This window comes from Microtus pennsylvanicus, chromosome 8, assembly GCF_037038515.1.
Source record: "Microtus pennsylvanicus isolate mMicPen1 chromosome 8, mMicPen1.hap1, whole genome shotgun sequence".
Taxonomy (NCBI): domain Eukaryota; kingdom Metazoa; phylum Chordata; class Mammalia; order Rodentia; family Cricetidae; genus Microtus; species Microtus pennsylvanicus.
The window spans coordinates 79,680,949-79,825,127 of record NC_134586.1 but is presented as its reverse complement, the minus strand read 5'-3'; the positions used below and the strand labels follow the sequence as shown (position 1 = coordinate 79,825,127).

General features: G+C 39.5%; 2 protein-coding genes across 3 annotated transcripts; one reads left to right on the top strand and one right to left on the bottom strand.

Moving 5' to 3' along the window:
• The first annotated feature begins 25,498 nt into the window (after positions 1-25,498).
• Smarcad1 (SNF2 related chromatin remodeling ATPase with DExD box 1) lies at positions 25,499-98,809 on the top strand. 2 transcript variants are annotated; one of them, XM_075983932.1, is made up of 24 exons: positions 25,499-25,623; positions 26,102-26,340; positions 44,004-44,178; positions 45,152-45,317; positions 46,463-46,529; positions 58,003-58,103; positions 62,205-62,306; positions 63,645-63,726; positions 65,183-65,571; positions 74,056-74,255; positions 80,015-80,105; positions 82,348-82,447; positions 83,289-83,348; positions 83,447-83,522; positions 85,157-85,292; positions 85,780-85,917; positions 88,387-88,482; positions 88,586-88,703; positions 89,062-89,183; positions 90,370-90,558; positions 91,223-91,341; positions 92,351-92,533; positions 93,760-93,869; positions 97,128-98,809. In XM_075983932.1, exons 2-24 carry the CDS (start codon positions 26,151-26,153, stop codon positions 97,187-97,189), a joined length of 3,072 nt encoding a protein of 1,023 aa, XP_075840047.1. In that variant the 5' UTR covers positions 25,499-25,623; positions 26,102-26,150; the 3' UTR covers positions 97,190-98,809. The 2 variants fall into 2 exon arrangements, with proteins under 2 accessions (XP_075840047.1, XP_075840048.1); XM_075983933.1 differs by lacking the exon at positions 25,499-25,623 and adding an exon at positions 25,719-25,854.
• An 880-nt stretch (positions 98,810-99,689) lies between these two features.
• Hpgds (hematopoietic prostaglandin D synthase) lies at positions 99,690-134,963 on the bottom strand. Its single transcript, XM_075982070.1, has 6 exons — positions 134,899-134,963; positions 125,023-125,164; positions 120,899-120,991; positions 114,549-114,658; positions 106,437-106,535; positions 99,690-102,718 (listed from the first exon to the last, which is right to left on the bottom strand). Exons 2-6 carry the CDS (start codon positions 125,153-125,155, stop codon positions 102,554-102,556), a joined length of 600 nt encoding a protein of 199 aa, XP_075838185.1. The 5' UTR covers positions 125,156-125,164; positions 134,899-134,963; the 3' UTR covers positions 99,690-102,553.
• Between the last annotated feature and the right edge of the window lie 9,216 nt (positions 134,964-144,179).

Sequence of the window (144,179 nt, the reverse complement as noted above, 5' to 3'; positions counted from 1 at the left end):
AAAGAGATTTATTTTTATGCGTTCATCATTTCTTGTTTGTTTGAGTGATTTTTTTTCCTGCTGTTTTTGAAGCAGTATCTCACTATGCAGCCCTGCAGCCTTAGGTGACTCAGAACTGGCTATGTTTCCCATGCTGGCCTGAAGTTCATGGAAATCCTCCAGATTAAGCCTCCAGAGGCACGGGATTACAGGAGTGCAACTCCTGCTGTTATTTCTTTCTCCACCTCCTCTCTCTCTGTCTTTCTTCCTTCCTTTCCTCCTTTCTTTTTAAAATATTTATCTTGCAGTAACATTTTGTTTTCAAGCCTGTCTCTACTACTTAACAAGTTCCCCATCCACAGGGTCTACATCCTAACGTCCCTGTATCCAAGCACTATGACTACCCTGTGAGATGCACTCAACTGGGTCAGAAGCTGGGCATGGTGGCACACAGCTGAAAGGTGGCCTCTCGATCTTTTGGGAGGTAGAGGCAGGCGGATCAGAAGTTCCAGATCATCCTGATTACATAGTGAGTACAAGGCTAGTCTAGGCTACATGACCCAAGTAGAAACCTAGTAAGATCCCCAAAGTAAAGCTCCAGGGAATGAAAATGTTGTATTGTCAGGTGGTGGTGGCACAAATCTTTAATCCAGCACTTGTGAGGCAGAGGCAAGCAGATCTCTGTGAGTTTGAGGCCAGCCTGATGTACAGAGTGAGTTTCAGGACAGGCTTCAAAGTTACACAAAAAAACCCTGTATCAAAATCCCCCACCCAAAAAGAAAATGTTTCATAGCTATTGCATGGCTACATATGTTTTCACATTTTTCTAAACTGTACACAAAAGAGCAATGAATTTTACTTTGTATAATTTATGTCTCCATCAATATACATTATAAATACCTAAATAGGAATAGATGAGTAAACTTGAATGCATAAAAACAAAATAAAATATTTACCCTAAGCTTCACTTTCCCTAGGTGATGTGGGATTCCCCTCTGTATGCTGTGAATATCATTGGTTAATAAAGAAACTGCTTTGAGCCTATAGCAGAGGTGGGAAAATTAAACTGAATGCTGGGAGGAAGGAAGCAGAGTCAGAGAGAAGCTGTGTAGTCCCCACTGGACACGGACACCAGAACTTTATCTGGTAAGCCACAGCCTCACAGTGATACACAGATTACTAGAATTGTTTTAAATTAAGATGTAAGAGTTAGCTAATAAGAAGCTAGAGCTAATGGGTCAAGAAGTGATTGAATGAATACAATTTCTGTGTGATTATTTTGGGGCTAAGTGGCTGGGAACAAACAAGTAGCCCTCCTTCAACACCTAGGACCTTAGGAATGATTGTTGTCTTTATTATTAAGACAGGTCTCACTATGTAGCCCTGATAGTCTTGAAGCTCACTATGTTAACAGGCTGACCTCAAATTTGCAACAATCCTCTTGTTCTGACTTCTAGTGGGATTACACATGGGCCTTGCCTTGCTTTGTTTGTTATAGAAGCCTAGATTGACCTTGAACTCTCTATGTAGTTTAGGCTAGTCCTAAACTCCTGACCCTCCTATTTCCTTCTTCTATGTATTGGAGTTACAGGAATTTGCCAACATACCCAGTGTCTTAGTCATTGTTCATTGTTGTGAAGAGAAATCATGATCTAGGTAACTCTTATGACAGGAAGCATTAAATCCAGGGCTTGCTTACAGTTTCCAAGACTTAGTCCATTACCATCATGGCAGAGAACATGACAATAACGAGAAATAGCTGAAAGATATATTCTAACCTACAAATAGAGAAAGAGACTCTGAACTTGGCATGATCCTTTGAAACATCTAAGTTCACCTCCATCAAGGCCATACTTTTAATCCTTCTAATCATTTCAAATAGTGCCACTCCCTGATGACTAAGCATTCAAATATATGAGCTTATAGGAGCCATCCTCATTAAAACAACCACACACAGTTTTGTTTTGGTTTTTGGTTTTTCGAGACAGGGTTTTTCTGTAGCTTTGGAAACTAGCTCTTGTAGACCAGGCTGGCCTCAAACTCCTAGAGATTTGATGGAGGAGTTACTTTCATTTAATAGAGAAACTGCCTTAGCCCATGTGATAGGCCAACCCTTAGGTGGGCTTAGTAAACAGAACAGAATCCTGGGAGAAAGAAGCCGAGTCAGGCAGTCACCATGATTCTCCCATTCCAGACAGACGCAGGTTAAGATCTTCCCTGGTAAGCCACCTCGTGGGCTACACAGATTATTAGAAATGGGTTAGATCAATATGTAAGAGCTAGTCAATAAGAGGCTAGAACTAATGGGCCAAGCAGTGTTTAAATGAATACAGTTTCCGTGTAATTATTTCGGGTATAAAGCTAGCCGTGCGGGCAGCCGGGGTGGCCAGAACGCAGCCCCGCCAATCCTTCAACAGAGATTTGCCTGCCTGTGCCTCCCAAACTCTGGGATTAAAGGCATGCACTACTATTGCCCATCCCACATACAGGTTTACTGACTTTTTGTTTGTTTTTGTTTTATAAAACAGGGTTTCTTGGAAACTGTCCTGACACTTGCTTTGTAGACCAGATTGGCCTCAAACTCACAGAAATCCTCCTGCTTATGTCTCCTGAGTACTGGGGTTAAAAGTGTGAGCCACTGGTGTGAGATGTACTACTGTATATGTGTTGCTTCTATTGGTTAATGAATAAAGCTGCTTTGGCCTATGGACGGACAGAATGTAGCTAGGTGGGAAAACTAAACTGAATTCTGGGAGAAAGTAGGCAGAGTCAGAGAGATGCCATATAGCTGCCAATGGAGGCAGACACCCTAGAACCTTACCAGTAAACCACGAGCCTTCCATGAGCCTTGTGGTAAAACACAAAAAAACTAGGAATGGGTTACTTTAAGATGTAAGAGTTACTTAATAAGAAGCCTAAACTAATAAGCTAAGCAGTGCTTTAATTAACACAATTTCTGTGTGATTATTTCAGGCCTGAGCAGTGGGAAATGAGTGAGCAGCCTCTACCTACAAGTCACCACTTCCTGGCTCTGTCTACTCTTGAGAACAAATTTTTTTCATGCAATATATTCTGATTACAATTTACCCTCTCCCAACTCCTCCCACATTCTCTTCACCCACCTGAATCCTCATTCTTTCTAGCTGTCTCTCTTTATGAAGCAAACACAGAAAGAAAGAAAGAAAGAAAGAAAGAAAGAAAGAAAGAAAGAAAGAAAGAAAGAAAGAAAGGGAGAAAGGAAGGGATGGATGAAGGAAGGAAGGGAGAAAGAAAGGAAGTGAAGAGAAGAGAGAAATGACTAGGGTCCCTATATAACTTCAAGGGGACATCTAACTGACCTAACCTTTTTCAACAGGCCCTAATTGTGGTTTATATCTTGATGTATATTTCCTATAAATCAAAATTATACTGATTACTGACAATTCATCTTACCACCCACAGATATATATGTACCTGGTAGATAAAATACTTTCATGAGATAAACACACAAGTAGTGGGAATACACCCAAGGGATTCTTAGGGAATAAATGAAGTGACTCAAGAGAAAAAATACAGATAGAGACAAGCAGTTATCTACAGCCAATGACCTTACGGCCACATCAAGTGAAGCTCACCATCAGAGAGTGTCTTGGACAAGGGTTTAAGGCAGTAGAAAATCTTTACTTGTTGGTCAATGACTACAATAAATGTTTGGTATCCCTGAGCCTTCTCAGTGTGAGCTTTTAAGCACAAAAACCATGCCCTGCATTGACATACCTTAGATAACAAGAACGGTTATCCCGAAGCAGAATTACAGAAGCCATAAAGCAAGGTTTGTACATTGGAGACTTTCTCATTACTATGGACTTTGATGAATTAGGTCTTTGTTTTATTTTTGGCAGATGGTACTGTCTATGTGATGAGTTTTACAGCTTGGATGGTACTTCCATCATGGAGTCAGTTGTGCTAAGGTCTCTGGGCCTACTAAGGTATGGGGCCCTGCTATAGCCTATATATTATGGCTTCCACTACCTCCAAACAGATCCATTGACCAAAGCTTTCATAGGTGGGCTTTTGGTGGATATTTTAGATCCAAACTAGAGCAGGCACATAAAATAATTAATTCCCTAAGTTATTACAATTTGCCAAAATGGAAAAGTTACTGGTCCAGGCCAGTTGCTTTAAGAAAACTACATTGCTCCCAATACAGAACAAGCCATTTTTAAGTCACAAAACAAGTCAGCTTTCCTGGAAGTGATAAGTTTCCCAGGTTCAGAAGTATTTTCTTTCAGGAACAAGGAAATTCCAGTATGTTATGAAAATTTTCAGTGGAGTTCTGAGTACCAGTACCAATAAGGTATTTCACACACACAATGTTTAATGGCTATAGGCCAATGGTCTTATTTTTTCTAAAATTTTATTTTATTTTTTATTATGCACATGTGGAGAGGGTTGCATGCACATGTGAATGACAGTGAAATCTATAAGACAGCTTCAGATCCTCTGGGGTTGTAGTTACAGTGAGTTTTCCTACTAAGTGCTACAAACTGAATTCTGGCCCTCTACAAAAGAAGTATGTGTTCTTAACCACTGATCCATTGTTGATCATTTTATATGTCTATTTCTTAGAATTTTATTGCTGTGAAGAGATACCATGACCATAGCAAGTCTTATAAAGGAAATACATTTGCTTGGGGTCCCTTACAGGGGTTTCGTCCATTATTATCATGGTGTGGCATGGTAGCATGCAGCAGACATGGTGTTAGAGAAGGATCTGAGAGTCTTACATCTTGACCTATAGGCAGCAGGAAGTGGTCTGAGTATCACACAGAGTAGAGCTTGAGCATAGAATACCTCAAAGCTCACTCCCTACAGTGATACACACCCTCCAACAAAACCACATCTCTTAATAGTGCCACTCCCTGAGTTTATGGGGGCCAATTATATTCAAACTACCATAGTCTATTAAGGCAATCTGTTGAAGTTCCCTAAAATATTTTTAATATTGTGACCATCTGGCAACATATTAAACAGACAACTCTATACTTACAATAAAGCTTCTTCCCTCTGTATAATGGCTTAGGCTTGGATTTGTCTTAGGACATAAATTTAAGTACTTATTACTTCTTAGGTTTCCAGAGAAAGGTGGTATGTTGATGTGGGATTCCCTCCTGTATGCTGTGACTATGTTTTATTACCATTGGTTAATAAAGAAGCTGCTTTGGCCAGGCAGGGGTGACACACACCTTTAATCCCAGCACTTGAGAGCAGAGGCAGACAGATCTCTGTGAGTTCGAGGCCAGCCTGATCTATGAGAGCTAGTTCCAGGACAAGCTCCAAAGCTACACAGAAACCCTATCTTATTTTTTATTGGGTGTTATGAATCTATAGTCTAAGTTTTCTATAAAGCAGCTTTGTAGCACTGGATAATCTCAAACTCCTGGTCATCCTTCTGCCTCAACCTGATTAGTGTTAGATTGTAGGTGTGCCACCATCACTCCTGACTCATGGAAAGTTTTTAAAGTCAATTTTACAATTATTCATTTTTGTAACACTGGCAACTGAACCTAAAGCTTCATACTTGAAAGGCATGTGCTCTAACATTAAGCTGTACTCTATTTCTCTCTTTCTTTCCTTCCTTCTTTTACCTTTTATCTTTGTTTTAAAACAGTTTCACTGTATCTCAGCAGCCCTGAAAGTCATTATATAGTCCATGCTATCCTCAAATTTGTGATTCTCCTGTTTCATCATCGTGCATACTAGAATTATAGGAGTGTACCACTATGCCCAGTTACATGGTAATTTTTTTTGCTTGAGTTTTTAAATGATAAATTGAATAATTTTTTCAACAGAATTTCATTAGTTCTGACTAGTTCAAACTTGTGGAAACCCTCTAAATTCTTCCTCATGAATTCTGGGAATACAGATGTGTGCTACTGTGCCCAGATTAAATCCAGCACTATCTTTTTTTCAATTGTTTTAGTTTTTGAGATTATAATAACATCACTTTCAACTTTACCTTCCTCCCTTCATTACTTCCTTTATGCCCACTCATTTGCTTTCTTTCAAATTCACAGCCTCGGTTTCTTTAGTTGTTGCATTTATATGTCAAAAGTGTGTGTGCTCCTAAATACAACCTGCTCAGATTCACCATTGAGTATTGGATAGCCAAATGGTACATTCTTCTCTATGGAAGTGTATTTCACCCAATCTCAGCTTTCCTTGATTGCCCGTGTTCTTGGTGTAGAGTGAGGCCTCTTGAACTTCCACCTGAGTATGTCTATTAATATCTTCCTTGTTTGGGTTACATTTAGGCAGCTATGTTGGTAAGACATCACAGGTGTAGTTTCTGACATTTCTAGGAGACAGTTTCATAGAAAATTCCCTCATACTTTGACTCTTACAATCTTTCTGCCTCCTCTTCCACAACAATCCCTGTGTCTTAGGTACTGGAATTGTATTGTACATGCATCAGTAGGGATTGGGCTCCATAACTCTGTTGTGGTTTTCTCTAATCATCTCAGGCTGTTGCTACAAAGAGAACTTTCCTTAACTAGGGGCCTAATAGGTATAATTATAAATATTTAGGTAGCATTATCTGTACTTTTTATTAGCCTTTATGAGTATGTGCATGATGGGTATGGGGGGCATGAACATGCCACAGTGCTTGTGTGGACATCAGAATACAACTTTGTGAAGTTGGAGAGGTTCTTTTCTGACAGAGACTGTGGGAGTACACAGCAGGTGGTAACTCGTATTCAACAGGTCAACCTACCAGACAATGAACTCTCTGATGGGGAGCCCCACTTGGAAAAGACTGTGGGGTCACTGACCGTAAATGATTGGCTGTCTCTAATTTTTCCATATGCATACATTCTTTTCCTAATTACAGCTATGGGTATTTTTCCCACTGCTTGCATATTAGCTCAGGAAAATAATTCATATACTGGCACACAAATATCTGTGGATGGCCAGGAAAATGATTTCTGCTTATCTGTATAATTCTGATGCATAGAAATAATACTAGGATTTTTTTTTCACTACTTAGACTGGCATTGAAAAGAAATAACATTCTCAATCACAAAGACAGCTAATTTTAGACTTCAGAACAAATTCAAAACAAAATGTTTGCTCCTGGAGACAAAACACAAGGACAAATTCCCAGTTGTTTATTGCTGGTTCAAGGTCAGGTATAAAGCAACTTTGGTAGATATAACTCCCTGCTCTGCAGTAATGGACTTTCTACATGTATTCCTAACCTTAAGGTTCAGCCCAATAACTGTTTATTATTTAAGTTCTGATTTCAATGTCACTTAGAGCTTTGTGCATGGCCAAGTGTTACTCACAGGCTGGTCAGTATGACATTCCTATCCTGAGAGATACTGTGTGATCAGAATGGCTCTGTTTCTTAGTGTTTCCTCAAGAAGTGCTGTATGACCCTGCGAAGGTGATTCATATTTGTCCAGAGGCTTTGCTCTAGGACGAGAAGCATAAGAGATGGAGATGGAGAGAGAAGTGTTATGTATGTATATGGTAGATGTATGGAGGAGGAGAGATTTTTCAGAAAGGGATAATTTCAAGATAAAGTAAAAGAGGTTACCATCAGGAAAGTCTGTGCTTGCTCCTTGTTTTTGATTTTTATGTCACCATCTGAAATTATCTCAGGCTGTGGGTTCTTTTTATACCCACTGAGCTATCTCTCTGTTCTCAATCTAGCATTATTTACAACTGCAGCAGGGTAAATTTCCAGTATTAGCTCTGTCTTCTGTAACTGAAACATGGAATACATCATTGGCATTTACTGCTTCCAAGAGTCAGTTTCTTCATTCAGAATATATAGAAATACTATCTCCAATGAGTCTTACCTGAATTAACTGAAATGATACATGCCATTTTTAATTTTAATATTCTTTAATATTAAAGGTTTTTTTACTCTCTGAAAATGTAATATATATCTATCACCTTTACATGTCCCATCATCTTAAAAAAATAACCCACTGAGTCCATTTAGTATTGCCAGAACACATAGGGGTATGGGGCCATCTACCAGAGCCTGAACAACCTTCCAGCATACTCCAATGAAAATGACTCCATTTCCCCACAGATATTATTTGCTAATAGATCCTCAGCTAGAGGTGGGGATCTCATGAGCCCTTTCTCCAACCTTGTTAGAATGTTGACTTGCTTAAACTTAAGCAAGTCATATGAAGGTAACCACAACTGCAGTAGGTTCATGTCTAGAAGAGAGCATTTTATTGCAATTCTCATCCTTTTTTTGCATTGTCTCTACTCCCTCTTCTATGCTGTGTCAGAGGACATGGGAGTATACAGCATGTGACAACTAGTGTTCAACAGGCCAACCTACCAGGTGATAGATTCTTTGATGGGGAGCTACTTGGTATGGCCATAGGGTCAATGACTGTAATTTTTTGGGAATCAAACCTGAGTCCTCTGGAAGAACAGTCAGTGCTCTTAATTGCTGAGCCATCTCTCTAGCCCTCCCACTTAAGGGTTTATGACCTCCCCAACCACTTAGGGTTTATGTTCAGGTTTTCAGTACCAGGCATGAATTCTTTTCTGTAGAACAAGTCCCATATCAAACCAGAAAACAGTCAATTGCCCTATAACTTTCATGCCAATTGTGTCAGTGGCCACATCTTGCCTAGCAGGTCAGTATTGTAGTATGCAAGATTCACTGCTGGATAAGGGCATAGATGACTTTCTCCCTGAGTGTCATTCCATCAGTGGAATATATAAGGGTAACATTTATACAGTTATTCACTTTTTTTTCTTTTTTATTTATTTTCTTCTCCCTTTGATTTGATTGAGACAGAATATCACACCATAGCTAGGGTTGTTTTCTTATTCTGTTCATGATTTCTCTAACTAAGCACCAATGGGGTTGATTGCTTTAGCAGTTCTAGATGTTTTATTTCTCTCAAAGAGGAATAGGGGGTAATTTTATAGGAAAGGACAGGGTGGAGGTGGCAAAGCATTGCTTGACACTGAATTCACTTTCTGGATGCTTGAACTGAGGTAATATTGGATTATGTCAACCCCTTCTCATCAATCTTATGATAGGTAGTCAAGAGTTAGTCTTTGGGTCAGAGGCTAGTATCTATAGTTATGCATCAGGAAGACTGTGGTTGGGTTGTTTGAATGTAATTGGCCCCCATGAGCTCATGAGGAGTGGCATTATTAGGAAGGGTGGATTTGTTGGATTAGGTGTAGTCTTGTTGGAAGAAGTGTGTTCTTGTGGGGGCAGGCTTTGAGGTCTCATATGCTCAAGATACTGCTCAGTGTCTCAGACCACTACCTGTTGCCTTCTGACCAAGATGTAGTCAGCACTATGTCTGCCTGCATGCCACCACACTGAACTCTGTAGTGATAGGAGCGGCGGAACGCTTCCCACTGCCCAGGAGGGCTCCCGGCCACCGGCTAGCTTTATACCCGAAATAACAACACACAAATTATATTCATTTAAATACTGCTTGGCCCATTAGTTCTAGCCTCTTAATGGCTAATTCTCACATCTTGCCTAACCCATATTTAGTAATCTGTATAGCACCAGTCTTACTGGGAAAGATTCAGCATGTCTGACCTGGCGGCTTGCTTCATCGCGTCTGCCCTGGAGAGGGGCAGCATGGCGTCTGCCTCACTTGCTCTTCCTCCCAGCATTCTGTTCTGTTTACTCCACCCACCTATGTTCTAACCTATCAGGCCAAGCAATTTCTTTATTAATTAACCAATGACCTTCCTCCATCATTTCCCCTTTTTCTGTTTAAACAAAAAAAGGAAGGCTTTAACATAGCAAAATTACATATAACATAGCAGTTATAAAGCAAGAATTACATTTACAATATTTACATCTACTTTATCTTTTATCATAACTAAGGAAAACTATAACTAACCATTCTTCAACTCCATCAAAGACTCCAGAAGGATATAATTTTACCTAAATAAACAAGAAATAAGCAACTTCCAAACTCTAGAAATGAAAGAGACATCTTGCTGCCTCTACAGTCACCCAAAGTTCCTCTGTACCATTGGGGCATCTATCTTCTGCCTTCAGGCAGGGCCATAGTATCCAGCAGACATTTCAATGAAACAGGAAAATTTTAAGACAGTTCAGTCACTATCTGCTGTGTCCTGCAGAATGTCTCAGACTCTTTCATGAGTCAGGAACCCTGAAAGATCATCTCACCTTTAGGCAAGTTTAGCAGTCCTCTCTCTGAGGGTTCTCTGTGTCCAGTTTATGCAATTGTCCAGACAAGAGCAGTTTCTTACACAAATGGCTATCAAACTCCATAAGGATCCTCTTTGATGCCCATCTTCCTCTTGAAGTAGATTGGTGCTGCTAGGAGCAGACATGTCTCATTTTCATGAAAAGCCCTAAGTTATTAAAACATTACATAGCATATTCTGTAGTCTTTGAAAGATATGGAGAATGTCTATCTAAAATATATTTATGTACATCTAGAAAATCTAACTAGCATAACTACAAACTTGATTATTATTAATGATTATCCATTAACAACCTACATATGTTACATTTTTAAATGAACTACACAATCACAATACCTTAATCAAGATCATAAATACATATATATATATAATGAAATCAACCTTAACTTTATACCAATAAAGCAAAATTTATACCAATGTAAATTATTCATATCTATATCATATCCCCCTTTAAATGTAAAAGAACATTTATAAGCAATATTTGGGAACGTGGGCGCAGTTTTTTCTCTCCAAACTGCTTCCTGCTGTATGGGTCGCTGTTAATCAGGTCTTTCATGGTATAACCTGTCTGCTAGGTTCATCTCAGTTGGCAGTTGAATGAAGTAATTTTCTGAAGGTGTTCACAGCAACCTTTCAGGAGGGGGTGGTCTATCATACCATATTGGGATAGAAGCAATCCACAGAGTCTCATCCTCTGTGAAAACAAAAAAAGAAACTCCTTTCCAAAGCATCATGCCCTTAGATCCAAATTTTAAAGTCAAGGTATTTTCAAAATATCTATGTTGGATTAGCTCAGCAGCATTTATAAACAAATATCTTTTAGCAGCTGTTGCTCCTTCCTCAGCATTCAAACAATTCAAAAAGAGCATAATAGCATACAGTATTAAGAGTCTCTGTGTATTTTCCATCTTTGTGCAGCTCTGTTTTAACCTCTATTTCATTTATTTTTACTTTTAACTTTTTGCTTTTTGAGACAGGTTCTCTGTATATCTTTGACCTGGAATAAGGCTGTAGACCAGGCTGTCCTTGAACTCTCAGAGATCTTTCTGTCTCTGCCTCCCAGGCATTGGGATTAAAGGTGTGTCCTACCACACCTTGAAGCCACAGAGGTCAATCTACCTCTGCCTCCCAAGTGTTGGGGTTAAAGGTATGTATCACCACACCCAACTACTCTCTTTCTTCCTTTTCTACTTTTAAGAACTTTAACTTTTAGCCTGCATATATTCTTAACACACTGTAAACAATTTAGAGATTTTCTTCATTTTTGAATCTCTCTTCACTGTATATCTCTCTCTTTTTCTGACCACATGAGCCTTTAAATTACTGAGCAATATGGGTAGGATTAAAGGCATGGCTTTGGCAGCTGGATCCAGTCCATTCCTTAGCTTTTCATCCTCAGGGCAGAGGTACCAGCTGTAGCCATTTTTATTGCCACAACTCTACGGCATTTCAAGGTCCTTGCCAGCAAGCAAGCTACAACACTCAAATGCTTTCTCTGAAGTTGGATTGCCTGCCTGAAAGAGTCAAAGTTTGCCCTGGCAAGACGGCCCAGAAAGCCAGCATTTTAAAATGGCAGCACAGCTTTTTTCCTGCTACGGCTGAAAACAAACAAGCATGCTTTCAGCTTTTCATCAACACCATTTAAGTGTTTCATGGCAGAACCTCTTAAAAGAGCTGCAAGGTTTGCAGCTAAAGCTGAGTCATGAAGCCTCTCTTAAATGAGAGCGCTTGCTTGCCTCTAGCAAGCAGAGCAGACCCGAGAAATTGCTGCTACCAAGAAACCATGCACAATGCTTTCATTTTGTTCTAGAATTACTTCCCAAGCTGTCTCAGGCTTTATGTGGAAGTAGTTGTCCACGTGGGCGCCACTCTGTAGTGATAGGAGCGGTGGGCCGCTGACCACTCCCGGCCACCATCTAGCTTTATACCCAAAATAACAACACACAAATTGTATTCATTTAAACACCGTTTGGCCCATTAGTTCTAGCCTTTTAATGGTTAATTCTCACATCTTGCCTAACCCATATTTAGTAATCTGTGTAGCACCAGTCTTACCGGGAAAGATTCAGCATGTCTGACCTGGCGGCTTGCTTCATCGCATCTGCCCTGGAGAGGAGCGGCATGGCGTCTGCCTCACTTGCTCTTCCTCCCAGCATTCTGTTCTGTTTACTCCACCCACCTATGTTCTAACCTATCAGGCCAAGCAATTTCTTTATTAATTAACCAATGACCTTCCTTCATCAGAACACTGAATCTTTAAACCTTTGAAACTGCAAGTCACCATCTCAATTATTCCTTAATAAGAATTGCCATAGTCATGGTGTTTCTTCAGAGGACTAGAAACCCTAACTAAGACAAAGGTTTTTGTTTCTTTTATTTTTCTTTGAGATATGTGTATTACTATGTAGTCCAGGTTGGCCTTAAGTTTACTATAGTCCATAATAACCTTGAAATCTTAATTCTCCTGCCTCAGCTTCCTGAATACTGAGATTATAATTATTTATTGTTATGCTTGCCCAACTTGAAAGGTACTTTTTTGACAGAATTTTTAGAGCTTGGACTAGTTTCAAACACATTATGTGGCTTAGGATGACCTTCACTATTTGAGGTTCCTACCTAAGTCAAACATGCAGCCATAGTGATTTTATGAGGTTCTGGAGATCAAATCTAGGTCTTCACATATGCTAAGCAGGCACTAGCAACTGAGTTACATGTCCAGTCTATAATACCTGTTTTAAATTCTTGTACTTAAATAAGATTCTTCAGGAGTTGCTTGTTTGTAGAGTTCTGGTATGCTAACCATGTACTCTTCCACTGAGCTGCACTCCTGACCATCCAGAACGTTTGCTGTCTGTTTTTTCTATTTCTTTCTTTCTGTTTGTTTGTGCATTTTTTGTTTTTCATTTGTTTCTTTATTTTTGTTTTGTTTTGTTTATCCGTGCTATGTATTCTCTGCATAGTCCTGGCTGTCCTGCAACTCAGAGATCCTCCTGCTCCTGTTTTTCGGGTGCTGGAAAAGCCATGCACCACTACTGCCTAGAGGTTGTTTTTGCTAATATTTTGAGACAGGATCTCAACATGCAGCACTGGTTGGAATTCACTATGTAACTAAGATTGCTGTACATTCAAAGATCTGCCTGACTCCCCTTCATGAGTTCAGGATTGAAGGCATATGTCACCAAGCCTGGCATTTCCAGGACGTTTTTAATGTGTTGTTTCAATAGATTTTTGCCCTAAACTCATGTCTTTATGTCTTTCCCTCTCTGGTGAGTGAAAGCTCATAAACATTTTCTGTTTTTATTTCCTCCCTCCCTCCTTCCCTCCCTCCCTCCATCTCTTTATTTTTTTCTTCCTTTCTGCTTTGCATGTGTAAAATAACTCACACAAGTGACCCCAAAATAACTGTTCTGTCATGTCCCTGATGTTTCTTCTTCAAATCTGCCTGATTTTATCTTAGCCTATTTCCTCTCTTCTGGGGAAACCACATGAATGGTGAGTGTGTGTGTGTGTGTGTGTGTGTGTGTGTGTGTGTGTTGGTTCAACTTGTCCTAAGGGCTTTATGAACATTAGGCTACCACTATATTAATGAAATATATTCTCAGATATGTAGAAATGATTAAAATGTAATCATTTAAGTTTATTGATCTTATTTTGTGTGAATGACTTTTTTACCTGCCAAGTATATATGTAAAACATACATCTTGGAACCATGGAGTACAGAAGAAAGTGACAGATTCCCTGGAACTGAAGTTATCAAAGTTGGGCAATCTGCAAGAGCAACAGGTACTACTGAGCCACCTCTCAAGCCAGAGACCAAAGATTTTTATTAAGAAATTAGTTAGATCTGCCGAAAGTATATTATATATTCACTTAGAAATAGGGATTTACAATGAAGCTCTGAATGTCCTGCATCTTTAAGGGATGCCCCTGCCTCTGCTTCGTGGGTGCTGGAATTCAGGGTGTGTACCATCACACCAGGCCTGAAATAAATATAAACAGTGAGCATCATCCTTTTTTTTTCTCTCCCTAGTCTTCTGGTTCTTCATGGTGCCTTGCTTCTGGTCCTGTCCCTTTTGGAAACAAGCTTCTACTAGCCTAAGTGACATCTATATGAGAAATAGCAGACTCTGGGAGAGAAGCAAGTAGCCGAACTGTAGCTCATCACCTCTCCTTCACTCTCAATTCCAGCTCTATAGTAGAGCACCTGCTTCAGTCACTTATGTTATGACTTATGTTCAGCCTGTTTTCTTATAGAGTCCAGGCCTGCCAGCCAAAGGTTCGCACTACTCACAATGGACTGTGTCATCAATTACCCATCAGTCACTAGGAACATGCTCTATAGGCTGGCCCACAGCCCATTCTTATGGAGCTCTTTTCTTTCGTGTTTTTGAAACAAGGTTTCTCTTTGTATCAGTCTTGACTGTCCTGAAACTCCCTCTGTAGACCACGTTGGCCTCAAACACATTGAGATCCGTTTGTCTCTGCCTCCCAAGGGCTGAGACTAAAGGTAAGAGCTACCACCAGCTGGCTATAGGCATTTTCCCCCTCTTGGATGACTATAGTTTGTATCAAGTTGACATAAATCTAAGCAGTACAGTATATATAAGTGCCTCTAAAATTCTACCAGAGAACATCTGCAGCTAATGAACAGTTTCAGCAAAGTAACTGACTACAAAAGTAACTTACAAAAATCAGTAGTCTTCATATAGACAAATAATAAACTGAGAAAGAAATCAGGGAAACAGCACCTTTCACAATAGCCTTAAATAATACAAACTATCTTGGGATAGCTCTCTCTAAGCAAGTGAAAGACTTGTATGATAAAAACTTTGAGATACTGAAGAAAAAAACAGGAGAAGATATCAGATGATAGAAGAGTCTCCCATGTTCATGTATCAAGAGGATTAGTATAGTAAAAATAGCCATTTACCAAAAGAAATACAAACATTAAATGTAATACACATCAAAACCACAATGTAAGTCACAAATCTTGAAAGGACAAATCTCAACTTCAATCATTTTTTATTAATAATTTTTTTTAAAAAAAAAAACTATCATATACCGAACCTGATAGAATCATTAGTGGGGAATAGTCTTGGATTCATTGGCATAGGAGAAGGCTTTCTGAACAAAATACTGCTAGTATAGGCACTAAGACCAACAGTTAACAAATAGGACATCCTGAAACTGAGAAGGTGAGTTTTTTTTTCCAATATAGGGTTTTTCTGTGTAGTCCTGGATGCCCTGGAACTCATTCTGTAAATAAGGCTGACCTTGCACTCAGAGATCTGCCTGCCTCTGCCTCCCTAGTGCTGGGATTAAAGTAGTGTGCCACTCCATCCCCCAGCTAAAACTCAGAAGCTTTTGCATGCAAAAGGACACTGTCATTTGGACAAAGTGGAAGCCTATAGAATGGGAAAAGAGGTTTTTTTTTTTTTTTTACCAATTCCACATGTTATAGATGTCTAATATCAAAAAATATAAAGAATTCAAAAAATAGATATCAAGCAAACAAAGAATACAATTTAAAAATGGAATATACATCAAAACTGAGAGTTCTCAACAGATGAAACTCAAATGACTGAGAAACTCTCAAAGAAATGCTTAACATCCATCAGGGAAATGCAAATCAAAACTACTTTGATATTTCATCTTATACCTGTCAGAACAGCAAATAAAGTAAGTGACAGCTCATGTTGATGAGGATGTGGAGTAAGGGGAACACTAATCCATTGCTGGTGGGAGTTCATGCTTGTACATACACTATGGAAATCAGTGTGGTATTTCTGCAGGAAATGTGAATAGATATACCTGAAGATCCAGCTATACCACTTGTGAGTATATATTCAAAGAATGCTTCATCCTACCACAAGGACACTTGCTCAGTCATATTCATTGCTGCATTTATTCATGATAGCCAGAAACTGCAAACAACCTAGATGTTACCATGACCATAGCAACTTTCATAAAAGAAAGCATTTAATTAGGGTTTGCTTACAGCTACATAGGCTTAGTCCCTTATTACCTTGGAAGGGAGCATGGTTGCAGGCAGGCAGACATGGTGCTAGAGAAGTACCTTAGAGTTCTACATCCATATCTTTAGGCAGCAGGAAGAGAGTCACTGGGTCTGACTTGGACTTTCGAAATGTCAAAGCCCCTTCCAGTGATGCACTTGCTCCAACAAGACCACACTACTTCAGCAGGTCCATACCTCCTAATTCTTCTCAAGTAGTCCCATTCACTGATCACCAAAAATTAAAATTTATGGGGCCTATGGAGGCCATTCTTTGTTTGTGTGTGTTTGTGTTTTTTTGAGACAGGATTTCCCTGTAGCTTTGGAGCCTGTCCTGGAACTAGCTCTTGTAAACTAGGCTGGCCTCGAACTCACAGAGATCTGCCTGCCTCTGCCTCCCTAATGCTGGAATTAAAGGCGTGCACAACCACCGCCCAACACTATGGGGGCCATTCTTATTCTCACAACCACAATGCTCCTCAACAGAAGAATGGATAAAGAAAATGTACATTTACACAATGGAATATCACTCATCCAATAAAACAATGAAATCTTGAAATCCATAGTAATAGGTTTTCTGTATATCCTGATAATAGGTTTCTTTACTCACCCAATGAGCCTGAACAAGGTTAACTGAAAAGGTAAGAAAAGAGGTTTATTTGAGTAAAGGTGAGTTCTCTAGTCCCAGAGATGAAGGCAGGATAAATCATACACCTGAACAAAAGCAGGGAGCTTATATAGCTTGGAGGCAAGGGTGATGATGTGTCTAACACCATCTGGGTTTGTTCTCTGGCGTGGTTAAAAGCTGAGCACTTGGGTGGAGACTTGGACTGCTGGCAATTTCAGCAGAGGAGGTACAGTAGCCATCAAGAATGCAGAACTGGGTGTGTGTTTTTTTTTTTTTGTGTGTGTGTGTGTGTGCCTTAACTTTGCTGGAGATTCTCAGAGAGGGCGGAGTTTGGAGACAGGGCTTGGGGGAGAAAGGGGCTTTATGGATCAAGCAGGAGTGAGCTGGAGGTTCCAACTGAACACATAGGTAAAAATGGATGAAACCAGAAGAAACAAATTATCCTGAGGTATCCCAGTCCCAGAAAGACAAATACGGTCTGCATTTGCTTATTTGTAGATAGTACGTATTAAGTCAATGATAACCAAGCTACAGTATGTAGATCACAAAGATTTATTAGAGAGTAAGGGACTAAGGTAGACAGATAGACCTCCCTAGAAAAGGGAAATAGAGTACATAATTACAGCTGAATAAGGGAGGGAATGGAAGGGAAAGATCTGCTGAAGACTTGCTTTGTCAGGGGGGTGGGGGTGGGATTTCAAGTCCCAAAGAGGAAGTTTGGATTTGGAGGGGGAGTGGAGCAGAGACTTGATTCGAGGGTGAGTCAGGTCGGCTGTCAACATGTTTAATTGAGAAAAGATTACACCTTTTAAACTGTTTAGTTGCCTGTAGGATTAAATGGGAAACAGGAGCAATGTGAGCTGGGCTGTGACTTGGAGGTCAGGGGTTGAGGCCTCAAGCTTTAACCTTGACAAAAAGCACCAGTCTTAAGCTACTGGAAGGACCACAAGTTCCTTTTGCTAGAGATAAGAATGACTGCTTTATCAAGCGCAGGAACTTTCTCTAAGCCCCGAGGGAATGGAGATCCTTATCCAAATGCCTGACCTTGGGCAAAGGACTTTTGGGGAACAGACACTGTAGTACAATTTCCTAGTCTTACTACTTGGGCCTGTTCCCCTATAATGCTCCTAAAAGGGAAGGTTTTACTATTTCCCCTTTAAACTGTACTCTATTTATTAACTGAACTCTTGATCTAAGTGGCCGCAGGCTCTAGATCTGAGTTGTAGAATTTTATCCTTAGACTCAAGTATGTAGTAAATCTCTAATTTTTCTCTCCTCTGTGTAATTAGGAGGGCACAATGGAATTTCTTGTTTCCCTAGTGGCGGGATTTTTCCCCAAGAATTATTTTGCTTAGAGAAGTTACCAAAGTACACATTTTTATCTTTTACCAAAGTCCACACAAAATTTCCCAAAGGGAAAGGCATTAATATTGAGAATCATTAAAAATGGAAGTAAAAAGTTGCTGGAGAGCCGGGCGGTGGTGGCCCAGGCTTTTAATCCCAGCACTCGGGAGGCAGAGGCAGGCGGATCTCTGTGAGTTCGAGACCAGCCTGGTCTACAGAGCTAGTTCTGGGACAGGCTCCAAAGCCACAGAGAAACTCGAAAAACCAAAAAAAAAAAAAAAGTTGCTGGAGAAGTGTGGTCTGCAATTTTGAAAAGCTGGAATTTTGTCAAGAGTCAACAGTCACCATGTGATCCATGCCAAAGATCAAGTGGGTGGAGGGGGAGTACAAGGGGACGAAGGGGATTAAAGAACAAATATAGGGAGTGAGAGCTAAAATTAAGAACCATTTGAGGGACAGTATGGAAACCTAATACAGCAGAATCTTACACACACATACACACACACAATCCAAATGAAATCACTAAATAATGGAGGAGACAGAGCCCCAACTGGCCATTCCTTTTCACCAAATGAAACTTCCAGTATTTGGTTTGGGCCACATCTAACTGAGTTGTTGCTTCAAATGGCCCAAGAGGACCCCCCCAAAAACCCAGTCCATTGCTAAGCCTGCAGGTTGTTCTCTACAGATAGTAAGGTCTAATTGCTGAAGACAACACCTACACAGCTCACTGAACACCGAGTTGAGCTGGGGCCTACATAGAGCCTTCACCCCACGTTTTAGTTTCTTTGGTACAGGAAGATATGCTGCGTGAAATGTAAACACTAAACCAGTCACAGACCCTTTGATCTCCAATGGTTTCCTGACAGATTTGCTAATGCTATGGCGGAACAAAGCCTGTGAGGGTTACCATCCAATATCTGATCTGACTTAAGGCCTCCTCCAGGAGATGGAACCCATGCCCAACAATGCCTGTGTGACCAGACAGGGTAAAACCAAGTACTAATGTGCTCAAAAACTAAACAAACATACAGAAAAAAACCCTGTGGCAATAACATAACTCCTAATGGCATTCCGATAAACTCATAGATCAGTGCCTTGTTCCACCATCATTATTCTTCCTACAGTACATGGGAACAAATATGGAGACCCTCAGCCAGCTATTATGCTGCCAAAGACCTTGGCACACTCAGCCCTGAAGGAGAAATCTTCATCATATCCCTTCCTCAGGGTTCAGGCAAACCTTCTGAAGAGGAGGCATAAAGAAGGTAAGACCCAAAGGGGATGGATGATACCAATAAAAGAAGACCCTCTAAGCTAACAGGACCAGAGCTCATTTGAACCTACAGAGACTGAGACAGAATGCACAGAGCTGGTACAGGTCTGTACCAGATGTGGTCCTAGAGCTGAAGGGAGAGGTGGCCCCATCCCTAGCCCAAAAGCTATCTCTAAATAATATCTACTTTAACCAGTCTCACCGAGGAAACAAACTACTTGTAAGGTCGGCTGCATGCCCAGCCGTGGATGCCAGTAGGAAAAATACTCAACGGCACCTTTGGAAATTTCTTGTCTCATAGTGTTGTGCCAGGGCTGCTTTATTTATTTATGTATTATTATGTTTGATGTCATCCTTAAGAATATTTATTTATTATTTGTATTTTTATTTCCATAAAGGTTCTTTGGATATATATTATAGATTCCGGGTTTTGTTTTGTTTGTTTTTATGGGATTTTCGAGTGTAAGAATGAGTGGGTCTCTGTCAATGTTCTTATATACCTTTTCATGAGCTCTTTCCCTTTCTCCCTCTATACTTACATACTTGTTTTATTTTTACTATATTTTATTATTATCCCTTAGAAGTCTGTTTTCTAATAGTAACAGAAAGGAGGTGGATCCAAATGGAAGGGGAGGTGGCTGGGGACTAGGAAGTGTAGAGGGAAGTGTTGCAGGATATTTTTATCACATCATGAACTCAGGGATTGTTTTATTTGCTGAAAAAAAACAACAACTGTTTTTAGTTGTGGTATGGCTCAGCCCTAGCACATAACTTTCATCCAAGAACTTTCTGCTTGACTATTGTAAACAGCATTAAATAAAGTCAAGAATAGGTTGAGAAGCAGACCAAGCAACCAGTTGACAGGAAGTAAACATAGGATTATTAAGATAAATCACAGAGAGTAAGAGAGAATCAGGAAGATGGACAGAGACACACACAGGAAGTGGAAGGGAAGGACATCCCATTTAATGGTCTTGTTTGAGATGGTATAGAAAAAAAAGGGCTTTGAAGATGTCACCTGAAGAGGAAGGTCAGCTGGGTGCTTTCTTGCCTCTCTCAGCTAGCAGGCTATCATTCCAGCATCTGGCTCCCTAGTCTTCATTGGTAAAATCAAATGGTTGAGATTTTGTTAAAAACAACAGTGGGTGTTCCAATGTGTGACATGACCACACAGAGAAATCACACCAGTTGCGGGCAAACTGAGAAACCCACATTTGGTAAGATAGGTGGGAAGTCCTCAAGGAGAGAGTTAAGCAACACTAAAAGGAAAATTTATTCCCCCATTAAGAATGGGAAATACACGCCAGGCGGTGGTGGTGCACGCCTTTAATCCCAGCACTCGGGAGGCAGAGGCAGGCGGATCTCTGTGAGTTCGAGACCAGCCTGGTCTACAAGAGCTAGTTCCAGGACAGGCTCCAAAACCACAGAGAAACCCTGTCTCGAAAAAACCACACACACACACACACACACACACACACACACACACACACACACACGAAAAAAAAAGAATGGGAAATACATTAGGACCCTGTATAGTGCTACTTTAGATGGTTTGAAAATAAAAGTAGAAAGTGAGTCGGGTGGTAGTGGTGCATGCCTTTAATCCCAGTACTAGGGAGGCAGCAGCTGGTGAATCTCTGTGAGTTTGAAGTCAGCCTGGTCTACAGAGTGAGTTCCAAGACAGACAGGGGCTACACAGAGAAACTCTGTCTCAAAAAAAAAACAAACCCAAAACCAAAACCAAAAAACAAACAAACCAAAGAAAAAGAAAGAAAATAGAAGCAGAAAATGAAAATAAATGACTTAACTATGCTTTAAATGAGACTGACATAATACTAATATAATTACTATCAGCCTTATAATTCATACTTTATTCTTAATAGCCATAGTGGTATTTTGTGCCAAATATAAGAAGTGGTTTGATAATTGTGCCAAGTATGAAAGATGGATTGATAAGATACAAGCTTTAGATAGATCTATAAATGAATATAAGTAAAATACTCTGCAAATCAAAACAACTCTGAGATTCCATTTTACACCTGTAAGAATGGCCAAGATCAAAAACACTGATTACAACTTATGCTGGAGAGGTTGTGGGGAAAAGGGAACACTCCTCCATTGCTGGTGGGAGTGCAAGCCAGTACAACCCCTTTGGATGTCAGTGTGATGATTTCTCAGAAAATTAGGAAACAACCTTTCCTCAAGACCCAATAATACCTCTTTTGGGTATATATCCAAAGGATGCTCAGTCATGCCACAAGGACATGTGCTCAACTATGTTCATAGCAGCATTGTTTGTCATAGCCAGAACCTGGAAACAACCTAAATGCCCCTCGATCGAAGAATGGATGAGGAAAATGTGGTACATTTACACAATGGAGTACTACACAGCAAAAAAAAAAAATAACAACAGCTTGAATTTTGCAGGAAAATTGATGGAGCTAGAAAACATTATTTTGAGTGAGGTCACCCAGACACAGAAAGACAATTATCACATGTACTCACTCATAGGTGGTTTTTAAACATAAAGCAAAGAAAACCAGCCTACAAACCACAATCCCAGAGAACTAAGACAACAATGTGGACACTAAGAGATACTTACATAGATAAAATAATCTACATGGGAAGTAGAAAGTAGAAAAAGACAAGATCTCCTGAGTAAATTGGGAGCATAGGGACCTTGGGGGAGGGTTTAAGGGGGAATGGGAGAGGCAGGGAGGGGAGCAGAGAAAAATGTAGAGCTCAATAAATATCAATAAAAATAGAAAAATGTAGAGCTCAATAAATTTTAATAAAATAAAAAAGAAAGAAGGAACTAAAGAAAATCTTGGAGCTGGATATGATGGGGCACACCTTTAATCCCAGCACTGTGAAGGCAGAGGCTGATGGGTCTCTGAGTCTGAGGTCAGCCTGATCTACAAGAAAAAGGTTTGCGACAGCCAAGCTTACACAGTGAAGGAAACTATGGAAACAAGAAAGCTGGAGAAGATGTGATTGAATGAGGGGCCATGTTCCAGCCCCAGTAAGCAGCAGAACTTGGCAGCTTTGATCATGTTGTTAGTATTCAGGCATCTGTCTTCGTCTGCCCTTGGGTTTCTGACAGGCTATGTCCTCAGCTGCAGTCACTAAGAGCATCGCCTGTGCACACTCTCTACATTTCCTTTTAAAAAAGGTGGGCCTTGTCCACCTCCTATCTCTTTTTTCCTCTGTCTGTTCCTATCTATCTATCTATCTATCTATCTATCTATCTATCTATCTATCTATCTATCTATCTATCTATCTATCTATCTATCTATCTATCTATCTGCCCGCCCCGTTTCTCTGCCTGTCTCTGTCTCTTACCCCCTCTTCTTGCCTGTGTCTTCTCTTCTGCTACTCCTGTCCCCAGAGGCCAGTCTTCCCTCTCTCCTTCCCCTTTTTCCAATTCCCTTTCCTTTAATAAAGAGAAACAGACGGGAGGTGGGCAAGGGAACATAGTGAATGTACACAGGAGGTGCTATTAGTTGCTGTAGTTGAGGATATATCCTGTCAGGACCCCAAGGGCAGGCCAGTGCAGATGCCTGAATACAAACACATGTGGTCCAAGATTTAGAGTTAAGGACAGAAGAAAGGAGTTATGGAATAAAGACATTGAAGCCAGGCATTTGTCAGGAGTGTCCCTGAACAGAGGCCTAGTTTAAAGGTCATTGCATGAAGCTATGAAATTGAAGCTTGGATTGCCTTGGAGAACCCAAGATGTTATATATGGCAGAGTTGTGGGAAACCTGCTGAGGAGAGCTGCTAACAGGTAGTGGAAACAGCCCAAGAGAAAGAAGTTTGTTTTAAGTCAAACAAAGCTGAACACAGTTGGGGATCTGAAGAGTGTTTTCACATCAGACACAAAGATGAAAAGTTTGGAGTTTGCCCAGCTGGTTTACAGTCATGCTTTGGTCCAGCATTTCCTCACTATGCTCCTTTCCCTGAGTTTTGTAACGGTAAAGTATATCCTGTACCATTTTATGTTGAAAGTATGTGATCTGCTGTTTTATTTTGTTTTTTTTTAAAAAATATTTTTATGGTTTATTTAACTTTATTTTATGTGCATTGGTGTGAAGTGTCAGATTCCCTGGAACTGATCTTCAGACAGGTGTGAGCTGCCATGTGGGTGCTGGGAATTGAACTGGGTCCTCTGGAAGAGCAGTCAGTGCTCTTAACCACTGAGCCATCTCTCCAGCCCCTGCTTTTTTATTTTGATTTTACAGGGATTACAGTTAAGAGGTTGCATGAGTCTTAGAAGAGACTTTGGACTTTGAAACAAGTTTGAGACTGTTATATACTACAGGGACTTTGGAAATTAGACTGTGTTCATTTTTGCATTATGTTATGGCTATAAGCCTTTGGGGTCCAGGGAGTGGAATGTGGTGGTTTGAAAGAAAATGACCCCCAAAGGGAGTTGCACTAATAGGAGGTGTGGCCTTGTTGGAAGAATTATGTCACTGTGGGGTCAGATTTTGAGATCTCTTTTGCTCAAGTTTCCCTCAGTGTGACTGTCAGTCAACTTCCTGCTGCCTTCTGGTCAAGATACATAGCACTCTCAGCTCCAGCATCAGATATGCATGCATGCCTCCATGCTCTCCCCATCATGATGATAATGGATTGAACCTCTGAAACTGTAAACAAATCACTCCAATTAAATGCTCTTTCTTTTTAAAAAAGATTTATTACACACACACACACACACACACACACACACACACTTCTGCCTGCATGTATGCCTGCAGACCAGAAGAGGGCACCAGATCTCATTACAGATGGTTGTGAGCTACCATGTGGTTACTGGGTATTGAACCTTGATCCTCTGGAAGAACAGCTAATGCTCTTAACCATTAAGCCACCTCCCCAGCCCTTAAATGTTTCCTTTGTAAGAGTTGCCATGGTCATGGTGTCTCTTCACAACGATACAAACCTTAACTAAGACACGTGTCTTAGTTACTTTTCTATTGCTGTGAAGAGACACCATGACCAAGGTAATTTAGAAAGCATTTAATTGGGGGTTTGCTTACAGTTTCATGGGTGAATTCATGACCTTCATGGTAGGGAATGAGGCAGGCAATGGTGCTACAGCAGCAGCGTAGAGCCTTTACCTGTTCCACAACCATTAGACAGTGTGTGCACAAACACAGGGTGGGGGGAGGGGAATGGTGAGGGCTTTTGAAGTCTCAAAGCCCACCCCCAATGCCACACCATCTCCAACAGTGCCACACCTCTTAATTCTTCTGCAAACATGTCCACCAACATAGATCTATTAGCCCCCAACCCTCTATCATTCCAGAAGATTTTATGGAGAGACTCTCACAGAATTCTCCTTTCTTGCTATGTGTCACAAACAGAAGAGAAAATGCCAACAAAAACAAGGAAAATCATGTCAGCAGTGGGGAAGCGCCCCAAGCAAAGTCTTGAAGTCCAAAAGTATCAGATATTTGTCTCTTGCTCATGACTTAGCATTTGCAGGCCCCGGTATGTATGCATGAATGTGCATGTGTGTGGGTGCGCTGTGTCACGGAGCACATGTGGGAGTCAGAGGATACCTTTCGCAACTGGTTCTCTCCTTTCACTAAAGGGCCTAGGTGATCAAACTCAGGTTCATCAGACTTAGCAGCAAGCACCTTTACTGGCTTAGCCGCCTCGCTAGCCAGGCCTTGGCTTTTTTTTATTTTTTTGATAAAACTATTTTGTAATGATTGAGGGTACCCAATTAAAACACTGTCAGGTCCAAAATGACAAACACAATTATAGTGAAAAATTATATTTCACATCTGACATTGTGGAACACAGGATACAAACTACGTATTAATTATACATTACGACGCCATTTGTTATCATTGTGTTGTTATTGTTCGATTAGCTCTGTAGCTGGCGTGAAGAAATGGAACCACGGAACAATCAGACCCCTAGAACCTAGCAGAGGTAGATACAAGTTACCATGACAACGGCGCGCTCAGACATTTTCTGACCACGCTCTGCTAGGAAGTACAAGGCCCAGGCGTGTTGCGTCATCACTGCGCGCTCGGTGGCTTGCTCGGCGCTGTCTGGGAAGGTCCCGGCCAGGCTACCGTCGCCTCACTCCAGGAATTATTTTGTTCTTTTTCACCTTTGTTACAACGCGGAGCTCACGAGGCCGTAAGTGTAGGCGGCAAGGCCGCCGGGCGGGCTCCCTTCGGTGGCGCGCCGGCCCGGCCGCTTCCTCCTCACTCGGGCCTCTCCGCGTCTACTTCCGGGCGGAGCGCCGCTCCCCGCTCGGCCCTTTGTGTCCCTGCGGCGGAGGCGCGGGCCTGGCGGGCTGTGTGGAGGCGGCGGGCACTGGGTCCGGGCGACGCGGCGGGAAGGCGGGCGCGCGCCTCTGCGGCCCGGGTGAGGAGCGCCGGGGTCGGCTCGTGGGACTGCGCGGGCCGGGGCGACGCCGCGAGGGCGAGACGGGCATTGGGCAGGGACGCCTTTCCGCCCGCCTCCGTGTGGCCTAACAAAGCGCAGCCGGAACCGGGCCTCGGCATACGTGCGGACCCCCTTTCTCTCGGAGCCAAGTGTGGTGGCTTTGTGTTGTTTCTTGTTTTCACGGCCTCATATCCCCCTTTTTTTCTTTTTTGTTCCCTCCCTGCAGCTAGTTCATTGAAAGCTGTCAGCCCCTCAGGGAGCTGGTCTCTATCAATATGAATCTTTTCAACTTGGACCGTTTTCGCTTTGAGAAAAGGAATAAGATTGAGGAAGCTCCCGAAGCAGCCCCTCAGACCTCCCAGCCCGCTCCTTCATCACCAATTTCTCTTAGTGCTGAAGAGGAGAATGCTGAAGGGGAAGTTAGCAGGGCAAACACCCCAGACTCAGATATAACTGAAAAAACAGGTGAGTTACAATGTGGCAAACTGGATAAAGCATCCAGAGGTGACAGAAAAGAGGAAGTGGTGGTACTACCCAGACTAATACATTATCTCTGGTTTTGCCCTTTGAAACACAGCCGGCGTTGGTACTGCCATAGGCACCAAGTACCTGCCAACCGAGCACATTTCCATTGTTATTTCACACGTAAGAGATGTTGGGATGCCGCAGCACAACGATGGACGCCGAAAGCCTAGTTTACAGGAGTCTTAGGTCAAAATGGCTACTCAGAGAGCGATGTAGGCAGTCCTGTTATGGCGTAGACCTTGGGGCTGTTAACTTGATTACAGGTTTTCATTCATTCTAATATTCCTTTAGATTTTTTTCCTACCTCTTTTTGCTTGAGGCAGGATCTGATTGTGTAGCTTTGAGCTGCTGTGAAACTCACATTGTAGACTGGGTGACTTTGAAATTGTGATCCTCCGGTCTCTGCCTCCCTAGGGCTGGGATTACAGCCACGTGTCGTCAGCACACCTGGCATCCTTTTCCTGGCTTTTTGAAACTGGGTGCTTGCTGTGTATTCCAGTGCAGCTTGCTGTTCACTATGTAGCCCGATATGGCAAGGAACTCAAACAGTACCCCTGCCTCACTCTCTCCAGTGCTGGGATTTCAGCCATGGTTACAGGCTTGACCCACCTCAGTCACCTCAGTAGTTTTTGTTACTGTTGGTGAGTAAAGCATTTTAAATGAGTGACACGGGTTGTTAGGGACCATCAGCTGAGGAGAGTGAGTCCCAGATGAGGATTTTGGAACAAGGATGTAACCCACACAGCATGTTGTGGAGGTCAGAGAACAGTTTGAGGCATCGGCTTCCTCTGCATCGTGGTTCTCTGCGTGGAACTGAGGGTGCCAGTTTTGTGGGGCAAGCACTTTGCCGACCCAGCTCACTGGCCTCAAAACTTTATGAACATTAATTTTTTTAGGTATAGTTAGTGGTGTTTCTCATTATGTCATTTAATAATCCTGTAAGGTAAATAGATTTTTGGAAAGGAGACCCAGGCAGGTTAAGTTTTAAGAGACTTAGTAGACTCTTACAAATTTACACATTTGAATTGCTGAGAGTGAGCCACAAATCATATTAGGTACCTACCTTCCTTCCTCCGTCCCTCCCTCCCTTTTTTTTTTATGTTTGTTTGTTTGTTTTTGTTTGAGACAGGCTTTCTCTGTAGCGTGGCTGTCTTAGAACTTCCTCTGTAGATCATGCTGTCTGGAACTCAGAGATCTGCCTGCCTCTGCCTCCCAAGGCGTGTGCCACCACTACCTGTTTCTTTTTCTTTTTTTGCCCAAGACAGGATTTCTCCTTTTAACAGTCCTGGCTGTCCTGAAATTCTCTTTTTAGACTAGGTTGGCCTTGAATTTACTAAGACCCACCCGCCTCTCCCTCCGCCTGCTGGGATTAAAGGCGGCACTGCCCGCTGCCACCACCACCCAGCTGGACAGTTTCTTAGGAATGTGATGGTAATGTTGGAAGTTTTAGTTTCTGTTTCAATAACGTATTTCTGATGGCAGGCAGTATATCAAAAACTTTTAAATTAGTATGACCAGAAAGACTGTTAGCATGCATTTTTACCCATTGTACTGGATGGTTTTATGCCAACTGGACACAAGCTAAAGTTGAGTGAGAGAAAAGAAGGAACTTCAGTTAAGAAAAAATGCTGTAGATCAGGCTGTAGCTAAGTCTGTAGGGCATTTTTTAAATTTAGTGATTTATGGGGGAAAGGCCCAGTCCATTGTGTATCATACCACCCCTGGGCAGGTGGTCCTGGAATCTATAAGAAAAGAGGTGAGCAAGCCGTGAAGAGCACCCCTCCATGGTCTCTGCATTAACTCCTATTTCAAGTTCCCTGCCCTGTTGGAGTTCCTAGCCTGGCTTCCTTTAACCAAGAGTAATGTGGAGTATTGACCAAATAAACCATGTCCTCCCCAGCTTGCTTTTTGGTCTTGGTGTTTCATCGCAGCAAGAGAAACCCTAAGACACCCATGTATCTTTTTGTTTGCTAATCTTTCACTGGAATGGAACATTAATGACTGATTACAATTATTAAAACAACCTTTTCTTTTCTTTTTCTTTTTAAGACAGGGTCTTAGGCAGCATCTGTAGCCTTGAATTTGATAGGTAGTGGAAACTGGCCTTTCCGTGCTTTAGCCTCCCTGGTCTTGGGATTACAGGTGTGTTGGGCAACCCTCCCATGAAGCTTAGGAGAACATTTTAAAAGACTTGGATGTAATTGAAACTCGGTGGATTAAGAGTCAGATTTCTAAAGGCTTTGATTTATTTAACTGGAAGGATTTTAAGCCCAGAATTGACAATTTTTCTTTTCTATTTTCTATCTGAATTGCATGAAAATGGCTGTGTGTATGTATGTATCTAATGTCTGATGTTCAAGTAATTTTCCAGTAGTTATGCCTTTTTTGTTTGTTTTTGTTTTTTTCTGGACAGGTTTTCTCTGTGTAACCCTGGCTGTCCTGGAACTCAGATCTAACTGCCTCTGGCTCTCTAGTACTGGGATTAAAGTAGTGCACAACCACTCAGGTATACTCAGTTTTTAAAGAAATAGCTCAGGCTGGCTTTGAACATATTTCCCTTACTATTGTATTTATTTATTCATATACGTGTTTATTTTCTGAGACAGGGTTTCTTAGTGTAGGTGTGGCTGGTCTGAAACTCACTGTGTAGAACAGGCTGGCCACACAGATCTGCCTGCCTCTTTTGGGATTAAAGGTGTGTTTTAATTCCAAAACCCCATTTTGCTGTTTATTATTTATTTTTGAGACAACATCTTTTGTGTAGATGAGGTTGAGCTTGTGTGTGTGGTGTTCCTGCTTCTGACATACATGTTTCCTGGTTGCTTGGAGAACTGTGGGCCCACCAGGGTTTAGGTTTCAGACTTCAGTGGGTCAAGAAAGAATTGGGTGTAAGTAGGACATTTTGTGTGCCTCTGCTTCATTTTAATTAAGTGGGCATTGGGTGAGAATTTTTAAGTCTCATCTCTGAAAGTAAACGTGCTTTCTAAACAAGATTTCAGTGCAGTGTTTTAGTTACTTATCAATACTGTTATATGTATGTATTTTGTGCTTTGCTTCCTTAAAACACTATTTATTTATTTATTTATTTATTTATTTATTTATTTATTTATTTATTTATTTATTTATTCATTCCCGAGACAGGGTTTCTCTGTAGTTTTGGAGCCTGTCTTTGGACAAGCCCTTGTAGACCAGGCTGACCTCGAATTCTCAGAGATCCTCCTTCCTCAGTCTCCCAAGTGCTGGGATTAAAGGTGTGCGCTACTACTGCCTGTGGTTTTGTTAAACTTTTAATTTATTGTTGGTGACTGTTTGGAGGTGAGAGTACAGTTTGCTGGGGTCAGTGCTCTTCTTCCATGTGTGTCTTGAGGATTGAAATTTGCTCCTTCATTTGCTAAGCTGTCTCACCACCCTCTTTAAAAAGGATTTATTTTTGTGTTTTGGCTGCATATATGTGTGTGCATCATGAGTGTCCCTAATGTCTACAGAAGCCAAAAGAGGGCACGGCTCAGCAGGAACTGCAGTTACATGTGTGTGTTAGCCTCTTCTGAGGGGGAACTGAAAGGACAACATGGCCTTCTAACATCTGAGCCATTGCCCTATCTCGCTCTTTTTTATTAATATATGAAAAATTTAATTGCGTCTTCCAGGGGTGAGGATGAAGCTTACTATTAACATACTTTATTTTATGTGAATTGGTATGAAGGTATCAGATCTTCTAGAACTGGAGTTACAGACAGTTGTAAGCTGCCATGTAGGTGCTGGGAATTGAACCCAGGTCCTCTGGAAGAACAGTGCTCTTAACCGCTGAGCCATTTCTCTAGCCTCCCGACCTTTGTTTCTTGATCATCCTTGCTTACACCTCCCAAATGCTGGGATTACTGACCTTTTATCATTCCTTATCTTTTAAAAACATTTATATATTTATTTGTATGTATGAACATGCTCTCTTCCCCTTCTCTCCCTTTTCTACTGTTTTTTCCTCCCCTTGGCCTTATGCTTGCTATGCAAGCACTCAGCACTGAGCTGCATTGCCTCATAAACTTTCTTTAGCATTCTTAGCTTTTGGGTGTGAAAGTGTTAATTAGTGGGTCTTGATTTCATTTATTTAATTTATTGTGCAGAATGAGCCCAGAACTTAAGAAATGCTAGGCAAATGCTTAACCATGACCTACAACCTTAGCCCTCGGGCTGATTTTACTGAGTGTCTAAGTTATTAATACTTAAACTTTTTTTTTTAACCTTTGGCTTTTATGAGCACAATGGATTTGGTGGTATTAAAATAGTGGTAGATAAATTAAAAGAACTTGTTGTGTTCTATTTATATGCTAGAGTAAAATGAGTGGATTGCAGTCCTTGGGGAGTAGCTGGGAGAAAGGATGCTTAAATGTGTGTATTAAGCAAGTGCAATGTGATAATCATGATAGGGAAAAAACTAAGAAAAGTAAGCTGAAATCTGAACCATAGTTTCATAGCTATTAGTGTTGCAGTGTTGAGTAGTGTTTATGTTGATAGAGGGAGGAATTGAGAGGAATACAGTAAGCTCTTACATATTACTGAGAAGGTTCATGAAATGTCTCAGAAGAAATAACCTTTGGAGTAGACTAAACAGTCATCATGGAATCATTGTTGGATGAAAAAATGGATGAAAGTGTTGAAAATACATGTTGCCTTGAAACAGTTGTGATGTGTTTTGTTACCTGTTAAAGAGGTTTAGGTAGCCTGAAGTAAGGAATGTAGTACAGAAGTCAGAAATGGTTGCACACATCCGTAATTCTAACTCTTCAGAGGTGGAGATGGGAAGATCAGGAAGTTCAGAGTCATTCTCAGTTATGCAACTAGTTTGAGGCCAGTGTAGGATACTTGAGAAACCAAAGAAATGTACATATACTAAAAAAGGCTATATAGTCTCTCGCCCATACTGTCATAGACTAGTTCTAAATAGCAGGAATTTAATCCTCATGTTGAAGATTGGAAATTCAATTTATGATACCAGAAGACTCTGTTTGAAGTGGACCCACATCTTAGATGTCTTTTGGCTGGACACTCAATTGACGCAGGATGAGTCTGCCTGTTTTTTTTTTTCTTTTTTCTGTTTTTAAAAATCACTAATTTCATTTATGATGGCTTTGAACTCACAGTTCAATGGCTGAGTCTTCAGATGCCGTCACCTTAGGTGTTAATTTTTTGTACATTAGCCAGATGTGATATCTGCCTGTTATCTTAGCACTGGGGAAGCTGACACAGGGCTTCGTAAGTTGGAGGCAGTGTGGCCTGTGCAGTGGACTGTTCCAAATACAACAGATTTCAGCGCGTGAGTGCTGGTGGGAGCACAAACATTTAGAACATAATCCTACTTGTGTACTATAGAAATTTGTTTTGTTTTTCAAGGCAGGGTTTCTCTGTAGCTTTGGAGCCTGTCCTGAAACTAGCTCTTGTGACCAGGCTGGCCTTAAAACTCACAGAGATCCGCCTGTTTCTGCCTCCCCAGTGCTGGGATTAAAGTGTGTGCCACCACTGCCTGGCTACTACAGAAAAGTTTCCTCTTGTGTCTAGGCTGAGCAAGGTTTCTCTTTATAGGAAATGGGCTCCAAAAAGCCAGGTCACAGAATCTCACTAATTTTTAAATGATCTATTTTTATTTTATATGTCTGGGTGTTTTGCCAGCATGTATCTGCACCATGTGCATGCTGTTTCTTTTTTTTTTTTTTTTTTTTTTTTTTGGTTTTTTGGCTTTGGAACCTGTCCTGGAACTAGCTCTGTAGACCAGGCTGGTCTCGAACTCACAGAGATCCACCTGCCTCTGCCTCCGGAGTGCTGGGATTAAAGGCGTGCGCCACCACTGCCCGGCCTGCATGCTGTTTCTGAGTAGGTCAGAAAAGAGTGTCATTCCCTGGACCTGGAGTTACGGACAGGTGTGAGGTATGGGGTGAGTGCTGGGACTCAAATTGATCCTTTGGAAGAGCAGCCAGTGCTCTTAACTGCTTAGCAATCTCTCCAGCTCCAGAGTTTCTTAGTTTTATGGCAAAAATCATAATCCAGTCTACGCTGTATTTTTCTTTCTCTTCCTTCCTTCCTTCCTTCCTTCCTTCCTTCCTTCCTTCCTTCCTTCCTTCCTTCCTTCTTTTTTTTGAGACAGGGTTTCTTTGTGTAACAGCCCTGACTGTCCTGGACCTAGCTCTTTTTTTCTATTTATTATGTATACAATATTCTTTTTTTTTTTTTTTTTTTGGTTTTTTCGAGACAGGGTTTCTCTGTGGCTTTGGAGCCTGTCCTGGAACTAGCTCTGTAGATCAGGCTGGTCTCGAACTCACAGAGATCCGCCTGCCTCTGCCTCCGGAGTGCTGGGATTAAAGGCGTGCGCCACCACTGCCCGGCCTGCATGCTGTTTCTGAGTAGGTCAGAAAAGAGTGTCATTCCCTGGACCTGGAGTTACGGACAGGTGTGAGGTATGGGGTGAGTGCTGGGACTCAAATTGATCCTTTGGAAGAGCAGCCAGTGCTCTTAACTGCTTAGCAATCTCTCCAGCTCCAGAGTTTCTTAGTTTTATGGCAAAAATCATAATCCAGTCTACGCTGTATTTTTCTTTCTCTTCCTTCCTTCCTTCCTTCCTTCCTTCCTTCCTTCCTTCCTTCCTTCCTTCCTTCCTTCCTTCCTTCCTTCCTTCCTTCTTTTTTTTGAGACAGGGTTTCTTTGTGTAACAGCCCTGACTGTCCTGGACCTAGCTCTTTTTTTCTATTTATTATGTATACAATATTCTTTTTTTTTTTTTTTTTTTGGTTTTTTCGAGACAGGGTTTCTCTGTGGCTTTGGAGCCTGTCCTGGAACTAGCTCTGTAGATCAGGCTGGTCTCGAACTCACAGAGATCCGCCTGCCTCTGCCTCCCGAGTGCTGGGATTAAAGGCGTGCGCCACCACCACCCGGCCCTTGTATACAATATTCTTTCTGCATGTATGCCTGCAGGCCAGAAGAGGGCACCATACCTCATTACAGATGGTTGTGAGTCACCATGTGATTGCTGGGAATTGAACTCAGGACTTTTGGAAGAATAGGCAATACTCTTAACTGCTGAGCCATCTCTCCAGCCCCGGAACTAGCTCTTGTAAACCAGGCTGGCCTCAAACTCACAGAGATCTGCCTACTTCCTCCCCAGGGCTGGGATTAAAGGTGTGTGTCACCACCACCTCCCTGTGTGCATATCTGTTTTTTTGCATATCATTGCTTTTTGAGGAACTGCTATATTATACCATAGTTGTTGTAAGGAGGTCCCTTGTTTGTTTGCTGGCCGCCCAGCAACTCAGACCCTAAATAACTACATAGAAGCTGTATCAAATCACTGCTTGACCCATTAGCTCTAGCTTCTTTTTGGCTAGCTCTTACGTATTAATTTAACCCATTTCTAGTAATCTGTGTATTGCCATGTCGCTGTGGTTTACCTGGTGAAGTTCTGGCGGCTGTCTCCCCCCTGGGGCTACATGGCTTCTCTTTGACTTTGCCTCCTTTCTGCTAGCATTCAGTTTAGTTCACCGCCCCCCACTCTCTACCTAGCTCTGCTCTACCCTTTCACAGGCCCCAGCTTATTTATTACACAGCATACAGAGGGGACTCCCATATCACATAGTGGTTTTTCCACTTAACATTTCTACCTCCAGTACATGGATTTCAGTTTTTCTGCTTTCAGGGGCTTTAAAAGTTTTACTCATTTTGTGTGTGCCGCTAGAAATTGAACCCAGAGTTTATGTGGGTTTACTTCATACAATACTACTGAGCTGCAACATGAGTTATTTTCTATTCTGGTGCAGTTTGTTTTGGGGGAAGAAAAATGGTTTTAAGTTTTGTTTTTGAGAGCTTCGTAGCTCAGGCTGGCCGTATTACGATCTTGCCTCAGCCTTCTCAGTACTGAAGTCACAGGCATGAATCAATAACATCTTGTGGATTTGGGTAGTTTTTGATAATAGCCAGCCTATGGAGTATGAATTGGTATATGTTGATTTTAATTTTAAATCTCATCCAGAATTAAAGGGTGATGACTTTCTCCTCAGCTCAGGATGTACCAGTTAGCAGCCACTTATTAACATAGCATCCTCATATCTAAGGTCATGTTTGTTTGTGTCTGGGGTCAGTAGTCTTGTTTTTCTAATGTATCAGTTCCCTAGTATTTATGTTAACACACACATATATTCTAGAATTGAATGTGTTTCTTTCCCTCTCCCACTTGAAAGTTGTTAAAAAGTGATTTATATGTATTTTGTTTCCTAATTAAAATTTCCAAGTGTCTGAAATTGTGTTTGCATTTTAGAAATACTTGCTACAATTAAATGTAGTTGATAGAACCGTACAAGTGAGGTTTGCTATAACATTTTTTATGAATATGTTATGTATTAATTGTGTCAATCCACTAATATTATTGAGATTTTCTTTGTAGCCTTAAAATATAATTAATTTTTACCAAAACTGTAGGAGCTTGAGTAGAAGAAAATATTTAATTTTATGTTAACTAATATGTATTACCTCTTTTAACTCTGGAAAACAAAAAGCTGAATATAATTTACAGAGGCTTAAAATAGTCACCAAACATTTTCTTTTCACAACATTGACGTGTGGTTTGTGGACAAAGGATGAAGGTTAGACTTAGGTCACTGCTGTGGAGTGAGGCGATCTAACACACAGACCTAGAATTCCTAACAGTGGAATTGTATGTACTGTACTAAATAAAACAAACTGAATGTACTCAAAACTATTTGTTCATCATTATTGTTGTTTTAACACAGTGTGTACAACAGCACAGCAAGATGGCATAAATGATTTCAAGTCACAGTTTCATCTTTTTGTGACCTTTTTTTTTCTATTTTAGGTACTAGGGATAAAAAGTCCAAGGGCTGGAGTGATCACTCAGTGGTTAAGAGCATGATGCTCTTGCAGAGAACCTGGGTTCAGTTCTAAGCACCCAAATATGGACCAGTTCAAGAGATTGAACATCCTCTTCTGGCCTCTCAGCACCAGGCACACACATGCTATACATATGTACATGTGGGCAAACACCCGTACACATTAAAAGAAAAATCTAAAACATAAGAAAGTTCAGGACCGTTTGTATCCACTAATCATTTTCTTTTCCATCTACAATACACACACAAAAAGAACCTTAACTGTTTCTTTTTTTATAATTAAAATTTATTGTATGTGTACAGGTTTTGCCTATACATATGCCTGTGCACCACATGTATCTGGTGCTGTAGAGGCCAGAGCAGGCATCGGATACCCTGCAGTTGTGGCTCTAGTAGTGAGGTGCTTTGTTGGTGCTGGGAATTGAACTTTGGCCCTCTGTTAAGAGTAGCCAGTGCTTTTAATTGCTGAGCCATCTCTCTAGCTTTTGTTTGTTTTGTTTTTGGCATTTGGCTTATGATTTTATGCTACCCAGGTTAGCATAAACACATATAAATAAGATTGTCTTTGAATTACTGATCCTCCTGTATCCTCTTCCCTAGTTTTGATATTAAAAGCATGTGTCACCAAACTGGTACATGCCTAACTTCTGTTTGTCTCCCCCTCAAATACGTAATTTCATTCATTCTTTTTTTTTTCCCATGTATAGTACTTCCAGGTAATATTTTATTTAGATCATGTAGGTATTGTCTCTATATTTCTGGTTACTGAAGTTAGGGTTTTCTATGTGGCATTAAGTGCATTGATCTAAAGCTCTTAAGATATGACTAATATAAATGTATAAGCAAAATACTGGCTAAAATAAAAAACTTACGTATAAACATTTTTTTTAATCTTCAAATACCTTGAGGATTTTTTATTTTATTTTTAAATTTATTTATTTATTTATTAAAGATTTCTGCCTCCTCCCTGCCGCCTCCCATTTCCCTCCCCTTCCCCCAAACAAGTCCCCCTCCCTCGTCAGCCCAAAGAGCAATCAGGGTTCCCTGCCCAGTGGGAAGTCCAAGGACCACCCATCTCCATCCAGGTCTAGTAAGGTGAGCATCCAAACTGCCTAGGTTCTCATTCATTCATTCATTCAGTCAGTCCTTTGTATGGTGGAGAAAGGAAGAATTGCACTGGTGGTGCCACTGTGTACACGTGTCAGTCAGAAGACAGTTTTGTGGACTTGTTTCTCATTGCCCTTTAGTGTGGGTTCTACCTCATGCCACCAGTCTGCAGCAGCAAATACTGCCCACCACCAGTCCTGTTTGTTCTTTTAGAAGGACGAATATGCAGTTTAATTGATATCCCAGGAAATTGTCTTGTAAATAAATTGTTATGTTAGAGCAATATATGTAATTATACATTGAGAATTGGCCAGCTTTCATAAATATACCTCATGGATGTAAAGGCTTGTTTCCATTCTATGTTGAGAGAAGCTTTACTTATGGATTACTAGGGTAATTTGAATTAGCTCTATGGATATTTAATATTCCAGTAGTAATTTTTTGTTTTTGCCTGAGCCTTGGTGTTGGGCCACTTATAAAGACAAATCAAAGTCAGGCTTGGTGTTAGGCACCTGTAATTCCAGCCTTTGGGAGGCCGATTCAGTCAGTCTGTGCTATACACATAAGACCCTCTCTAGCCTAGGTGATGGCACATATCTTTAATCCCAGCACTTTAATCCCAGGAGGCAGAAGCAGGCGGATCTCTGAGAGTTCAAGGCCAGCTTGGTCTATGAGAGCTAGTTCCAGGACAGGCCCCAAGCTACAGAGAAACCGTGTCTCAAAAAACAAAAAAGAACAAACAAACAAACAAAAAAACAAACAAACAAAAAAAAGACCCTCTCTCAACCTCCCCACTCTTCAACAAAAGAAAAAGACCAAACCAATGTGACCATGAACCTTTCTAGGCAGGGTCTCCTGTTTTTCTGGCTGACTATAAACCCACTGATGATGCCCTTGAACTTCCTGTCCGCTTGTTTCTGCTCGATCCCCACCATGCTCAGTTTCACCTCAACTCTGAACTCTTACTTTGGTTCGTTATTCAGATACGAGGATGGGCATAAAAGAGTTTAAAATTTGCTTATAACTCTGCTTGTGGGAGACTTTCATAAGCATATGTTATAGGCTCCTATTTTGGTAATGATAAAAAGTGGTCTTATTTAAAAAGCCATTTTATTTTATTTTTAGATGGGAAAAAGCAGGCTGTCTTCCCTTACTAATTTAGCATTTGGTTGAGTCTTTTATTGCGTTTAATTGTAATTCGTGTATATGATGCTTTTTTAAAAATTGTTTTTATTGAGCTATATATTTTTCTCCGCTCCCTTTCCTTCTCCCCTCCCTTTCTGCTGTCTCCAAAGATCTCCATGCTCCCAATTTACTCAGGAGATCTTGTCTTTTTCTACTATTTGTATATGATTCTTGTGCCTTTTTTTTTTTTCAGGGAAAGTTGAACAATAACTTACCTTCTGTCCAGAACCTTTTGCATTCTCTATCTACTGCTATGGCACCTTGAACACATTCAGGCATTCAGCTGTGAGTCAGTGCAAGGCTTCAGACTTGTATGCTTTCCCAGGATTTTGTAAATGCACGGTTCACTTAATATATCTTTAAAGAAACAATAAAAATATGCATTTAATTAAGTCTTGCCATAGTACAGTGACTATCTCTGAGAAAAGCAGTGGGAAATTTGTTTTCAGTTAACTTTTATAGGGCGCAATATTATTTGGCTTTTTGAGGCATGGTATCACTTTTTTTTTAAAATTTTGTATGACCTTAAAAACATAACTGGCATGACTATAAGTTTATTAAGGTTACTATTAATCTGTATTTCTTTTTTTTTCCTTTTTTTTCCAAGATAGGGTTTCTCAGTAGCTATGGAGCCAGTCCTAGAAATCACTCTGCAGACCAGGCTTGGCCTTGAACTCACAGAGATCTGCCTGCCTGTGCCTCCAGAGTGCTGGACAAAGATGTGTGCTACCACTGCCTGGCTAATTTGTATTTCTTCATTATACATTACATTTTTAAGTGAGTTGCATAAGCACAATACCCCAACAAGAGTAGAAATACATATACAGAATAACTAAATTTGCATTAATAAATCAAAATCCATACCACTATAAAATATTTAAGATTAATAATTGGTTTTTTTATTACAGTAGAATCAATAATTTACCCTTTTACATAATATCTGTATCTCCTCCCCTTTTCTTTTTAGAATGAGATCCCTGAATCTAATCTCTTTTTTTCAGCTTTTTTTTCCTGACCATTACTAATAGTAACTTGTAATCAAACCTGCTTAAATGGTAATAAATATCCATGACTCATTTTTTGGGAATGTGGGTATAGTTTCCTAGATTGCTTCCTGTTGATTGGGGGTGCTGGTAATCAACCATGAGAAAATCAGGATAACTATTAGGTCTTGGCTGTAGTATTCTGTGAGGCTGGATCATCTTAGTCAGCAATCTGGGAGCTATTTTGGGTGCTGGATCACCTGGGCCATCCATTTTCATTGGCTTCTGGTCCTCTTGCTCTGAAAGCACATAAACTTTTAAAGGTAACTTACATATGTTCATTAATTAGTACAAGTATAGATTGTACGCAATTGTGCACAAGTCAGTTAAAGATTATTTTTTTGTTTTATGTGTTTGAGCAGGTAAAATATCCATTATGTGTCTTGTAGTTCTTTTAGAATTCTTTTTTTTTCCTGGTATTTTTTCTTTTTTTTTTTTTGAGACAAGATTTCTCTGTAGCTTTGGTGCCTGTCCTGGAACTAGCTCTTGTAGACCAGACCTTGAATCTGGCCTCGAATTCACAGAGAGCCACCTGCCTCTGCCTCCTGAGTTCTAGGATTAAAGGCATGTGCACCACTACCTCCTGTCTTTAGGATTATTTCTTTATGTTTGTAGAAAGGATTTTTAGACGGTCTTTCTCTACCAAACTTGATCATCTTTAATTTTGTTATTTATTTATTTATTTATTTTTAAATGTTTTCTTTATTATTATTATGTATACAGTATTCTGCCTGCAAGCATGCCTTCAGGCCAGAAGAGGGCACCAGATCTCATTACGGATGGTTGTGAGCCACCATGTGGTTGCTGGGAATTGAACTCAGGACCTTTAGAAGAGGAGGCAGTGCTCTTAACCACTGAGCCATCTCTCCAGCCCTCATCTTTAATTTTGAATGAATCCACAATCTTTCACTTCCTGTGGAAATAAAAACAAAACCTCTTCCCCAAAGTAACATACCTTTTTAAGATATTTTTAAAATATATAGGCTGGTTGAATCTAGGAGTTTTCACAATCCAGTGTCTCTTAGTAACCAAAAAATTCAAAGACAACACAGTAACATGCAGGATCCAGCTCTCTGCGTATTTCTCATTTTTACATGGCTTTTTTCTCTTATATTACTTTACTCACTTTTTAAGGACTTTAATTTTTTTAAAAAAAAACTATATTTTTAGTCTATGACTGTATATGCTCTTTCTTTTCTCTCTCCCAAGGCTATGTATATTTATGAACATACTGTTATCAGTTTACAGGTTTTTTTTCATCTGAATCTGTATTTACTATATATTTCTATCTTTTTCTGATCATATGTGCCTTTAGACTGCTAAGCAGCATAGCTAGGACCAAGGGCGTGGGGGGCGGGGGGGAGGGCTTTGGCAGCTGGCAATACCCTGCTAGGCTTCATGAGAGCCTAGCTTTATGGCCACGGTACCAGCAAGAGTCAGGCCTACCTCTCCAACTCTGGTACTGTTGGGTTCATGCTACCAAGTAGTATGCCTCCTGCTGCCCATAAACAATGTATAAGTATTGGGCAGCAGGGCCTCTTAAACAAGCCACCCATTTTTGCTGCTAATACCAAGCCAGGAACCCATCTTTTAAAGGAGCTGCTCCTTTTCTTGCCGCCAGCAGACAAGTCCACCTGAGAAAAAAAACTTACCAAGAAGTCATGCTTGACTCCATTCTTGTGTGTCTAGAATCCCTTTTTAAGCTTTTGTCAGGTTTTACGTGGAAGTTCTGGTCCCACATTGGAACACCATATATATTTGGATGTTTATCTCCAGCCTGTCAGTTCCCAAATAGCCACTCAGAGGCTTAATATTAGAAATGCTCGGCCAATAGCTCAGGCTTGTTGCTAGCTAACTTTTACACTTAAGTTATCTCCTATTTCTTATCTGTGCTTGACCACATGGCTCATGACTTATTACCTAATTTTCTACCCATCCTACTTCTCGGCGCCTGGCTGGCATCTTCCTGTGACTTTGCCCTTTACTTCAGTATCCTCAGTTGATTGTCCCACCTAACCTTTGTCCTGCCTTGCTGTATAGGCCAATCAGCTTCTTTATTAACCAATGAGAGTAATATTCACAGTGTACAGAAGGATTATTCCACAGCACAAACAAGCTCTCTATAGAGCTTTATAGAAACTCCTATAACATGTCAACATTTGGATGATGTACATTAATCAGCAAGTATATTCTAAATGACCAAACCGTATGTTACAGAATAATACATAGATTAAATGAGTGATTGAAATGCAGAATGGGCCAGTGGTTTTAATGCTACATAATGCAGTGTTTTTGTTAGATATTCAGATTCCATACAGCATCTAGCCTTTTAGGTCAGACTATCTGTTAAGCCAACACGATTGCTCAGAAGATGAAGAAAATTGCTGCCAAGACTGCCCTGGGTTCACCAGGACCCACATGATAGGAGGATAAAAAGACTCCCAAATGTTTTCTTTCACTGACCTCCACATATATGCTTTAATAAAATTGAGAAAGAAAGTATGGATTTAATAACAAGAACTACTCACAGAAATCAAAGAAGGTTGGGAAAATATTTCTATTTCTGCCTATACAACTGAAGCATGACTTTTTCCACAGAAAAATGAAGTGTTTGGTTAACTTGTTTACATGGGGCTAAGATAGGGCTCCAAGGTAGTTTTCCTGTGTGAGGCACTGCGTTCAGTTCCTGACACTGCGTGGGGAATAAAGGAATGATTATAATGGTGGTTACCGTGATTCTAGAGTTTTAGAATATTCTAATTTAGACTTCCAGAATAAGGGGTAGAGTTGCTCTCTTAGCATGTAGGAGGAGATGTGTTTTTATTCTTTACTTTAGTTTCATTTACAAAATGGTGATAAACTCTGTGTCCTGCAGGGTTATTGTTTATTATGGTTGAGGGCTTGATAAGGACTTAGGAAGTAGTTAATCCAATTACTAAATTTTTTAAAAACTGATTTTTCTATTTGATGATTTCATACATGTATATATTCTGATTACTCTCTTCTGCCTTCTCACCTGCCTCTCAGCCTTATCAACCCCTACCCACTCATCCCTACCAAATTTTTCCCAGATTCATGACTGTTGGTTGTGCTCTGTGACCCATTTAGTTTAGCTAGGATCATCTGTATGACCCTTTGATTAGAACTCTCCATTGGAGGCGAGTGGGGTCATACGGTGGGGTATGTGGAGGCTCTGGGATCGCACATCTCTTCCCAAGTCTATCAGTAGTGAGGGGTAGCGATTCTTAGTTAAAAATAATTTTTAATTATGTGTATGTATGTTTCACTGGGAGTATGTACACATGAGTGCAGGTGCCTGCAAAGGTGAGTGCTACTGATCCCATGGAACTGGAGTTGAAGGTTTCAAGCCACATGATCTGGATGCTGGGAATCAAACTGGTCCTCTGCAAGAATAGTATATGCTCTTAATGGCTGAGCCATTTTTCCAATACTAAGGTTTTTTTTTTTTTAATAATCACCATCTTTTTTTAAAATATTTATTTACTTATTATATATACAATATTCTGCCTGTATGCCTGAAGGCCAGAAGAGGGCACCAGATCTCATTTCAGATGGTTGTGAGCCACCATGTGGTTGCTGGGAATTGAACTCAGGACCTTTGGAAGAGCAGGCAATGCTCTTAACCACTGAGCCATCTCTCCAGCCCTTTTTTTTTTTGAATATTTAGATCTGCTTCACTAAAACCCCCAAAGCCAGTATCACCATGGTGTTCAATAACAGGAGAAATGATCAATATGAAATATAAAACTCTTTTGCGAGCTGGGAGGTGGTGCACATCTTTAATCCCTGCCTTCGGGAGGCAGAGGCAGGCAGATCTCTGTGAGTTAGAGCCCGGCCTGGTCTACAAGAGCTAGTTCCAGGAAGACTCCTCCAAAGCTACAGAGAAACAAAAAACAAAAAACAAAAAAAATTAAAACTGTTTTGGGAATTCTTTGGAGTTTTTGCTAACCTTTGAGGCACAGTCATTTTATATTAGCCCTAATTGACTAATTTTTTGGTTTTTCGAGACAGGGTTTCTCTGTGGTTTTGGAGCCTCTCCTGGAACTAACTCTTGTAGACCAGGCTGGTCTCGAACTCACAGAGATCCACCTGCCTCTGCCTCCCGAGTGCTGGGATTAAAGGCGTGCGCCACCACCGCCCGGCCGACTAATTTTTTTTTTTTTTATTTTCTTGATAGTGACAAGAGAGCCTTACTACTCTGAGAGTATATTATGTAGTCAATGATTGATAGAGGAGGGGCAACAATTTCTTCTATGGAGTAGTGTCTAGTAAGGTACCTGTGATAAGTATAAACAAACCCTTCAGGCATGTGCCTATAAATAATCCTATTGAAAATCAGAGTCTTCAAAAACACATTACTAGAAATGTGCCTGCTGGGGAGGAGGAAAGGAATCAGTGGGAGTGGAATGGTAAGGGAGGGATGGTGCTGGTGGATATAGTTGAAAACATGTATATGTGAAAACATCATGATGAAGACATTATTATGTATGCTTAACAATGATTAAAAAGACCACTTAAAAAGTTGAAGGAGAGCTGGGCCTTGTAGGAGAGGCTTATTTCTTCTTATCCCAGCCAGCACTTAGGTAACTAAAGCATGTAGATCTAGGGATATTGTGAGTTTTGAGTTTGAGAACACCTTTTCTCAATGAAAAATAGTGTCAGCAACGGTGGGTGCAGAGGCACAGCTCCAGGCTGTCACTGCTAGCAGCCTGAGGAGTTCCTGTAACGTTTTGGTGTCTTGATTCAGGTAAAACTGCATTCTTGTATTCCTGTCGAGAATAATTTCAGGATGAACCTGGGAGAAGCAGATTGAGGTTTGTTAAGTATGAGGGCTAAGGAAAAGTGAGTTGCTTGGGTAGAAACTGAGTCATCCCCAAAAGATGATGGTGGGTTAGTAACAATGTAGGATTTTGGAAGCTTTGGTAATTAATTTCATTGTTCTGTGGATTTTTTAGGCATCCTTCCCTCTCTTTATTCCTCTTTTGATAATTGAGATTATCAAATGTCTATACCAGTCAGATAAGAAAAAACTAAGCCACTAAATTTTCACAAGGGAGTTAAACCTTTTACTGTAAATCTCTGGTGAATTATTTAGAAAACTTCAGGTGTACAGTTGGGAAGAGAGGAAAATTTAAGCAAATATTGGTTGTTTTATGATTCTTGTTTCTCAGCTAGGAAGAGGCTCAGCCAGATTAGGGCTCTTTTCATGTCTTCATAGTTTTCCTGTTCCATTTCATGAGGGGAAAGCTTTTTGGTTTTAAAGCAGAAACAATACAAAATTGGTGATTTTCATATTAGCACATGAATGTAATTAATAAAAATTTACTTTGGGCTTGCTCAGAATATCTTTTTTCTTTTGCAGAAGATTCTAGTGTTCCAGAACCTCCAGACAATGAAAATAAAGCAAGTTTATCGTGTTTCCAAAGTCAAAGAGGAATACAGTATATTGATTTATCTTCTGATAGTGAAGATGTTGCTCCAAATTGTTCCAGTACAGTTCAAGAGAAAAAATTCAACAAAGACACAGTGATTATAGTGTAAGATACTTAACAGTTGTCAACTATGTTTGCACCTGTTAGAGTTTTCAGAAATGATAAAAGTAGTTTGAAATATTTGAGTGATTATTTTTTACTTTATTCATCTGCATCTATTGTTTTTCCTAACTCTGCCTTCTGTTTTCTAGAATATGATTTTTATTAAAAGATTTAGTAAGAAAATTTTGATATTATTAGCTATCTGTAGTGTAAAAACTCTTGACATCTGTAGAGATGTCAGTGAGGTAGTTAACTTGTGATATTCAAGATTTGAAAAGTCTAGGTTGTATATCCAAATTCTAGAGTCTAAAGTACCACTCTGTCTACTTACATCTCTATCTTTATTTGGTGTTGGGGATCAAACTGAGGACCTTGCCCATGTTAGGCAAGTGTTCAGTCAAATTTTACACTGTATATTTAACATGTCAAGCATAGCAGAGTGGAATAAGATTAAAACTGTTTGTTATAGAGTAAACCTTCTTTGTGTAGTAAATCCTTTGTTTGCTGCGGTTTTGTTCCTGACAGTCAGTTGTACCCCTCTGATTTTATCACTATAATCCTGATAACCTCGCTATTAGAGAAATATTTTGTACCTTTGTGTCAGTGTAGGTTTCATGCTGCCTCAGGAGCAGATGATCAGTATCATTCAGGATGCTGAGCATTAGCAAAATTTAGGAAGGGGAAGGTAGGAAGTCGGTAAATATGTATAGATATATCAGTGAGCGACAGGGAGTTTTCTTTGTTTTTTTCCTTTGTGGTCAGATTAATCTGAGAGCTCTTTCAGTGTGTTCTTGTATTAATAATATAGATTTTATACTTGACAACATTAATATGGCAAAAGTTCTTTTCCTTTGACAAATATTGATTACATTCCTATAAATGTTCTATTGTGTCATGTGTTTGCATACAGACAGCATGACAGAAAGCATTAGTAGGATGCATTAATAAGACTTTTTTCATGTGATAATATTTGTAGTTCAGAGCCATCTGAAGATGAAGAGTCTCATGACCTTCCTTCTGTGACACAAAGAAATGACGTTGCAGAACTGGAAGACCTTTCAGAATTGGAAGATCTTAAAGATGCTAAGCTTCAGACACTGAAGGAACTTTTCCCACAAAGAAATGACAATGATCTCCTAAAGGTTGTACTTTTTAAAAAAATTTCTTAAAGACTTTTTTAAAAAAATTTATGTATATGCATGTTTGCTTGCATGTGTGCACATTCACTGCTTGCATGCCTGGTACTGACGGAGACCAGAAGAAGGTGCCAGATCCCCTTACACTGGATCATGAACCATTGTAAGCTGTCACATGAGTGCTGGGAATTGAACCTGAGTACTCTGCAAAAGCAGCTACTTACTGCTCTCAACCACCTCTCTCAACTGCTGTGTATGGTTCGTGTGTCGTCACACACACACACACACACGCACACACACACACACCCCAGCGCATACCTGTGCAGTCAGAGCCCTGGTTGTCTGAGCCAGTTTTCCCCTTTTACCGTGGTATCTGGGGAGTCATCTTCAGTCATACAGTGTGTATGGCAAGCGCTGTGCCTGTGTCCCCTGATGTATATAGTTACTTGCATCTGTAATGATAAAAAGAAATCTCTCCTGAGTTGGGTACTGTAGTTATAATACACAACCATTTTGACATTTATTTTGACACCTGCTGAGGCCTGCTGGGAACAGGACCTCTAAAAGGCAAGTTTATCTGGAGGATTGTGCTGCAAGCCCTTTATTGCTGTCTATAAATGAGTCCCTCACAACCAGAGAGAACAAAGAGCTCTTCTTAAAAATTAAGGTGCTTATGCTGGAGGTGAAACTGAATTGTACTTAGGCAAGAGTTGTGCTTACGTGTGTAAAGCAAAAATCAACTTGGCAGCTCCTGGGGATAAACCAAACAAAAGCAGAATATTTTGGGGAAATGTAACTCAGGCCCATGGAAAGAGTAGCATGGTTCATGCTATATTCCTAAATAACCTTCCTGCAAAAACTGTTGCATACAGCATCTGTGTAATGTTGTGTCCCTCATGGGTCACATGATAATGAAAAGTAAATAAGAGTGGATTGTGCTCTTCTAGTTTTATTTATTTTAAAGATATCTTATGTTGGAATTTTCAGTAACAAGTGTAAGCTCTCAAAATAAAATTTACCATAGGGCGTAAGACACTAATCACATGCCCCCTTCTAGATGATGTTTCCTATGTTTGTTTATGGTAGTGAGATCTTTGTGAAATAATTCTTCAGGGGTTCATTTTTAAATGTCTGCCTTTTCTTCTTGTTAGTTGATTGAATCAACAAGCACTATGGATGGAGCCATTGCTGCTGCCTTGCTGATGTTTGGTGATGCAGGTATGCTTTCTTTAGACTTAAGTTATCATAGATACCATCTATTAATGTTTGCTTAACATTTACTACCAACTTTGTGAGGTGTCAGAAGCTTCAGTTTCAGGTAGAAGAAACCAGCTTAGAAAGGCTAGGTAAAGTAATGGATATCGTCCAGTTGTTTGGTGATTTTGCTTGGTTTTTGCAGATTAAATTCTGTTGAAACTTTTGGAAGTCATATTTACTCAAATCTCCTTTCTGATTGTGTGGGGATTTTGTTTATAGGTTTACAAACCTGAGTTAATAAAATAAATACATACTTGATGTCTTGTGGAAAATCCTATCTGGTAATCAGCATTCTTTCATTGTGTAAATATTTTTGCTGTTTCAGACTTCTGAGAGAAAACCAAATGAATTTGAAGGAGCTTACAATAGAAATGATCTTCAGTTGTTTAGCAGTTATGAGTTTCCTTTAATTTATACATATCAATATATATATATATATATATATATATATATATATATATATATATATATAGCACCTGTAAACCTACTAAAAAGCATAAAAATTGATAAAATTTAGACTCTATTAACTACTTTTTAAAAAATGATTTGTTTTTATTTTGTGTACATTGGTGTTTAGTCTGCATGTATGTCTGTGTAAGAGTGTCGAATCCTTTGGTGCTGGAGTTACAGACAATTGTGAGCGCCATGTGGGTGCTGGGAATTGAATCTGGGTTCTTGGAAGAGCAGCCAGTGCTCCTAACCACTGAGCTATCTCTCTTGCCACCTATTAACCACTTTAAAATGTTAGATTTGTGAGTGATTGTGTTTTGAGATAGGGCTTTACTTTGTAGCCTCCACGTTGGCTTTGAACTTTCAGTCTTCTGCCTCAGTTTCCAGAGTGCTAAAATTACAGGTGTTCCCCACTTCACCCAACACACGTTAGATTACAAAATATAAACTGTTAGCTTAAATTTATATATAGCATGATTTGCTTTATCACAAATAGCTACTCAATTCATCTAGGTTTTTTAATTTTAGAAAGGACTTCATGGTTTTTTATAGGATTGGTTCATTTATTTTTTTCCATTATATTTATTACTTACTATACCAGTAAAATATATCCTGTATTAATCTTAGGTTATTCCTCAAGGATTAATTTTAGATTATGTTGCTTAATCAAAAAGTATGCACTATTTTAATTGTTGTATGTACTTCTGTGTTACTTTTACTAAAGTTGTACAAGTTTATGATTTTTCAACAATGCATGCCCATTTTCCTGAATGGATTTTTCTATTAAGTTTATCTATTTATATATGTGTGTTTGTGTGTGTATATACTTAAGTTTATATATAATATTTAAATATATATATAAATTTTATATAAGTGTATATATAAATTGTATCTATGTATGTATCTATGTATGTATGTATGTATGTATGTATGTATCTATCTATCTATCTATCTATCTATCTATCTATCTCTATCATTTTTTTTTATCTGAGATAGGATTTCTCTGTGTTACAGTTCTGGCTGTTCTGGAACTCAATTAATAGACCAGGCTGGCCTTGAACTGAATCTAAGAGACTGATCAAGATATCATTCTGCTTCTGCCTCCCAAGTGCTGCAACAACTGTAGGTGTTTGCCATAATGCCTGGCTTTTTTTTTTTTTATTTTTTTAATTTTTTTTATTGATAAAAGGAGGATAAAGAAAAGAAAAAACAAATTTCCACCTCCTCCCACCAGCCTCCCATTTCCATCCCCCTCCTCCCACTCTTCTCCCCCTCCTCCCACTCTTCTCCCCCTCCTCCCACCCCTCTCCCCTTCCCCCCACTCCTCTCCCCCTCCCTTTCCAGTCCAAAGAGCTGTCAGGGTTCCCTGCCCTGTGGTAAGTCCTAGGTCCTCCCCCCTCCATCCATATCTAGGAAGGTGAACATCCAGACTGGCTAGGCTCCCACCAAGCCAGCACATTGCATAGGATCAAAACCGCGTGCCAATGTCCTTGGCGTCTCATCAGCCCTCATTGTTCGCCATGTTCTGAGAGTCCAGTTTTATCCCATGCTTTTTCTGGTAACAGTCCAGCTGGCCTTGGTGAGCTCCCAGTAGATCATCTCCACTGTCGCAGTGGGTAGGTGCACTCCTAGTGGTCCCGACATCTTTGCTCATGTTCTCACTCTTTCTGCTCCTCATTGGGACCTTGGGAGCTCAGTCCAGTGCTCCAGTGTGGGTCTCTGTCTCTATCTCCATCCATCGCCAGATGCAAGTTCTAGGATGATATGCAATATATTCGTCAGTATTGCTCTAGGGTAGGGTCATTTCAGGTTCCCTATCCTCAGCTGCCCAGGGAACTAACTGGGGACCTCAGCTTGGGCACCTGGGAGCCCCTCTAGGGTCAAGTCTCCTGCCCACCATAAAGTGGGTCCCTTAACTAAGAATTGTGGTTCCGTGCTCCCCTATCCAACCTTCCTTTATCCCGATCCTCCTGTTTCCCCAAGTCCCGCCTCCCTCCCTTCTACCTTTTCTCTCCCCATCTCCCCTAACCCCCATCCCACCCCACCCCCAAGATCCCACTTTTCTCCCCGGCAATTTTGTCTACTTCCCTTATCCAAGAGGATAACTATATGTTTTTCCTTGGGTTCACCTTCTTACTTAGCTTCTTTAGATTCGCCTATTGTAGACTCCGTGAGCCCTATTTATGGCTAGAAACCAATTATGAGTGAGTACATCCCATGTTCATCTTTTTGGGTCTGGGATACCTCACTCAGGATAGTGTTTTCTATTTCCATCCATTTGCATGCAAAATTCGAGAAGTCATTGTTTTTTACCGCAGCGTAGTACTCTAGTGTGTATATATTCCATACTTTCTTCATCCATTCTTCCATTGAAGGGCATCTAGGTTGTTTCCAGGTTCTGGCTATTACAAATAATACTGCTATGAACATAGTTGAACAAATGCTTTTGACATGTGATAGAACATCTCTTGGGTAAATTCCCAAGAGTGGTATTGCTGGGTCCAGGGGTAGGTTGATCCCGAATTTCCTGAGAAACCGAAACACTGACTTCCACAGTGGTTGCACAAGATTGCATTCCCATCAGCAATGGATGAGGGTACCCCTTCTTCCACAGCCTCTCCAGCAAAGGCTATCCTTGGTGTTTTTGACTTTAGCCAATCTTACAGGTGTAAGATGATATCTCAAAGTTGTTTTGATTTGCATTTCCCTGATCGCTAAGGAGGTTGAGCATGACCTTAAGTGTCTTTTCGCCATTTGAACTTCTTCTGTTGAGAATTCTCTGTTCAGTTCAGCGCCCCATTTTTTAATTGGGTTAATTAGCATTTTAAAGTCTAGTTTCTTGAGTTCTCTATATATTTTGGAGATCAGACCTTTGTCTGTTGCGGGGTTGGTGAAGATCTTCTCCCAGTCAGTAGGTTGCCTTTGTGTTTTAGTGACAGTGTCCTTTGCTTTACAGAAGCTTCTCAGTTTTAGTAGGTCCTTTATTCAATGTTGCCCTTAATGTCTGTGCTTCTGGGGTTATACCTAAGAAGCGATCACCTGTGCCCATCTGTTGTAGGGTATTGCCCACTTTCTCTTCTATCAGATTCAGTGTTTTCGGGCTGATATTGAGGTCTTTAATCCATTTGGACTTGAGTTTTGTGCACGGTGAAAGATATGGGTCTATTTTCATTCTTCTACAGGTTGACATCCAGTTGTGCCAGCACCATTTGTTGAAGATGCTTTCTTTCTTCCAATGTATACTTTTAGCTCCTTTATCGAAAATGAGGTGTTCATAGGTTTGTGGGATGAAGTCCGGGTCTTCTATACGATTCCATTGGTCGACTTCTCTGTTTTTATGCCAGTACCACCCTGTTTTCATTACTGTAGCTCTGTAATAGAGTTTGAAGTCAGGGATGGTAATGCCTCCAGAAGATCCTTTATTGTATAGGATTGTTTTGGCTATCCTGGGTTTTTTGTTTTTCCATATAAAGTTAATTATTGTCCTCTCCAGATCTGTGAAGAATTTTGATGGGATCTTGATGGGGATTGCATTGAATCTATAAATTGCCTTTGGTAGAATTGCCATTTTTACTATGTTGATCCTCCCAATCCAAGAGCAAGGGATGTCCATCCATTTTTTGGTATCCTCTTCAATTTCTTTCTTCAATGCCTTAAAGTTCTTGTCAAATAGATCTTTCACTTCCTTGGTTAGATTTACCCCAAGATATTTTATGCTGTTTGTGGCTATCGTGAATGGAGAAGCTTCTCTGATTTCCCTCTCTGCTTCCATATCCTTTGAGTATAGGAGGGCGACTGATTTTTTGGAGTTGATCTTGTATCCTGCCACATTACTAAAGCTGTTTATCAGCTGTAAAAGTTCTTTGGTGGAATTTTGGGGGTCGCTTATGTACACTATCATATCATCTGCGAATAACGAAAGTTTAACTTCTTCCTTTCCAATTCGAATCCCCTTGATCCCATTATGCTGTCTTATTGCTATTGCTAGAACTTCCAGCACTATATTGAAGAGGTATGGCGAAAGTGGGCAGCCTTGTCGTGTTCCTGAGTTTAGTGGCATGGCTTTGAGTTTCTCTCCGTTTAATTTGATGTTAGCTGTCGGCTTGCTGTATATAGCTTTTATTATATTTAGGTATGACCCTTGTATCCCTAATCTCTCCAAGACTTTTAACATAAATGGATGTTGAATTTTGTCAAATGCTTTTTCAGCATCTAATGAAATGATCATATGGTTTTTTCTTTCAGTTTATTTATATGATGGATTACATTGATAGATTTTCGTATGTTGAACCAGCCCTGCATCTCAGGAATGAAGCCTACTTGATCATAATGGATAATTTTTCGGATGTGTTCTTGGATTCGGTTTGCCAGTATTTTGTTGAGGATTTTTGCGTCGATATTCATGAATGAGATCGGCCTGTAATTCTCTTTCCTGGTTGAGTCTTTGTGTGGTTTTGGTATCAGAGTAACTGTAGCTTCATAAAAGGAATTTGGTAATGACCCTTCTGTTTCTATATTGTGGAATACATTGAGGAGTATAGGTATTAGGTCTTCTTGGAAGTTCTGGTAGAATTCCGCATTGAAACCATCTGGCCCTGGGCTTTTTTTGGTAGGGAGGTTTTTGATAACAGCTTCTAGTTCTTCGCGACTGACAGGTCTGTTTAGATTGTTCACCTGGTCCTGATTTAATTTTGGTAAATCGTATTTATCTAAAAAAGCGTCCATTTCTTTTACATTTTCCAGTTTAGTGGCATACAAGCTTTTGTAGTAAGATCTAATGACTCTCTGAATTTCCTCTGTGTTTGTGGTTATGTCCCCCTTTTCATTTCTGATCTTATTAATTTGCAAATTTTCTCTCTGCCGTTTGACTAGTTTGGATAGGGGTTTGTCAATCTTGTTGATTTTCTCCAGGAACCAGCTTCTTGATTCATTGATTCTTTGGATTGTTTTCTGTGTTTCTATTTTGTTGATTTCAGCCCTCAGTTTGATTATTTCCAGTCTTCTACTCCTCCTAGGTGAGTCTGCTTCTTTTTTTTCTAGAGCTTTCAGGTGGGCTGTTAAGTCTCCAATATGTGCTTTCTCTGTTTTCTTTAAGTGGGCACTTAGTGCTATGAACTTTCCTCTTAGGACTGCTTTCATAGTGTCCCATAAGTTCGAGTATGTTGTTTCCTTATTTTCATTGAATTCAAGGAAGACTTTAATTTCTTTCTTTATTTCTTCCTTAATCCAGGTATGGTTCAGTAGTTGACTGTTCAGTTTCCATGAGTTTGTAGGCTTTCTGGGGGTAGCATTGTTGTTGAATTCTAACTTTAATCCATGGTGATCTGATAAGACACAGGTGGTTAGTAATATTTTTTTGTAGCTGTGTAAGTTAGCTTTGTTACCTAGTATGTGGTCAATTTTCGAGAAGGTTCCATGAGCTGCAGAGAAAAAGGTATATTCTTTCCTCTTTGGGTGGAATATTCTATAGATGTCTGTTAAGTTCATTTGCTTCATTACCTCCATCAATTCTCTAATTTCTCTGTTAGGTTTCTGTCTGATTGACCTGTCCATTGGTGAGAGAGGAGTGTTGAAGTCTCCTACTATTAGTGTGTGCGGTTTGATGGCAGCCTTGAGTTTTAGTAATGTTTCTTTTACATACGTGGGTGCTTTTATATTAGGGGCATAGATATTCAGGATTGAGACTTCTTCCTGATTAATTTTTCCTGTTATGAGTATAAAATGTCCCTCTCCATCTCTTCTGATTGATTTAAGTTTGAAGTCAACTTTGTTAGAAATTAGTATGGCCACACCTGCTTGTTTCTTAGGTCCATTTGCTTGATAAACCTTTTCCCAGCCCTTTACTCTGAGTAGGTGCCTGTCTTTGTGGCTGAGGTGTGTTTCTTGTAGACAGCAGAATGTTGGATCCTGTTTTCGTATCCAGTCTCTTAGCCTGTGCCTTTTTATAGGTGAGTTGAGCCCATTGACATTAAGTGTTATTAATGACCAGTGGTTGTTAACTCCGGTCACTTTTTTAGTAGTAGGGTTTGTGTGTTTCCCTTCTTTGAGTTGCGCTGGTGAATGGTCTCTAGATGTCTGAGTTATTGAGGTCTTTGTTGGACTCCTTGGTTAGTGATTTTCCTTCTATTATTTTCTGTAAGGCTGGATTTGTGGCTACGTATTGCTTAAATTTTTTTTTATCCTGGAAAATTTTGTTTTCTCCATTTATGGTGAACGAAAGCTTGGCTGGATATAGTAGTCTGGGCTTGCATCCATGGTCTCTTAGTTTTTGCAGTACATCTATCCAGGACCTTCTGGCTTTCATTGTTTCCATAGAGAAATCAGGTGTAAGTCTGATAGGTTTACCTTTATAAGTAAGTTGGCCTTTTTCCTTTGCAGCTCTTAATATTCTTTCTTTATTCTGTATATTTTGTGTTTTGATTATTATATGGCGAGGTGATGTTTTTTTTTGATCCAGCCTATTTGGTATTCTGTATGCCTCTTGAACCTTCATAGGTACATCCTTCTTCAGGTTGGGAAAGTTTTCTTCTATAATTTTGTTAAGTATATTTTCTGGACCGTTGAGCTGCACTTCTTCTCCTTCTTCTACTCCAATTATTCTTAGGTTTGGTCTTTTTATTGTGTCTCATATTTCCTGAATGTTTTGTGATGAGAGTTTGTTGGACTTGCTGTTTTCTTTGATCAGTGCGTTTATTTTCTCTATGTTATCCTCAGACTCTGAGATTCTTTCTTCTATCTCTTGTATTCTGCTGGTTATGCTTGTTTCTGTAGTCTCTATTCGTTTACCTAGATTTTCCATGTCCAGCCGGCCCTCTGTTTGTGTTTTCTTCTTTGCCTCCATTTCATTTCTCAAATCATGAACTGTTTCCATTATCTGCTTGGTTGTTTTTCCTTGCTTTCCTAGGGTATCATTCACTGATTTACTCAATTCCTCGAACTTTCTGTTATACTTCTCCTCCATTTCTATAAGGGCGTTTTTATATGCTGTTTAAGGGTGTCAATCCCTGTCATGAAGTCAGCTTTTTCTCCTTCTTCTTGATTAAGGTGTTCATGACCTCCTGTTGTGAGGTCGCTGGCTTTTCAGATTGTTGGGTGAATTCTTGCATTGGCGTCTCCCCATCTCTTCTTCCCAATATTCTCCTATGGATCTTCTTTTACAGGATCAGGTCTTCTTGCCAACTGATGTACCTTCCCAGAGATGTCACTCCCCCGTGATGTTTCTCCTGGAGTCCAGTTCGGATCTCCTTGCTACTTGGTTAGCTAGCAAACAAAGGGCCTACCCTGCTTGCTGCAGGCAGGTTATGGAGACAAAGGAGCTACCACCTTCCCCTTTGCACTCACCTTCGGGTTCAGTCCCAGCGCCCAGGCAGGCTGAGCACGGAGGCGCTCTGCCCCAAGAAGGGAGGGATGGAGGGAGACAGGGGGTAGGGGGATCTGGATGTAAGCTGGATGGGATAGGAAGAGAGAGGAGGTACCTGGCAGTGTAGCCCTGTAGGTTGATCAGGAAGTGTAGGCGGGCTGTTCCCGGGTGCCGCAGCACTCACTCACCACAATGATGTCTCACTAGGTGCCCTGATCGCAACTCTGTGCTGCTTGGTTCGCTAGCAGACAAAGGGCCCACCCTGCTTGCTGCAGGCGGGCTCTGGGGACAAAGAAGCCCCCGAGCTCCCCTTTGCCCTAAGCTTTGGGTTAGGACCCAGCCCCCAAGTGGGCCGAGCAGGGAGGCGCTCTGCCACCAAGGAAGGGAGGGGGGAGAGAAACAGGGGGTAGGGGGATCTGGATGTAAGCTGGATGGGATAGGAATAGAGAGGAGGTACCTGGCAGTGTAGCCCTGTAGGTTGATCAGGAAGTGTAGGCGGGCTGTTCCCGGGTGCCGCAGCACTCACTCACCACAATGATGTCTCACTAGGTGCCCTGATCGAAACTCCTTGCTGCTTGGTTCGCTAGCAGACAAAGGGCCCACCCTGCTTGCTGCAGGCAGGCTCTGGGGACAAAGAAGCCCCTTTGTTTGTTTTTTGAGAGAGTGTTGCTCTGGCTGACCTGGAACTCACTTTTGTAGACCAGGCTGGCCTTGAACTCACCTTTGTCTCCTGAGTGCTGGGATTAAAGGTGTGCACCACCACTGCCTGACAAATAAAAACTAATTTTTTTTTTAATCTTAAAGTACATACCAAGAAAAAAACAACCAATGTAGTTTTTTCCTAGCCCACAGACCTGTCATCACAGATTCAATAGACTTCCTTCCTTCCTTCCTTCCTTCCTTCCTTCCTTCCTTCCTTCCTTCCTTCCTTCCTTCCTTCCTTCCTTTTTTCTTTTTTGACACAGGGTTTCTCTATCCTCTCACTGGAATAACTGGAGAGGATTCTAAGTATGATACCATTTCCTCCCCATTAAATACTTGTATGCCTGTTTGGACAAGGGCACAGTATTATGTGGGTGCCCTGTGCATAGAATATTGAGGATATTTTTGTAACCATATCTTAGGTGACCTGGAATAGTCCTGCCAACTCCTGGTCTTGGACTCCTTGGCAGTGAAGAGTGTAAATAATAGTGTGGAACTCCTTTTGTCTTAAGTAACATCTCAATTGATGTATTAATTTAACAGGTGGTGTTGTTATCTACTATTCAACTAATAGGTAGCACCTGCTATTTTAGGTACTAAGGATTTATGAAGAAACCAGATACCTACCCCTGCCTGGTGAAGTTTCTAATTACACTGAATCTTAACCATCTGGCTTGTTCCTTTTATCTTTGCCTGGTTTTTATTGTCACTTAATCATTAAGTGGCAAATTACAAATAAACAGGAAATTGGGACTTTCTTGTTCGTTAAATAACTTTTGTTTCTAAATCTTGGGCTGAACAAAGCAGTATATCAGACATTCTTACTTCTCATAGAATGCGCTTTGAGATGCTGTGTAGAATGACAGATTTGTGTAAGCTGAAGATAAGCTTCAATATACCACCTGTCATTAAGACAACATTATTTTGGATATTTTGGGATATTTTTCTAACAAAAGGCTTTTCAAATGCCTGTGAGTACTCTTAGATAGGTATACCAATCATGACTTTGAATACTTGGCTTTGGCACAAATTACAGTCTATAGATAGTCTCACCCTTGGCCAATAAACAGAGGTGGTTTTTAAACTTAAAAAGTTTTAGTTATTCATACTGAGTCGTTTGCCTGCATGTGTCTGTGTACCACTTGTGTACCTGGTGCTCATGTGCCAGAAGAGGGCACTGGGTCCCCTGGAACTGGAACTAAAAGTGCTTATGAGTCATTTGGGATGCTAGGAGTTGAAGCAAGGCCCTCTGGAAGAGGGGCATTGCGCCTAACCACTGAACAATCTATCTAGCCTCTACAACTGAGTTTAAAAGACTATGCATAATCTCTACTTTTTTTTTTATATAAAGTTTTTTAAGACAGGGTTTCTCTATCTTGGAAGCCTGTCCTGGAACTCCCCCTGTAGACCAGGTTGGCCTCAAATTCACAGAGATCTGCCTTTCTCTGTTTCCTGCGTGCTGGGATTAAAGTCGTGCACCCCGACCACCTGACTATATCTTTACTTTTTACTTTATGACATTTAAAAAAAAAAGATTTTGTTGATGTTTTCAGTGTTATCAGAGAGAAGACTCCAATTCTGTCTCTTTTTAGACAAAAATTAAGCATTTTATGTTACATAGCAGAAACTATATTGAAACTTTTTGTAGTGGGATTTAATTTGTATTTTAATAAACAAAACTTGCCTGCGGATGAGAAAAGTAAAACAGACACACTAGACAGCCTTACAGACCAGGCAGCAATAGTGCACACCTTTAATCACAGTGGTTCATGCCCTTAATCCCAGCCCTAGAGAGGAATATAAAATGGGAGGTAATAGCTCACAGACACAGTCTCATTCTGAAGTTTCCTAGAGGCAGGAATACCATTTTCGGACTGAGGTTGAGCTAAGACCCAGTGGCAGGCTCCTTTGCTTTTCTGGTCTTTAGGTTGAACCTCACTATCTGTGTGGGTTTTTATTAATCATGCTTCAGCTTTCTTTTAATGAGGAAAATATTTACTATCGATACTTACATCTACTGTATGTATGATGATGAGGTGGTTTTACTCTTTCCTTTTAAGAGTAGATGCTGAAAGTCAGTTGTATGTGCAGAAGGGGTATATTATGAAATGAAACAGAACACTTTGAGTATTAGTACTAGCATGATTGTTAGTTTATAGTAAACTAGGATTCATTTTTCTCTTGGAACCATCATATTGAGAAGTTTTAAACTTGAAACTCTAAAAGCTGTCAAGTATATACTCACCTTGAATGAGTTAAAAACATGGGCCTAGGAGGTCCTGGGAGATGGCTCAGCGGTTAAAAGGCTGCTCTTCCAGAGGTACTGAGTTCAATTCCCAACAACCATATGGTGGCTCACAACCATCTATAATGATATCTGGTGCTTTCTGGTGTAGGCAGACATACAGGCAGAACACTGTTTACATAAGAGAGAGAGAGAGAGACAGAGACAGATTATCCTCCCTCCAGTGCATCCTCATTCTTTCTGATTTGTGAAATAGAAATGTAACCCTTTTGTGGATTTGTTCTGAAAGTAAATGAAAAATAGTTTATACAAGGCCTTGCGTAAAGCCTACTGTGCAGTAGGTGCTTATTTACTGTTATCAGTGATGCTGTTCTGATAGCTTACGATTGATGAGTAACATTTTTTACTTCTCAGCGGTTTGTCATTTGTGAGAACCCGTAGTCTCAATATTATCTTGTTGTAGAATTACTTGGTGATGTAATATTTTATGAATGAAGTGTAACAGTGACTTCTCTTTGAAAAGTTGCAGTCTTTTTTTCTTTAATTTACTTATGTAGCTGTAGAAGAATCATAGCCCCTTTGTCAAGTAACAATATTGGTATAATTAATACTTTTGATTTAAATTGATTCTTGTTATTTTTTGTGAAAATTCTGAGTGTGTTTTTCTCTTTTAAAAGGTGGTGGACCCAGAAAAAGAAAATTATCTTCTTCTTCTGAGGCATATGAGGAGGATGAATTGAATGACGATCAGTCTCTAAAGAAACCACGAGTGGAGCGTGTAAGTGCATTTGAATTGCTGTATCAGAGTTAGAGTATGTTGAGTGTAGGACTAGTTTGATGGCTCAGAAGTTAAGAGCACTGACTGCTTTTCCAGAGGTCTTAGACTCAATTTTTAGCGTGTTGTTCACAATCTTCTATAACTCCAGTCTCAAGGATCCAATGCTGTCTTCTGGCCACTGTAGGTACTGCAGCTGCAGGCATATGGTGCATACATGCAGGTGAAAAACCCACCATTCACATCAAATAAAAATAAATAAAATCTTTGGGCGGTGCGTGGCTCATGCTTTTAATTACAGCACTTGGGAGGTAGAGGCAGATGGATCTCTGAGTTCAAGGCCAGCCTGGTCTACACAGCGAGTTCCAGGACAGGCTCCAAAGCTACAGAGAAACCCTGTCTCGAAAAACCAAAATAAATAAATAAACGTAGAATTTCAAAAGGAAGAAAAAAGACTGTGCTGAATGTGTAGATATTATACCAGAAAGTTCACCCAAGTAAATCAGTCTTCTGTTTTTGCAGCTCATAAGTGATTCTGCATCATAGTAGTTGTTTATGTTGTGCTGCTAGATGGTTCTAGTAATTAAGCCAGAGTTCTATAAACCATGTGTAAAGTTTTTTGTTTCTTTTATGTGGTTATAAACTACTTCCCATAGTGCTGTAAATACTGGTTGAAGAATTATGTGTTAAAGCCTGGGCCTGGACAACCCTAAGAAGCCAAACTCAGCCCTATCTTCAGTAGACCAACTGACTAAATAAAGACAGTAGAAACCTACAAACATGGCTTACAGAGCATTTGCATAATCATTAGACCCATCCAGTGGTAAACTCCTGCTGTAAGTAGCCCCACTAAAGCATGTTGCAGCTGGGTTGTAGAGTGTCCGTACAGTGCTTGCCTACCAGCACAAAACACTTGAGTTTGATCCCAGTACTACATAAAGATAGGTGTAGAGACTTAGGCCTGTAATGTCAGTATTCTAAAAGTAGAGGCAAGATGACCAGAAGTTCAAGGTCATCCTTAGCTACGTGATTGGTTCAGTACTAGCTTGGACTGTGTGAGACTCTGTCTAAAAATAAAAGGCATTTGAAGAGAAAAAGGTTTCAATAAAGTCAAGGCATAACAAATAGCATTGAGACCATAGCTCAGTGGTAGAATGTTTATCACCCTATCCATGGCCATGAGTTTAAGCCCCAGTACCACCAAAATGTGTGGCTAGAGCACACACTTACCAGCAGCAGAAAGCAGACATTGGTCTTGTAAGTCATGAAGTATGGAGCCACTCTATAGTTTAAAAAAATATATACTATATAGAAAGTGTCTCTAATCTCAGTACTTGGGAGGCTAAGACAAGTTTCAGTTAAAACCTCAAATTTGGAATAGCAACTGTAGTTGGAATTATCTGATTTCTTTATATTGCTCTGAATAAATTCTCCAAAACCCATCCAGTTTTGCCGTGAGCCAAGGAGGTGTATTACTTTGGGCTGGAATGATAATTTGTTTTCTGCAATTCCCTCAGGAAAGTGATTGTGATTACTGCTTGAGTGAGAACGGCAATTCTTGGCACTTTAATGTGGTATTTCCTACATAATGGTCCATACTTCATGATTGACAGCCTAATGTGTGCTTTCTGCCATTGGTAAGCATGTGTTCTAGCTATGTATTCTGGTGCTGGAACCATAGGATTAATCATAACTTCTAGACCCACTCAGACAGATTTGGGTTCAGCTTCATATGGCTCTGTGGACAAGTGCCACTGACCACTGGGGGTACTTTTCAGCTGACATTGACTACAGCTGATAAAAGAATGGGATCCTAAAGGTTAATAGCAAATGATAGGCACGTCTGCCACTGAATGCTGAGTCCTTCATTTGTGATGTCGTATGTTTCATTCCAAAAAACCATTTTCCAGAAACCTGTTTGTGGAGGTGCTTTCATTGCTATTGTTGGGTCTTAGAGATGTGATCCAAAGCCTTGTACATGTTAAGCTTATATTCACCCCAGCTCCATATTTTATTGAAGAGAAATTCACACAGCATAAAATTACCATTTTGGCATGGGCAGTTTAATACGTTTAGGACCAGTGTTGGGTATTGTGACCATGTATATATAGTTCCGAATGTTTCAGATTCCATTATGGCAGGCTATACACAAAAGGAGGGTCTCCTTGTTTCTTCATTTCCCCTGCCCATGGCAATCAGGAGTCTACCTTCTTTCTCTCTGGATTTGCATATTCTGGGGTTTCTTTTATAAATGTAATAATACAGCCATTATATCCTCTGTGAAGGTTTATCCAAGATGTAGCACATATTTTTTGTTTGTTTATCTTTTGAAAGTTATACTGTAGTTAGTCTAGGCTCACTTTGAATTCATGGTAGTCCTTGTCGCTCAGCCCTCTTAGTGTTGGAATTAAATATTCTATTTAGTGGCTCTCTCTCTCGCTCTCTCTCTCTCTTTCTCTCTCTCTCTCTCTCTCTCTCTCTCTTTCTCTCTCTCTCTTTCTCTCTCTCTCTCACACACACACACATGCACACATGCACACCATGGCTTGTTTTTCCATTCTTTGTTGATAGGCATTTGAAATATTTTTTAAGACAAAACTGAAATAAACGGAATTGTGGCTGCTAGAGCCTTTATTTCTATAGCTTTTGGGAGGTGGAGACAGAATAATCAGGAGTTAAAGGTCATCCTGGTGGTATAGCAAATCCAAGGCTAACCTGAGCTACAAAGACCCTGTCTCAAGAGTGGTTCAGTGCTTTATAGCACTTGATGCTATGAACTGCTGTAATCTTTTAGAGAACCCAAGTTTGGTTCCCAGCAGTCATGTTGGGTGGCTCTCAACTGTCTATAATTTCAATTCCTAAGGATCTGACACCTCTTCTGACTTCCACAAGCAATCACACACATACAGCAGACACACCACACACAAATAAAAGTAATACAATTTGTTTGATTTTTGGTTTTCCAGGACAGGGTTTTTCTATGTAGCGTTGGCTGTCCAGGAACTAGCTCTGTAGACTAGGCTGGTCTTGAACTCAGATCTAACTGTATCTCCCTTCCAAGTGCTGGGATTAAAGGCATGTACCACCATGTCAGGCCTAATGCAGATCTTTTTTTAACAGATAAACCAGGATACTCTGAGAAAATGGCCAGATTGGTACAGCATGAGAAACTGAATTTTGATTTCTAGCATCCACATAAAAACTGTGCAGTGGTGAGCCTGTATAAACCCAGTAGCAAAGATTGAAACAGGCTAATCTTTGGAGCTTGGTGTCCAGCCAGTTCACTAAGAGCACCTTTGTGAACAAAGGTATAGGGTGCCTGAGGAGAACACTGCTGTCAACCTGTGGCCTCCACGTGCACATGACCGTCGGCATCCACATGTACCTACATGAACACATACCCTCTGGTATGACGGAGGTCTAGGAATGTGTTGTGGGAAAACACCTGCTTATTTGCCCTGTCACTTGTTTATGTCTCACTGTAGTCTTCAGAGTGCTTGTCTTAGAGACTTTGGTGTCCTCATGGAATGCGAGGTTTCAGTTCCTTAACGTCCCATCAACTTTGTTTCGTTTCTCAGATGGTATGACTATGTTCAGGGTCAGTAATGCTAAGTGAAGCTGTTGGTATGAGTTTAATTTCTGAGGATTTTGAAATATTTTCTCCAAATACTATTGTTCCTCTGTTCAAAATCTTATTCTTCTGATGCTTCATAGTGGAGACTTGTAGTCTGCGACTCTCACTGTACTCCAGCCCACTGCATCACATTTGGTATGAAATGCTTGCAGCTTTCTTCTTTCTATCCATATAGATATGCTTATAGTTTGCTTTTACGTTGTTGGTTACTCAACTCTGGCCTTGTGCAGCTCAGGTATGAACAGCCCCATACATAGGCTATATGCCCCAAATAGGACTTGATTTGCACCTGTCTTTATAGAGTGTCAACTTGTCCCTCTGTGCCAGGGAGTAACAATCACAGCTAGTTATTTCTTTTTCGGCTATTAAAAGAGAACTGTAGCAGCTCAATTGCTAGATAATACAGATAAAAGAGAGTGGGGAAGACTTGATCTTGTCTGTTTTCCTCTCTCCCCCCCTTCACCCCTCAGGGAGAAGAATCAAATGAGTCTGCAGAAGCCAGCAGCAGCTGGGAGAAGCAGGAAAGTATTGTATTGAAATTGCAAAAGGAATTTCCAAATTTTGATAAACAGGTAAGAAGGGTAGAAGTGTTCAAAAATGTAGTGTGTGCTACGTTTGTCTTACAAAGTAGTGTTTGAGTTAAACCATGTGCAAACTCTGTATTATATAAATATTTTAAATTGTCTGCTGATTAGTTAATTTTCTGTGTTTACTAATTGTGGTGTCAGCATTATAAATAAAACCATAATAAACATAACTGTAGTAAAATTGTGAATCCTTAAGTGCAAAAGGCTGTCTTGTCTCCATCATGTTCGTTCTTCAACTCTTTCATGAAAGTTTTAAATTGCAGTGCTGATTTCAGTGTCTTCATACTCTGTAGAGGTCATTCTTCTCCCTTGTTGACCAATATGAAAATGGTCAGTGTCACTAATGTCTCATGTCAAGCATGTCACTGTTTTAAAGATACCTCTGCACTATCTCATTACTGCATATTGAAGAACATACTTGGTTTAACATTTGGAAAATGTTTACATTGTATGTATTCCATTTTGTGCTGAGTCAATCCATCTCAACTGAATGCACAGTCTTGTTACTCTTTTTCTTTACATGTATTACATCTGCATGTTTTCTAGCTGGGGATATAGTATAGGTGGTCGAATACACTCGCCATATTTACACAGAGACTAGGCTTCATTCCTAGAAACATGTATACTGCATGCCTGTTATCCAAGCACCAAAGAGGTGGGGCAGGAGGATCTGAAGTTCAAGGACATCTATGGCTGCATAGCCGACTGGACTACATGAGACCTTTTCTTACATTAAAAAAAAAATGAATTACATGTTTTACACCAGTGTGGTAGTGAATTAATTTATAATTTTAGTAGGCAGGAGGATCAGTTGTTCAAGGCCATCTCTGGCTACATAATTCCTGTCTCAAACAACAGAAAACCTAGCAACAATAAAGGTTGAACCTCGTAGTTAATGAATGTTTAGCTGTACAATGAAATACCTCTTTTGGTTACTTTAGTAGATTTTGATTTTTAGTGTTTAAAATACTTTAAAGAGAGCTAGAAAGTAAAAAAAAAAAAGTCACATGCCGATCCCTTTTGAAGACTGTATTTGTGAAGTTAAATTAGACAGAAAGGATTTATAGAGTAGCACTAAAACAATGACAGTACGAGGCGAGGTGGTATACACCTTTAGTCCTGGGACTTAGGAGGCAAAAGCTGATGGATCTCCATGAGATCAAAGACAGCCAATGCAACATAGTGAGACCTTGTCACAAAAGACAGTGGTAGTGATATGAATTCTTTACTTTTTTGGTGATTGCATTTTAAAAGAGCACAAATATTTTTCCATATTGCTAATTTCACATTTTTAATGGAAAAAAATCAATAACTTAATTTCAGGAACTAAGAGAAGTGCTCAAGGAACATGAGTGGATGTACACAGAAGCCTTGGAGTCTCTCAAAGTGTTTGCAGAAGATCAAGGTAATCAGTAATGGGCAGTGTGCATACCTCCCTGAGCCCTATGTCTTCGGTAGAGGAGCAGAGGTGCTGACTTGCACGTGATGCTGGGAGTAATGATGTGAAATGTTCTACATAACAAATTCTCATATATTTTGACCTGTTCTTCACCATAATAAAAGTCAAAATAGTACATGACTTTTTTACACAATCTTTCTTGATTGTTAGGCAACCTTTAAGTTGTGTTATTTACATTTTGACATGTGTCAGGATGAATCTTGCAATTTATTAGCTTATTTATTAGCCTGTATTTGCATGAAGTTGGAAAGCATTGGCCTTAAGAACTCAAGACTATTATCACCCTGGAGGAGCAGATTCTCAATCCATATGGAGCTCTGAACTGCAGAAGGTGATGGAGGAGAGAGTTGCTCACACAAAGTTAGGTTGTAATGTTTCCACCCAAGAATCAAATAGACTCAGCATTACATAATTGTAAAGATGACTTCCAAAGTCTTTGATTTTCATTTTATTTAATTCATTTAATTAAGTTTTTATATGGACAAAAGCATGAACATATAATAACATAACTCTGGAAACTCTTTGAATAAATAGAAAATAAAAATTTTAAGTAGAATATGCTCCCTTCTTATTATCTGTGGTTTTTTTTTTTTAAGGACCTATACTGATACTAGCAATCAACTGGCACTCAGGCACTCAATCAGTTCCCTTAATGTGAAGTGGCAAGATATTTGCATATGACCTACACATTTTTCCATATGCTTCCAATCATTTTAAGATTACTTACAATACTGTGCAAATTGCTTTTATCTTAAGTAGGGAATAATTACACATATTCAATGTAGGTCCAATTCTTTTTCTAATATATTTTTATATGGCTTGTTGGATCCATAAATTTGGAACTCACAGATTCAGAAGGTCAGGGCAGATTTACAGAATAATTAGTGCCTATTTTCTTATGAAAATCATGTAAGAGAAACTATACCTTTATTCACAGGAAGCTTAGAATTCATTGAGATACAGAGTAGTGGCACATTGAAGTGATGTATTTAGATAATGCATAAATGATGGTAAACTAATGAGGCATAGTGACAGTGCTCTACTGCTTCCATCAGGGTGCGACGAGGCCTGGGCTCCTGTATGCTTTGGGGGCAGTTTGGGCACATGCAGCTCTCATCTGTATCCTAGCACCTTGGATAGAAAGCAGATGGATGTCTAAAAGGAAGTTATCACCTACTTTTGAAACAAGTCTTTCTATCTTATTGTTATCTTCACATTCTGTTTTATTGCTCCTAATATATGTTAAGATTTGACAGTAGGTTGTGGTTGAATTCTTCAGTGTTCACAAGGAAAATGTAATGTTTATATGCCACACTTCCCTTATTTGAAGTCTTATGTTTTATATTTTTTAATTTATATATTTCTAAGTTAGTTACGACGTTTGTATTTTTTTTGTACACAGATGCACAGTGTGCTTCACAGAGTGAGGTTACAAATGGAAAAGAAGTTGCAAAGAATCAAAATTATTCTAAAAACACAACTAAAACTAAAATGAAACAGAAAATTTCTATGAAACCACAAAATGGTTTTAACAAGAAACGTAAGAAAAATGTATTTAATCCTAAGAAAGCTGTAGAAGATTCCGAGTACGATTCAGGTTCTGATGCTGGCAGTTCCCTGGACGAGGACTATAGCAGTGGTGAAGAAGTGATGGAGGATGGCTATAAAGGCAAAATTCTCCACTTCCTTCAAGATGCTTCAATTGCTGAACTGACTCTAATTCCTCAGTGTTCTCAGAAAAAGGCTCAGAAAATAATAGAACTCCGGCCCTTTAATAGTTGGGAAGCTCTGGTAAGGCGTGTGTGTGTGTGTATGTGTGTGTGTGTGTGTTTGAGTGTGTGTGTTTGATTTACAGTACCGTTTATAGTCAGATTGTCTTCAGCCCAGGGAAGCATAGATGGGTGGCCTTATCCTGTGTAGAGTCAAACATTACTTTCATTGTAAGCCAATAGTATTTCAAATAGTGTCTGTCATATGACCTAATTTTGAATGAATTAAGGGGTGATTTTCCTGAAAAACCCAAGCTGATTGGCTGGGTGTGCTGTCACTCATCCTTTTGCATAGAAACTTGGTTCATTTCACTGCAGAAGAAGAAATTAGAGCTTACTTTCAGGAAGGAGTTGTTTGCTAGCCAGTTCTGATCTGTTACTGCTGAGACACCATACAGAACGGAGGAATGTGGCAGACATTTGACTACAAGACTGGAAGAGCAGTAGCAGCGGCCAGAGGCATTCCATGGCCCACATACCGGCCTAAGTGCTTTATGCTTCCCCACAAAGAAGCCGTTGTTTATTTTCTTTTTCTTCTAAATGTGACAGCTCAGTTTCTAACATGTTTCTCCTGGTTAAAGAACGTGGCCATTTGATGGAGTATAGCAGGCTGCAGCATTTTTAATTGGAAAAGTAGCAAAGTTGTGGAAGCATAGAATTCAAGTGTAGGAGAAAGAAGGGATGAGCTCTGGTGAGTACACTTTGCACGATCATGTTGTGGTGTTTGACTTCCTGTGAACGAGTGTTATCCAAAATACCTGTTTTTTGCGTTTTATGAATCAGTTCTCAAATCTTATTACTATTGATACTCTTCTGTTTTAGATTTTACTTCAACTTTTGTGAAAACGTGAGGCTTTATTCATGAGTTATGTGTAGGCCCTCCAAGCAAAGCAATATGGACGGTTGTTTATGGCTGTGAGAGATGAGGCGGCTCTTGCTGCTTTGTGGAGGTTTCAGAGTTTTTAATCCTTGTGCTGTGGAGTGGAGATGCATGTGTTTGTGACTAATTTTGTACCTATAACAAATCTAAATAAACTTGAGTGACTTCGGTAAATGTCTTGAAGTATTGATTAGGGAGGCTTCTGCACAACAGTTTTTAAAAGCTTTTTTGTAAACTAAGGTATTTCAGCATATAGAAAAATTAGTCCATTGCAACTTTAAGCGCGCGCGCGCGCACGCGCACACACACACACACACACACACAAAACCAGACAAAATCTTTCGTTTTGCCCCAAGCGTATGCTTTTCCAGAGAACATCTGTCAAAGCAGATCCCTTTCAAAACTTGTTTGACTTTGCCTGAGTGATTATTTGTTGAGGTATTTGCTGAAGGGCTTTCTCATTCTTTTCTCCCTTTTTATTTTTCTTTTAATCTTTAATGGTCTCTTGTGTTGTTATGGGGTTAGATTGCTCAGGCTTGTTAGGATTCTAATTTATTTAATAAGGGACGTAGTTATCTGTACCAGAATGTGTAGTCACTGTAAGCACTTGCCCAGATAGCTTATAATAAAAGCAGATTATACAGTTTTACCAAGGTATATGTGCCAGATGTTTAAAAAAATATTCAGGAACTTAACTTGGAGAAGACATATCTTCTTAATTAATTGGCAGAGTTTCTATCAGTCTTGACATGAATTTGGAGATTATGCTTACTTAAGTCTCTTGACTTTTTTCCTTTCAAGAAGTGGAACATAAGGACTATAGTGTTTGTCCTAGCCAACCCATCTTAATGCTGAACGTTTTATAAGATAGTGTAAAGGTACCTGAACAGTAGACAGTTTATTTCATTTCACTGAGTACAGTGTTTTGCTATCCTGAACAAAGTGTATAAATAAGCTTTTGCAAATCAATAATTAGACAAGTAAATCTGTAAGCCTAAAATTTATTTTTCTTCAAGCTTTTAGCTTCTACTTTCCAGGACCAGCATTTTGAATGTGACTATAAAGTAATTTGTTACACTAGTGAAATTATCAGTGGAAAAATTAATATTATACACATTCCTATAAAAACTATCTAATTTACTCTATAAAAACCATCTAATTAGTGTGATATATCCAGCGTTGTTAATAACAAAGATATTTATCCTCCCAAACTTTTATTTTGATACCTGCTGCACTAAGAAATTACTATGGCAGTTGAAGTTTTAATTGTGTTACACAAAGCTTATTGAACTTATAAGATATTACAGATTCAGGACAGTCTTTTTAAATCCTTTAATCCCTAAAATGATTATTGAAGTTTTGTCTTAAAGTTTATAAGACTGTTTACCAATGTTTGAATAAACTGTACATTTATAAATATTTTATAGAAAATATAGCTTTTGTACTTGGAAACTTTAAACCAAACTTTGAAAAGTTCTAGAGGATGGGTTTTCTTTAAAGCATTAGATATATAATGTACTATAAATCTGATTCACATACTATATAACATATTTGCTTAATATTAGCCTTTTAATAGTGTATCATAATAATTCCAAGTCCTGCAGTTTTCTGTGTTGCTCTAATTTTCTTTCCAGAGGATTTCTTTCCCTTCTTAAGTTAAAATGTTTTCAGTTCTCATCACCTTCATTTTATTTGAGGGGAAAAAAGGTTACTTAAAAGATGTAAGTTGAGAGTAGTATTTCTATTTGTAGCTTTATTCATTCCTTTCTTTTTCCTTGTATTGTGATTTAAATAATGTTAGATTTCTTTTATGGTTTTTCTCTTTTACCCAAAGTCTTTTTTTTTTTTGGTTTTAGAATAGCAATACTTTACATGCTAATATAAGGAAACAGGCATTAAGTGTAGCAGTCTTTGAAATGTAGTGAGCCAAAAATGACATTTGTTTAAGTCAGTATTGTTAAAGTGGTAAAAATGGAGTTTTTATTGGCAAAGTTCACTTTTGATGCCATCAGATCACCAATTACTTGTTGAACTTTGGTCTTTCTAGCCTAGTATAAAATAGATTAAGGGTACTATTATGTCTGTATTGTAATTTTAATTGCACTATTATCTGCAAATTAGAACATGCATTTATGGGGCTGGAGATATAACTCAATTGCCATAAGACCTGTGCAGCACAGGTTCAATCCATGGCACAAAATAAATCAGGCATGGTCGCATATATCTATAATCATAGCACTTGGTATCTAGAAACAGGGTAATCAGAAGTTCAAGATTCTTCTTGGCCATGGAACAAATTTTAGGCCATATTAGGCTATAGGAGACCCTGTCTGAAATAGAATAAACTTTGTTCAAAAAGCATGTGTATTTATATGACTTAATATAGTATTTATGAATAGCTTACTTCATGAATGTTTACCTACCATCTTCAGATCTGTATCTTTTTTATGAATGCTGTGTTCCGTGTAGATGTGATTTAACATTGCCTGAGCAGGTTCAGCTCCTGTCCAAGGCTTTGTTCTGCCACTGTTGCTTTGTCTCAGTGAGTCACAGACTGGTGCCTGGCTTTCCCTTGTTTGACTCTATGAAATGCCCATCTGCCTGCCACTTAAAACACTGAAATAGTTATTTCTTCTTTGTGATAGAGTGACTTCATTGATTTTATGATTGCTCTACTGGGCTTTGTTTTAATTTGTATAAGTTAGATAAACTTCTACTTAAATTACAAAAATTACTGCCAGATATATGGAATAATGAATAATAAATAATACTGCTCAAGCTGCTTTTTCAGTAGGAATTAAGTCATTTTAGCAATTTGCTTTTAAACAGTTTTTCTCTTATAAAAATTCAAAAGTATTTGTTTTGCAAGAGTGACACGCTGTGGCAGGAGAGAGGTACTTCAGCTCCACTAGGCAGGTCTTCCATTCTCTTCTGTTCTCAGTACCAGACCTCAAGCTCAGGGCCTCATGCTTGCTCATGCAGGTCCCTGCTCAGTCCGACTGTGCCTTTCAGAGAAGAAAGTTCTTGGGATGCTGCTTGAATTTTAATGAAAGGTGCTAATCAGTGGCATGTGGAGAATCTTTTTACATGGAACTGTCCATTAAGTAGGAATTGTGGGTTTTCTTTATTGCCCCTAAATAAATACTGATTTTGAAGATGATTTTATTGTGTAAAGTTGAAGCACTATAGGAATGAAAAATGTACTTTTAAAAAATAATTCTATCAAAGGTACCCAGTACTTGAAAGTTTTAGCGTCAAACATTTTATTGATACATTTCATGCCATATAAACAAGATTCTATTTTCTTGGCTTATCTGTGACCTAGGTTTACTAAAAATTCTATTTATAGGGTGACTTGTACTGCTTAAATTCGGATTTAAAATCTCCAGTAGTTGTTTTAACTGTTGGCTTCTGTTCTTTTGTTCAACTTTTCTGCATTATAAGTACCATGTTCTTTTGTTTTTTATATTTCCATACTCGGGACTAGAATTGAGAATTTCACACTAAGAATTTCAGCAGTCACCCTTCTAGTACATAGAATTATTTAATTCTTTTATGTGTATGGATGTTTTGCCTGCATGTATGTTTGTGCACCTTAAGGTGTACTTGGTGCCCATGGAAGCCAGAAGAGAAAGTGTTGGATTCCCTGGAGGTGGAGTTCCAATTGTGACTGTTAACTGTCCCCTGCAGGTTCTGGGAATTAAACCTAGGTCCTTTGGAAGAATAGTGAGGGAATGCTTGTAACTGCTGAGCCATCTCATGAGTCCCTCTTATTTTAATTTTTATTGTTTTAGACAAGGCTGTATGACCTCACTTGACATCAAGTTTTTGATCTTTTTGCTTTGGCCTCCTGATTGCAGGGATTGAAAATATGTATAGGGTCATATGTAGCCAGTGCTGACCTTGGCGTATAGTCATAGTTGAAACTGGCTTCAAAGTCTTGATCTTTCTGTTTCCATCTCCCAAGGGCAGGATTTACAAGCATGTGCCACAAGACCTCGTATTAAGTAATTTTTGGAAATACAAGAAACTTAGCAGGCTTAAAGCTTCTTGTGGTCCAGTTTTCACAGTGTTTTAAAATAAGAAATAAGAAATCTTAATCTTTTTGATTTAAAACGTTTCAATTGCTTTACAGTGTTCATCAGAATTGTCCTTTGTCCTATTCTACTCTCTTGTTGGAAACCATCTATGCTCTTCTAGGCTCTAACATGTTGATCTTGTAGTTAAAACAGTTCTTTTTTTACATCTGGGCTTACTGCACTGAAAGGGCTTTCTAGATTTTAGTAGCCTGCTTGTGATACAGGCCTGCAAAATTCATCCTTTCTTCTTAGCACTTAGATTGTCTTTCCTAATAGCAGTAAACCCTGTGAGGAAGGAACTGTTTCTTTATAGCAGATACTTTTAGAGTTAGAGTCATGTTTGCTAAAGAACAAAACAAACAAAACCTGCTAAAATTTATGTAGTGGTAGTTGACTACAAAAAGGAATATCAAATCACATTAATGAAGAATATTACTTCTTTGAGCTTAAAAAATTTTTTACCTTTTTTTCTATGTGCATGCATTTATGTCTTTTTGTATGTACATGTGTATGGATGCCTGCAGAGGTGAGAAGATGATGTTGGGTACTCTGGAGCTGGAGTTATAGGTGGGTTGAGTTAACCTGATGTGGGTGCTGAAAACCAAACAAAGCAGCAGTACTCTTAACTCTCAGCCATCTCTCCAGCCCTGGCTCCAGGTCTTAAAGTTATTTGAGCGAAGATTGTTTCCATTGAAAAAAAGCACAGACTTTGGACTTTTATGCAGCTTTATGATATTATAAATTTTATGGATCCGGAATTGTTGGATTTAATAAGTTGTTGAGTAGAACGCACTATGTATTTTCTTGCACACAGTGTCTGTTCTATCTTGACCTCTTTCATATGCAAACTTCCAACAACCTGCACAGTAGACATGATGAGGTTTTTTTGCTCCATTTTTTCATGATTTACTCTTATTATTGTTATTATGATGTCTTTTTACATCCTGGCTGCAGTTTCCCCTCCCTCCTGTCCTCCCAGCCCTTCTCTCTTTGTTTTCAGAAAAGGCCAGGCCCCCATGGATAGAACTAAATTTGGCATATCAAGTTGCAGTTAGACCAGGCACCTCTCCTTGTATTAAGGCTGGACAAGGCAACCCAGTATAAGAAATAGGTTCCCAAAAGGCTGCCAAAGCATTATGGGCAGCCTCTGCTCCCAGTGTAAGGAGCCCACAAGAAGACCAAGCCACACGACTATAACATGTAGGTAGGCCTAGGTCAGTCCCATGCAAATTTTTTTCTCTCTAACTTTTTATTCTTTTGAAAAATTGGTGTTTTAATGAAAAATTCCAGTAGAAACTCTTTACCTAATGATTGTGGACAATTTCCCCCTGAATGAACCAAGAGGGCAAGGGCTCACTGAGAGTATTTGCTTAACTATTGTTCCTGTAGAAATGTAATGTGCAAACATCAGTATTTTGAATTATGGGACAGACATCTGAATGTTCAAGAACATTTGTGGCTCTTGTAAAAGATCTAGTTTTGATTCCCAGCATTAATATGGAATGTCACTGCTGTCTGTAACTCCAGTCCCAGGTTATATGATGCCATCTTCTGCTCTCTGTGGGCACTGTGCAAATGCAGGGCACATACATGAAGGACAAACACTCATAAACATAAAATAAAATCAAATATTTTAAAAATAAAGGACAAATGTATCAGTGTTTCACAGTTCCGTTTTGTGACATACTGGGCATGGTGGCACATGCCTTTAATCCCTCCACTGGGCAGCCAGTGATAGGCTGATATTTGTTTAAGGATACAAGGTCTATATATAGTGAGTTCTAGGCCATCCAGTTATAGGTTGTGAGACTTGTCAACAACAAAATTCCAGTAGAATAGATTAGAGAGTTTGTCTCCTACCAACTTACTCTAGTATAGAAATGAAAATGTATTTTGTTACAAATTGCATTTCTTGCAAAAATAGCATATTTCAGAAATGTTAAATTTCTATTTGTGTGGGTTTCTTATTGAATTTAGAAATTCTGTAACCACAAAGATGACTTACGGTAACTTTGAAGTATATAGTAAATATTGCATGGTGATATGAAACAAAATGATTTGTTTTTAATCTAGCAGATGGCTGTGTGTTAGCTTTCTCTCTTCAGTTCTGGGCTGTGAGCTTTTCTACTTTTCTTCTCAGCAGGCTGTCAAGTGGTTTCTGAGCTTTTTCATCCTTTGCACAAGATAATTCAGCTTTGTTCTTCAGGGTGTGGACTGTCAGCTATCTGTATGAAAAATTCACTTCATGCTTTCCTTGGGAAGACATTCTTTAAAATTTCACACAAAATCATTTACATAGGTGCTATATTATAGTTGGTCTTAATGAATTTTTGGTAATTATTAAATTGGTCATAATTAGCTTGTGTGTGTGCTGCTGTGATCAAGCCCAGGGTCTTCTAGATGCCGGCAAATGCTGTACCACTGAGGCATATACTTAGATCCATAAAATTATCTTTTGATTTGTGATACTTTTCTAATTAATACTCTCAGTTTAAAAGTAAGATAATAGGCGAGTGTTATAGGGAGGAAGATGGAAGGAATGGGAGAAGGGGAGGGAGTGGGATCTGGGATTGGTATGTAAAATGAAAAAAGTTTGTTTTCTTTTTAAAAAAATAAAATTAAAAAAAAGTAAGATAATAACCTGTGTCGTGATGCATGCCTTTAATGCCATCACTAAGGAGGCAGAGTCAGGCAGATCTGGATGAGTTCCAAGCCTAGGCCATATAATGAGAGCCTGCCTCAAAAACAAGCAAGCAAACTGTTTGGTATGTTGAATGATAAATAACTGTTTTTGATACTTGTAGTTTGATAGATATATCTTAATATTCAATATTCTTAATATTCAGTAGTCACAGAAAATAGTATAAATGGAAGAGAGTGTAGACCCACAGTACATTTTGCTATTATCTTTACTAATTGTGTGAAGCTGTGCTTTGGTGGAAAAAATTAGTGGATAGGAAATATAAAAACAATATTTCTTTCTTTCTTCTTTTTTTTTTTTTTTGGTTTTTCTAGACAGGGTTTCTCTGTGGTTTTGGAGCCCGTCCTGGAACTAGCTCTTGTAGACCAGGCTGGTCTCGAACTCATTGAGATCCGCCTGCCTCTGCCTCCGAGTGCTGGGATTAAAGGCGTGCGCCACCACTGCCCGGCTCAATATTTCTAATATAAGGAAACAGTTGCTACCACTATCAAATTGAAAATTGGAGATTATGTATTTTGTGTGGAAAGATATATAGTGTGTTGGAAGTGGCAGGATATCAGAGTGAACCACATAGGAATTGAGATGTGGATAGGAAAAACCAGTTCACTCAGTACTTCAGTAATAAGACTTTACAGACTTTTCTCCCTGTAAAGAAAGAAGCTGGCTGTCCAGCATGGTTGTGCACTCCTGCACAGTGTTTGGAAGGCACAAGTGAGACGGTTACAGTTTTGAAGCTAGTCTAAGTCATGGGTGAAACCTTAAATAAACTAATTAGGTAAGTAGAAAAGAAATAGCATTCTGTTATTAGATTTGAACTGTTAAACTATTTTTCTTTTTATGTCGTAGTTTACAAAGATGTCCAAAATCAATGGCCTATCTGAAGATTTGATATGGAATTGTAAAACATTAATTCAAGAAAGGGATGTAGTTATAAGACTTATGAACAAATGTGAAGACATTTCAAATAAATTGACCAAACAAGTAACCATGCTCACCGGAAATGGAGGCGGATGGAACATAGAGCAGCCCTCCATTCTAAACCAAAGGTATCATTAATTAAACACATTTCTTTTGATCTTGTATAAAGTATCTGAACATTTTTTTGCATTGTGGCTAGAGAAGTTAACTGTTATGCAGCAACTAGGGTTAGAAGAAAACTCCCTGAGTTTTCTCAGTGGCATACAAGTCTATTTTCATTGATTGTCCCTTCCCCAGCAGGATATTTTATTCTGTTGTGTCATGTAGTCTTATATAACCTTTGTCTTCCTTATCTAGTAATAGATAGTTTTATGTATATTCCCAGAAGCTATAAGGATGGTTTTAGCCATGCTTGTGTAAGCCAAGTGTTTTGCTCTTTGTGTTTCTTAACTAGTTTGAAAAGCCCAGAGATTTCAGTCTCCTTGGGGATAGAAACACCTTACAGAGGACATGGCAGATAGTAACTCTACACAGTCTTCCAGATGCTACTCAATAAAATACCGTGCCAGAGCCCTGACAAAAGCTAAACCCACAGAACCATCCAACAATCAGTAAATACTCAAGTGGCATTTCGTAATTATGAACTGCTTATGTGGTATTGGAGGATTGTGGTAGGAAAAAGTACATTTTTAATTTCTTCTAATAGTTTACTTAATTTTAAGTAGTTTGGAAATGTAGAGTTGTTCAGAATACTTCCTTTTTGGGAAACATATGCAATTGCTTATTTGAATGCTTTCTTTGGCTTTATGTATTTATTTATTTTGGTTATTGAGACAGCCTTAGCTGGCTTAGTGCTCACTCTGAAGCCTAAGCTGGTCTCAAATTCATGGCAATCCTCCTGAGTCACTTAGTGCTAAGTTTATAGTTGTATTCCACCATACAACTACCCTTGGCTTGTGATACTTTTTGTGGTGGCAGAACCATGAAAATAGCCCAGCTTCCTCAAACCAGGGAATAGTTGAAATAGATTATAGTAAATCAGTACTATGCAGTGTTACACAACCTTAAAAGCAAGTTAAAAAAAAAAAAGCCAAGCATGATGCCTCCCTTATCCCTGGAATCCCAGCAGGGAGGCCAAGAAGGGAGGATCAACATGAGTTTTAGGGCAGCATTGGCCAAATTGTGAGTTCTAGGCTAGTTTGGACCAGACAGAGGAGGGAGGGAGGGGGGAGAGACACAGAGAGAAAGAGTGAGAGACAGAGAGAGAGAGGGATTGTTTGTACTTTTATGGTTATGGAAAATATTTCTTACTTGTTTTTATTTTAGCACTAGGGTTTTGGCAAAATGTTTACCTTAGTTGTTGATTTTAGTTAGATCTGATACTTTTCTAATTTAATGATCAAAGCATGTTTGCTGATGATCATTTGTTGTTAATAGTTCAAAATCATAGTATGAAGCAAGCAGTAAAAGATGTGGTTATTGGCCTTTAATAGTAAGCTCGAATCTTTTCTGTACCCTTCTAGGGTGCTTTGTGGTGGTGTAGGGAAACGAGATGCAGCTCCCACAAAAGAAGCCCTTTGTGTGTTGCGTAGACAGAACTATGTCAGCAAAGTCATCTCCTAAGTATAGTTGGAGCTGCTGCTGCTGCTTGTTCTTCATCGTGGACGTGGGGAATTCTTCACTCTGCCAGACTTTCCCAGTTGAGTCCACTTTATCATAACTTGGAGTTCAAATTGAGTACTTGACCGCATCACTCACAAACTTTCAACCCACGTTCACAATTCCTCTTCTAAATAGTGTGGTCAGGTATTACTCTCCTTCCCTTAGACTAAGGGATTAAAGCCATAATTTAATATAAATAGTAATGGGTTTCATTATGATATTTTTATTTTTAATGAAATGCTTGATAGATGAGAAATTAATTTTTAAGTTCTCGTTAGATCAAAGTCTTAGGTGAACCCTCCCTCCCACCATTTTTGCTCAGACTGTCCAACCTTTGTGGCTGCCAGTGTAGAAACATTTGGAGTTAATCCTTGTAGTTAATTGTGTCTAAACAGCAACTACCACACTTGCATCTTTATTTAGCTTTGATAGTTAGTGCTAGGGATAGAAACCAGCTGTTCCCCATTGAGTACAGTCCTGTGTTAACAGAACATGGCCTTTGTGTCATAGTATACAGAGAAGCAATCCTAAAGCTAAGTGTTTAGTTTCCAGTGCAAATTATTATGATCTGTAATAGGAGAAAATTTGCCTTTGGAGATACAGACATTTCAGAACTTCGTGTTATAAATGACATCAAGTATAGAGATGGCTCATCTGTTAAGAGTGCTTACTGCTGCTCCTCAGGACTTGAATTCAGCTCCCAGCACCCACATCTGGCAGCTTACAAATTGCCTGGAAATCCATTTTGCTCCTGTGGTTTGGTGCCTTTTTCTGGCCTCTGTGGGCATTCACATACCCCTCTCTTCCCCTGCACATAAATAATAACAACAAATCATTTAAAAAATAAAATCTTTGTAGAGAAAAATTGTCATGTGTATTTTAAAACTATTACATATTCAAACTCATTATTTTACAGTGTCAAACTTGTTTAAAGGTAAAATGTAATGATACAAGGTGCGGTGGCATCAAATTTCGCCTTAATTAGCTTAAATTTTAGAGTAAGCATGTTGGATATTGTTCCATGGCTTTTTCTTACTGTAGCTGTAGCCATATCAAAGGCTTCAGTAGTTGATATGGAATTGACCGGTTTTAAATTCTCACTGAAAAGATTTCTAACTTGTTCAGCATATAGTATGTTGTCTGTCTTTTCCAAGCTAAATCTATAAAAAGTCTTTAGCTTGTTTGACAGGAGAAGCCTTCTGTCCTGTTTTTAAGTAGGAGTTGGGACCTTTGACAATAATATTGTCAAAGAAGAATGAAAAATGTCAAAAGAAAAATGTCATGGTATGGTGTCGATGCATATAGTTTAGGTTGAATAGTTCTTTTCATTGACTAATACAGTAATATTTTTAGGAGCCATGACATGCTTAAATGATCATGAACTTTTGGTTGGATGGCAGATCTTGTCTTTGTGTGGAACACTGTTTAAACGAGCTTCTCCAGCTCCAAATTTTAATTTCTCACTAATTATATGCAGTTCTGGCATCTCAGCTTCTGTCCTTTCCCTCCTTTGGAAATCATGTTGAAACTAGTTTTTCTCACAGCAGATGTAGACCTTACTTCATTTCACACTGAAGAATCATAATGATCAGGAGTGTTACCCCCCCTCCCCCAAAAGCAGAAAAGCTACTTCCAAATAATCCATTTCTTCAGGAGATCTTAAAGTAGCATTTTCCTCCATGGCAGGCAAGAGAATCTCTAGCCTAGAGATGTTTATCAGATTGTACATTTAGAGTTCTGAATACTTTCTACATTTTTATTAGTAAATGCATGGTTGGTATTGACATAGTCATTCAGATTCTTAGGAATGTGTCAAAATAAGTGGGAGGGAGTTTGAATATATAACATCTAAATAACAGGACATGCTAGAGAAAGAATGTACCTATTTCAATACTTTGTCATATTAAATAGAGTTTCTTCTTTCTTTTTAAAAAGTGGTATTGGGGATTTGACCCAGGGCTTCATCCATGCTAGGTAAGCGCTCTTAACAATTGAGCTATATCCACATCCAGTAAATATAGTTAAAATTTTTTTTTTTAACCTACCAAGGTCTTCATTGATCTTTTTATGTGGGTCCGTTTGTGTTCTGGAGAAAGGATCTGTACCAGACAGCAATTTTGTCATACTAAGTAACACAGCCAAGTAGCACATGCATAAATATATATCCACACACACCTATATGCACACTTATATATGAGTATGTATTTGTGAAACAAATATTTCAATTTAATAAAACTATTTAGTCAAATAGCTAATCCTTAGCTAGGCTTCCTTGTGATTGAAAATAAATCAATCTTCCTTGAATGTGTATTTCCAAATAGTTGGTGCTATTCATTTACTACATTTAAACATTTGTGTGTAGGCATTTTTGACAGATCTTTTAAACCTATATTAGTGATGAAAACTTTTGTAATTTTGGTTGAAGACTATTCCTTATTTTTTATGTGATAGATTGTGTGTTGGAGGGTTATGGCAGCCCTCAAATGCATTTATAAATGTTATAATCTCCTCTTTTACCAAAATCCTGTTTTCATAAAATGCCAACTTTATATAATGACTAAAGAAAGCATTGGTAAGGACTCAGTAATATTTAATAGAGAATTAGTATTGACTTGACCATGGCATAGGTCAGCAAAAGCTTTTGGATTTTGTTATTTTGTGGTTAAAGGGTAGACTTTGAGATAAAGAAGTGGCTCAGAACTTAGAAGCACATGCTGCTTTTGCAGAATATCTGACTTCAGTTTCCAGCTTTTGAGCAACTCACAAACCACTTATAACTTGAGTTCTGGTCTCTAGGCATCAGGAGTGCATGTAGTGCAAAGATGGCCAAACATTTGTACACATAATTTTTTTTTTTAAAGATAGGTTTTAGAGTATGTCTTATTGAATCAAGTCTTTTCCCATTTCTCAGGGCAATGGTGTTGCATGGATAGGGTCATTGCCTTTGTAGGAACACAGAAATAACATTGGAAACAGCATTCTTTTTTTTTTTTTGAAAGAAGGGCAAATCACTATGATGACTTTAGAAATGTTGATATTTTTCTTCTTTGTATTGTTGTTACTTTTTAGTGAGAAATGTTTTTATGTATGGCAATCACCAAGGCTGAAACACAGATTCATGTTTAAGGTGGAGGACTTTCAACCCCACCTCACTGGAATGAAGATGCTTTGGTTTCAGAGTTGAACCCCATAGTCACTTACATTCATCAGCTTATGTCCAGACCTCTTTTCTGTATGTATGTAACTGAATGTATGTAGGAGAAACTAAGGGGGCAGAGTAAAAGCTGGGGAATATTATAGGCTTCCACATTTATGTGTGGTGAGTGCTGTCCTCCTACATGTGAGAATAGGCTTTGGATTGAGTGTGACTTCCCAAATTAAAATCTGAGACTTTACATTTTGTAGTTGTAAAACCCAGATTACTGAATCTCATTTTTTCATCTGTAAAGCCATGACAATAGCTACTTTATAGTATTCTTAAAAAGTTAATAAAGTAATATCTGAAAAATGACATGTGTTCTTATTAGGTTTTCAGTAAAACGGTTGTTAATAATTTTAGTTTTAAACATTTAGGAAAATGTTTTCATCCATTATAACTCTAAGTTGTTCTTAGAGATTGATTTATTTACGCATTTCCAAGTTAAAAAGTTAAAAACACTTGCATATTACTTTGATATTGATCAGTACCTAACAAATTTATATATGTAAATATATGCGTATATGTGCATATATGTAATTCTAGAGCTACACAAAGCCATTATTAAGCAACCTGGCAAAAGAACAAAATTTTTTGTGGGTTTAGTTCTATAACTTTTAAGTTCTTTAGTCTAGTCAATATAATCTAATCTACTTTCATAAAATATATATGAATTTAATAATATTTATCATAATTAATATTGGATCATTTATGGAATTCAGCAACTTGGTCATCTGATGCGACCAAATATAAAAATGTTTTATGTAATTTGTGCTGCCAAAGGAAATGTCAGAACTTTGAGTACATTTTTATGAGATTTTAAAATTATTATGGATTATGTTTTAGATTTTCTTTCTTAAAATGTAAGCGTCAGGCTAAAAGGTAAGGCTCATCTAGATAGTTCTAGGTATTTTTGTGTGTGTGTTTATTATAACCCAAATGTCAGAAAGTTATATAGTCCAGAAAATTTTTCTATTAGTGTAGAAAATTAATAAAAGTATAAATCTGTGATATTTGTTTCTTTATCAGTTTATCACTCAAGCCCTATCAGAAGGTTGGTTTGAATTGGCTGGCACTGGTGCATAAACATGGACTTAATGGCATTTTGGCAGATGAAATGGTAAGTGTATACCGTTAATAGAATTTGTGATTCAGCATGTCATTTAAAGGTATGTTGTCATTTAAAGCATGGTATTTTCTCTTGCTGTTGTGGTTTTTGTTGTTCTTTGGTTATGTATTAGATTTGTTCCAAAATGAACAAATGTAATGCTGTTTCTGCATATTCACACTGTCACTTTATACTTACTAAACATGCTATTAATTCATTATAAAAGTAAGTAATGTTTGAGGCATTTCAAAATGCTCACAAACATCAGTTGTAAAGGCATGACAGTTGTATAAATGAACTTTGGAATCAGACCTGAACATTGAATGTCAGCCTTACCTTTCATGGGCTATCAAGTTCTTACCAGATGACATAATCTCTCAGAACTAATATTAATAAAAATATAATTTTTATACTCAGATTATATTTGGTATTAGAATATATGGTGTGACCAGATGGTGGTGGCACAAACTTTTAATCTCAGTACTTACTTGCGAGGCAGATCTCTGTGAGTTCAGCCTGGTTTACAGAGTAAGTTCTAGAGCAGGCTCCAATGCTATATAGAGAAACCCAGTCTCAAAAAACAACCAAACAAAAACAAATAGGCAAACAAAAAGAATATGTGATGTGAAGTTTATCCATAAAGTTCAAATTTGTAAGTTGTCTTAAATTTAAGTTTGCCAGGACAAAAATTCAATGATCATACCCTACAAGTTTGTTTCCTGTGTTTCTGGAGGCTAGAAGACCAAGCTGGACATGCTAGCAAGCTTGACTTCTTTTAAGGCCTCTCTTCTTAATTTTGCAAGCAGTGACGTTGTTTCTGTATCCTCAGTTGTCATTGCCTCTTTGTGCCAATCATTGGTCTCTCTCTTCTTGAAAGGACATCAGTTTGTGTAAATTAGAACATCACCTTCAAGACTGCATTGACTTTAAGTTTCTTCCTTGTGGCCAGTCCTTTAACTATTGTATCCTTAAGTGTTAGGACTTTAGCATATGTATTTTGAGGGAACGACACATTCAGTTCCTAATGGTTGGTGCTACTTAGCTCTTTTAAAGTGCTAGTTCTTTGACCCTTTGTGTTGTGCCTTGTTTTTGTTTGGAAGTAGGGTTTCATATTATTTTGGCTAAGACCAGCTTTGACAAAACTCATACGTTCCAGGGTGAGGGTTAGAATTATGAAGCAGAAGGAAAAGAGATATAAGAGAAATAAGAGACAGAAACACAGAACAGCATCGGAAGGGGCATTCAGTGAATACTGAATTCACCTCGTTTATTTTCCATATATTTATATACTTCGCTCCAGAAGGGGAGAGGAGATGCAACAGACTTCAGTAACATGATATAAGGAATCAACATGATATAAGGAATTAACATGATATAAACTAATTAACTACAACCTAGGCCAGAATCTCTTGATTGTAGCCACACCTGTTGTCAACAACTTTGAGAGAGCAAAAATAAGCTCAAACTCTCTGACCTCCAGTCAAGGTGGAAATGGCTCACAACTGTGGGTCCCCACACTATTTTCCAAGCCATCCTGGGACTTTCTGTACTGTAACCCAAGCTTTTGTAGTTAAACTGACATAGATCATCCTGCCTCAGCCATTCAGTTGTCTGGGATTACAAATGTTGTGATCCCCCAAGCCTTGCGCTGTACCTCATTTCTGACATCTATCACCAGAGGCTGACCTCAGGCTACACTGTACAGTTTATTTCATCTGGCTCATTCAGTACAACATGATGCTACTGGGGTTCATCTACTGTCATTGTATTGGAGTTAGTTTTCTTTTTAATTGCCATGTGATCTTATCTTCTTATCTGTCCGTAAGAGTGAAATTGCAGAGTAATAGAGTTGGGTATATGTTTTGCTCTAGTTATGAAATATAGTTCCCAGTTTATCTAGGCTACAGAAGGTCCTGGGCCTATAATAACCAGAATTAGTCTCCTTCTAATACAATGCAAAAGTCTTTCCTATATAAATGTGTGTCATATATAAACCAACTGTTAAGATTCATCACCCATGCCGCTCATTGAAATAAGTTATAGGTCATTTGTAGATTCTACTCAACTCATTTGAAGGCTAAAAATGTTGTAGACATTCTCAAAAGTGGAGTATGGAAAATGTAAAAATCAGTCCTGTCCAGAAATACTCCTTTTTTCTTTTCTGCTTCCACCTCTCTATCTGTCTGTCTGTCTATCTCTTTGTTTGCATTCATTTTAAATTTTCATATATTGTCTTTTAAACTTTTATTTTTAGGGTCTAGGAAAAACCATCCAAGCCATTGCATTCCTGGCATACCTCTTTCAGGAGGGTAATAAAGGGCCTCATTTGATTGTTGTTCCAGCATCAACCATAGGTTTGTAATACCGGGGACAACTCTTTCTGTGTTTGTGATGTTTTATATTGGTTTCTTATGTGGTGATGAATATTAATTTTTTGGCCTATTGTCTCTTTTGTGTAAGTGTATGTGTGCCGGGGGGAAGTTCATTGACAATATTTTCAAAGACATTGACATGGTCATTTCTTTTGGCTTCACAATACTTAGAAATTACTTGTTAGAGTCAGAGGAGCTGGGTGTGGTGGCACACACCTGTAATATTAAGTACTTGTAGGAGGAAGTTAGGAGGATTGGAGTTCAAAGTCATCTTCATATGTGTAGTGAGTTTGAGGTCAGCCTGGGCTATACAAGGTCTCTGTGGGGGAAAAATATAGCTGAATACAAAAGATAAACAAAAGAATATTCTTTTGTTTGGAGAAAAAGTTTTTCTGTGTTGTCTATCCATGCTTCCATGAACTTTTCGACTTGGGTGTTCCTCCTGCCTCAGCTCCTGAGTAGCTAGCTGGCATTACTACCCTGCCTATCTTAAAAAAACAAAACAAAACAAAACAAAACTTTGAATCTAAAAGTATGTAAATTATTCCTTGCTTAAATCATTAATCCATCCTTTCTGAATTAATTGAATGGACAAGTTGGGGTGAGAGTTTTGTGCATAAAAAATAAAAACTGTCTCCTTGGGTTAGAATTATCACTTAAATAAAGTTGTCTTCTACCCCTTTCCCCCAACCTTGATGCCATTTCAGATCCTCTCATTTTAATCATGAGGGATAATATTCATATCATAGTGCTGTTTTCAAAGCAAAATTGACTTAACATAAATCCTGCAATAACAGATTTAAATAATCTCCATGTTTTGTAGATAACTGGCTAAGAGAAGTTAACTTATGGTGTCCTACTTTAAATGTGCTCTGTTACTATGGTAAGTCATTTGGTTTTCACCTTCAGATTCTTCACATTTGAAATATATAATTAAATACAATAAATACAATTGACGTGTGCTTCCTTTTTAAATTCTAGGTTCTCAAGAAGAGCGTAAACAAATTAGATTCAACATCCATAATAAATATGAAGATTACAATGTAATTGTTACAACGTGAGTATTAAGAAAATTTGGAAGGAGGTAGAGTGAATTTGCATGGTCTTTTTTTTTTTTTTTAAGGGTTATCTTATATAGTCTGGCTGATGGAACTCTATATAGACCAAGTTGAATTCGAACTTGCCTGCCCCTGCTTCCCAAGTACTGGGATTAAAGGCATGTGCCACCATGCTCAGCTCGAAAACTGTCTTATAGTAGTAATGTGCAGGGGAGTTTATGCTGGGACTGTGCAACAGAAGTCATGGTGTGATTTATGCTGACAGTGAAGGCGTTTCTTTTTAAATTTTTTTGTATAAGGCTTTTTGTTTGAGTTTGTTTTATCAGCTCACTAAAAATGGGGGTGAAATTTTCGTTCAGTTGATAGCATAACAAAACGCAGTTAAGCTTAAGATAAAATTTGAGGTTCTACACCAATAATGTATATTTCTAATTTGCAAGTAAATATTAATAACAAATATAATGAAATCTCAAAAAAAATCTCGATTAGGGCAGAGTAAGGATGACAAAGAAACTAATTCTTTTGGTTTCTTTCACTTTTTTGAGTTGGGGTCTCATTTAAGTGGCCTGGTCTTTAATTCACTTAACTGAGTACTTCCTTGAACTCTTAATCCTTTTGTCTACTCCAAGGTGCTGAAATGTTATGCTATCACCACACCCAGTTTCAGTATAGCTTTGAATAGCCACTACGTGTTTGAAACTATTGAGTGTAAATATGTGGAGGAAAGCTTAATATTTTTATAGTGTATTTAAATTTTTATTACTGCCGTCTTCTATAGGAGTCCATTCTTGACAGTATTTATCCAAAACTTCCTTTTTCCTTTTAAGGATTTAAGATATTTTCATGTAATAAGCTTTTGTGCCTTAGTGTGTATATGCACCATTTGCCTATAGTTGCCAACAGAGACCAGAGAGGGTTTCAGATCCTCTGGATATGCGAGTAGTTACATACAGCTATGAGCTGCCAGTATGGTAGTATGCCAGCTGGAATGGAACCTAGGTCCTCTGCTCAAGAGCAAGAAGTGCTCTTAACTGCTGAGCCATCGCTGCACCCCACTCCCTTTAAACAGATTTATCATTTTTTTCTTAAGTAAACATATCTAGTCTTGAACTCTTGGGTGAACCTGGTAGTTCTTTGACCTACTGTTCTGTTTCACTATTCTATTCTTAGAAAAATGTATGGGGCAAAGTATATAGCAGTGCTAGATTATCTCTAAATCATTCTCAAATTGACAGCTTCCCAAGTATGTCAGGGTTGTCTAATATTGTAACGTTTAAATTTCCTTTTGGTTAATTTGCATAATTTGGCTACATGTATATAAATATTCAATAAAAATACACCAGTAATTGAGAGTTGACTGTTTAGTGCTCTCTCATTAGAGCCATTCGAAATGTAAAAAGAGAAATAATTGAGAGGCCAGAGAGCTGGTTTAGTAGGTAAAGCAGTTGCCCCTGTTCTGACAGCCTGAGCAGGAAAGAACATGACCTTTGGTGTCACACATGTACTTAAACAAGAAATAAATGTAATTAAATACATTTTTAAGAAAAATAATTTGGAAACCCACATTGTGTTCTAATAAGCTCTAAGCCCCTAAGTAGCAGAATCTGAAATAATTCATTTTCTTTGGCAACAGGTATAATTGTGCAATCAGCAGCTCTGATGATCGCAGTCTCTTTCGACGGCTGAAACTGAATTATGCAATTTTTGATGAAGGCCATATGCTGAAGAATATGGGCTCTATCCGCTACCAGCACTTAATGACAATTAATGTAAGAATGTGTTTTATAAATGGTTATGAAAAAATTTACACACACACACACACACATTAAGGAGCCAGTCTTTGTTTTTAAGGGTCTTTTTGCTTGGTGGACCCTGTTGCCACTGTCATGTACTTTTTATTTTGTTTTTTGTTTCTTTTTCTTCACTAATTTTTTAAAAATGTAAAAAAAATACTCTTAGTACTGTGTTGCACATGACCTTCAATTTATATGGCATGCTGTTTATATCAACTATAGTTTATCTTTTGCCACCTCATAGAAGTTAATTGAGGATACAATTACTACTTTCAAAATGTGACCAGCAGTTTCACTTTCTGCCTGAAGTATAATAAATGACAGTAACTGACATCAAGTTTTTCAGCTTCTCTCCTATCACAAAATGATACAATGTTCTTGTATCCTTTACTGGAAACAGTAGACAAGAAGACAGGGAGAGACGCTTAAAGAAAACTAATCTAAGTTTTGTCTTCACTCTCAGGCAAATAACCGTTTACTGCTCACGGGCACACCTGTGCAGAATAATCTGCTAGAGCTCATGTCATTGTTGAATTTTGTTATGCCACACATGTTTAGTAGTAGCACCAGTGAAATCCGAAGGATGTTTTCTTCTAAAACGGTAAGCATGCATGTTTGTTTTCCCCAGATGTGAAGTTGTGCTACACGCTTTGCTTTTTCCACTTTTACTGTTGTTTTCATGGTACATGCTCTATCAAGTGAGCTTAAATACTTGGTATACTATATGTAAAGATATCAGCCACAGTATGGAGGAAAATAACAAGCAGTTCTAGTGCAAGTATTCAGGAGTTTTGAGTTTTCAGTATTCCTATGAGAGCTGAATAATAGTTTAAAAGTGTTTGAGAGCTCAGAAATCTTGGGTTATATGTATATTTTTTAAAATGCATTCTTTTTTCCCCTTGTATATCCTTTATTCAGCCTCCACTAATTTTAATACCTTATGCAATTATCATTATCAAAATACCATTAGCAAGAGAAAACTTGTATAACACCGTCAACTCAAAAACAGGGACTGAAAACTAGTACTTAATACCCAGCTATTAAGGTCCTCCGTCTTGGAGATGGTGACTAGCCTTTCCAAAGGTAGAACTAGAGTCTTAGAGTTTAGGATTTCCAGATACCCAGTGGGTATGTCTTGTCTGCATAGTCACTGTCTTGGGAAGCTAAAGGCTTCTGGGGGTAGAGCTTAGAGGTCTTATCCAGAAGCATGATATTAACCCAGTGACTTTGTGACCTCTGCTTACATCTATGAATCTACCATGTATAATCTGATGAGAGAGAAAATAGTGTGTTCTCGGACTTCGATGCATTTCATAAGAATCTCTTGTGGTCCATGACTACAGAAACTATGGTTATTAAATTGTTATTTTAGTAGACATTACAAGCATGTGAAGATGCCCAGTGCTTTATGTAGCAAACTACATTTTACTACTTTATTCCATGGCTCTTCTTGTTCTCCACCTGCTGGAGAGGAAAGAGAGTTGACTGGACTCAGGGGTTTCTAGTTCTTAGCTGAGCGACCTTATCTAAGCAGCTTAATTCTAGAGTATCTTGCTTGAAACTTGGGAGAACACCCACCCCTGAGATCTTTAAGATGGCCTTTACCTTTGTCTTTTCTATTTGTGTATGTACTCAAGGTGCATGTGCACGTTCAGGCCAGAGGTTGACATGAGGTATCTTCTGTTGTTCTCCACCTTACTTTTTACTATTATTAATTTAATCTCTGATAATTTCATACATGTTTATAATGCATTCTGGTCATATTCGGCTCTCTCTTAACCTCTTGCTATCTTCACCTACTTTCTTCTCACCAAGTGTCAGTCTCGCTTTCATGTACACTGGCAACCCACTGGGCTAACCAAAGCTGCTATCCACTGGAGCCAGTGATACTCATGATACCATGAATACAGTGACTTTGATTTACCTAGTAGCTCCCACTACTATTTAGCTCCTCTGGACCAGGTTTAATGACTCCTGCTCCTATCTGTGACTAAATGTTTAGGTGCTCTGTCTAATGCATACCTGTAGGCAGCCTCCATCGCTGTAAGTTCCTGAGTACCATGACATGCTCTACCCATTGGACAGCATTTTGTGGCCCTCTTTCCCATCATCTGACTCTTAAACTCTTTCTGTTCCCTTTTCCAAGATGGCCTGTCAGCCTTTCAGGGGGTGATGTGAGTGTCTTGTTTAAAGCTGAGCGTCACACTAATCTGCTCTCCACTGGGATGTACACTAAACACTGCTAGGTATCTGGGGCTCTATGAGTTTGTTCTGTAAACCTGGTTCATCTCTAGACCACTGGTCCAAGTGTTCACTAGCACTTGGTACCTCTCCACTGAGTACTATTTCTGCTAGACTGGAAATCTCTATTTTTTTAAAGATCGTTTCTCTGAATTGTTTTACTGCACATCATCTGTCTTTTTGATGTTTGCTGATTAATTGCTCCCACTTGATGTGTAACTATAGAAATAGACTGGGAGATTTTATGAACTACTCTTCCATCTCTAGTTTATGGGTCCAGAGGACCTGTTATGTAAAACTTTACTGTGTAATTCTTCAAATGCAGCAGCTTTGACTTGCATCAAATTACATTGACTTTGGGGAAGACTTTTTTTTTTTTAACAAAGACATGGGTTTGTTGTTCTTTCTACCCTCTTACTCTTCTCTCTTTAAACATGTGCATACACTTTTAATCCATGTGATTTATTCAGTCAGTAACTAAATTGGTTGGGTCTAAATACCAACTAGTCTGGTTCAGATTTATTACTTAAGTAAAATACATGATAATATATATACCATGAAACCTCAAAATATATATGAAACTTCAAATAGATTACAGCTCAGAATTTAAAAGTGATGTCCTGGGCCCGTAATTTAGTCTAAAGCATCTATCTGTCATATCTAAGGTCATGAGTTTGACTCACTCCACTATGTATTGGAAAAGCCCAAACAGTCCAATGTATTTTCATCTGTGAATCGAGGGTCTGCAGATAGTGCATTTTGTAACATGGGATTGTTGTGATGATTTAAAAACATGATTTCTAAAGGGTTGTGTTTTTATTTTGCTTAGAAACCAGCAGATGAGCAGAGCATATATGAAAAGGAGAGAATAGCACACGCAAAGCAAATAATAAAGCCGTTTATTCTCAGAAGAGTTAAAGAGGAGGTAATTCTTAATTTAGGTGTTTTTGGTTGCAGATTTTTTTCTTAAAAATTCTGTTTTCTTAGAATATTCTTAGAAAAATCATGAAGTGATTTTTCTTCCTAAGGTTCTCAAGCAGCTGCCTCCTAAGAAGGATCAGATTGAGCTGTGTGCAATGTCAGAGAAGCAGGAGCAACTCTACTTGGGCCTTTTCAACAGACTTAAAAAGTCCATCAACAATCTGGGTATCATCGGACTTGCACAGTTTATGGAAAAATGAACTTAGACTAGAGCATATGATAATTAGGGGCTATTCCTTTTGAAGAGTTAGCTGGGATTTGAAGAATTTTTGTTTTGTTTTTCAAGACAGGGTTTCTTTGGGTAGCCCTGGCTGTCCTGGAACCAGCTCTGTAGACCAGGGTGGCCTTGTCCTCACAGACATAGGCCAGCCTCTGCCTCCTGAGTGCTGGGATTAAAGGTGTCCACTATCACCATCTGGCTTCAAGACATATTTTTAAGTGTTAAAAATTGAGGTAGACTTTAATAAATAGCTCTGTTTCACCTTGATTATTTTTTTAAAAATGTATACTCTTTGGATTACAGAAAAAAACACAGAAATGTGCAATGTCATGATGCAGTTGAGAAAAATGGCCAACCACCCTTTATTACATCGCCAGTATTACACACCCGAGAAGCTGAGGGAGATGTCTCAGCTAATGCTGAAGGTAAGGGCTTGTTCTGTACTCTTCTGAGCTTTGCTAATAACACTGGGAAATCATTCAGGTGGTCTTAGGCTGAAAGTCAGGCAGCTAAAACATTGGGCATATTCATCTTTGAACCACTGCAGGCCTCGCGTATGCTATTCAAGCTCTCAGTCTTCCATGCTGCAGCCCTGACCTGAAATACACTTTATAGGCAAAGATATTTCAGGGACAAACAGGAAAGGAAAGATGATTAGGCCTAGCATCAGCAGACTGGGCTAATAACTCTTTTTTGTTAGAAAACAAACATGCCCATTCATCTGTGTTTTTCTCTAGGGTTTCTCACTGTGGGTGGAGCTGAGAAAGTACAGTTAAAGTGGAGTATACTCCACTTTAACTACCGAGCTAAAAGAACTGTTAGTCAGTTGGTCCCTGGCTCTTTATGAGAAGAGTTTGCTAATTTCTCAGCTAGACTTTCATAATACAAATTTTTAAGTTTAAAAAAAAAAAAACAAAAACTAAACCAAACTAAAAGATCCCTTAGATTTGTGTCCTTGCTAATGAGACAGTTTTCCCATTTTTTTTTTCAGTTTGTTTTTTGTTGTAATTTTCTTTTTGTCAGTTTAGTCTTTATTTTTGACTCATTCTTTCTTAACTCCTTATTCTTTTTGTAGATAAATCTGTGTTGAATGCAGTGAGTTATCTTTTAATTATTTTGGAATGTTTTAAACACATAAAAATACAAAGAATTCCTATAACGGACCGCCTGTGCATGTTACTTGGACCCATTTTTACTTAGAATTCAGAATGATACTGCTCTTGTTTCCTGTAAACCCCTAGATAGTTTTGCCAGGATTATTTTGAATTTTTTTATTCAAATTTTTATTCAATTTTAAATTTCCAATTTGTGGAATAATTATTTATGTAGTGGGGTAAAGGATGTTTTATATGTTAGTAATGGCAATCATAAAAAGAAATGTTCAGACAAAATAAGAGGAAAAGTTTTTCCTGTGTTTGAACGTGCTATTGAGAAGAGTTAAAAATCCCCCTTTTCTTATGATACCCCAAATTACTACTTATTTCTTATCCTTAATTTATTATATTAAAATGTCTGGTTTGAGTATTTTGCAAGTGTGTAATGGTTTTATTAAATTATTCTCATCCTATTATAAATTGTGTATTATGTTTTATTGTGTTTCATTTTAAAAAGGAACCTACACATTGTGAGGCTAACCCTGACCTGATCTTTGAAGACATGGAAGTTATGACAGACTTTGAACTACATATACTTTGTAAACAGTATCGACACATTAATAATTACCAGTTAGACATGGATTTGATTTTAGATTCTGGGAAATTCCGAGCCTTAGGATGCATCTTGTCTGAATTGAAACAGAAGGTATTTAAAAGGATGACTGTCTTTGTATCTGCCTGGTTGAGTTTCTGAAACAGAAGATATTAGAAAGAATAACTCTGGTTTTGTTGTTGTCCCAGTCCAATTTCCTAAAGTTTAGTTTATGTTCTACGTTTTTCTAGAACCTAGTGTTTTGAATATTTGCTTCACATAATTTTCTTTATGTAGAATTTCAAAGAGAATATAAAAGTTAGATAAGATTGCATATGTTAGTTTTTAAGTATTATCATTTTGAAGGTGACTGATTTCTTCAAATGATACTGTGATTTGTATGAAATAACATAAATTTTCAGCATTAATGTCCAAATAGTGATTATGAAGCTGTTCCCATTGAATGATGCTCTTTTATTATGAAAAGGAAATAATAGTAAACTGTCTTTAACTTAATAACTGAGTTAAACTTCTGTTACTGAAGTCTAGAAATTAAGATAATTTATCCATATATAAGAAAAAATAAATTTATCCTCGGTACTGTTACTTGATTTTTACTTTAAAAACATTTATGGACACTGCATAATTTTATCATGGGGAATTTTCTGCAAAGTTGCCAAAGGCTCTTTAAAGTGTTCCTTATTTTGTAGGCCTCATGGCTTTGGGTAGTGTAATGGTTTTACTTTCCTGTTTCTAATTCATGAATGTATTTCCACAGGGTGATAGAGTTGTATTATTCAGCCAGTTTACCATGATGCTGGATATATTAGAGGTTCTCTTAAAGCATCATCAACATAGGTACCTACGATTAGATGGAAAGACTCAGATTTCAGAAAGGTTGGTATTAGCTGCCAGACAGTACTCATTTGTGCATCTGCTAGCATTTTAAATGTAAGGAACATTTTATAGAAATTCCTTGTTTTAACACTTAGTCTATGTTATTTCAGATTATTTCCTGGGGGAGAAGAGGAGAATTTGTTTTACTTTCTTTTTCCCAGAGTTGTATACAAATATATTCTGGAAAAATCTGAGAATTGTATGCTTTTCATAATTTTGCCTTTTATTTCATGTTTTTATTTTTTCAGTATTAAGGATTAAACCCAGTGCTTTTCACATGCTAGGCAAGGACTCTATAATCATGCTACAGCCCCAACCCTGAAACTTTTTAAAAACTATTCAGTGTTTAAAGCATTTTAAGATTTTAGTCAACATTGTTTTTAGGTCAGATGTTCATATTTTGAAGGTTAATTGAACTTTTAGGGAAAAAAAAGTTCTTGTTTGGCAGGAAGATCTAACATTTGAGGCAAACCTAGGCTATTCAGTGAGACATTCCCTGTGCCAACCTCCTCTTTTCCAAATAGAAACAACCCTAAAACCAGTCTTTACAGGTTTTTGAAAATTACTTACTTTTCTAAGTAATTGTTCTGGTCTGTTTGTATCTTGGTTTATTTTTATCAGCTAGGGTGATCCCCCCCCCCCCCCCCCCCCCACTGTATTAGTGTTAAGGGTCAAAGTCATGACAAACAAATCCTGGGATGTGATTAGATCATGCAGTTATTGGTTCATCTGATGTGCTGCTGTCTACTGGTATAGCTATTAAACTGGATAAGTATTATTTAGCTAAATCCAAAGTACCCAAGAAATAAAATACTACTTCAAAGATTAATCAAATGGAATGATTGAATTGAATTGAGGGCGTCCTTCAGACATAGGAGAGAAAAAAGTAGGTGTAGTGGGAAGAGCACGTATGTGTAGCCCCTAGGTTTGCTTTCCATGTGAAGTTGTTGTTTTCAGTTCTATGTGTTTATCATTTAGCGAAATTGAACCTAATCCATTTGTCTTATAGGATTCATCTAATTGATGAGTTTAATACAGATATGGATATCTTTGTATTTCTCTTGTCAACCAAAGCTGGTGGATTAGGAATAAATCTGACTTCAGCAAATGTTGTTATACTTCATGACATTGATTGCAATCCATACAATGACAAACAAGCAGAAGACAGGTGCCATAGAGTTGGTCAGACTAAGTAAGTATTGTCAGTTGAAATCTAGTTTTCATCAAGTTCTGGCTTGATTAGTATAGAATAGTAAAGAAGGTGTGCTGGATACTCTGTTAGCTTTTACTTTTTCAACAATGTGTAGCTGCTGGGTTTTTTTTTTTTTTTTTATCAGTGTATATTGATGTTGTCTAAAGTTCTTTGTTCTCACTTATTTCCTAGTAATTAAATTAAACTCCAACTTCCATACCAAGTAGTTCTATAGTTTATGAGACATATATATTATCAGTAATGGTAGTTCATGCCTATAATTGCATCACTTGAGAGGCTCAATCAGAATACTACAAGGCTCAGGCCAGCCATCTTGACCCAACAGAGCAAGTTCTACGTCAGCCTGGGCTCCATAGAGACCTGGGCTACAAAGAAACAGGAAAATATTGTATTAAGGCAATCATGCTTGTCTAGCAAATACTTCATCACCATACTCTATCTCTCCACTGTAATGAGGTTTTATCAGTAATTTTCAAAGCACACATATTTTTCTGTTCTCTTGGATCACTAGGAAAGGATGGATATCTGAATGTTTTAATACTTCTAAATGCCAATCTCAAGTAGTTTGAACACTTGGGAGGCAGAGGCAGGCAGATCTCTGGGAGTTCGAGGCCGGCCTGGTCTACAAGAGCTAGTTCTAGGACAAGAACCAAAAGCTACGGAGAAACCCTGTCTCGAAAATCAAAAAAAAAAAAAAGAAGAAGAAGAAGAAGTTAATTATGGGTCTGTCTTAGTCACTGGTCTATTGCTGTGAAGAGACACCATGACCAAGGCAACTCTTGTAAAAGAAAGCATTTAATTGGGGTCTTGCTTACAGTTTCAGAGACTTAGTCCATTGTCATGATGGTGGGAGCATAGTGTCAGACATTGTAGACATGGTGTTAGAGCAGTAGTTGAAAGGTCTTTATTCTGATCCATAGGCAGAGAGACACTAGGCCTTGTGTGGGCTTTTGAAACCCCAAAGCCATCCCTGTGACACATTTTTTCCAAGTATACTTGTACTTGCAAGGAGTAAGACTGTACTCCTTAGGCCTTCTAATCTTTTTCTGGTGGTGACTTAGCATTCAAATATATGAGCATATGGGGGTCATTCTTATTCTAACCACTTGAATCATTTACTTACTTTGCCTATTATTCATATTGAAGTGTTAGAAATATGTATCTAAATTATTTTAGTGACTTGTGGACTTGTGTGTTTATTTTAGAGAAGTATTAGTTATTAAATTAATAAGCCAAGGAACCATTGAAGAGTCCATGCTAAAAATTAACCAACAGAAGTTGAAACTAGAACAAGATATGACCACAATAGATGAAGGTAAGCTGTTTGTAAACAGAAATTCTGAAATTTATTAAAGTACAGATTACCAGAGTTCTTAACTAGTGTGTTTAGTATGGAGGACAAACCAGTTTGAAAAGCTATGCATACTTAACGTCACATACAACAGTAACTAAGATTTTTTTGCCAGATTGATAAAAAACACCTTGATTTTGAAAATATCTCTCTTCTATCTATTATAGTGGACTCTAGAATATCCCCAAAATAAAATCAAGTTTGAATCAATACCTTCATTCACAATTTCATGATTTGTTCTCTAAATGAGTAACACTATCAACTCAAAAAATTGAAAACGTATTTTATGGTGTAAATAATTTTTTTTTCCTGGTTGCCCTGCTCATATCTCCTGACTTGCTACTGGCCAATCAGTGTTTTAGTAAACCAATATGAGTATTTTATTAAACCAAAATGAGTGACAAATCTTTAAAGTGTAGGAGATTATTTCCCACAGCAGTGTTGTATGTGTAGTATACATGCATATGTGTGATTGGAGGTTAGAAGTTGAAATCAGGTCTCTTCCTCGGGGGTTTTTTTTTTTTTCTTTTCTTTCTTTCTTTTTTTTTTTTTTTGAGTTTAATTTTTCCCTGCTCCCCTCCCTCTCTCTCCCCTCTCCCCTTCAATCTTCCCCAAAGTCCCCATGCTCCCAATTTACTCAGGAGATCTCGTCTTTTTCTACTTTTTACTTCCCGTGTAGATTAGATCTATGTAAGTCTCCCTTAGTGTCCTGATTATTGTCTGAGTTCTCTGGGATTGTGGTTTGTAGGCTGGTTTTCTTTGCTTTTATGTTTAAAAACCACCTATGAATGAGTACATGTGATAATTGTCTTTCTGTGTCTGGGTTACCTCACTCAAAATAATGTTTTCTAGCTCCATCCGTTTGCATACAAAATTCAAGATGTTATTTTTTCTGCTGTGAAGTACTGCATTGTTTAAATGTACCATATTTTCTTTATCTATTCTTCGGTCAAGGGGCATTTATGTTGTTTCCAGGTTCTGGCTATGACAAACAAAGCTGCTATGAACATAGTTGAACACATGTCCTTGTGGCATGATTGAGCATCCTTTGGATATATACCCAAAAGTAGTATTATTGGGTCTTGAGGAAGGTTGTTTCCTAATTTTCTGAGAAATCACCACACTGACATTCAAAGGGGTTGTACCAACTTGCATTCCCACCAGCAATGCAATAGTGTAAATAACTTTCAGAGCCCTAATACTTACATAATTTTATTTTTAATAGTAAATATCAAAATAAAATACAGTAAAATACACTTAAATTTTTTAATGTCAGTGTTTCAGATCGAATTACTTGTGCCTTAGAAACCTTAAGTAAATAGTTCCTTTCTACCTCTGTTGGAGAAGATAGTTAAGTTTAATAAGTTTAAATGTTTTATTTATGTGTATAATTTTTAGCAAGTAGTATATTCACATAATTTCAAACAGGGGCCTGGAAAGGTTACTTAGTTGTTAAGAGTGCTTCTTAAACTCAGGAGTCCCTCCAAGCACAGCCCTTTTCTTCATCCTCCCTTGGTTCTGTTTGTTGTTGCTTGCCCAATAAAGCTCACTGAACTGATCACTGTTCTTCATTGAAGCAAATCAGGAAAAGAACTCAAATAGGACAGGAACCTAGAGGCAGGAGCTGATACAGAGACCTTGGAGGGATACTGCTTACTGGGTTGCTCAACCTGCTTTCTTTTAGAATCTAGAATGTCATGGTCTTAAACTAGGCCTTTCTACTTCAATGGCTAATCTTGCCTACTGCCTGATTTTATGGAGGCATTTCCTTTCTTCCCTTCTTTTCTTTTCCCAAGGTCTCAACATTAAAAGCATAAATAACTTTAAAGTCCCAGTCTTTACAACTTGAGTTCAATACAAATTCTTGAAGTAAGAAAGTATTTTAACTTTATTTTGACTTGTACCGAAGCCCACAGTTGAGAGATTTTTTTTACTACAAAGAAGGATTCTTTCTTAAAGTAACTGGTTACTTACTCTATTGAACTTTTACTACAGAAATTTTGATATAAAAATGTTGAAAACATGGTATGAAGGAAAGCTTTGATGGGTACAGTATGTGTTTACCTTTGCTCTCCCAGCACCGGTGTGAAGTTAGTTTCAAGAATGGCAGTTCACACTCAAGGATTTTAGATAAATATTTTCTGAGTTGCTGCAAACAAGTGACTTTCAGATGTGATCACATTTCCTACTCAGATTTCTCCCTGTTTTCCTTTTAATATATATATATATATATTTTTTTTTTTTGGTTTTTCGAGACAGGGTTTCTCTGTGGTTTTGGAGCCTGTCCTGGAACTAGCTCTTGTAGACCAGGCTGGTCTGGAACTCACAGAGATCCGCCTGCCTCTGCCTCCCGAGTGCTGGGATTAAAGGCGTGCGCCACCACCGCCCGGCTCTTAATATTTTTTTTAAATGAGATTCATTTATTTTGTTACCTGTGTAGGTATTTTGCCTGCATGTGTTAATGCACAGTGTTGTGCACTTTACACCGAGGCCAGAAGAGGGCATCAGATCCTCTGGAGATGGTTGTAAGGCATCATGTGGGTGCTTGGAATTGAACCCAGGTCCTTTGGAAGAGCAGCCAGTGCTCGCAAATGCTGAGCCATTTCTATCTCTAGCACCCTTTAGGGTCCTATTAAAGTTTACACTTTAGATTTTTTGTTGTTGTCTGTAGTATCTTTAAATTGAGAAGACTCTATTCTTTGTTCTCCTTGCATTTTTTAGATGTGTTACTAGTTAGTTTAGTTTAGGACATGTGTTAATTTGGTACCATGGACTGTCTTCAGGTCTGTTGAATAAGCTTGGAGGGAGAGGTATCTGGGTATCTCTTAAGTGTTAGCCAGAGTTCTATGTCCTGTCCATGTGACTTTTAACAGAGAATACAGCAGGTGAGAGTGCTCTTATTATAGTTTTGATTATGTCTGAGGATTTGTGAGAGAAATAATTTGTTGTGCTTCATTTTGGCTGTATACCTCAGAAAGCTGTTTGTAGTTGATGGCTGAACATATCAGAAATGCTTGTGACTTTACAGCTATGCCGTTGCTACTGCCTGAGAAATTAATAACTCAGTTGCCTCTGTTAGGGCAGTTTGTTGATGACATTGGAAGCAAACTGGAAATGAGTTATAGGTAGGAATTCACCAAAAAAAGAAAATGTTGAGAGAAAATATGTCTCAGAAGCCCAGATATTTCTGCTTAACATTTCACATTATTTTCTGACCTGCAGCTGATGAAGGAAGTATGCCAGCAGATATAGCCACATTACTAAAAACATCGATGGGCCTGTGAGAGGAGAAATCCGAATTCCTGACTAATGAGGAAATTCAACTTGGTGCATTCAAGGACATTCACATCATAGTGACCATGGGGTTTATGAGCATTTGTAACTTTTTATAATTTCATGTTGCATTTCTCATAGTATGGACAACTTTTTGCCACTAACTGGATTCTCCATATATTCACATCCTGAAGATGTTGAATAATCATTTTACAAAGCAGTTTTCTGAATGGGGATTAGTTGGTGATTGTTTGTAACAAATATGCTAATGCTTTAGAAATGTCAGTATTTTTGTAATTATTTCTACCTCCAAATATATATATATATATTGTCTTTCACTGGATAATGTGTGTAGATTTACATGTGCCTTATTTGACAATGCTTATGTCTTGTTTTTACCTGTCTCATTTGAATTTTTATTTTGTTAAAGAATGAAGCAGTATAGGTTTTTTAGCCTTCATTTTATTGCTATTTGAAGCAGATGTTCACCAATGTCAGTAAGAACTCAGCCTGAATCGAAAGGTGGCTTTCCATCTACTAACATCCCCAGGTCCTCTTCCTACTTCTGTTAAAATACATTTGTTTGGCTAGGCACTAAGTTGTTTTCCAGTGAGTAGTAACTTAAGTCTTTCTCCTGCTCTGTGGCTCAATTCCCTTTTTCATTTTCTTACTGAACTTCTGTGCTCATTAAATCTGCCTATTCTTGTGTGTGTTACCATCAGTCTCCTCTCCCGCTTCTCCTCTCTGAACTGGTTGTCCAGTCACTTCTGCTCCAGTTCTCCCGTATATTTCCTACAACCATACCGCAGATCAGCAGAGGCTGGTGACGTGTCTCTAGGCCAGCAGAACAGACTAACTTAAAGCTACTTCACTTCAAAGGAGACTGGATGTGACTCCATACGAAGGCAGCATTAGGTACTGCATGGAAATAAGTCACTAACTTTAAATTCTTACCAAAACATAGTTATCAGTTCCCAGGATTTCCAATACAAGACCACCTGAAGAGAAGCCATTGTTCAATTCCAGTTCAGTGTGGGTGACAAAGTGAAATTTAGAAGTAAAATTGTCTTTGAAATTTCAGTCTTTATTAACTGTTCCTTTAAATTTTGCCTGTCAGTCTATATTGCTGTTTTTATTATACGCCAGATTCTTTGTACAACTTGTGAGTTTTGTGTTTTGTTTTTATTATGTAAATATCATTATAAATAAACTTATTTATAAATGAGAGGTTTGTTAATTATTGGAGCTCACACTTTTCGAGACATCCTGACTACTAAGGTGCTAGGTAAGCTATTAGAAGGTTGATATGCTCTTACAGCTCCAGACTCAGTAGTATAGTTTTGCTGCTAAATGAACATATTAGATAGCAGCACTACAGAGCTACCAGGAACCTGCAGGTGACAATGCTACCTCCTCCTGATCACAGTACCCAGGTCACTTAGCAAGTTGTTGGGAAGCGTATCTCTTAAAGCCACAGTAAACTTCTCTTAACTTTTCTGTATGAATGTATCTCCCACATAAGGCATTTTTGTTGTGTTGTTAATATTTCTTCTAATGAAATGTAGTTGGATTCTCCCTGTAATAGTCTATTATTATGTCTTGGGCTTAATAAAAATATTTGCGATCATTAAGTTGTATTTCACACCCTTTGTAATAGATTCTAACTCTCTTTCAATCCTTTCCCATAGAAGTAGATAGTATTAAGCAGAAATGGGATTGTCTTGTGCTCAAGAAATTGTTTGGCAATTAATTGGCAGTTAATTGTGATTTGTTACTTAGAATGAATCCTCACTTGTGCCTTCATTGGGTTGGTGCCATTAAACATTACAAGTCATTAGCAGAAAACATACAAAAGCTACAAGTTGTTATGAATAATTGATGCAGGTGTTTTGTTTCTTTGTTTTTGGTTTTTTTTTTTTAGACAGGGTTTCTTTGTGTAGCCCTGACAGTTCTGGAACTCACTCTCTATTGACCAGGCTGGCTTTGACCTTGGGGATCTGCCTGCCTCTTTCTCTAGAGTGCTGGGTTTAAAGGTGTGTGCCACCAATGCCCAGCATAATGTAAGTCTTATTTTTCATTTTCTTAGTACAAGTCACACATGGATAATAAGTGTGCCTTATATGTGTAGGACAGGCAGCTCTGGCCAGCAGGAATTCCAGAGTAGAGGTGTGGATAGGTCAGAAGATGCTTTCCATTGGTACAGCTCTTAAGCAGCCATAAAGGAGAGATCTAACTTCACTGCTCTTCTTGACATTTAAAATATGTTAAATACTGCCCTATAGAACATGCAGTGGTTACATTTTACACTTGAATCGTAGAAATATGTAAGACTATCTTGCTAAGAGTTGTATCCATTGCTTTTCCTAAATTTTATTTCCATTAAAGACTAGCTTTATGGAGTGGAATATGGAGGGAAATACCTAGACAGAAGCACTACCACCTGCATTAAAGCATTGCTTGAAGATTTTTTCTTTTACTGTAGAGTGTTTCAATCACATGATAGCTACCTGTGCAATGAGATTCTGTTTTATTTCATTAGCAGCCACCAATAACAAAATTTTACCCAAAAGATCAAGTTCCTTAGTTTTTGTGTATAACATACATAATAACATAAGCATCCCCCCCCCCCCGCGCCATACACACACACAAATCAGAGAACACTTCTAAGGAAAGAACACACCCAGCTAAATAAGCACACCTAGCTAGACATGTATTTCTTTTTTCACTATACTCTCCCTCCCCACCCCTCTATCTTGCCCATTAGCAATGAAGTTCTCTCTCCTCTGAACCTCATAGAGAACATAAGACCATCTGCTTCATTAGTATTTCCATGTATGCTGCGAAATACCAAGTAAACATTTGTCATGCCAGGGTATAAAACAAAAGTCTGCTTTCCAACAATTTAGTTTAAAATAGGAATTGAGGCATGACAGCAGAAAAAACAGGAGGCTTACAATGAGTTTCAAGGCAGTTTGGGCCAGATAGTGCATTCTAGCCAGCCTTGAGATACCGAATGAGACCCTGTCTCAAAGCAATACAAAATAAACAGTCCTCAAGGATAATTTAAATACTGCTAATTAGAAGGTTCTTTTAAGGAAGGTTATTGACTTTTGTTTTTTAAGAACGTGTGTGTGTGTGTGTGTGTGTGTGTGTGTGTGTGTGTGTGTGTGTGTGTGTGTGAGTGCACATGCCACAGTGCCTGAGGGTAGGTCAACAGGTAATAGGTAGAAGTCAGTCTTTTGCTTCCCTTACGTAGGTGCCAGGGATTGATCTCAGGTTTTCAGGTTTGGCTGCAAGTGTCTTTATCTGTGGAGCTATCTCACTGGCCCACAGAGGATTGTGCAGGGAATTACTTTCCATGTTTTGTCTCTTGCTTCCCAGCCACCATGAGGTAAGTAAGCAGTCATTTTGCTACACACTGCCTACCATGATATTTTACTTCTCTACAGATCTAATTCAAAGGAGTCAGCCAATCATTGGGCTGGTCTATGAGATGGAGCCACATAAATCTTCCTTCCCTATAAGCTGTGTGAATCTGTTATAGTTTGTCAGTAACAAAAAGCTAACACAGATTTTGTTTTGTTTTTTTTCAAAGAAGTTTCATGTTCACGGCAGGCAGCACTAAGGAACAGTCTGGTATCGCTTATCATCGTCTGGTCTATAAGTCACAGTTTGCTTTGCAGCTGACTTTTGGTGTTGTGTGTTCTTAGTTTATAAATGTAAGAGCATGCACCTGCCGTGACAGACAGCATCCCACAGAACTGTCCATCTGTCACCAGTGCCATGGGCGGTTCTCAACCTCAGCTGTCCTCAGCATCTTGCTTTTTCCAGCGTTATCTGTAGTTGGATCCTTTCTGTGTGGGCTCTTTCATTTAGCTGTGTAAGTTCATGGCTCTTCCATATTCTGTTCATGGCTTATTAGCCCTGAGTAGCCATCCCTGATCTGTATGCACCAAAGTTTCTCTCTCTCTCTCTCTCTCTCCCTCCCTCCCTCCCTCCCTCCCTCCATCCCTCCCCCCCCCCCCCCTCTCTCTCTCTCCATTTTTGGGGGTAGTTTCCGAGACAAGGTTTCCATGTATAACCATCTTGGTTGTCCTGGAATTTGCTCTGTAGACCAGGCCGGCCTTGAACTCACAGAGATCTGCCTGCCTCTGTCTCCTAAGTACTGGGATTAAAGACATGCACCGCAACCTCCTGGCCAAGTTTTATTCCTCAGTTTCCTGCTGAACAGTTTTTAAGTTTTGACAGCTCTATGGAACACTCAGCATGTATGTTCAAGCTTAGTGTGGGCATGCTTTTGGGTCATTTGGGTGAAAACCACAGAGTAGGACATTTTGTTTTGTGGAAGACTAGGCCACACAGTGCTAACTTCTGCATTCTGCCAACAGTTATTCCTACTTCCCATTACTTCACTGCCTCTCCAGTGTTTCTTTGATGTCTGCGCTGCTATTCTAATTCCCTGAGGCTGTTGTATTGGTGCCTCTTCACATGCTCATGGCCACCTGTATATATTCTTAGGTGCCAGATTCTTGGCTGACATTGTAACCAGGATATTTATTTCCTAACTATTACCTTTTCACAGGTCTTCGTTTTCAGGAACAATCCTTTATTAGTTGAATGTCCTGCACACACTTCCTCCCAGTCTGTGAGTTGCCTTCTCATTCCACTGATGATCATTTTTGTAACCCACTGTCCCTTGTCTCTGCCACCAAACTTTCTATGTCACATCCTGTGTATTTGCCAGTGAGCTGATAAAGCCCCTTTGTCTACAGTCTCCTGAATTGTGGCAGTGCTGAATTCACAGTCAGCGTTTATTTTCTGTAACTCTGCTTCTGTTGGATTTGAATTAAACTCTAACGTCTGTACTTAAATCTTTAGGAATTCTCTTTTTAGTACCCAATTTGTGGCATGTCAGACAGACATGTATTTTGGGGAAGCAACCTATACATTTTGGTATATACCTGAATAACACAGTGGTGACCAGTGACATGGTTGGCCACTGAGCATTATCGGCATTGGTTTTTAGTGTAGTGATTTGTTGATTGAAGATCTACCTTCAAAATCTTTATTTCACCTCATTTCTTGTAGTTAAAATGATATTCTAATTGACACACTAGCCAGAAAAGTAGTATTTTTACTAAAGAATCCATGCATGTTGATAATCAATGCAAAGGAATATGTATTATGAACTATTTCTCTCCAATTATAAAAAGTACAAAGTTCTGAAAAGAGTAAAATACTGTACGCTGAATGCCTACAGGAACAAAAACAAACTAATCATAGCAAGCAGACTACAACGAAGAGACCAGTTGGTAGTAAGAAGTGTGGATCGTCTGGCAGGCTGTTGTCGCTCTCATCTGGTGCTGGGGCCTGTGTCAGAACTTGGTCTGGGGCCTCTTTTGTACCCAGGCAGCAATGGCAGGGATAGCTTGGACTTTCTTCCTCAATGATGCCAGCCTGGGGTGGATGTCCAACAAGTCAGGCTTTAAGACCAACAGCGTGGTGCTGCAGACATCCCAGTAGAAGTCTGCCCAAGTTACCTGTTTCAAAGAAAAACAAGACTTGCTATTGAATATAAAAAAAGCTGTGAGCATTCCAAAAGAAAGCTTAAATTCTTACTCTAAAAAATGTTTCAATTTAAAAACAACTCTGTGTTAGTACAGAGCTGAGTGTGTGATAAAATTAGGAAGTGACAAGCAACACTGTTCCCGAAGGACACAGGGATACTGTCTGTGGCTTGGTAGTGGTGCCTGAGATAGGTGGTTCGCAGCATACCGTCCAGTGCTGTACCGTCTTGAAGCCAGGTCCAATTTGACAATACATTTTCAAAGGGTGTAACGCACAGATTTCCATCTGTTCCCAAAGCCCTTTGTACGACAAAGCAAAGCAGGCTCGTTCCAGGTGTATATATGTCAGAGTACATACTTTAACTCTTGTAATTAAGAATAATGTGCTCTTTGGTATGCCACAGTGATTTCACACCTGTCCTGCAGATATACTGCTGGGGGTCTGAGATTATTCTTATGTTATCTACCTTGTTTCTTTGTGGTGTAAGGTATAAAGCAATAAACAGTGTATGGGTTATCCTTTCAGGGTCTATAATTCCAAGGAAAAGATTTTGGGTAAAATCCATTATCTTTGCAACATATAAAGACAAGTAACTATATAGGTAGTTGGCCCTTAATGGAATATTGAAGTTGGCCAAGGTGAAGGGTACAGCCAGCCTTAAACCTTGATCAGCTGAGTGTTCTCTATTGTTAGTTGAACTTTATCTGTGGAGTATTACATTGGTTCTATGATCACATTAGCAGAGTGAATTTTTGCTGTTGGAGACAGTCTGACACTGTAGCATGTTTTTCTGGAACTCCCTCTGGAGATGGGGCTGCCTGAAGTGGTAGAATGTTTCTACAAGGCTGGCTACAAAGTGTAATTTAAGTATGGACTAAGCTTGCTTGTGTGTGCATACTTTATGCATGTGTGCACAGTTTGTGTGTGGCTGCTGTCATCTAAGAGAGATTGCTGTTCAGAGGATTTACACTTCAGCTAAGAAATCTTCATCAAGTACCTATTGTGTGTCGTGCCCACATCTAGGTGTTAGGGACGGTAGAGAGCAAGCTGGAATGCAATGACCTCCTCTGATGTTTGTAGTTCTGTGGATCAAAATCAGGGCCTTCAAATGCCACTGAAGCTCATCCCCAGTCTGGAATTTTGTTTTAGCAGAGAGTAAACAGTGAGATGGCTGATGAAGGGAGAGTGGAATGACTAACGTGTGCAGGGGAACTTTCTAAGAGCTGATGTGTATTAACCAAGGGTCCAGACACGCCAGTCTTAGCAGGTTTTAGCTGGAAGTGTGCCATGTCTAGTTCGGAAGAGTGAAGAACAGAGAGAGAGAGAGAGAGAGAGAGAGAGAGAGAGAGAGAGAGAGAGAGAGAGAGAGAGGACGCTCAGGAATGGGAATGGAGTGGTTTACAAAGGGATTTTAATAGGAATTTTTAAAAAATCAGTTATTAGAAATACTCATGAAATGGGGAAGGGAAAGGGCAATTTAGAAAAGGAAAGTGGGAGGAAGTGAGGGTCTGTGCAGTGTACTGGAAAGCTGAGGAGGTGTAGGGGCAAGGTAGGCTGATCAGAGCCACCCAAGCCACAGACAGAACCCTTTCTCTTATCTTCACACACAGTAGCCCCAAAGGCTGAGAAACCCCACCTACACCAGCACTGAGGTCAGTCAGATTTGATTTGGGTGGGTATGTCCCTGCTCCAAAACATGCCTGTAGCATCTGCCCATTGTCCCTCTGTGATATGGGTGTTTTCTGGCATCTGCTAGCTGGGCCCATTGCTTCTCTGGGGTTGGAAAGTGATGACGTTGATTCTAATCCTGTATTTATGACTAGGGTACTTCTCTGACAAGAAATGTGTACTGCCTGCAGGAAAAGGCAGAAGACCAAGTCTCTCACATTAGTGTCTGTTCTTGAGAGGTTTCTGTCTTTACAGCAAACATGGAACTGGGTTGGGGGCTGTGTTGTATGTTTGGATATAGCAGAAGTTATCATAAGCTCCTCTATTTTGTTTTGAGTTGTTTGAATTTGCTGCTGTTAATATTCTCGTTGAAGCCTGTATTGCTCCATCTCTAACCATTCTTGGGCTGACTTCTGAATCATTTGATACCCAAAACAACAACAACAACAAAAAATGGAAACTTATTTACTTCTAGTAGGAAAAAGTATATTTCTTTTCTCAAATTGGGAATAAGTCATTTGTCCACTGGTGTGGGATGCCCTTCTGTATGCTGTGTTTTATTACCATTGGCTAATAAAAAGAAGCTGATTTGGCCAGTAGCCAGGCAGAATAGAGCCAGGTCAGAAATCCAAACAGAGATAGAGGGAGAATGTGGAGTCGGAGAGATGCCAGCAGATGCCAGGGAAGCAAGATGTGAGCTAGCAAGCTAGGAGCCTCATGGTAAAACACAGAATAATAGAAATGGGTTAATTTAATTTTTAAGAGCTAGCTAATAATAAGCTTGAGCTGTTAGGCCAAACAGTTTGTAATTAATATTAAGCTTCAGAGTGGTTATTTGGGCACTGCCGGGCAGGAGAGAAATATCCAACTAGTCTACAAATCCCCAGTTACTTATTTAGGAGACTAGAATCTGGATATAAGGAATACTCATGATATCTGGATTATTTTTGTCTCCTCCTCTCCCACTCCAAAGACCCTGCTTCTTAGTAACTTCAGATGTGATTCCCAATTACTGCACTCCCCTATGTACAAATCATAATGTCATTAAAAACAATACCAACAGTGCCCAGAACTGCTAGTAGTTCTACTGACAATGGCATGTGGGTTTGTTTTTCTGAGGATCCTATCATGGGTCTGATTGTAGTGAATTGATATGAAAGGTGTTTCCTGGGACTGGGGAGATAGTTTGGTTGATAAAGTGCTTCCCATGCCAGCATTGTGAGGAGCTGGGTTTGAGCCATAGAACCCATGTACAAAAGCTGGATGTCATGGCACAGTCTTGTGATCTCTGCACTGGGAAGGCAGAGGCAGGAACAGCCTTAGGGCTCAGGCTAGCAGGCCTTGCCTGACTGGTGAGCTCCAGGCCAGCAAGGGATCCTGTCCCACTAAACTGAGGAATAATGTCTGAAGTCAACCTGTGGCCTCCACATGACCCCCCACAGGTTCCACACACATGCCCTAAGTAGTTCTTAGGTCAACTTTTTTTTTAAAGATTTATTTATTTATTATGCATACAACATTCTGCCTCCCTGTATGCCCACATGCCAAAGGAGGGCGCCAGATCTCATCATAGATGGTTGTGAGCCACCATGTGGTTGCTGGGAATTGAACTCATGACCTCTGGAAGAGCAGCCAGTGCTCCTAACCTCTGAGCCATCTCTCCAGCCCCTTAGGTTAACTTTTTAAAATTATTGTATATAAAGTGTTCCATGACTCCAGATCAGGTCTGTGTAGAGAGTAAGTTTAGGGAAGTTTAGTTTTTTTTTTCTCTTTCTCCCTCTTTCTATTTTAGTATCTGAGTAATATCTGCCACCTCATTCTTTTTTCTTTTTTTTTTTTTTGAGACAGGGCTCAGGTCACCCAGGCTGGCCCTGACTTGCTGTGCAACCTCTCACGTGCTGGAATGACAGACAGACAGACATGACCATGCCTGGCTAGAACAACATTTTGCTCTCTAAGGTTTTAGTTTTATCATCTTATCTAAATACAAGTGCTGGTATTTTTAAACATGCATGTACTCACATAATCACCAATAAACCACTCTCTGTCCCCTAAGTATGTGTCCAAATCTTTCAGAAGAGGAGGCGCATGACATGTGAGCAAGTCCTTGAAGGTCCGTTCCTAGGAGAGAGCACATATCCTCATAAATGATGGGAAGAATCAGTGGAGTCTGAACAGCAGCTCAGAAGGGATGAGAGTAGATAGGCATTGTTCTTCCTCAGTACGACCGCAGAGAGAACCCATCATCTATTACTCAGGTTTTTAAAGTACATTTATTTTGTGTGTAGGGTGTGTATGTGCACATATATGTGCCGCAGTGCCTGTGTGGAAACCAGAAGGTGGCTTTCAGGAGTTTGTTCTCTCCACCAAGTGAGTCCCAGGGATCAAACCCAGGTCCTCAGGCATAGCAGCAAGCTGAGCCATCTTACCCACGCTATTACTCATTTTAAAATATTTTTGATACCAGTTTCATTATGTAGCTTCACCACCTGTGGTATTTCAAACACTTTATATACATATATATTTACACAATACATATGCCATATTTCCTGCATTCATTCCAGTATTTTAGACTGGTAGTTTCTGTCATTTGTCTACTGTGAACAGTGCCACCATAAACAATGGTACACAATTGTCTCTGTGGTGTGCTGATACGGTGGCCTTTGGTAAATACTCAAGAGGTACGTAGGCAAGTCCTGGTAAATCAATTCTGCTTTTATGAGAAACCCCCATGATTTTTCATCTTAGTTTATTGTAATGAAAGGTTATTAAATTTTGATCTCTAAAATTTCCTGGTAACACAGGGACCTTAAAGTTACATAGCAGCTGAAAGGAAGTAGATGTGCTGGGTTCTCCGAGGCCGGACACTCCACTTCTGTTTCTCCCCTCATTATTGCACTTGAGGGATATAAAAGGCTCTAATGAATCATGACACCCGTGGGGCCCTTGCATGAGTGCTGTCTGCCTTGCATATCATACATAGGACACACCAACCCTGCCCTTTTGGTAAGTTCACTGCTATAAGCAAATATTATCCTGAGAAAGGAAGAGAAGGTCAAGACAGGTGTATGTTTTATTGAATTGGAAGGCCAAAGTAATTTATTCAGCACCTCTTTATTAGTGGTTGTACCTGCTGGACACTGTGGTACAACCTGCGAACTCATCTTCCTGGAAGGCTGAGGACTGTAAGACCTGGACACCATAGCAAGACTTCCTCTCACAAGACAAACACTAGCAACAACAAAGAACTGTCCTGAAAATAACACTTTTTGGGTTACTTTGCATCAGATATGGACATTAATTAGTTGAGGCTAGCCTGGATCTCTTGGACAGCTGTACACAGTGGGGACCTGATGTGGCTTTGCAAAGGTCATGTGTGCTTTCAAATGGACACATCCACATTGTTAGGTGTAATATACAAAGTAGTGTTCGCTCCTTTAGCTCAGATTTTCTTTATAACTTGTTGAATTATTTCCAACTAATAAAATTTAAATTATTACAGATAGCATAATCATTTCTTAAGGTTCATTTTTAAGCAACATGAGGCTTAATAGTTATTTCCTTTGTTTTAAGTGTGTGTGTGTGTGTGTGTGTGTGTGTGTGTGAGGGGGGTCTTGTGCATGCTAGATAAACACACCGTTACTGAACTATACATCCTCCGCCCCATATGTATTTTCTGTTCGTTCTAGATGGCTATTCTTTGACTTGAAGGACTAAGAAAGCACCCAAAAGGATGTAAAAGGTTGTCTGTTTCTCACTATTTCCAAATTCTCACTACCAGTGAGTGCTATTCTGTGTTGAAACTGAAATATAAGAATTACCTCTGTCCTGTATGTCTTCTATCTCCACTCTGATCGCCAGGCAGGGAAATGAATATAGACAGACACATTGGGTCGCCAAATAATAAATGCCCGCAATAATTTCAAAAGCTGTGCTAGTGACCAATATTCAGAGACACATTTCATTTAATCCTTTAAGATTGGAAATGGGCCTTGAGCGACAAATACAGAAATATCACCTGCATTTTTTTTCTAGCAGATACAATGACTATTTTCAGTGAGACTTGTGTGGTGGCCCACACCTGTATTCCCAGCACTCTGGTGCAGGGACAGGAGGGCAGCAAAGGCAACAAAGCCAGGCCTCACCCCACAGAATGTTTGTACTCCCATCTTACTGCAGTTACTTTGAGTTTGAAATTTCCACTTGACCACAAGGTGGCAGCAACTGACCTTGCTGCCTAAGCAGCTCAAAACAAACTTTTCATTGATGGCATACTCTGTAGCTATTGTCAATGCCTCTGCTACATTTTCCTTTGCATAATTTGGACCTGAATCTGGGTTTCTGTGTCTTCTGAACATGGTTCGAGATATGGAAAAGCCTCGACTACTGTGTTCCTCACAAAGCTAGAGTATTAGTTCTATCACCAATGGCCAGAGACGCTCTCCTCTGGGAAAGTATCCATGTCCTCTGTCATGGTTCCTCGGTCACAGAAAGACAGAAAACAGAGAAAGGCAAGCTGAGAAGGTGGCAGACTGCCTAGCAGAGAGGTCTTTGACATACTGGACTAAAACCTTTATACACTTTCTTTTTATATTGGAGAGCATGACATATTTGTCCATGTGTTTATAATGATATGTAAAATAGGTGTCACAGCTGACAAATGAAAGGGCAAATTAACACAACGTTGTAACATATTAATAATAGCTGATGCTTAGTAAATCCTTTCCACCTTGTCATATGTATATACACTGCCATTGAATGTTCTCAACGTGCTTCAAAGGAGAGTCCATACCTGTACTTCACACTCAAAGAGATTGAACTGTGAAAAGGGAAATAAATGTCAGTGGGAAGAAGGCAATGTGATTCGCCCAGTGTAAGACCCCAGAGCGCAAATACATTATGTCAAAAAGTTGTTTTACATTTATGTCATCAAAGCTGAGCTTTTCAAGTCTTTGTGTGTGCGCTCTCTCTCTCCTCTCTGTTCATATTCCTAACACACCTTATTTATATAAATAGTATATTTATGTCCAAATATCTCCAATCAGAAGCTCCTAACCATAGAGATAGTGTTTATAATGCAGGGGTTTAAGGAAAATTATGAAAGTCACATGGGTTGTTCTGGGCTGTGACGTTGGGCTTGGGCTGTCTCTTTCATTCATAATTCTTATTTGTGCCAAGAGTTTAGGGCAGCTTCTGGTACATCACATCCATCTAGGAGTTATGACCATGCAGTCTGAGAGTGGCCACCGTTTTCCTTTCACAGTACCTGAACCCAAGGTATTTACACCTGTGAGGCCCCCATGCCTCGCCTGGGAAATAAGCCCTGTGGCAGTTCCCACAGACTTAACTACTGTTGAAGCAGTCAAACTTCGTGTGATCAGACCATAGGTTCTAGAGCTTTTCCAGGTGAACTCAAGTCACATTCTTACCCTTGTTTGACTCTGAGAACCTTCCAAACTACCCTGGTTGCTTCTTTGTCTGGAAAGATAGCTTGACAATGACAGCTTTGCACTGGCGATAGCATGTCAAGGGGATGAGAGCATCCCCTGGTGGTAGGATCTGGTAAGGCAGATTCTGGCAACGAGTCAATGAACAGTGTTGGCCATTAGAGGGCACTAAGACAATTGGTTGGTTAAATAATAAACCTATTACTTGTCATGGTGATGCTTTCTGTTAAAGAAGTCATGTGCCAACTACATTTCTAAGATGAGATTGTGGCAAGTATCCCAGAGGAAGCCAGTAGAGGACTGGAATAAAGAAATTGTATAAAGGTGATGTGTTTGACAGTTGTATATGTTTATTTCCATCCTAATTCAATACTAGTGCACATGCTTTATAAGATGAAACCTATATGGAGGTGGAAAAGAGGAGTGAGGACCAGAGCAAAAGGTGGCAACTAACCCTGTGTAGAGTCAGAATACAGCCTGGAACTGAGGGGTCGGGAAGCTGAGGCTGGTGGGAACTGCCAGAGAAGCAGCTTCAAGAGGCTTCTCCTTCATTTCAGGCTAATGGACATGATCTCATCATTCTCTCCAGGAGGCTAGAGGGGCTAAATAGCTTCTGGGACAGAGGGTATCGTAGAAAATGTATTAAGAATAGAAGAATGGTGTGCACATATTCACACTGAATGGTAAATTCCAAAGCCACTGTTTGCCTCTTCTCACTATGTCTAGATGACAGTTTTCTCTGGGCTCTCTTCCCATCACAGCAGCAGACACTGGGAGCCGGAGACATTGGAAGAACCCCAATAAGGAAAGCGACATTCAAATTAATAAACTATTCACATACGTACAACGTCCCATGAACCACAATACCGCAGTCCACCGTGGATTCCAGAGGGTTGCCGAACCCTGAAAGGGACTATAGCAAACTGGAAGGAAAGGAATTTGGCACAGACAAGCAATGGTAGGGCAGATGACAGTATATTCATAAAATAATCATAAAATATCCTCACAAGCAAAACAAAGCACTACATAAAAAGAATCTAGAGATATCTCAAGCAGTGCCCAGTGAGATGGGAGGCAGTATATATGATCAAAATACATATAACATACATGTATGAAATTGTCAAGAAATAAAAGATTTTCTACTTTAAAACCTAAGTATTTTTTTAATTTTATTGATTTTTATTGAGCTCTACATTTTTCTCTGCTCCCCTTCCTGCCTCTCCCCTCCCCTCCCCTTCAACCCTCTCCTAAGAGGTGGAAATTTAGAACTCTGGTTGGGGGTTTCTTTCAGAAAGTACAAAAGTGAAAAGAATGGGAGATATAAAAGATCTCAGCCTCTCAACAACAGGCGTTCTGTGTGAGAAAAATAAGAAGATTAATTAATGGAGAGAGGCTAGTGACGGAATTTTAAAAGAATTTAAGGGTATTTCGTTGACTTTTTCAAACATCTCAGGCTGAATGGACCCAAACAAGATGATGCTAGGCTGTGAGGAAGGCTCGGTTGATAAGATGCTTGCTGCTGAAGCCTGGAGAGTTGAACTTGGATCCTGTCTTCATAGGGTTTCTACTGCTGTGAAGAGACACCATGACCATGGCAACTCTCATAAAGGATTCATTTAGCAGAGGCTGGCTTACAGTTTCAGAGGTGGTTTACTATTATCATTATTATTATTTTACTATTGTCATGGCAAGAAGCGTGGCAATATATAGGTAACTATGGTGCTGGAGAATGAGCTGAGAATTCTCCATATTGATCCACGGGCACAGAAGGAGACCATGTGCCACATTGGGCATAGCTTGACCACATGAGACCTCAGAGCCTGCTTCCAGGGTCACATTTCCTCCAGGAAGGCCACACTTCCTAATAGTGCCACTCCCTGAGGACCAAGTACGCAATCACATTAGTCTGTGGGAGCCATTCCTACTCAACCACCACAGGTCCCGGATGCCCATGGAGAAACCAGGTTCTCTAATACACAGCTATTGCCCCAGCCCTGCAGAGCAGAAATGGAAGGGGGTGTGGGTTTGTAGGCCTGTCGGTCTAGCTGAATTGGTGAGTTTCAGATTCAGGGAGTAACTGTCCTAATAAGTAAGCTGAGGAAGCATGGATGAAGCAGCTGGGCGTTGACCTCTGACCCACACAGGCGTGTGAACACATATGTACACTCAGACACACACAAGAAAGTAAAACGATGGTGCCTGAACTTGCCATTCTATTTCTTTCTTTTCTATTTCTATCTTTTGCTTGTTTATTTGGTGAGACAGGCTCTCAGTATGTAGCCTTGGCAGGCCCAAAGCTTCCTATGTGGACCAGGCTGACCTCAAACTCAAAGAGATCTCCCTCCTTCTGCTTCCAGTGTCCTGGGATTAAAGGTGTGTGCCACTATATACAGCAAAACACATCACCTTAAACATTTAAGAACTCTAGAGAAAATAGTTAGGTTGGCTTAAGCTTGTCAACAGCTGAGAACCTGTGGTATCTTCAGGTGCTAATGAAACATTGCTTTTAACACAGGATTTCTTACCCAGCTCTCTTAGGGTTTCTAGTGCTGTCATAAACATTGTGATCAAAAACGGCTCAGGGAGGACAGGGCTCATGACATCTGACAACTCTCAGGTTACATTCACTCTCACTGAGGGAACACAGAGCAGAAACTCAAGGCAGGATCTGGTAGTAGGCACTATAGCGGGAACTCAGTGAGGGGAGGAATGCTGCTTCCTAGCTCACTCCTATGGTTTTCTCAGCATTGTCTTCCTATAGCATCCAGGGCCACCTGCTCAGGAATAGCCCTAGCCACAACCAGCTGGGCCCTCCCCATCAATCACTAATTTAAATGATCCACAGCATTGCCTACAATCCAATTTTATCTAGGCAGCATTTTCTCAATTGTGGTTCCTTCTCAGATGACTCTAACTTGTATAAGGTTGACAAAACTAACCAAAAACTAACCCAAAAACTAACCAAAGCATCAACCAAACTATGAAACCGGATAAAAATTCAATTGAAGAAGTTACAAACTAATAGAGCATCAAACTTTTGATTTTCTGTATTCATTAAAGCTATTGAAGATGGTTTTCACAAACACAAGAGCACAGAACAGGAGGCTGAACCAGGATAGGGCCGAAAGAAACACTCAGGATGGTAATAAGTGTGCACCATGTGCACAGGGAAACCAAAGCAGGGACACAAGATGGAGAAGCCTGTGCATCTTGTTACCATCACACCTTCTCTTAATGATGTGATCTGTGAAATCCTAGAGGACCTGCTCAAAAAAAAAAAAACAATGACATACACAAGAAAGTGGGCATCACCCTAGAAACAAGACTCAGTCCCAGAAGCAAGGCCTGGCAGGGATGGTGTCACAGGAAGGCCCGAGACAAAGGTTCTGTAGACCCATGGGGCTACAGGGCAGGGAAGGCCTTGAGTACAGAAAGCTCAGCAAAGTGTCAGAGAGGCAGCTGCATCCAGAAACTCTGGAAAGAGAAGGCAGGCTGATATCATTGACTTTGAGGGAAATGTCTACCAGACAGTGTAGAAAGTTTCTAGAAAAAAAAAAGTAAAATGAATTAGGCAAAGGTAAAAACCTGACTTTGAGGAGAAAAAGTAAGAAAGAAAGTATTACTGAAACACTACCATGCATAGTCTGTATTTGCATATACAAAGCTATGTAATCCTAGAAGATTATTTTAGCTCAAAGATTTTTATTATCACCATGTAGAGAGCTTAGGGAAAAAGGAGCAGAGAAGATGACAAAGGAAGAGATAAATTCCCAGCTGGATGTGGTGCTGTACTCCTGTAATTCCAGCACTTGGGAGGACCAGGAGTTAAGGTCATCCTCAGCTAGATAGTGAGTTAGGGGCTAGCCTCAGCTATAAAAACTGTCTAATAAAAAGAAAAAAAAGAGACAAATTCTTACAGATTCCTTAAGAAGTCTATAAGAACTTTCTACAATTGGTAAATCAAATTATATTTGTATATGCTACAGAGATATAATGACACACATTATGTAGTCAACATAATGAACTATTTCAAAGAGAGAGAGAGAGAGAGAGAGAGAGAGAGACCTACATGGTGGAAAGAGAGAGCTGGCTCCCCAAGGTTATCCTCTGACCTCACATCCATGATGTAACTTGCGTGGGTATGTACAGCAATACACATGTGCATACACACACACACACACACACACACACACACACACACACACAAACTTTTTAAAAGAGAAGGGAAGGAAGAATGGAGAAAGGAAGGTGTGTAAATAGCAGAGAATAGCAGAAAGTATTAAAAGCTGGATCTGTGGGCTGGAGGGATGGCTCCTAAGTAAACCACTTACTGCTTCTGCACAGGACCTAGGTTTGCTTCCCAGCACCCACAGGACTGCCTCAGCCATCTGGAACTCTGGTTCCAGGGACTCCCTCTTGTGGCCTGGGCAGGATCCTGCATGCACATGGCGTACATGCATTCCCAAAGGTTCACATGCACAGACATTTTTAAAGAGTGTTTGAAGCAGGGTTAGCACAAAGAACGGCAGGAAATCATTGACCTTGCCTTCATTTTTAAAGGTATATATTCCATATATATAATATTTCATATTACATGAATTAAAAATAACTTTGTAAAACCCTGTAAGCAGTTTCTAGCAGTGATACATGGTTAGCCCCATTTACAATAGTAAGTTTATCACATTACTTTTATATCCTGATTTTTCTCTGCCCACGGAAAAAGCGACATGAAATCGTCCAGTGTGTCCACGACAGCATCTGCTTGGCATTGCTCCAATTCTGTCTTCCCAGCCAGATCTATGGGATAGAAAGAGGCTATTTTGGCCAAAAGACACTTAAGGTCATGCTCAACTTCCTTAGTGATCAGGGAAATGCAAATCAAGACAACTTTAAGATAGCATCTTACACCTGTCAGAATGGCTAAAATCAAAAACACCAATGATAGCCTTTGCTGGAGAGGTTGTGGAGAAAGGGGTACACTCACCCATTGCTGGTGAGAAAGCAGACTTGTGCAACCACTCTGGAAAGCAGTGTGGCGGTTGCTCAGGAAATTCGGGATCAACCTACCCCTGAACCCAGCAATACCACTCTTGGAAATATACCCAAGAGATGCCCTATCATATGACAAAAGCATTTGTTCAACTATGTTTATAGCAGTATTATTTATAATAGCTAGAACCTGGAAACAACCTAGATGCCCTTCAATGGAAGAATGGATGAAGAAAGTATGGAATATGTACATATTAGAGTACTACGCTGCGGTAAAAAACAATGACTTCTCGAATTTTGCATGCAAATGGATGGAAATAGAAAACACTATCCTGAGTGAGGTATCCCAGACCCCGAAAGATGAACATGGGATGTACGCACTCATAATTGGTTTCTAGCAATAAATAAGGGTCACGGAGACTACAATTGGTGAACCTAAAGAAGCTAAATAAGAAGGTGAACCCAAGGAAAAACATATAGTTATCCTCTTGGCTATGGGAAGTAGACAAAATTGCCGGGGAGAAAATTGGGATCTTGGGGGTGGGGTGGGATGGGGTTAAGGGGAGATGGGGAGAGAAAAGTGAGAAGGGAAGGAGGGGGGAACTTGGGGAAAAAGGATGATTGGGACAAAGGAAGGTTGGACAGGGGAGCACGGAAGCACAATTCCTAGTTAAGGGATCCACCTTAGGGTTGGCAAGAGACTTGACCCTAGAGTGGCTCCCAGGAGCCCATGGTGATGTCCCCAGTTAGTCCCTTGGGCAGCTGAGGATAGGGAACCTGAAATGACCCTATCCTATAGCAATACTGACGAATATCTTGCATATCACCATAGAACCTTCATCTGGTGATGGATGGAGATAGAGACAGAGACCCACACTGGAGCACTGGACTGAGCTCCCAAGGTCCCAATGAGGAGCGGAAGGAGGGAGAAGATGAGTAAGGAAGTCAGGACCACGAGGGGTGCACCCACCCACTGAGACAAGGGGGCTGATCTATTGGGAGCTCACCAAGGCCAGCTGGACTATGACTGAAAAAGCATGGGATAAAATCGGACTCTCTGAACATGGCGAACAATGAGGACTGATGAGAAGCCAAGGACAATGGCACGAGGTTTTGACCCTACTTCATGTTCTGGCTTTGTGGGAGCCTAGCCAGTTTGGATGTTCACCTTCCTAGACATGGACGGAGGGGAGCAGACCTTGGACTTTCCACAGGGCAGGGAACCCTGACTGCTCTTTGGACTGGAGAGGGAGGGGGAGAGGAGTTTGGGGGAGGGGGAGAAAGGTGAGAGGAGGGGGAGGGAAATGGGAGGCTGGGAGGAGGCGGATACTTTTTTTTCCTTTTCTCAATAAAAAAAAGAATTAAAAATATAAAAAAAAAGAAAAGAAAACACTATCCTGAGTGAGGTAAGCCAGACTTAAAAAGAGGAACATGGGATGTACTCACTCATATTTGGTTTCTAACCATAAACAAAGAACATTGAGCCTATAATTAGTGATCCTAGAGAAGCTAAATAAGGAGAACCCAAAGAAAAACATATAGGCATCCTCCTGAATATTAACCTTCATCAGGCAATGAAAGGAGACAGAGACAGAGACCCACATTGGAGCACCGGACATAAATCTCAAGGTCCAAAGCAGGAGCAGAAGGAGAGAGAGCACGAGCAAGGAACTCAGGACCGTGAGGGGTGCACCCACACACTGAGACAATGGGGATGTTCTATCGGGAACTCACCAAGGCCAGCTGGCCTGGGTCTGAAAAAGCCTGGGATAAAACCAGACTCACTGAACATAGCGGACAATGAGGACTACTGAGAACTCAAGAACAATGGCAATGGGTTTTTGATCCCACTGCACGTACTGGCTTTGTGGGAGCCTAGGCAGTTTGGATGCTCACCTTACTAGATCTGGATGGAGGTGGGTGGTCCTCGGTCTTCCCACAGGGCAGGGAACCCTGATTGCTCTTTGGGCTGACGAGGGAGGGGGACTTGATTGGGAGAGGGGGAGGGAAATGGGAGGCAGTGGCGGGGAAGAGACAGAAATCTTTAATAAATAAATAAATTAAAAAAAAGAAAGAGGCCATTTTGCATCTACGAGCATACTGACTTTAATTTACTATTGACATGTCAAATAGGCAGCATAGCCATACTTTAGAAAGTGAAGCAGTGTAAAACAGCTGTAAGGCAGAAGACAGAGGCTGGAGGTGGAACTGGAAAAAATTCTAGAAGTCTATGCCCTATTATTCTTTGCACAGTGTGAAAAAGCCTGGAGAAAATCTGACCCCAAATTTCACCATAAAATTTCAACTTTAAGCTGGGCAGTGGTGGAGCATGCCTTTAAACCCAGCACTCAGGAGTCAGCGGCAGGCGGATCTCTGTGAGTTTGAGGCCAACCTGGTCTACAAGAGCTTGTTCCAGGATGGGTTCCAAAGCTACAGAGAAACCTTGTCTCAAAAAACAAAACAACAATAACACCAACAAAAAAAAAAAACCCAAAAAACAAAAAAAAAGAGAAAGAAAGAAAAGAAATCAACTTTAAAAATGATAGAATATCTTAATCCTGGGATTACAAAATGCTTGAGCCAAACAGAACTCAGTCATGCGACTGTAAGCATTTCAACACAAAGATGATAGCCATGGCAACTGCAGCTGCATCCTGGGATCTGGGGCTACTCATGGTCAGATACCTACTGTGGTTAAACCGTCTGAGGCTGCCATACATTGTTTCTGTGTTTTGGATGGCATATTTTTTCCAATCATTCCCTTCAAACTAAAACATTTCCTTCAGGAAAAGAGCCAAGGTTCAAGAGCCCCCATAGCTTAAAAGAAATTGGGAAGAAAAAGAAAGGTCACAAAACTTGCAGAATTCTTAAGACTTTTTCTTTTTAATTTTAATTTTTATGTGTGTGAGTGTTTTGCCTGCTTGTGTGCAAGTGCCCCACATGCTAGCAGTTCAGAAGAGGTCATGGAATCCCTGGAACTAGAGTTACAAACAGTTGTGAGCTGCCTTGTTAGTATAGGAACCCAGTCTGGGTTTTCTGGAAGAGTAGTCAGTGCTCTTAATTGCTGAACCATCTCTCCAGCACCAGTGTACAAGATCTTGAAGCCCTTAGATAGAAAAAGAGTAAACAGTGGCTGGCAACTGTTTTTCACTCACTTGTTTATTTTTTCTAATAATTTCTAAATAATTTTTCCTAAGTCATTGATCTTTCTAAACTCTTCTTCACGGGCGTCAGTTTAAATGATTTGGCATGAAAGTCTTGTAAACCGATTGCTCTTATATTTTTGTATAACTGTATTAAATTACTAAGCATAAGGCATTCCGTGCTGATGATGCACGGCTCGTATAAAGAAAGCCTGAGTGGAGCTGTTCAGGGTGAAGGAACACGCTTGCTTCACATACTTGTAACTTCACGTGTGATTTCCAAGGACTGGTTTTACTCACCAGCCTGAAAAAGTGTGCCACAGGTCCCTCACTTTCCCTCAGCCCTGGTTTGACTTTTTTGGTGCAGGCTTTAGCTGTTACTTTGGGGGAGCTAATGCCTCTGTGGACAATCCTCGTTCTAAATCCAGGCATCTCTCAGGCCTCTTGGCAAATATTTGGAGCTGTTTTCCCTCCAGAACTTCCGGCATCAAATTACCACATACCACACCTCAAACCAACTGTTCTTTTTTTCATTCCAGGAGTGCAAGGCTCCTACTTTGAGCTGGTCCCACAGTAGCTCCAGCTGTATTGAACGAGAGAGACTCCTTGCGTGCCTGGCTCCTCTGGTTGGCAAACCTGATAGGGCAAGGGGTATTGGCAACTGAGGAAAGTAGTTACAAAGAACAGAGAGGGCAAAGACGGGGTGGTAGTGGGTGTCCCCAGTGCTCTGGCAATAACAAAGCCTGACAACTGTGCCCTCTGTGCCCTTACCTGTGGCCCAGTCCTACAAAGGTTCTGTAAACTTTCTCATAGTGTCCACACTCCTCTTTCTGATGACATCTGGACTACTTCAAAAACCTCTAATGTGTGACCAACAGTCTGGACAATCAAGAACAAACTATCCCCACAATAACTGTCCTGTAGTGGTGCCTCCGAGTATGCCACCTTTCTGGGTAACAACGTACATCTGTTAGGGAGGTCCATTCCCTGGACTTTCTAACCGGGTCCAGTGTATTTTGCTAAACAACCCTCTTTCTCTACCCTGCAAATATGAAGGTTCTTGTTTGTTTGTTTCTCTTGTGCCTTTTCCTCTCTACTTGTAATGCTGTAGTCCGGTGACTCTGAGTGAGGTCCATTTGCCTTCTCAGCACTATCTGGAAAATCCTTAATAATGCAAACTTTTCAGGGTCCTCCTCCAGCCTCCTGAATCAAATCTGGAAGCAAGGAAGATGTGTTCAGAAGCCCCGAGGAGACTTTGATGCACACAAGAGTGGAGGACTTGGAACCCTAGGTATCCTCTGATGCTTGACTCCATTGCCCTTTTCTCTTCTAAGCCCAACTTCCAGGACATATTCCATATCCTTTGACTTTTCACTACACAGTTTTTTTTTTGTGTGTGTGCTTATTTTTTTAAAAATTTATTTTATCTTATGTGCATTAGTGTTTTGTTCTCATGTATGAAAGGGTGCTTATTATGTGTTGAGCCTGGTACCCACAGAGGTCAAAGGTCATTTGTCAGATCCCCTGGAACTGGAGTTACAGATAGTTGTGAACCACCTTGTGAATCCTGAGAACTGAACCAGGTCCTCTGCAAGAGCAACAAGTATCTGTTGTGGGAGGCCTCTTGTTCATTTCCTGGCCACCGGGCAGTTCAGACCCAAAATAATCACACAGAAACTATATTATTTAAAAACACTGCTTGGCCCATTAGCTTTAGCTTCTTATTGGCTGACTCTTACATCTTAATTTAACCCATTTCTGTTAATCTGTGTATCGCCATGTGGCTGTGGCTTACCTGGTAATGTTCCAGTGTCTGTCTCCAGTGGGGCTACATGGCTTCTCTCTGACTCTGCCTTCTTTTTCCCAGCATTCAGTTTAATTTTTACCCTCCTATCTCTGTTCTGCTCTGCTCTGCTATAGGCTCAAAGCAGTTCTTTATTAACCAATGGTATCCACAGCTTACAGAGGGGAATCCCATACCAAGTATTCTTAATACTGAGCCAAGACCCAGCCCCTTTTATGTCTTTAAAATAAATATATTTGTCCCTAAGATGGGAATCTAATCCCTAGGGGTCACTCGAGTGCTCAGCATGCTTGGATCATAAGATGGTAGCAGTGCGGTGAAATGGAAAGACTGAAAGTGGAAAATAGTGATCCTAGCATGCTAATTAAAAAGAAAAAGGCTTAAAAAATTTCAAAATACTTGCTTTTTTACTAAAAAAAAATAAAGTGGGAAGAGCAGGAGAGGGGAAGTAGGAAGTGGAGCATAATGAGAGAAAGGCAGGGGCCGTCTCAGTTACTTCTGCTCATTTCACGGTGTGTGAGCTAAGAAGACCCATGATAGCCAGTAGAGGCAAGGATGCTATTTTTTTAGTTTTCTGAGCATGCTCAGAATGAAAGACACTGAATTATGATTATAATAGTCCAACAAGTTCCAGCCTTCATATGTTGTATGTATTTCTGGATAATCATAACACTCAAAACTAGCTTGACATACCAACCCAATTTTCTAGCTAGATTTTTAGAACGACATAATGGCGATATCAAGAGATACAAGAGGGGGAGGGTCTGATGTGGCAGCACATGCTGTATTCCAAGCATGTAGTAGGCTGCTACAGAACGATCAAGGGTTTAAGGTCACTGTGGGTTATATAGCAAATAGCAGGTAAGCTAAGACAACACAGTAAAACCCTACATATGAAAATCTGCAATAACAAAATAAAATAGCTGTCTACGGTATTCATAGAAAGTTCTACTAATGTAGATGGTACATTTATAATGTTCTAATCTTCAGAGCCATTCCTAATTGCACCATAGTTAAATAATACAGTTATTAAATAAATATCAAAGAAACATCACATTTTTTTCCAGTTAATCAAAGTCTTAACTACAATAAGTACATTACCTGTGTTTTTGGTCAAGTATCTTGCTATCGCAAGACTCTGATGAAGCGTCAGTCCTCCCACCTTCAAAACAGGGATTTTGCCAAATGGAATAGCTAAAACAGAATAAGCCAAGGGTCATCTTCTGAGCAGAACCAGGAGGGTTGAGAGAAGCCAAAACAATAGAAGCAAGGTATCATATACATCACGAAAGTCTTAAATATAGAATATACACATGACATATATTTACAAGCTTCAAAGTATTTTAAGAAGCACTATACTGTTGCCCTGTGTCATGGAGATCGTCTCTTCATGCACATGAGCAGGTCATAGATGGGATAGTTGTTAGGGTGGGTGTATTGGGTGGTTCTGTGTGTCAACTTGACATAAGCTAGAGTCATCAGAGGAAAGAGCCTCAGCTGAGGAAATGCCCCCTTGAAATACAGCTGTAAATATTTTCTCATTTAGTGGTCAATGGGAGAGGGCACAGCCCATGTCTGGGTGGTGTCATCCCCGGGCTGCTAGTCCTGGGTTCTATAAGAAGGTAGGCTGAACAAGCCAGGGGATGCAAGACAGTAAACAGCTCCCCTCCATGGCCTCCGCATTAGCTCCTGTCTCCGGGATCCTTCCCTGTTTGAGTTCCTGTCCTGACTTCCTTCAGTGATGAACAGAAATGCTGAAGTGTAAGCCTAATAAACCCTTTCCTTCCCAACTTGCCTTTTGGTTATGGTGTTTTTGTCACATCAATAGAAACCCTAACTAAGACAGTGGGCTAACCGAAAGGCCCAGGATGTGGGTCTGGATGGTAGCTGAGCAGGTAAGTCTAGGCTACTGGGACCACACCCCTCAAGTGAGGGGCAGAGTCAGCTCTCTTAGGCCCATGACACCTGGGCCGGCTCTTCCAAGCTGATGGTGAGGGGTCGCACCAACTCTCTCCATGCAAGGACCAGTGTGGGGGATCAGCCCTCCTCCTGCTGTGAGGGGCAGGGTCAGACATCCCAGGGTCAGTGAAGGGCAGGGCCAGCTCAGCAAGTCCTCAGATTTCAACTGTAGGATCTCCATGACTGGGGCAACAGCAGGATCCCTGAGGGGACTTTTGGTGATGGTCCAGTGATGATGGTGCACTAGAAGCCTTGACAACCAGACCAAAGACTCCCTGAAATGAACATTTATTTGGGTGGGGCTAACTGGACAAAAGGCATGGTGCAAGGCACATTGATGCCCCTGATGCCACTAGGATGCATGAAGAGGCAATAGAGAGGTGGGAAAGACAGAGGACTAAGATAGATTTTTATTGTTGTTGTTGTTTATTTTGTTTGCTTTTAATAATTTTTGAAGGCAGTTCTTTTGGAGGGCATGCTGTAGGGATGAAGGGCAGATATGGAGGGCCTGGGCAGTGAGTGACATTTGGGTACATGGTATGAAATTTCCAAAGAATCAACAAAAAATTATGTTTAAAAACAAAAGCACTATGCTGCTTGAGCTCTATGCAAGCCCCTCAAAACATTTCTTCTTAAAAGAGACAATTTCACATTCTTTAGTGCAGTCTTTACCTTTCAGTAGATTTAAAAATTGGATATAAAGTCAGTTAAAGAACTAGTGATAAAAATCGTGTATGCATGGTCCATGTAGCTCCATTGGTAGGGTGTCTGCTGATATGCACAAGGTCTCACACAAGCCTCTAGGTTTGATCCCCAACACTGCATAAACTGGGTGTGCTGGCTTATGCCTGTAACCTTAGCCCTTGTGAGATGAAGGTAGGTGGGTTCTAGCTCATTTTAGATAGTGAGTTTGGATAATGTCTCAACATAAAAACAATCAATATCAAAATTGTTTACAGGGATACCACATGCTACACTCCTGAATTGTCTCATTATAGATTTATCTATAAACTTAGTACTCTTTAAAAGGCTTACTCATTGTGTGTGTCCTTTGTTGGCATGTATGTAAATGTGCCATGTGTCTAGAGTACCTTTGGAGGCCAGAAGAGAGCATTGGATCCCTTGGAACTGAAGTTACAAATGGTTCTGAGGCACTATGTGGGTGCTGGAAACTGAACCCCAGTCCTCTGCAAGAGTAGTAACTGTAGTAGTATGAGCGGCGGGGCTGCGTTCCTGGCACCCAGCCGCCCGCACGGCTAGTTTTATACCAGAAATAATCACACGGAAACTGTATTCATTTAAACACTGCTTGGCCCATTAGTTCTAGCCTCTTATTGGCTAGCTCTTACATATTGATCTAACCCATTTCTAATATCCCTGTAACACCACGGGGTGTCTTACCAGGGAAGATCTTAACCTGCATCTGTGTCTGGTAGGAGAATCATGGCAACTCCTTGATCCAGCTTCTTTCTCCCAGCATTCTGTTCTGTTTTCTCTGCCTACCTAAGGGTTGGCCTATCAAATGGGTCTAGGCAGTTTCTTTATTAATAAAAAATCACTCCCACATCAAGTAACTGCTCTTGATCAGTGAGCCATCTCTTCATCCAGATATTTCACTTTTATAAATACCTGCTTTAAAGCTATATTAATTTTATTGTCTCAAAATAGATCACATCAGTTACTTTAAAACATATTCCAGCAATTATAGATTTTGACTTACACATGAGCTAAGGAAGTTTTATCCTAGTCTTATTTTGAGGAAGGGCATTGTAAGGTATATAATAAAACGCAGAAGCATTTTGTACAAATATAAGACCATAGTAAGTAACATTCATAGTAATCAGTAACTTCCACCTTTTTCTTACTTGAAGTTTTTACCTTTGTGAGAAAGTAATATACTTTTATTATAGAAAATTCATAAAACTTAAAAATATTTCTACCAGGTAGTTATAGTGATTGTAGCATTCTAATTAACTTTCTATTTTGTATTAGTTAATCATGTCAACTTGATTGGGTTGAGGGATGCCTGCATCAGCACCCACACCTTGATTGGTTGAGGGATGTCTGCATCAGCACCCACATCTTGACTGGTTGAGGGTGTGCCTGCATCAGCACTCACACCAGACATCAGATCATGCATCTCTGATCCAGTGAACAGTTTATTCTATTGACCAGTTCTAATTTCAGATGCATGCCGTGAGTGGCCCTGTGGGAGGTAGGACCTTACTGGAGGAAGTGGGCTGCTGGGGACTTGCCTTCCATTTCAGTTGTAACCTCCCCGTTGCTTTCTCTCAGCTCCCAGCTCTCACATAATGGGCAGCTCTGTTCCATCACGCCCTTCCCACCATGGCGTTTCTTTCCTCAGGCCCTAAGCAGTGAGCAGACTACACTGAAACCTCTGAATACATCCTTTCTTCTCTATGTTCTTCCCCCATTTCTGTCACAGCCATGAAAAACTAAATATTAAAAAAAGTACAGTGCATGGGATATTATTATACAGAGTCCCCTTTTCACTTGATGCTATCTTTGAAACCTTTCTGAATCAACGGACCACCATCATTTCAATGATCATGAAGGGCTTTAGCATGTGTATTGACTACAACTTAGTATCTTAGGTTTGGGCACATAACTATTTTGGTTAAGAAGAAAAAGAATGAAGTATAGATTCTATGTCACGTAGAACTCACACAAGGACTGAGACCAAACCTCCATGTATACACCAAGTGAGCACAAAGTCAACTCCTTTCACTTTGGGGGAAAAGCACAACTTTGATGACCAGCCCAGTGAGTAAAGTAAGCGCTGTTCAAGGCCCTGAAGGGCTGTGAGCAGGACAGAACTCCAAATACGACGGATGTGAACTGATGAGCTTCATCTCAAGCACACAGGGGAGAGGTGGAATGTGGAGCTTGAAAGGGAATGCAGGACGAAACTGTCACATGCACATCAGTCTCCAAGCCCTCAGCCCTGAGAGATGGTGTTAACTGTGGTCTCCTCAATAAGGAAATGATGTCTGCTCTTGGTAGAGGCAATATTCAAGCTGACCTCAGCTACCCAGCTTTTTCTATAGTTCTGAGTCATCTATTGAGAAAGAAGATGATAAAATCCTGAGCAAGCTTAGAGAGCAGTATGCATCTGCTTGGTTTACCTGAACTGATGCTTCTCAGTGTGAAGCTCTGTAGGATAGGGCTTGCATTTCCTGCAGGAAGGATGAAAACCCGTGAAATACATTCTCCCTACATTAATCTGAATGATTTATGGTACTTACTTGGTTTGATTTTGGGCCAGTCAGCTTGTTCTATTCTGTGATCTTCATACTTTATGTCCAAATAAGCAAATATATAACGAATAATTTCTGCTCTCCCCCTTATATTAAAATAAATCAGTTTGTATTTTGACATGATGTAATTCTGGAAAGACAAAAAAGAGACATAGCATTTTTTTTCATTTTTAAATTTTTTGATAGTTTCATGTTTGCATGTGTATATAATGACTTTTAGTCATTCCTGCCAGGGACACTCTTCCATGCCCCCCTTCTTCCTCTCCCACTGAAACTGTTCTTCCCAGCAAAGCTTAACATCATTGATTGCTTTTTGTGGGGGAGGGGCAGCCCCAACAGTGAGTGGGCTCCTGAGAGGACAGAAGAAACAGATGAGGGGAAGGTTGAGTCAGATGCCCAGATTGGAAGACTTTGCAAGTCTGACTGACTAGCAGTCAGAAAATTTATTTATACAGAGTTCAAAAACATTCATGATTTTTCAAGAGATACAGATCACATCATTTTGTCCTGAGCACACTTCTCTAGTATACCTGGGGTTATAGGTTTAGTCCAGATGAAAGAGATTTTCTTATCAACCCCATATCCCTATTCCTAGAATAGAAATATTCTACAGATTATTTCAGCTTAAGCAAGCATAACATAGCAGCAGTTCTCAGGCTGGCAGCAGTTCGTGATTTCAGGATGTTTTATATAATACCCAAGACAGTGCAGTCAAATCACCGTGTGTTCAGCATTTTATTATTAATTTTTAATGGTCAGTCATATTACTTGCAAATTAGACTGAGTCTGAAATCTTTCTCAGGCTTAGGGACTGCTGGAGCTATTGTTCAATTCTTAATATTATGTATATTTATAATTTTTAAAATTTATTTATTTATTAAAGATTTCTGTCTCTTCCCTGCCACCGCCTCCCATTTCCCTTCCCCTCCCCCAATCAAGTCCCCCTCCCTCGTCAGCCCAAAGAGCAATCAGGGTTCCCTGCCCTGTGGGATGTCCAAGGAACCCCCACCTCCATCCAGGTCTAGTAAGGTGAGCATCCAAACTGCCTAGGCTCCCCCAAAGCCAATACGTGCAGTAGGATCAAAAACCCATTGCCATTGTTCTTGAGTTCTCAGTAGTCCTCATTGTCCGCTATGTTCAGCGAGTCCGGTTTTATCCCAGGCTTTTTCAGACCCAGGCCAGCTGGCCTTGATGAGTTCCCAATAGAACATCCCCATTGTCTCGGTGTGTGGGTGCACCCTTTGCGGTCCTGAGTTCCTTGCTCGTGCTCTCTATAAAAATTTGCTAAATAAAAGAATTCTTTTGTTTCTAAATGAGGTAACATCACAGCAACCTGATGTCAATCAATCCTTTTAGAAATGACAAACCTTAATCCCTTGCCCTTCTTTATTCTTGTGTGACATTCTTACATCACCTATATATACTGTTTTGTAAGTCTAGTCATTCTAGCTCTTATTGCTAGATTCATTTGAGAGGCTTAATGTATATGTGCTCCTCTATCTTGTAGGTTATATTTTTAAGAAATTCTAAGTACACTGTAAAGGAGTTCTGTGCTCTGATCTGCTGCTAATTCTCCTAGCCTACTAAACCTAGTTAGCCTCTTCTGAATTCACAGGCTTCTAAAGATTTTGTTCTTGAGTTTGTGTAGGGGCAGATAACAATCTCCAAGGCAGAGAGAAGACCCCCAAGTAGGGTCAACTAAGGTCACTTCCCTGAAAGCAGGGGTAGTACATTGAAGACTTCTTCAGGGGTATACAGAAATTATTTCCTCAGAAAGGACATGAATAAATCATTATACCAATAGCCCTCCCAGGGTGTAACACACAGAGATTCAAAGTGAGAATAAAGGTCATCACAGACCATATAGCCTGTGACTCAGTTTTGCTGGAATTTGTCAAGCAGCTATGCTGGCTCCATGACCTTCAATGTTCTCCTAGGAGATGGCTGGGTCAGCTTGTAAACGCTCAGACTGACACACACTGCAGAAAACTCACATCATTTTAATGACTGACTTCAACAGATACAGCTGTGGAATGTACGCGGTGATATAACGACTGGGCAACTTACAGGCGTTTGCACTTGCAATTGAATTCTACTGTTACTCTGAGTCTTCGGGCTAGTTTACAGAGGTTCCCTGAATTTCAGAGTCTACTTAAAAATGTAGATATTAATATAGACTTGGACAGTAAGAATTGCATTAGTAATTGTTACTAGCATTAATAACTACTTACTCACATTGCAGATAAGAATAATCGTTAGCTACCACATACTGATGCAATAATTGCAGCAGGTACTTGAAAATTGTTCATTTAAAGTGATGGATTACGCTGAGGGTCCAGTGTATGGTGTGCCAGAGGCTTTGAACCAGACCAATGAGAATTTTGTGGGTGGGGCTGATTGGACAAAGGGTGTACTGAGTGATGGCCTGCAGTTCCCGATGTCATGAGGATGAGTGAAGAGCTTTTGGAAAGATGGAGAAGTGAGGTGCTCTGTGTTTGTTTGTTTTGCTCTGAATCAATCTTTTTTTTTTGGCTGGGGGAGGGGAAGGCTGCAGAGGTGGGGGTGATCATGGCAGGATTAGAAGGTGAGTGGGTTTGGAGTGCTTGATGTGAAATTCCCAAAGAATTGATAAAGAATTATGTTATTAGAAAAATAAGGTGATGAATTAAAAAGTTTCTTTTCTGGGTTGGTGAAATGCAGTGGGTAAAGGCACATGCTGTGTAGACCAGGTGACCTGAGTTCAACACTGGGAACCGATGATGTGGCGTCTTATGTCTGCAATTCTAGCACCAGCACTGCTGTGATATGGTGGGCACAGAGACAAGAGAACGAGCCTAAAGCTCAGTGAAAGCAGCACACGGGTAGAAATAACAAGAGAAATCCTGCCTCAAAAACAAGATGGAGAGAGAGATAATCCCCCGAAGGTCAGTAAACTTGCTTGCCTGCTAAGCCTGGCCACTTGCAGTCTATCTCTGGGAGAGTCATACATGTGAAAGGAGAGAGCTGACTTTATAGTGATCTGTTCTAATTTCCACATGTGCACCATGGCACACACGCTTCATACACACACACACACACACACACACACGCATGCACACATGCTTCATACACACACACACGCATGCACACATGCTTCATACATACACACACATGCATGCACACATGCTTCATACATACACACACATGCACACACATATACATGCAAGCAGTCAATAACTAGTTAATTAAACATGTAAGGTAATAAAGATTCTTTAGAAATATATATTACAAAATTATAATTTTTACTAAAAAGTGAAAATATTTGTTATGATTCCTTATTGTATTTATTTTAAATATTAAAAGAACACACTAGCCCGCAGAGTGTGAAATTGCTATTCCTAGTTGTCGTTTGCTCTGAAGAGCTTTTCATAAAATTTGATTATCATATATAAGCTTCTACAGTAGAAAAATAATGTATTTATCCTAACATACCTTGGCTATATATGCAGATACATATGTCCACTGCATTAAGAAATAAATATATAACTTTTTTCAGTCAAATATCCACAAATATTCGTGACCACTGTGTGAATTCTGGATAAAGGGGTTGTTTTATTATCAGTATGAGGTTATGCTACTTTATATTGTAGCTTACTCAAAGGAGACTTTTAAATTTTTTGTCTATCTGTATTTCTCTGCAAACATATTATTCAGTATGAGATTTGGAGATACAAGCACATCTGACAAAGCTTATCTTTTCCTCTAGAACATTCTTTCAACAGTTGCGACATTAAAGAAACTGTTCTTACACGTTTCTCAGGTCCTGGGTAATTTCATTCCAATGCAAGGCAAAACTTCTAATTCTACAGGTGCAAAATTCCTGACTGGAAGGCTCATACTTGTCAGGTTAGATACGTGTATTTTGGCAACATTAAAAAACAGGTCAAGATAAATGCGACTGGAAATAATTACTGACTCTAAAATATTTAATATATTTAAAAAGGCTTTGCACAAAAATAAGGAATTCGAAGTAAATGTGTCTATGATCAACAAAATACAGAAAGAAATTTCACAATAATCCCTAGGAGAAGTTTTAGTGCCCTATCTAAACTTTTTTGTTTTTTTGCCTCCCTTCACTAAGCAGTTCATGTCTGTGGCCATAACCCCACTCTATTAAAGCAAGCCTGCTTCGAAGGGCAAAAGTAGACCTGTCTGACCTGATAAATTCAGGTGCAAGGCCAGTAGTGAGAGAGCAGGAGACAGTGTGGGGGGGGTCATCCCTACCACCTACTATCTCAGTGAGCTTGGGCACGTCTCTCTTCTGGCTTTAGATTAGATTCTTTACCTTTACATTACCTAAAAAGCCCCCATCCATCCGAACTCAAGGAGCCTAGCCCCCCTCCTTGAGCTGATGGTTGCTGTAAAGGCAGTCATTGTCTTCAGTGGTGTGCCCACATGTTCAAGTGGATAGCTCCACTTCCATGTCCGTGCGACACCCAGGCTGACTTCAGTGAGTCACAGAATGAGGACAAAGTGAAACAAAGATTCAGGAGCATGGAAGCCTGTTCCCAGGAAGGGGTTTGGTGGGGCAGATGAAAGAGGCGGAGGGAGCATGGCTCATTATTATATACATAACCGTCAAAGGATGCATTGGTTTTAACAAAAGTCCTCAGACAGTGTGTAACATACTCTGTGAGCTCAGAAGACATAAATGAATGGGAGGGAGGGGACAGCACCGGTCTTCCCCGAAGTGAAGGGAATGATCCAAGTTTAGATGATTTCATTGGACTCGCATCCTCAAGATCATGTTATTTGAGAAATCATCCTGCTGCTAGCACAAAGAAATGACAAGTTGAAATAGAAAAAGAAAAATTAAAAAATAAATTGTTAAGCTAAAAAAAAAGACAAACCACAGCAAAAAATATTGCCAACCAAAGGATCATATTGGTAGTAAAACAGTTCAAAAACCTCAAGTTAAACTACAGTCCAACACTTAACGGGAAAACTTTAGAACTGTGTAATGGAACCAACCAAAACAAGACAGTAGAAATGAATACTGACTTGGCAATAAGTTACTGCCATGGTTTCCCAGGTAGAGTTTCCTTAGCCACAAAGGTAAAAGTAATCCTTACCTTCCAGTAGCTTCAGAGAAAAAAAACATTGGGGAAAAGACAGAAATTTAAAAAAATAATTCTAGATAATTTTACTAGCATGTATTTAAACATCATAAATACTAGTTACTCAGAATTAGTTGTATATGAATAGACAGAAATGCAGGGACAAAAGGATTGATGTCACTGTGTTCTAGTAGGTGTCCTTCTATGTGACAGACTGCTCTGACAAACAAAAACAAGCCATGCTGTAACCTCAACAAAGGCTAAGTAATGTTTCTCAAAGGCATTTATGGGCTGGAGGGGTCTCTGGGCTGAACATGCGACTCTTGCAGAGGACCCGGGTTCAGCTCCCTCATCTACATTGTGTGACTCACAACAGCAGCTACAGGGGAGCTGATGCCTTTGGCCTGAGGACACCTGTATTCCTGTGCACACACATACACATAATTACAAATAATAAAAATAAATCATCTAAAAGACATTAAGCATTACCATTCAGTTGTGATCAAAACTCTGAAGGAAAAAAAAAACCCATTAAGCAACTAGGAATTGGGACTTCATGAAAAGACTGAACAGTTAGAAAATTTTTCTTTCTTTCTTCCTTCTCTCCCTTCCTCCTGCCCTCCCTCCTTCTTTCCTTCCTTGAAACACAATTAATAAAAACTCAGGATCAGACACTGGTTCAACCTGAAGGTCCAAAAAGTAAAACTGGCTCTTACCTTGACCTCAGTCTAAAATAGCAATTCTGCCTCCTGGAATCTCAGAAGGAGACTGTTCTGAGAGCTGTTTCCTCCTGTTTTATATTCCTCTCTAGGGCTGGGATTAAAGGCATGCACCACCATCACTAAAGGCATGCGTCACCCAGTTTCTATGGCAACTGGTGTGGCTACCTGGATTAAAGGTGCATGTCATTGTGGTTACTGGGATTAAAGGTGCATGTCATTGTGGTTACTGGGATTAAAGGTGCATGTCATTGTGGTTACTGGGATTAAAGGTGCATGTCATTGTGGTTACTGGGATTAAAGGTGCATGTCATTGTGGTTACTGGGATTAAAGGTGCATGTCATTGTGGTTACTGGGATTAAAGGTGCATGTCATTGTGGTTACTGGGATTAAAGGTGCATGTCATTGTGGTTACTGGGATTAAAGGTGTGTGTTACCATAATCTGGCCTGTAACACAGACCAGTGGAACTGTTTTAAGTCTCAGATCTTCAGGCAGTCCTTATTTATTAAAATACATCTGAAATGTCACTACATGGTCCTTCCTTTCCTTCCTTTGCTGTTTTATTCTAGATTTTTCTTCCAACATAATATTTTTGTTGATTACTGGGGAATTTCACATAATGTACCCAGATCACATTCACTTCCCAGTCCTCCTAGGTTGCCCCCTAACCTTGTGACCTCTCCCACAAAAAAGAAGAAAGAAACAAAAAAAAGAAAAACAAACAAACAAACTAACTAACTCAGTTTATTTAATGTCAAGAATAACCATACTTATTACATCCCAAATCCTGAGCAGACCAGTTAATTTAGTAAAATAAGATGGCAATAAATAACGTGAGAAATATCAAGGAGAAGACTGTTATCTACATTCAAAAGTCAAGACAAGTCTGATGTCAACTTATCTGTGAATTTCAAATGGTAGGTCAAGGAAAAGAGAAGAACTGAGGGGAGAAGCTCACACTGCAGGCAGCGAGACTATGGAAAACACCTTGTAAATAAGGAAATATAGTGTTTGTTCAAGTCTAGAGATAGAAAGCCTGAAAATAACTCTGCTCATATGCGGGTATCACATTTCAGTAGGGACAAAAAGGGGCAAGACTAAGAAAATATACATAATTAGACTCCGATTTGCCTCACATAAGAAATGCCACCTAGGTGGGCATGGTGGCCCATATTTTTAATCCCAATACTCAATAAGCAGAGGCAGGCAGAACTTTATGAGTTTTAGGCCAGCATGAGCTACATAAGTTCTAGAATAACCAGGACTACGTAGAGAGACTTTGCCCCAACTAACCAAACAAAAATGCCACTCAGGTTATTTGGCTAAACCTGATTTGGATAGAACCTGAGACCTCTGGCATCAATCCAAGCTCATTTTTTTCTTTTTTTTTCTTCTTCTTTTTTTTTTGTGGCTTCATTTCTGTCTGAACTTTCTGCTCCGATGTTGTATTTCACATAGGAAAAATGGCATTTACTCCCTGAAGAGAACAGAAAGTTAAAGAACAACAAAACAAAACAACAACAACAAAAAAACCTTACCAACTTTCTCAACACCCCAAGGGAAGCCTGATTGAGGAGATAGAGATTTGGAAAATAGCATGTAGATTCCTTTAACACTTGACTGAGAAATAAAAGCCCTAGGTAAAGCTCCCAGTTGTGAGCATACATGGATTTCTATCCAATGTTAGATTAAATTCTTAGTATTTGGCAAACTTGCTAGGAAACACGGTTTTGCGTGGTTAGTAGAGCTTTTGAGAAGCTCTCTGCCTTGTGCACTTTCATTCTGTTAGCTTCACAGCTATTTTCCCCTTGCATAATACTGTTATTTTCAGGTGATTGTAAGAAAAACATGGAAGCAGTCAACACAGTGACAGTTTTAATGTGATTATTGATAGAATGGGAATTATGGCAAAATCACTTAAACTTGAATAGGCAGGATCTTACTTTGACTAAGAGAATACAGTTAAAATATAATCTAGTATATTTAGTCTATATGCCAGAAAGACGATAGAAATCCAAAGTCCACTATCAGACAAAATGACATCAATACTAAACTGCTACATTAAACATATTTTTCTTTTCTCTTCTCTTCTCTTCTCTTCTCTTCTCTTCTCTTCTCTTCTCTTCTCTTCTCTTCTCTTCTTTTCTTTTCTTTTTTTCCAAGACAGTTTCTTTGTGTAACAGCCCTAGCTGTCCCGGAACTAGCTGTTGTAGACCAGGCTAGGTTCAAACTCACAGTGATCTGCCTGCCTCTGTCTCCCGAGTCCTGGGATTAAAGGCGTGAGGCACCACTGCCCAGCTACATTAAACATCGTAATAAAGGTTCCATAAGATAAAAAGAAGAGGGCACATTTGGAGTAGTTTTAGAGGGTAGAAACCTTACAAATAAGAAACATTAAATAATTTTCTAATTTTCTTCCAGTTCCTATCTTTTTTCCTATCAGTCTTCCAGTTTTCTGAAGCAGGCAGTGAGACAGCACTTGCCACAGTGATGGCTGTCAAAGACGCTGGCCATGGAGACTCCAGCCCCGCATTCATCTCTTGACACAGGTGACTGATTTTGCCTTTTTTATTCACATTCCGGTATTTCATGACAATCAACTTAACCTTCTTTGTCTTACGCTTGCTCTTCTTGGGAGTGGTGCGAGACTTCCTGCATGTCTTGATCAGAAGTCTCACCGCAAGACAAAGGGTGGGTTGTTTTTGAGTGTTGTAGTCTTGCAACATCCCACTATCTTCATCAGGTCACAAGAACCTTTGCTGATTGGGAGGATGGCCTTCCTTACCCTGGATCCTGGCCTTTTCACCTTCAGTTTGTCTGTGGTTTGAGCCTGAGCATGCTAGCCTTCTCCAGAAGGGTCGTTACAACATTCTACATCTCAGTCATGATTCGACCACAGATGATCAATTACAAGGACAATTTTATAATATACTTAACAACCATGTCTTAGCTGAGCTCTTACATTTCAATAAAAGACATTTGTAACTCAAAGACACTTGGGGCTTCCTGCCAGGTCCTTTTCACATGTCCAGCAATTCTGCACTAGCTTGGGTGTGAAGCACGCAGCCGAAAGCATACGTGGTCTAGCCAGTAGTCCCTTTGCAGTGTGCCTTAGCCCCACCCACAGCAGATCTAGTGCAGTGGACATGGTACAACGCTTGGCCCTCAGTGCATAGACTCTGGCATTTTAAAATGCAGAAGCTGGATGCAGAGAACCACTGAGGGGGCTATTTTCCACAGGAAACCAACTTCTGATACGCTTTGGCATCTAGTAATAGCAGGCATTGCTCCCTAACAGCTAAGGGAATGGAGAGTACACCAACTTCCCTCATTTCATAGTGCCCCGGGGGGACATTTTTAGTTCAGGTCTGGAATATGTACCAGATTGGAGTGAAAAGCTTAGATCAAGAGAGGAATAGAAGCTTTAACTAAGTTGCCGATTTCAAACACTGAAGTTTTAATTATGAGCCAGTAAGTGGAGATCTCTATTTTTTTAATAAAAAAGCAACTAAATACCATTTTAGAGGCTTGTCTTCCACTAACATCTGCACACAAGAAATAACTAAACTTCTCTTTAGAGTTTCTAGCTCGAACTTCTGAACTGAGGCAAAAGTCTTAAGTTATCATTAAAGCTGAATGGTGACAGAAAATAGTTCCTGGACAAGCACAAATTTCAACAAAATATGCCTTAAAATGATAGAATGAGATGTAAATCAAACCTCTGGACTTGAAAGAAAAAAAATGACCATAAATTAAATTTTGTATTATTTTATGCACCAAGGAAAATCATCCGGGAGAGTTCCTAAGAAGTTGGAAAGTCTAATGCAGACAGGATATTTTTTTCTCCAATAGTGATGGTATTTTAGGAATTTTTAAAACCTTTTGATCTGTGTCTCTTTTACAGATGGTCATTTGGTTTCCACATAATCATGAACATAAGCAAGCTCAGCATGAGCTGTTGCTATAGGGTGGAGCATACAGATCCTACCACAGTCCCAAGCTGGGGAAGACTAAAATTGAAAGAACGAAGAAATCTCACCACTTACCTATGAAGACAACAGTGTCACTGTCCTGTGCCCTGTCTCTGTCTTCGTGTCTGTGCTGTGGTTTCTATGATGAATAATTGAGAGTCACAAGACAGCAAGAGGCTACTTCCTCCACCTAAAGCCTTCCTTCATTTCTCACATGAAATGCACGTGAATGCTCGGCTTCAGTGCGGCTTTTACCGTCATTTTATAAGCTCCGTGTGAATAATCCAGCATATTTGCATAAAGAGTAAAGTCACAGTCGCAGGTGCTTGTGTGTACAGATTGCTACATGTTCTTTATGCTTAGTCTTACACCACAGGCTTCTGGGGAATGAGAGAACAAGTTCAGTCACATTCTTTCAAATGTCTTCCTTCTTCATTTCACAGTCTCCCTGGATGGAGAATCCTTTGCTCTGGGCCTTCTCAGCAGTGCCCACCTCCAACAAACTCACCCCTTGCTCACCATATCCGCTTCATCATGTTTTCTGACAGAGTGGTGCCTTTTATCTGTTTGCCCACTCCTGCCGTAAAGGTAGTGTCTGTGACATTTAGTACCTGGCTGTTTCCTCTTTGCTAGCTTCCATTTCTACAGGATTGTTGGGCATGTTATAGACACTAATCTCGCTCTGATCACTGAACGCTCTTAATTTCTGCATGTCACACTTTCACAAGTACTCTGTTTGCATGGCTGCCTGAGTTCTGTTTACACTTGTTTCTGAGAAGAGCTCCATTGTTTGAAGGAATTGTAGCGTGCAAGATTCAAACACTCTGGGAGAATGCCTGTGTCTACCGGTAACACATACCTGTCGGCTTTAAAATTTAATACAAATTTAACTTCTGTGATAATGCTAGCACAGTTCAGTGAAAATGTCCAATAAAAGATCTGTCTGTGCACTATGGAGTCTACAAATTACCAGATTATCCATGAAACATTGTAATGACAACCTGGTCTTTGCTTTGCAGAAAAATCATCATTTCAAGAGTGTCTTTTACTTTGGGGGAAAAACAAAAACAATAGCAAAACTCTAACAACAAATAAATGAGACTAATATAAATATTAATTTGTAAAAAGGTGAAGAAGACACAAGCGCAGCCTCCTTTTCCCCATTACAAACAGCTAAACCGACACTGGGGTGAGGCTAACGGAACTGTGATAAAGGCTCCCACTGACAAATGAATGGCGGCAGAATTGTGGCTGGACAAGGCCAGCATGCAGACTGGATTGTGTTCACCAATGTTTTGTGGGGGGTTGTCTCTTACTGAGTCTTTTTAAAAATTATCCCGCACATTAGTTCTCCTTTATTTTGATAAAGAGGAAGTGCTTAAATCCACCTGTTCCTCTATTCGTGGCTACTGAGTTGCTGGGAAAGGAAGTTCAGGAAGCTTCCTTCACCAGCTTTGGTATCTTTATTCAGATTCTTACCATGATCAGTTATATAGTAAACTAAAAATCTGCCTAATGAAGTATTTAAATTTGGGTTGGAACAGCAACCGTGTTTCTCATATTTCTAAACTATCTGAGTGGCCAAATGCATGGAAAAAGATCCAGTGTCTATTTTTCCAGGTTTCAATAGTGATAATACTATTTTCTTGCCTGCCTCTTCATATACTGCAAAGACTGATGTAAGTCCTCTTTTTTCTTTTTTTGGGTAATTTTAAAAATTGTTTTTATTGAGTTATATATTTTTTCTCCACTCCCTTCCCTTCCTTCCCCCTCCTCTTCTACCCTTTTCCATGATCCCCATACTCCCAATTTACTTAGGAGATCTTGCCTTTTTCTACTTCCCATGTAGATTAGATCCATGTATCTCTCTCTCTCTGGTCCTCTTTGTTGTCTATGTTCTCTGAGATTGTGCATTGAAGGCTGGTTTTGCTTTGGTTTATGTCTAAAAGTCACTTAGGAGTGAGTACATATGATATTTGTCTTTCTGGGTCTGAGTCACCTCACTCGATATGTTTTCTAGATCCATCCATTTGCCTGCAAATTTCAAGATGTCATTATTTTTTCCGTTATGTAGTACTTCATTGTATGAATGTATCACATCTTCTTTATCCATTCTTCAGTCGATGGGGCATTGAGGTTGTTTCCATGTTCTGGCTATGACAAACAAAGCTGATATGAACACAGGTGAGCACATGCCCTTGTGGTATGATTGAGCATCCTTTGAGTATATACCTAAAAGTGGTATTACTGGGTCTTGAGGAAGGTTGTTTCCTAATTTTCTGAGAAATTGCCTTACTGATTTCCAAAGCTGCTGTACCAGTTTGCACACCCATCAGCAATGCAGAAGTGTTCCCTTTACCCCACATCCTCTCCAGCATAAGTTGTCATCAGTGTTTTTGATCTTGACCATTCTTACAGGTGTAAGATGGAATCTGAGTTGTTTTGATTTGCATTTCTCTAATGGCTAAGGATGTTTAGCAAAAGAGTGATATAAGCCTTAAGACTGTGTAACTGATTTGTTCTCCAGTCTTTCAGCTAAAAGAGGATTCACAAATGTCAGCAAATAGAAGTCCTATAAATTTCCTGAAGTATTGAGTGTACCCTGTGGGCCAGGGATGGAACACTGTCCTGGCCTGTGTTAGCCTACCTCATGTACATCCTTGAGTATGGTTCACAACTGACCAGAGCTTGTTAAAGCATCTTTATAGATGAGAAATCACCCAAACTCTTCATTCTAACTTATAAGATTTCATGTTGATTCTTTTCTAAGGATAGGAAAATATAGACACTGAAATAGAATGTTAACTTATGTTTCAAGATTGTACCAGGATCAATTCATGTCACTTCTGTATCACTTCATCATGCTCTAGGGGAGGAAAGGCCAGTCAATAAGTATAATATCTGCCTTAACCCTGTCATGGGACCCTCAAAGACATGATTCTGAAAATCGAAGACTTGGCCTTCTGACATCCGATGTCACTAGCTGCGGTATTACTCAGACAGTTTCCAGAAAATCTCTCTCTCCTACAAAATAGTGAATGAAAGCCAATGAAAATAGGCACAGGCTCTTGGGACTGAGAGAACAGTCCCTCAAGCTGTCTTTAGCCTAAAGTTAACTTAAGTGACCAAGACAAAATCCTCAAATCAAAGGATGAATATTCACCTTGATAATCCCCAGGATAGTGTTCATTTATCACCTAAAAGTATGGTGGCTATTCAGTTAGAAATTTTAAAATGGATTTTGGAAAGCTTCAAGTATTGTAGCACGATTAATCAAAACCCAGAGACAGAAACTGGGGTTCAACCTGAAGGTCAGAAAAACAAAGCAACCACCCACTAACTCTTACCTCTCCCTCAGACTGAAATAGTGATCCTGCCTCCACGAATCCTCAGAATGATACTGTGTCTAAGAGCTGTCTTCTCCCATCTTTTATTTCTCTCTTGGGCTGGGATTAAAGGCACACATCACTACCATCTGATTTCTACAGCAACCAGTGTGGCTACTGGGATTAAAGGTGTCACCACTGCCTGTTCCATAAGGCTGACCAGTATGGTTGTTTTACTCTCTGAATGTCAGGCAGGCTTTATTTATTAAAAAAGAAATGAAATATCACAACGAAGGATTTCCCCAGAATTTATTTTAAAGTATATTTTTATTAGTCCTTTGACAATTTTATACATTATATTTCAAACCTATTCAGCTATTCCTCAGCTCCTCCCGGATCCCCCCTGCATTCCATACTCATGGGGCTTTGTGTCCTTGTTTGTTTTTAAACCATCCAGTCCAAGGAGCGCTGCCCATATTTCCTTGTCAGTGTGGCCATTCACTGGAGCATGCTTATCTGCCAGGAGCTTCACCCTTAAAGAAATCTGACTGTTTTCCTAGCAGCTAGCTCCTCAACCAGGAGTAGAACTTTGTGACTCCCTCTCCCTGTGGTGCTAGGATCTTGTCTCCTCTGAGCTTACTCAGATCCTGTGTATGCCCCCACAATCACTGTGAGTAAACTTTGTGACTCTTCCCTGTGATGCTAGGATTTTGCTCTTCTGAGCTTACTCAGATCCTGTGTATGCCCTCACAATCACTGTGAGTGCATAAGAGCAACTGTCCTTTTACATCCGGAGAACACTGCTGAAGTCATCTACCACCTCAGGCTCTCAAATCTTTCTGCCTCTTCTTTCTTGAACCTTGGGAGAAGCAGTGTGAGATACATGCCCTGTTTAGGGTTGAGTACTCCACAGTTTCTTCTCTGCACCTTGACAAGTTGTGGGTCTCTGTGTGACTCATTACTGCAAAAAGAAGCTTCTCTGATGGGGTTGGAGAGATGCCTGAATCTGTGGCTGTCACAGTAAGTCTTTAGGAGTTTGTTTGATTATATGCCCCTTTAACAAAGTAATAGGTTTCCCACGAGGGCTGATCACCCATCTAGCTATGGATTCCTTGATAATGGTGCAAGTTACAGGTTCCATATTGTGAGCAGGCCTTAAATCCAATCAGAAGATGGCTGGTTACTCGCATAACTCTCAAGCTGCTCTTGTACCAGTGGGTACACGCTGTCAGTTATCGTATCTCACAAGGAATGTGGTCGAATAAAACTTGTGATTACTCTCTTCTGATAGTGTGTGTAGTACGTTCCAGTACCATGAAGCTAGCCCGGAAGGATGAAGCTTTGAGGGTAGTTTCAGCTTGACTTCTCCATGTCCTGTGACTCAAGTGTGCAATATCTTCAGCAATAGAGTCTTACCTTCAAGTTCTGGAGGCAACCAGGAGAAAAGGCAACAGTCTGTAATGTGTGGGGGTCTGTGGAACCTCACTGGCCATCATCTAAAAGAGAAACAACCCATTCCTGACACTGGGTTTTTGATTTGTTAGCTGATGATGTCTAGTAGAGGCATTGCTGTCCAGATACAGAGTAACTCTATTGAAATGTGTTTTGCATACGTTTATGTAAGAGGATATCTGCAATAGTAGTATTTCATGTGACTTTTATCAGAAGGGCTTTACTGTTTGTTATCTGTCCTTCCCCACACTCCTATCTATATTTTTTCCTTCCATCTCCCCACCCCATCTTATCCTTTCTGCTCCATCATTTTTGTGTTTCCCTTTATACCAATGTGGTGTGTCTTCTTTCCTTGGAAACACCCTTACCTGGACCTTTAATAATTTCCTGACCTCTATGAGGATCTAAAATCAAAATTTAAAGATTCAAAGCTAACATCTGTGTATAAGAGAAAACATGTGATATTTATCTTTTGGATCTGGATTACTTCACTCAGAACAACTATTTCTAACTCTATCTATTTACTTGTGAGTTTTAGTAGTTTTTCCTCAACATCTAAATAATATTCCACTGTGTAAGTGTACCAAACTTCTGTTATTCACTCATCCATATCTATATGTTTCCATATCTAGGTTGTTTCCATTTCCTAGCTATTGTGAATAGAGCAGCAATGAAGAAAAAGAAGTATTGCTGTAGTAAAATGCCCTCTGGCTATGTGCCCAAGAAGAATCTACCTGGCTCATGTTGTACGTAGCTATTTCTAGCTGCCAGAAGAAACATCACAACAATTTCATAATGACTGCATCCGTTTCCACCCACTGGCAGTGAGTGAATGTTCCCCTTTCCCCGCACCAGGCCTGTGTTTGTCATCCTATGTTTTTTCCTTAGCCGTTCTGACAGAGGAAAGATGAAAGCTCTAAGTCATTTTAATTTGCCTTTTCCTGATGGCTAGAGATATTGAACACTTTAAAAATATTTCCCAGCCATCCATGTTTCATCTTTTGAGCATTCTCTGCTCAGTTTTATTCCCCAGTTTAGCTTTCTTTACATTTATTCTTTGTGTTTTCTCATCATGCATCTCGATCCCATTCATTTCCTCTCCTTTCATATCTCTCTCTGCCCTTGCAATGTCCTTCATCCCAAGAAATTAAAGCTTAAAAGAAAAATATGTTGAGGGGTAAGAAGGATATCTTCCCCCAACCCTTGCCATCATGCGACAGATGAGCAGTGGAGACAGCTTTTCCACACTCACAACTTTGGTGTTTTTGATAGTTCCCTTCACTTTCTAAGCTTGTCTATTCTGGAACTTGCTCTGTAGAGTAGGCTGGCCTCAAATTCAGAAATCCACCAACCTCTGCCTCTTTAGTGCTGGGATTAAAAAATGTGTACCACTACATCAGGCTCTAAGCTTTCTTTAATTCCTTTTCTAAACTTTGCTGGGTAGAAATTTGCCCTAAGGTCAGCACTCCTTTTATTCCATTTCTTAATCTGTTTATCTTCTTGAACACAGAATTCAGCTTCACTCCACTTCCTGGTATTCTTTTTTTCCTTAAATTTTACATTTTGTAATTTACCCTGCTCAGCTTCTTCCTTTTCACTATAAATCTTCCATTAGAGCAGCCACTATTAATCACATGACAAAGTTTATAATAGGCTGTTTTGAAATTTTTTCTGTCAAAGCAATTCATCCAAAACTCTTTACAGTAGTCTCAGGCAGACTCTTCAGACAAAGGCAAAGGAAGCCATTTTCTTCTCTAAAATATCACAAGAATGATCTCTAGGCCACATATTAATATTTTTTATCTAACCTCCTGAGCAAGGTCTCCACAGTTCATCGAATCACATACAGCACCACTGTCTTCCATGCTTCTACTGGTGTGGCCCATTAAGCAGCACTCAAAGCATTCAACTGCTTTTCAAATCCACAGTACTGAGGTCCACATTCTTAAAAAAAAAAAAAAGCGTGGTCAGATTTATCGCAGAAATATCCCAGTCCTTGATACCAACTTCTGTCTTAGGGTTTCTATTGCTATAAAATGAAACCATGACCATGGCAACTCTTTTTTTATTTTTCTAAGAGTTTAAAAAACAATGACAAGTTTTTTTTTTTAAAAAGAAAACCTAAAACATGTAGTTGGGGTGGCTTACATTTTCAGAGATTTAGTCATTATCATCATGCTGTGACATGGTGACTTGCAGGGAGACATGGTGTTGAAGCTGAGACTCCTACATCATGATATGCAGGCAACAGGAAGTGGTTTGAGCATATATGAGACCTCAAAGCCTGCCTCCACAGTGACACACTTCCTCTAGCAAGGCTATAGCTACTCCAACAAAGCCATACCTCCTAATAGTGCTACTCTCTTTGGGGACAACTCTTTTTCAAATCAACACACCATGGTTACATGTTGTAATAGAAGTGGCGGGCTACGTTCCCTGGCACCCGGCCACCCTCATGGCTAGCTTTACCCAAAATATTACACGGAAACTGTATTCTTTTAAACACTGCTTGGCCCATTAGTTCCAGCCTCTTATTGGCTAGCACTTACATATTGATCTTACCCATTTCTAATAATCTGTGTAACCCACGAGGTGGCTTACCAGGGAAGATCTTAACCTGCTTCTGTCTGAAGTGGGAGAATCATGGTGACTGACTCGGCTTCTTTCTCCCAGAATTCTGTTCTGTCTACTCTGCCTACCTAATTTTCTGTCTATCAGAGGCCAAGCAGTTTCTTTATTACTTAGCCAGTGAAACAACAGATAGAAAGATGACCCTCCTCCATCATTTCCCCTTTTTCTGTTCAAATGAAAAAGAAAGGCTTTAACTTTAACATAGTAAAATTACATATAGCAAAACAGTTATAAAGCAAGAATTACAGTTACAATATTTACATCTATTTTATCTTTATCATAATGATGGAAAACTATAACTATCCATTCTTCAACTCCATCAAAGACTCCAGAAGGATATAATATTATCTAAGCAAATAAGAAATCCAAAACTCTAAAAAATGACAGAGACATCTCGTTGCCTGGACAGTCACCCAAAGTTCTTTTGTACCGTTGGGGCATCCGTCTTTGTCCTTTAGGCCCATAGTATCCAGCAGACTTTTCCATGAAGCAGGAAACTTCAAAGACAGTCCAGTCACTTTCTGCTGTGTCCTGCAGAATGTCTCACAGACTCTTTCATGAATCAGGAACCCCGAAAGACCATCTCACCTTTAGGCAAGTTCAGCAGTCCTCTCTCTGCGGGTTCTCTGTGTACAGTTTATGCATCAGTCCAGGCAAGAGCAGTCTCTTGCCCAAATGGCTATACAACTCCATAAGGAGCCTCTTCAACGCCCATCTTCCTCTCGAAGTAGATTGGTGCTGCCAGGAGCAGATGTGTCTCATTGTCATGAAAAGCCCTAAGTTATTAAAACATTAAATGCCATATTCTGTAGTCTTTGAAAGATATGAAGAATGCCTATCTAACTGAACTATTCTCTATATATCTAGAAAATGTAACTAACATAACTACAAGCTTGACTATTATTGATGATTATCCATTAGCAACTTATATTTCCTATTATATATTACATTTTAAAAATGAACTACACAATCACAATACCTGCATCAAGATTAGAAATATGCATATACATATAACAAAATTGACCTTAAAATCCATACCAATGCAAATTATTCATATCTATATCATATCCCCCTTTAAATGTAAAAGAACATTTATAAACAATATTTGGGAATACAGGCACAGTTATTTCTCTCCAAACTGCTTCCTGCTGAATGGTGGCGCTGTTATTCAGGTCTTTTATGGGATAACCTGTGTGCTAGGTTCATCTCAGTCGGCAGTTGAGCAAAGTAATTTTTTGAGGGTGTTCACAGCAACCTTTCAGGAGGGCGTGGTCTATCATACCATATTGGGATAGACGCAATCCATAGAGTCTCATCCTCTGTGAAAACAAAAGAAGACTCTCTCAAAAGCATCATATCCTTAGACCCAAATTCTGAAGTCACTCCCTCATGATATCCGTTCTGGTTCCACTTGGCAGCCTATATAATGAAATGTCTCTCTGTACTTAGCTCCTTCACAGTCAAAAATTTTAAAGAAAGCACAATGTACATAATCCAGACTCTCTGTGAATTTTCCATTTTTACATGGCTTATTTTTCTTTATTACTTTTAATCTATAACTATCTGTACTCTGTCTCTTTAAAGACTTTATCCCCCCCCCCTTTTTAAGGGCATTAACTTTATTCTCTATTTTTTTTTCTCTCAAGCCTATGTACATTCATCTAACACTGTGATCCATTGAGGTCTGCTATGTTTGAATCTGTTTTATTGTGAATCTGTAATTTTTTTACTATCTAGGAGCACTTTGTTTTGCACTTTTAAATTTTTAAGCACTTAAGAATCTAAGCTGTGACATTCCTAGGTCAAAAACAGGTACTGCAGGCTTTCCCCACCAAGTCCAACATGGCGGATCCACTTGTCACCGAATCAGTTGCGCCTCTGAGCTGCAGGGTGAAGGGCTGCTCTGGATGTTGGCTCCATCTCTCTCCAATTTCAAAATGGAGGACA

Bases quoted from the DNA above. Each gene is read 5' to 3' on its own strand.
- Hpgds (XM_075982070.1), bottom strand. From the start codon at position 125,155: ATGTCAAAATACAAACTGATTTATTTTAATATAAGGGGGAGAGCAGAA. The intron at 114,659-120,898 runs GTAATGTACTTA...TCTATCCCATAG, and splicing joins ATACTTGACCAAAAACACAG to ATCTGGCTGGGAAGACAGAA. The intron at 102,719-106,436 runs GTGAGTACATGC...TCTTTGAAACAG, and splicing joins AGTGGTTTATTGGTGATTAT to GTAACTTGGGCAGACTTCTA.
- Smarcad1 (XM_075983932.1), top strand. From the start codon at position 26,151: ATGAATCTTTTCAACTTGGACCGTTTTCGCTTTGAGAAAAGGAATAAG. The intron at 26,341-44,003 runs GTGAGTTACAAT...TTTCTTTTGCAG, and splicing joins AGATATAACTGAAAAAACAG to AAGATTCTAGTGTTCCAGAA. The intron at 63,727-65,182 runs GTAATCAGTAAT...TTTTGTACACAG, and splicing joins AGTGTTTGCAGAAGATCAAG to ATGCACAGTGTGCTTCACAG.